This window comes from Drosophila ficusphila, unplaced genomic scaffold (genome assembly GCF_018152265.1).
Source record: "Drosophila ficusphila isolate 14025-0441.05 unplaced genomic scaffold, ASM1815226v1 contig_791, whole genome shotgun sequence".
Lineage (NCBI taxonomy): Eukaryota > Metazoa > Arthropoda > Insecta > Diptera > Drosophilidae > Drosophila > Drosophila ficusphila.
In genome coordinates this window covers 2,965,515-3,108,622 of record NW_025064737.1, presented here as the reverse complement: position 1 = coordinate 3,108,622, position 143,108 = coordinate 2,965,515, and the positions used below count along the sequence as shown (strand labels likewise).

The 143,108-nt window shown below is 42.0% G+C and overlaps 8 protein-coding genes, 4 long non-coding RNA genes and 1 other non-coding gene across 20 annotated transcripts in view; 4 read left to right on the top strand and 9 right to left on the bottom strand.

Moving 5' to 3' along the window:
* Positions 1–11,242: 11,242 nt before the first annotated feature.
* Positions 11,243–11,650, bottom strand: LOC108090094. Its single transcript, XR_001771328.2, has 2 exons — positions 11,593–11,650; positions 11,243–11,540 (listed from the first exon to the last, which is right to left on the bottom strand). It is a non-coding gene; the product is annotated as an uncharacterized LOC108090094 (long non-coding RNA).
* Positions 11,651–16,620: 4,970 nt separating this feature from the next.
* Positions 16,621–17,251, bottom strand: LOC108090098. Of its 2 annotated transcripts, XR_006245807.1 has the most exons (3): positions 17,075–17,198; positions 16,688–17,022; positions 16,621–16,635 (listed from the first exon to the last, which is right to left on the bottom strand). It is a non-coding gene; the product is annotated as an uncharacterized LOC108090098 (long non-coding RNA). The 2 variants fall into 2 exon arrangements; XR_001771330.2 differs by lacking the exon at positions 16,621–16,635 and having other exon boundaries at positions 16,769–17,022; positions 17,075–17,251.
* Positions 17,252–18,711: 1,460 nt separating this feature from the next.
* Positions 18,712–19,285, bottom strand: LOC108090097. Its single transcript, XR_001771329.2, has 2 exons — positions 19,027–19,285; positions 18,712–18,974 (listed from the first exon to the last, which is right to left on the bottom strand). It is a non-coding gene; the product is annotated as an uncharacterized LOC108090097 (long non-coding RNA).
* A 6,500-nt stretch (positions 19,286–25,785) lies between these two features.
* LOC108090102 lies at positions 25,786–26,151 on the bottom strand. Its single transcript, XR_001771332.1, has 3 exons — positions 26,124–26,151; positions 25,924–26,017; positions 25,786–25,849 (listed from the first exon to the last, which is right to left on the bottom strand). It is a non-coding gene; the product is annotated as an uncharacterized LOC108090102 (long non-coding RNA).
* A 16,864-nt stretch (positions 26,152–43,015) lies between these two features.
* LOC108090225 (geranylgeranyl transferase type-2 subunit alpha) lies at positions 43,016–45,187 on the top strand. 2 transcript variants are annotated; one of them, XM_017188821.1, is made up of 2 exons: positions 43,016–43,120; positions 43,418–45,187. In XM_017188821.1, exon 2 carries the CDS (start codon positions 43,422–43,424, stop codon positions 44,973–44,975), a length of 1,554 nt encoding a protein of 517 aa, XP_017044310.1. In that variant the 5' UTR covers positions 43,016–43,120; positions 43,418–43,421; the 3' UTR covers positions 44,976–45,187. The 2 variants fall into 2 exon arrangements, with proteins under 2 accessions (XP_017044310.1, XP_017044309.1); XM_017188820.2 differs by lacking the exon at positions 43,016–43,120 and adding an exon at positions 43,183–43,365.
* Positions 45,188–52,172: 6,985 nt separating this feature from the next.
* LOC108090226 lies at positions 52,173–54,481 on the bottom strand. Its single transcript, XM_017188822.2, has 2 exons — positions 54,388–54,481; positions 52,173–52,763 (listed from the first exon to the last, which is right to left on the bottom strand). Exon 2 carries the CDS (start codon positions 52,745–52,747, stop codon positions 52,445–52,447), a length of 303 nt encoding a protein of 100 aa, XP_017044311.2. The 5' UTR covers positions 52,748–52,763; positions 54,388–54,481; the 3' UTR covers positions 52,173–52,444.
* A 12,480-nt stretch (positions 54,482–66,961) lies between these two features.
* Positions 66,962–86,850, top strand: LOC108090222. 3 transcript variants are annotated; one of them, XM_017188817.2, is made up of 7 exons: positions 66,962–67,192; positions 69,049–69,575; positions 83,524–84,023; positions 84,661–85,021; positions 85,676–85,902; positions 85,961–86,066; positions 86,397–86,850. In XM_017188817.2, exons 2-7 carry the CDS (start codon positions 69,416–69,418, stop codon positions 86,513–86,515), a joined length of 1,473 nt encoding a protein of 490 aa, XP_017044306.1. In that variant the 5' UTR covers positions 66,962–67,192; positions 69,049–69,415; the 3' UTR covers positions 86,516–86,850. The 3 variants fall into 3 exon arrangements, with proteins under 3 accessions (XP_017044306.1, XP_017044305.1, XP_017044304.1); XM_017188816.2 differs by having other exon boundaries at positions 66,962–67,288; XM_017188815.2 differs by having other exon boundaries at positions 66,962–67,288; positions 68,598–69,575.
* Positions 75,744–77,487, top strand: LOC108090224. The gene is given in 2 exon segments (XM_017188819.2): positions 75,744–76,485; positions 76,488–77,487. Coding segments are annotated over 2 exon segments (999 nt in total). The 5' UTR covers positions 75,744–75,809; the 3' UTR covers positions 76,811–77,487.
* On the bottom strand, positions 80,978–82,181 carry LOC108090223 (surfeit locus protein 4 homolog). Its single transcript, XM_017188818.2, has 2 exons — positions 81,678–82,181; positions 80,978–81,549 (listed from the first exon to the last, which is right to left on the bottom strand). Exons 1-2 carry the CDS (start codon positions 82,161–82,163, stop codon positions 81,046–81,048), a joined length of 990 nt encoding a protein of 329 aa, XP_017044307.1. The 5' UTR covers positions 82,164–82,181; the 3' UTR covers positions 80,978–81,045.
* A 3,258-nt stretch (positions 86,851–90,108) lies between the features above and the next one.
* On the bottom strand, positions 90,109–139,833 carry LOC108090146 (afadin). 4 transcript variants are annotated; one of them, XM_017188696.1, is made up of 20 exons: positions 139,386–139,833; positions 123,931–124,155; positions 123,753–123,861; positions 123,081–123,274; positions 122,503–123,024; positions 122,160–122,241; positions 105,023–105,375; positions 102,955–103,076; positions 102,039–102,093; positions 101,717–101,967; positions 101,209–101,415; positions 99,675–100,140; positions 98,737–99,261; positions 98,429–98,676; positions 98,255–98,373; positions 94,681–94,938; positions 94,305–94,527; positions 91,157–93,233; positions 90,974–91,095; positions 90,109–90,908 (listed from the first exon to the last, which is right to left on the bottom strand). In XM_017188696.1, exons 2-20 carry the CDS (start codon positions 124,033–124,035, stop codon positions 90,716–90,718), a joined length of 6,231 nt encoding a protein of 2,076 aa, XP_017044185.1. In that variant the 5' UTR covers positions 124,036–124,155; positions 139,386–139,833; the 3' UTR covers positions 90,109–90,715. The 4 variants fall into 4 exon arrangements, with proteins under 4 accessions (XP_017044185.1, XP_017044186.1, XP_017044187.1 ...); XM_017188697.1 differs by lacking the exons at positions 101,717–101,967; positions 102,039–102,093; XM_017188698.1 differs by lacking the exons at positions 122,160–122,241; positions 122,503–123,024; positions 123,081–123,274; ... (1 more) ...; positions 123,931–124,155; positions 139,386–139,833 and adding an exon at positions 118,002–118,038.
* Positions 115,122–115,245, bottom strand: LOC122320799. The gene has a single exon (XR_006245842.1). It is a non-coding gene; the product is annotated as a U4atac minor spliceosomal RNA (small nuclear RNA).
* Positions 139,834–140,657: 824 nt separating the features above from the next.
* On the top strand, positions 140,658–142,508 carry LOC108090200 (RAB6A-GEF complex partner protein 2). The gene is made up of 4 exons (XM_017188788.1): positions 140,658–140,869; positions 140,927–141,141; positions 141,274–141,545; positions 141,604–142,508. Exons 1-4 carry the CDS (start codon positions 140,724–140,726, stop codon positions 142,282–142,284), a joined length of 1,314 nt encoding a protein of 437 aa, XP_017044277.1. The 5' UTR covers positions 140,658–140,723; the 3' UTR covers positions 142,285–142,508.
* A 330-nt stretch (positions 142,509–142,838) lies between these two features.
* Positions 142,839–143,108, bottom strand: part of LOC108090201 (saccharopine dehydrogenase-like oxidoreductase) — a 1,708-nt gene continuing 1,438 nt past the window's right edge. Inside the window, exon 2 of the mRNA XM_017188789.2 lies at positions 142,839–143,108. This exon is cut by the window's right edge and continues 1,184 nt beyond it. Coding sequence (XP_017044278.1) covers positions 142,957–143,108 — 152 coding nt within the window. The 3' untranslated portion in view covers positions 142,839–142,956.

The window sequence follows — 143,108 nt, the reverse complement described above, 5'->3', positions numbered from 1 at the left end:
AAAGTGCCAAAAATTTGACTAGAAGGTTAGTACACACACACACACACACATAATGTCGATCCTGAACTTTTAGAACTGAGTTTTATTTTATACAGTTTATGTAAGTTTATGTTCGCACAGATGTCACAAGTTTAATACAAAATATTGGATAAGCAAATAAAATAACGTATTTTTCGCCGATGCTAAATATTATTTTAATAAATCAATAAGATTTTCCCAACATGCAATTCCTATAAGGACATTTCTTCGTAAAAAAAATCTGAGTATTCGAAGGGGGTTTAGGGGTTCTTGGGGGTTTTAGATTGGATTTTTAGTTTAAAAAAACCATTATACTTCATTGGGCGTTCTCGTTTTCAGCTTTGAAATGGCTCTCGCTTTGCCACGATGCTCAGTGTAAATATGTGCCATATTCCATAGGAATCGGAATAGGAATCTTTACGGCTATCCAACCATCCATCCATTCCATTTCTCCCCGTTTATCACCTTGCTTTTCCCGCACCACCGCGCATTGTTGTCTTTTCCCACCATTCCGCAAACTGCGCTCGCCTATTGTTTCTGTTGTTGCTTTTATTGTTATTGCGTTCGTGTATTGTATTACCATATCTATTCGATCCCGTCACTACTTAGGTTCTATTGTGAGCCGCCTGGGTCACATGTGGGCCTCCTCCCCTCGCACCACATTTCCCTACACGCAGAGTAAAACTTAGCCCCCTTAAACGTATTCATAAAAGGTTTCTTGAAAATAATACTTTAACTTTTTTGAAAAATATATATAGGTTTCAAATAGTTAAAGCTTTTTAAAATTAAGATGAATAGGAATTTCCTGCACATACCTACACACGAAGGTCAGATAAAGTACTCGTCGATTTTCTCCAAGTGCATCCTTGAATCCCTGTCCCACTTTCGTGGCCCCTTTGTGCCTGTGTGAATGTGACAGAACGGACAGTGCCAGGGGCAAAAAGAAGGGGCAGTTGCAATATGCTCGTATTGAAAATGAAGAGCCTGCCGAGGAGCCTCGGCAACGGAAGCCCAGGAAATTGCGAGACATGTCACAAGCAAACGGCGACGGCTGCTGGAAAGGGACCACAAAGAGATGCATCTCGGCTAACAAAGGCCAAAAGGAAAAGGAGCAGGCCATAAATGCACTAACAAATGCAAAAGTTGCCACCCGCAGCTAAATTAAATACGACTTACAGTGCCCCCATTTGCACTTTTGAAAACAGTTTCTGGGGAAACATAAATCTAAGGCTAAGAAAACTTAACTTCTGAAAACAATGTTTCCATTTTATTGTCATTAAAAAACTAAAAGTAAGAGGAGTATTACAGGATTTCAGCAAATAATTATTTCACTTAAATGCAAACCCTGCGAACCAGAAAAAAATAAATGTCTGATAGTGAAATGTACAAATGATCTGATGCAGACTTGCGGTGCAAGTTGGGAAAATACTGCCCCGCCCGCCCATTACTTCGACCCGGTGCTAGTGGTTCATTAACGTCCTGGCCAACGCCCCTTTTGGGAGGTTTCGGGTGGCGACTGGCACGTGCCATAAATTCGGCTGTAAATGGAGCATGCCCAGGACTGTGTCCTGTATCCAGGCGGCTCTGGCGTTATCTTACAATAAATTGCTGTCTTAGTTTCGTGGGTGGAAAGCAACGCAACCCTCGGCGCCTTCGAGCGAACTTTCCCGCCCCCTCGGACCGCTCTCCGAAAATTAATATTAATTTGGAGTGTGTATTATTATATTACACGGCAGCAGCGGCAAACGGCAAACGAAACTTTGACATGGCGTCCTGACGTCTTATTAAATATGCACGAAGCCGAATCAAAAGTTTTTAGTGAGCGGTGGATGGGGGGGGGTGAAGGGGGAGGGGAATAAGCTCGAATGGCCTTACAGTCTGCTTCATCCCCTTCGGCTGGCTTAGTGGTTCGGTGGGCTTGTTGGCTCGGCCTCCGCCTCCCGGCCATAAAAAGTAATTAAATTTCTGGCTGTGCCTTCCGTTGCCATTGGCAATATGCATTTCCACTGCTGCAATTCGGGACATAAAACGGCAGCCAAATCGAAATGGGAGGAGGCTCCTCGCTGGCAATAATGGCAGAAAGTTCAAAGCCGTTTTTGGCAACGGGCATTTATAATTACGGAATAAAGCATCCAAGAGCAATTCAGCCAACTCTTTCAAGTGGCTTCGTTGTCAATTCAACTTGCTCTTGGTAAATAAGCAGAGGGCCAGAAATATGAGCGCTATTGAGCGTAGGTAAACAAAGATTATGTATTACGAAATCGGTAGATTTATCGGATGTCCTAACACATTTTTAGAAACTTAATTGCCATTTCTTGTGACGGCCCCAAGGTATCCAGCTTTAATTAAATTCGGCCTCCGAGAACTCATTCGTACATTAAGAACCCTCGGCCTCCTCCTCCGCCGATCAAAGTGAATTAGGCTTGGGCATCGCCCTTCTGCCGCCACGGACAGGAAATTGAAAATATTTGATTTTCGAAAATTCCCTACAAGAATTTCAATCGATAGGTCTTTGATCTGGGGCTGCACCCGCGGCGCCCTTCCCTAATTCACCCCATCGCCCATTCATCGCGATTTGCTTGAATCTTTCATTAGACGCACCTAAGAAATTTCAGCCCGAATCGAGTTGCCTTTCATCTCCTTTCAGTTTGGCAAGAACAGCAGCGCGACTCCGCTCTCCTGCCATCGTACACTGTGAAGAATTAGAGCAAAGTTGCTTGCGCTCTAAAGTGGAAATTACTATACATCAAAAAGAAATCTAGTTATAGATCTAATGACTGGAATCTATTGGTGTCTTCATAAATAAATTTAAATGAATTCGATTAAAGCCAAATGAATAGGTTTATTTTGTCAGTGTATTGTCGTGCTATCACGCTGCTGTGCTCAATGCTCTTGTGCCTAATTGCCATGGCATTCTGGGCGCAGCCCGAGCATCGAGATCTATACTTTTGGGGCACGGCAACGGGAGCCAAGAAAGCCAAGCTACGAAATGTTTGGCCCAGGGCAAGGCTCAGACAAGGTGTTTACACCACATGAACCCCTCCTGGAATCCCCGCCAGTTCAGAACTCGGCCCGAAACTACAGTCTCAACTGAAACCGAATGAGAATGGCAATTACGTGAACGAAAGTTGGCCAAATCCCCGCCACTCCTCCTCAGACTGAGTGGAGAGCCCGGCCATTGGCAGGCGTTTAAAATATTTGAACAGACGGCAGACAATTGAACATGGCCAGGACAACACACAACATACGGACAAACCAACACGCGGACACTCACGGACAGGATTCCCGGACGGACAGGAAGCGACGGGGAAAGGGAAAGGGGGTAGGGGCAGGTGCAACACACTCGGCAACAACTAACGCCAGGGAAACTAAAGGCCAGACAGGCAGCCCATAAAAATGTATAGAATATTTACGTGTGGCAGCAGCCTTTACCTTTTCCTTTCAGCCGAACACTCGGCTGCTAGTTGGCCACGTTTGATAGTATTATGTGGCAGTTGCCAAAAAGCGATCCACGTAAACTGCGAATTGCACGAGCGGTGGCTTGTTTGCTTTCGAAGTCAGTGGACGTGGATGTGACCTTTCTACAAGCTGGCTTCATCCTGCTTTACATGTTACATAACTAGTTATCCTTGAAAGGCACCTTTGAAATAAAACGTGCTCACCTCAAATGTAACATTGATATTTAAACTGGGGATATTAAGTGGAGTTCCATGGGATAAAACATTGAAAACGAACACAAAATCAATAATATCCTTTAAGATATCCAACTGAACCTGATAATGAATTAGGTCTAAGTGATATAGAAACTACAAACTCCAAATCTAAGGGTGTTTTCATCTTTTTACCTTTAAATGTGCCTAGAAGTAAGCCCTACTTTAAACAATAGGTCGCGAAACTGTAAGTTATTTCTTACAATGATTAAATAACTGCTATCTTCATTTCAATTTAAGAATATGTTTTCATAAGTATGTGTATTTATATATGTAGTTTTAATCTTATACTACACTGCTCTTATTCACCTCACAAATCTACGAAAAATGTTTTTCGACTCCCAGATTTTTTTTTGCTAATTTAATTAAACGCAATTCCGCAGCACTCTCCTTAGATCTTTCATGCATATGCGAATTCCGCCCGGAAGCGCGCCTCTAATTAAGTGAATTCACTCCGGCGAGCTGTAATTTTATGCAGAATTGCCAAGAAACGCTGCTCTTGAGAACCCTCAGAAGATCGTGCAGAGGCAAAACCAACCCCATGCGGGGACTGAATGGCAAATCAGACCGGGCTAACAGCAGGTGGCTGACGAGCTGACTGACTGACTGACTGACTGGAGAGCTCTCCCCGGACTGAAGTTATCCGGAATTGAAGCTAAAAGTTATCTGTCTGGCGGAGCAGCGAGCACCACCCTCCGTTCGCCCGAGTGGCTAAATTCATTTGGCAGCCAAATGCAAATTATTACAACTTACTCTTCTTTTTTATATGATTTTCAGAGGGGATGGGCCGAGGGCTGAAATTTATTTACTCGAATGGAGGCGGAAATTCCGGCAGGCGGGCAAAAGTTCCTTGGCCGTCCGAAGGGTTGCTTCCAAGTTTTCGGGCCTCCAACTTTTCACGTGCAAAGGGAAAGTTGTGGAAAAGGGCTGAACAACTTGGGCTTCCGTATGGAGTCGCTTATGATTTGCGTTTAGCAGCTCGAGATGGAGATATCGGGTCTGTTTCCGGTGCTCCGTGGAGACCCGTCTTATAAATCATGCAAAGGGGTTGGCGTGGCGATAAGGAATCCCTTTCGGGGCGTCCCGTGTGCATTTTCTCAGACATTTTCTCAGGCCCTCGCCCTCGCATTGTCATGTAAATCAATGCAACTGGCGCGCAACCATTTCCATTTCCATTTCCACTCCTTGGCACTCAGTAAAGATGGCTTTTCCTAGTTTCCTCCGCAGGCCTGCATTTTGCGCTTAAATAAAACCAATCGAAGCGTAAATCTTTCACGTCGTTCCTGCAGCCGATAACGAATCGAATAATGAGTGCGGGCGATTGATTGGGGTGGAATGCAGGCCGAGGGGAAAAATTAGGGGGATGGGGGGCAGAGGTCGGGCTAAAAGGCGGGAAAATGGAGCGAGGGTAATGAGCACGGCGAAAATCGTGACGCGAACAGCAACACTGAGTAACACGTTTTCGGGCGGATGGGATTATAATTAGATTACTTGGTGGATATTGGGTTTATCCTTAGCTAGATATTGTGCAGTACCTATTTCATACAGTTTGTTTTTATTCAACCACATACTTTACCTTTAGAATTCCTGTTAGTAACTGCACCACAAATACGAGTATCTACAAACAGATGGAACTTTTCTTTTCATATCTATACATTTTGGTTATAAGCAATAAATACAAAATGCATCCGCAGCACAGACATGTATCCAAATTATCAAACCCTCTGAATAATCATCTGGCTTTAAATCAAGCTTTAAAAGACAACCAATATGGACTTGGAACTTATGGTAGTTGTGCGGTGTAAATGGAAACCCGCAGCAAAGCTCTCTTGCCACATTCGCCTTCGGCTCCAATTGCACTGATTTCCAGGGGATTTCTAGGGGAATCCGAATTGAGGCGACCCAGGTCCCCAGCGAAAGAGCATCGCAGTGGTCGTATTAATTTCCGTGTGGTCGCCGTCTAGTTTTACGGCTTAGGCTTAAAGCGAGTGCCGGGCCTGTCCCTTCGATTTTCCACTTCCCCGCCTTTTGCCTGTCCGCTTGCGATGACGATGGCGATGGCGATGGCGATGGCGATGGCTTGTATTTCAATTAAATCGCTTCGAAAAACGAAAAACAAACGAAACCTGAAACGCGGCACATTTTATTGATAGGCCTGCCGGGGCAACGTGCCAGACGTGTAATTGATGTGCGCGATTTAAGCGCAATTGATAAGCGGCCGGCAGTCCGGCAGGGGAGTGCGGACCTGAATCGCAGATCGGCCCGAATGAACGAAGCCAAGAGCCTCTTCCCCCTCCCCTTTCCCCTTTTCGTGTTCCTCCTGCCCGGACCATCCCTCCTCCCCGAGCTGTCCATTAAAAAGTCAGAAACTGTAGCTAATTAAAGCGACGGCTGAGCGGACGAGAGCAAAACTCGAATCAAATTCGGCGCATATCAAATTATGAACACAGCTGGCAGCAATTGCCGGCAGAGCGACAACCTGACGCGTATGGATTGGCCATCATCCGCACTGAGACAGTGGGCCCTCGCAAGGGAGGATGATTAGGTCCAAGGGATCTGTCACCCAGAGAAATGTCATTAAACTCAGAGAAAAATCAAAAAAAATTAAGGGTCATTCCTCAAGGCATATCTTTATTCATTCAAAACTGGTTTTTTATGGAATTATGAACTGGATTCAAAACATTCAAAAATAAAGAAAAAAAGAATTTTTAAAGTGTTCTTTATCCTAAAAGGAAATTCTGCATTCTCACCCTATGTCCCGCAATAGCCCAATTTAAAAATACTGTTCTTGAGAACAAATATGCAACATACTAACTCAGCAACCCATCACAAGAAAACATAAAAATAATAATTGAATTCCTTAAAATTCCTTAAAACTATATAACATCATATAACACATAAATAACAAAAAAATTGTAAAATGTAAAATAACAATGTAAAAAATAATGTAAATGTAATTGTAATTGTAATTGTAAATTGTAAACCATTATATCACATAATATAAGTACAGACAGTCGATGGCCTCAGCAGCTAGTACTGCAACTTCCTTTAGTTAGTTTTAGTTTTATAAGCTATTCTAACTACAATATAAATAAATAAATAAAAAAATTCTGCACTCAAATCCAGTTTTAACAATATTCATATTCCTCAAATTGAACTCTAAACATATTATTCTTCGCAACTAGGCTTCTCCATTTTGGTGTCCACTGTCCCTTTTAGAATGCTAACGGGAATCAGCCATATGCGTTGTTGGTTAAATAAATAATACCTCCGGGGAATCATCATCAGCGGGGCACTTCCCACACCGCCCTGCGTTCTTTGCTCTTCGTCATTTCCGCTCCTTGCCCAATTTCGAGGCGCTTCCGTTTAATTACGAAATTCGCTTAGAATCGTAATAAATGTGGGAAGGGTCAGTGCCGTGGGCTATCGACCATTTTAGTTTCCCTTCCCGAGTTCGGCCAACACATTTCCATACGCACGTATTTGTCTAGTAAACCCTGTTTTCCTAGGAACGTTGCTGCTTTCCCCTGCCCTCCGACCCACTTGAATGGACTTCGTTTGCTCTTATCGATGTTTGTCTAGTTTATGTGCCGCTCTTCTGTTGTTTTTGGTCTTCTTCCCCGGCTTTGTTTGCCTGCAACACGTAGGGCCAAGAGAAGAAGAAGAGCGGCAGGAAAGGACGTCAAGCTGAGCTCGAAAAAACCAAATGCGACATGACCACGACTCAAATTTCCTCAGACAATCACCGTGGTGCAAGAGCCATGAGTCGAGCTTAAAAGGGAACTATCGAAGACGATATGGTAATGGTAATGGTAATAGTAATCCGAGCGAGGGATGATAAATGGCCTGGGTGTTTGATTGCAGCTCAGCCGAGGGCTAAAATAGAAAGTGAGTAGGTCGACGGGACAGCTGCGAGGGATAAGCAAAGCAGGTTGGGAAGTGCCCTACCCAAAACTGCAGAATTATCTGGCAGAGATAAGGAGACAAACACAAAACGAAATGCAATTAGTACCAGAATGTGTTAGCCTTGCAGTTATCACGAAAGTTTTAACAATATCGATTTCAACAATATCGATTTATATTCAAAAGAATTTAAGAATTTCTTGCGACATAACTTGTTAAAACCACAATACCCAAAATGTAGAAACTTCGAAAAACAACTTAGTCATCACAAAAGATGCAAGAAATTTGATAAGATTTTAGAATGTGTTAGTTAGAAAATATTTAGTACCCTTTAAGGCCTGCTGAGTGATGTTTAAATGGCATAGCAGAGCATTGCCAATATTTAAGATCAAAGGAATGCTGAGTGACCAAAAACATTCTTAAACACTTATTTAATGGTCACTAAACTAAGCCAAAGCTGTGCAGCCAACTAAATGTGGCAAGCACCATTACGGATCTTATCTGCAGGCCCTTAGCAAAAACATGAAACATTCCCGAGTGCTCTTATCGCGCTTCTTGGCTCCGCAACTTTGGCCATTCCACTGTGCAGCAAATGAAAAGTTTTTGGGGGCAGAAAGGGGCGGAAAACCCGGGGAAGGGGACGAAAAACTTCGAGCTAAGCAAATGCCTAATAGACATAGTCAAAAAAAAAAAAACCTGCTGAATGCGGCTGGACTGAATTTAGCAGTGATTCCATACTCTTCCTTGTCCTTCTGAAAGTATCATATGAATTTATTCTCTGTTCATTTAATTTCATTTATTATTTTGAAGGAGTTGGGTTTAAGTCTCCTGCTGCGCTAGGCATTATATTGAAATAGCTTAAAGTTGTTTTGTCTCAGTGGAACCCACCAGAATAATTACCCTGCTGGTTATTCACTTGCAACACGAAGGGTGTCTATGGTGTCGACTTAGAGAGAAACGCCTTTCTCCCCCGACGCAGCCACTGTGTTGCTAGTGTTGCATTACAAGTGCAAGTTTTCAGTTTTACAGCAATTTAGTTTAATTTCTTTTCGGCTGCCGCACGCCTCGAACATAACGAGCGCTGTTAATTGTGGCCATATACTCTGCTCGTACATAAGCCCGATGTCGCTGTCCTGGAAGAGGGAGACACGTAAGTGCAGCCCCCTGGGCGTGCGAGTCGCGACCTCCGTGCCTCTCCCCCTCCCCTCGGAGCCTCCCTCTGCCCTCACCCCTCCTCCCACCACCCATCCCACCAGCGGTTTGTTCCAGACTGTGGCAAATGTGTCATTAGGCATGTTTCATGACCCCTTGTCATGCACAAATAATTATAATTTAATACACTTGCTGGCAGGTTGTTGATCCGCGGGGAGCGCGGGGGTTGAGATTTTAAGATAGTACTCTTCCAGAATACTCCTGGTGGAAAAATTAAAGTTTGGGTAATGTAGTAGTAAAATAATTAGTGTTGCATATTGTACTAAGTCTTAAAATAGTTTAAATAGCTTAAATAGCAAGAAAAAGGCACAGCATGCTTTAACATTTTTTTTTAATAATTGTAAAAGGTAAACCATTTTGTAGCTAATAAATAAAACGCAAGAAATAAAACTAGATGCATTAACATATCTAGTAATATTACAGATTATCATATATTTTACAATCTTGCTGTTCTTAAACGGGATTCTCGAGAATAAACCTTGACATGATTAAGAAGCTTAAATATCTCATTTCTAATCAAAGCTGATGCGATAAATCACAGTCTAGTACTCCCGACGAGGACGACCAGATTCAGTGATAATCCCGCCATCAGGGCGTCGCCTTTTTGAATGCCTCCTTTTCCGCGGGGTTCCCCGTCGCATTCCGCGGCTGTCGGAGTGTGTTGTACCTTACTTTGTGCCACATAATTGCCAGCCATTTGCTGAAGTTGCCAGCCACGAGTGCTCCGCCTGGCAATTACGAAGGGCGCAGGATGTGCTTTACTGCCTTAGTGCTTTAGTGCCGCCCTGCCCCCTGAAATGCGAGGCACCCCATTTTGGCCCCAGCCAGCCGCCCATCTTGTCGCATCTAATTTGCACAGCTCGCGGCTAAATATGAAAAGTTTGTCTTGGCTAATTTGCTTTATGGCATTTTAATTGTATTTGCCCAGTCTGGGAAACTGCTGACTGCCGACTACTGATTGCCGAGCCGGTTGCTGAAAATTTAATGAGCTTATGAATTTCAAATGGATGTTTGCCCACTCAGTGCACCTGGGTGGAGCGGGGCCCCCAGTCGGTGGTGCTCCTTTGGAGATGGCCTTCCGAGCCTTGGCAGCTGATAAGCGTACTGTATTGGGCCGGCATCGATAATTCATGAAAGTAATTGGACGCCACATCGCATGTGTGCGGATGTCTGGCCCCCGCGAAGTTTGCGTCTTGTTGATTCGTGTGTGTTTGCCGGCTGAAAACACAAATGAGCACAGCAGGGCTCGCCGATGCAGATATAATTCTTATAAATAGACAACAACAGCGGCCCTTGTCGACAGTTGGCAATCATCATCATCGCCGACCAACTAAGCAAACACGGGAAAGCCAGCGAAAGGCCAAACCAGTTGTCGAAGCCCACAATACCCTGGGGTTTTCTCGGGAAAGCCTTGCCGGGATCTTAGCTCGAGTGACTCGAACGAGGAAACCCAAATTTACTATGCTTATAAAATCAAATAGACTTTTTTTAGGGGATATAAAATAAGTTTAGTTGGCATATAGGATTAATTTGAAACCATCAATCTAATATATATTCATTACCCTTTCTTACAACATTATTTGAAATATATTGTATTCATATTCAGCATTTATTTTATATTCCAGTTAAAGATGCTAGATTTATAGGAAACAACAATTCGCCAAACTACTATTTAAAATTAATCAAGTAAACTTAAATGAATAAATACGACGTAAATTAAATCTTTGAACAACATCTCTGCCGTTCTGATCCTCGTTAATTATAGAACCTGACGCCATTGACTTAGTTTTCCACATTCGACCCCGTCGGTCCCTCATTCGCTCCACCTGAGACAGAGGCAGACAGAGAACATGTCAATATTGGCAACAAAGCATTGTCATTAATGAAACCAAACAAAAACATTTAATGTTAGCTGGCATGGCAGAAAAGTACACACGGAATGTACAAAACTGAGTTCGGAATTTTGTGTGTTCGTAGACACACGCAGCCGTACTATTTATTGTGTGGGTCCTTATTTGCCTGGAAAAGTTGTTTCACAAATAAATAAGCGCTTCGAAATGGAAACATTCGCTCCATTGCCCATAAATATTTGTTACCGCTTATATTGATTCAAATGGTTCGGATTGCTGCCTGATAAATGGTTCAGTTGGGTGGGGGAGGTGGGTTGGGGTTCCTGAAGTTGAATTTCGATTTCATAGCAGCGTTCAGTAGACAGTCAATTTAAATAGTTGAATGCCAATCATAATACAAGAGAAATTATTGTAGGCGACTCTAGAAATCAGTTATAAATTTTTAGATCGGCACCAACAACCAAATCTATTTACTTATAGTCCTCGAACTCCTTACCTTCTTAAAGGTATAAATTTATAATTAATTTTTTGAAAATCAAATAATTGAAGTACAATAAAAACTCCTCTTCTTTATTAATAAAACATGATATAGACCTTGTGTTGATCTGCATTCTGTACAATACATTTAATATTATACTGTTTTTTGAATTACATTTATTTACTATATTCAACCACCAGCAACTGTTGACTTCATACAGGGAATGGAGCATTGCGTTCTCATTTGTACCGCTGGAACAATCGAGCCTTCATAAGGTGCGGGGGAATCTTGTTTAACTTCGTCCACAACCTGAAGAAATGGTTCACCGGTGGCGAATTCCAAAAAACAGAAACTTAGGACGAGAATCCCCTGGAAACTCTCATTTAATAACTGAAATATAAGTGATGCTTTCGAGACTCACTGCTATTGTTATTATTGAAGCCATGATGTTGTACTAACTGACTCTAGTTGCAACTACTTAAGATCGAATCTCGGTAAGGTGACTCGAATTGTTTAATGTAAATGCCATTGGAAATTACATAACTACAGTAAGCACCAGTATACTGAAATCCTATACTGTTTGCCGTGTTCACCGTACTCATTATTAATTATGACAGCTCACACATTGTACTTCAGACTTAAGTTAAATAATTTATTTTGTTTGCCATTTTCATTTTTTTTTAATAAGTGACATTATACTTACTATCAAAAGAGAGTGACCTGTAATAACATTGATATTTCATGGTTGGTAATTAATGACCTTTAAAAAATCATATTAACACCTGTTAAATTGAGGAGGCATTAATTTTCGAATGCTTAAAAATCTATTCATTAACCTTTTATAAAAAGGATTGAAGTACATTGTATTTATTTTCGGCACCTATTTTATTTTTTTTTTTTTTTAAAGATATTAAATTAAAAGGAAAAAACGATTCGTCAAACTAGTATTTTAAACAAATCGAGTAGACCTAAATGAATATATACGGCATAAACGAAATCTTTGAAAGAGGTCTCTGGCATTCTGATCCACATCAATTTTAGAATACTTAAAAATAAAATTCTCTTTTAAAATATGTAATTTGATCCAGTCTTTTTTATATATTATATATAAATTTGTGGGTGTTAGCGACCTTTCGAATTGAATATTGGTGTTTTGCCGGCTCAAGGTCTGGGTGATATTTAAAACACAATTTATGTTTTTTGACCAATATATTTCGGTTGCTCCTCGGCAACCGTCTTCAGGGCAATTTTTGACACGTCTGCGCCAAGTGACGTGGAGTTATCAACTGTTGATATTGACCGAAATATATTGATCAAAAAACATAAATTGTGTTTTAAATATCACCCAGACATTATATATAAATATAAATTATTATATATCTGCACCAATAACCCAATCCATTTACACATGTTCCTCAGCCAGGTCTACGTGGGCACTTCTTTGTTTCCTAGTTTTAGAAAAATAAACAAGAAAGGAAGCTAGCTTCGGCAAGCCGAAGCTTATATACCCTTGCAGATCTCAAATATGTCGAACAAAATGCATAAAGCCTAACAACATCGAAGCTATGCCGATTTTTCTATTCATTTTCCATATTTTTGACTATGGATCATATGGGAGCTATATGATAGGGGAGGGTGGTCCCATACCGACCCCCTAAAAGGCAAAAGCGATAAAGGTGAGAAAAATCAATTTTTCAGTTCGGTTCAAAAATTTACTATGTAGAGGGATCAGTTTACTATACATCTAAATGATTAGTAAGTGCGTAGGTGCTTTGAAGCGTTAGATATTCAGGCAAATATAAAACTCTACTTTTTGTTCGTACTCAAAAGTAGTGGTCCGAAACCGACCCCCTATTTCTTAACAGAAAAATTTAATAACATAAAATAGAATTTAATGATTTTGACGTTTATTAAGAAATATATTGAAGGTTCTTTCCAGAAAATAAAAATTAATGTATGAAATAAAGGGCACTGTAGTCAATTGATGAAGTCTGAGTTGTCCTCTTTCTCATAGTAAGTTTTCGAGTTGTTTTCGCGTTGTTTTTCGAAAGCCGCTCGTTGATGACTGTCTCTTCGCTTTCTTCTGATCTTTTTGCTGTTTCTGTTACTTTTCTTTACTGAATCTTGTTTACTTTTTCATATTTTCCCTCAAAAATACGCTATGACATATTAAGCTGCCAATAAATGGGGGTCGGTTTCGGACCATCACCTAGCGGTCGGTTTCGCACCACCACGACCTTTTCTGATTAACTGCTCGGCATTAACTAAAGACGCAAAGAGCGATGTAATTCTAATTATGTGAGTGAAAGCTAGGACTATCAACGATCAGAAAAATTTACTCTCTGATTTTTATGCGGAGAAAAAAAAATTTAAGCTCAAGTTCAGTAAAGCTCAAAAATAAATGTCACAGGCGTTGAAACAAAACAAACGGAAAAATTGCGGTGAAACAAAATAAGTCAAAGTGGCTATCTATCTCCAAAATGTCTGTGTTATAACAGCTTTTCACTGAAGTTACCGACAATTCGGCTAGCATCGCCATCTCTGAGAAACATGGGGGGGTCGGTATGGTACGACCGGTCGGTATGGGACCACCCTCCCCTATAGTTGTCCGATTTTGTTCAAATTTAATTCGTAATTTAAGAGTCGTAAGAAAACTCTATATTCCAAAAATCATACTTGTCTGATGAACAACAACGATGTTATAATTTTATTTCCATTATTTCTATATAGATTTTTCGATCTTTCCTATGGCAGCTATAAGATATAGTTGTCTGATTTTTATGAAATTTTTTTCTCAATATAAGAGTTGTTAAAAAACTTGATATTCAAAAAATCATGCTCGTGGGATAAAAAACAACGATGTTATCAATTTATTTCAATTAATCCTATATATATTTTTCGATCTCTCCTATGGCAGCTATATGATACAGTTATCCGATGTCGATCAAATTAATTCCGAAATTCAATAAAAGTTAGAAAACGCCATCTTGAAGAATTCAAGTCGATCTGATCAAAAACAACGGCGTGAGAATTTTTTATTTCATTCTTTCGTATGGGAGCTATCCGATATAGTTCCGACTTATATACTGCGTGCAATAACTACACACCTTTTGGTAAAGTTTCAGCAATATAGCTTTAAAACTGAGAGACTAGTTTACATAGAAACCGACAGGAGGACAGACAGACAGACAGACAGACAGACAGACGGACAGACGGACATACATATTTGGATTCTGATCGTGATGCTGAACAAGAATATATATACTTTATGGGGTCTGAGGTGTCTCCTTCACTGCGTTGCAAACTTCTGACTGAAATTATAATACCCTTATCCTCTGCAAGGGTATAAAAATACAAGTAGAATTGACACTTCCTCTTCTTTATTGATTAAACCGTATATACCGTTTAATGATTTAAATTATTTATTCCATTCAACCAACTAATGACTCCAAAAGTTCTCTTCTCTTATCGGTCTTTACAGTTCCGATCGCCGCTTTAGAAAGATCACTGCTGTGGGGTCCTCCAGCGGTGGCTAATTGCAAAAAACAAAAACACAGGAGAAGAATACCCTAGAAAATCTCATTTAATAACTAAAATATGGGTGATGCTTTTGGGACTCACGCTATTGTTATTTTTGAAGCCATGATGTTGCACTAACTGCCTCAAACTGCAACTGCACTACTGGTAGCAAACTAAAAAACCTATGCTGTTAACCGTGTTCATCGTACTCATTATTTATTATAATATTATATGATTAATTATATTGTTGAAAAATAGGTTTTTGTTGCGATTTTTTATGTTTTTATGTAAGTAACATCTTCAGGGGCTTACGGAGGGGGGTGTCCGGGGGGTCCGGCTCAGACTTTTTCAAATTCCCTTACAGCACACGGCCTTTTAACCATATAAACTAAAAAATTTTTTGATCGGTTGGTTTTTTTTTAAATATGGAAAAATGCGAGTTTCGTGATAAACATTACCTAGATTCTTCTCCAGGAAAATCAACCACCAAACATTGGTAAAATGAATTTAAACGTTGTCGTGTGGACACCGAAGACGCTGAACTCAGTGGTCGCCCTAAAACAGCAGTTACGCCAAAAACTGTTGTAAAAATCCGAAAAATGGTTTTGGCCGATCGCAAATTGAAATTAAAGGAGATTGATGATGCCTCTGAGAGCATTGTGTTTTCGATATTACATGAACATTTTGATTTGAGAAAGCTCTGCTCAAAGTGGGTGCCGCAACTGCCAACACCGGACCAAAAGCCACAACGCATCGATGCTTTTGCAACTACGTAACCGTGGATGAAACATGGATACACCATTATACTCCAGAATCCAGTCGTCAGTCTTCTGAGTGGGTGGTAGCCGGTAAAAGCTGCCCAAAGCGTTCCAAAACACAAATATCGACGGGTAGGGTTATGGCGTCCGTATTTTGGGATGCACTTGGAATTTTATTTATAGACTACCTGCAGAAAGGAAAATCAATCAACAGCGAATATTATGTAGGTATATAAAACTGATGGATTGACTGGAGCGCGCTATCAAAGATAAACCTCCACATCAGGATAATGCACTGGTGAAATTGAGTGAATTTGGGTTACTGCCGCACCCACCCAATTCTCCAGACGACCCCCAGTGACTATTGGATTTTTTTGAGATTCAAAAAACACCTCCAATTGCCGATACTGAGACCTGTTTTGAGGGTAAGAGTTCATCCTTTTTCATTTGGGGTCGGGAAGATGGGTGGGATTTCGGTTTACTGGGGTTAGATTCGATTTCATAAATATTTGAGTGCCCGTTCATAAAACAAAATGTATTATTTATAATTAATACAATTCATAATTACATCAACTCTTTTAATTTCTTATAGGTGACTCTAGGAATAAATTATATTCTTGTATATCTGCACCAATAACCCTAGGAACTTCTTTTTTCCTAGTTTTAGAAAAATAAAAAAACAAGTAGAATTGGCACTTCTTCTTCTTTATTAATAAAACAAGCATAAAATCTACATTGTGTAAAATATATATAATATTATACTGTTATTGTATTTAATTTATTTATTCCATTCAACCAACTGTTGACATCAAATCTTTTGCGGGGAGATTTGCCTCGCCCTTTTTGGTTGAAGTTTTACCTCAGTAGTTCCGATCACCCAATCACCCAATTTAGATGGAATTCTGAGCACGGGTCCTTCACCGGTGGCTAATTGCAAAAAACAAATACATAGGAGGAGAATCCCCTGGAATCTCTCGTTAAATAACTGAAATATGAGTGAGACTTTCGGGACTCACTGATATTGTTATTTTTGATGCCATGATGTGGTACTAACTCCCTCAAACTGCAACTACTCAGGATGGTTCGAAAATCTGGGTTGGGCCGTGTTCACCGTACTCATAATTTATTATGGGATCTTCTTCTTACTTACCATCTAAAAATAGTCTGTAGAGAGTATCCTGTAATAACTTTGAATTTCAGGGTTAAAATTAAATGACCTTTTAGAAATCATTTTAACACCTGATAAATGGAGGAGGCATTCATTTACGCCACCTTTTTTTTGGAACGGTGTTAAAATGTTAGAAATAAGAGACAAAAGAGTTAAAGTTGTGGTTCGATTTTAATGCATCGCCGTTAATGCATAGCGATAGCGAGCGAGCTCGTTACTGTTTTTAAATTACATTTATTTATTCCATTCAACCAGTTTCTGTCTTCAAACATTGAGCACTGAGTGCTGAAACAACCGAGCCTCCAATAGGTGTGGGGACAACTTGTCGGACTTCGCCCACGTCCTGAGGACACACTGAGGCACCGCTGGCGAATTCCAAAAAACAGAAACACAGGGCGAGAATCCCCTGTGAACTCTCATTTAATAACTCAAATATAAGTGATGATTTCGAGACTTACTGCTATTATTATTTTTAAAGCCATGATATTGTACTAACTGACTCTAGTTGCAACTACTTAAGATGTTTCGAAAATCTCGGTAAGGTGACTCGAATCGTTTAATGTAAACGCCATTGGAAATTACATAACTACAGTAAGCACCAGTATACTGAAATCCTATACTGTTTGCCGTGTTCACCGTACTCATTATTAATTATGACAGCTCACACATTGTACTTCAGACTCAAGTTAAATAATTGATTTTGTTTGCCATTTTCATTTTTTTTATGTAAGTGACATTATACTTACCTTCAAAAGACAGAGAGTGACCTGTTATAACATTGATATTTCATGGTTAATAATTAATGGCTCCTAAAAAATCATATTAACACCTGTTAAATTGAGGAAGCATTAATTATCGATTGCTTAACAATCTATTCGTTATCGTTTTATAAAATTGTTTAAAATATATTGAATTTGGGAATTATTATATTTTTTTAGTTAAAGATATTCAGTTAAAGGAAACAACAATTCGTCAAACTAATATTTTAAGCTAATCAAATATACGATATAAACGAATTCTTTGAAAGAGGTCTCTGGTTTTCTGATCCACATCAATTTTAGAATACTTAAAAATAAAATTCTCTTTTAAAATATGTAATTTGATCCGTCTATTTTATATATTATATACTAGCAAACCCCGGCAAACGTTGTTTTGCCACCAGATGACTTTATAATTTCTGTGCAAAATTTACTCAGTTCTAGACTTATGTAGAAAGCATGAATTGAATGTTCGAATTGACTTCAGGAACACGTTAGAATCTGGATCCGTGCCGATAAGTAAGCCGTTCAATGGTTCAGGTGGTGTTTTTTAGTTGCACTTTTCCTGACGCGCACCACATCCCAGCCAGCGGACATTCCTTGTCCATAGCACCAATTACCACTTTTGAGTGAGCATATTACTCAATATCGGGCTCATACTGGAATGCTAGACGCAGTAATGAATTATATATAAATGTTCGATGTACCGGTTGTCGTTGATGGTCATTTGTTCTGCCTCTATTGACTGTGACACGGCGTGGTTGTCGTTGTTTTAACCTTCTGACTTCATTGCGTTCAGCTCGTGTATCTTCTGGCTCTTCTTGATGCAATTGCGCTATTCTTTCGGATCTTCTATTTCGCATGTATCGAGATCTACTTGTATCACGGCTCAAAGTACCCGCTTTGCGTTTTCTTGGCATAGCTCACTGGACAAAACACTCATAAATAGAATTAATGATTTTACTTAATGATGAAGGATTTTTGCCCCAGTTTAAATTGATTTAAAATGCTATGGTAGCGTGTTTTTGTCAGTGTGATGAGGTAGAAACACACTTTATATGCGATTTTTGGTATGTCGAACACGATTTAAGAGGATGAAAAATAGACGTTGGGTAATTGTCAGACTTACTCTATACGCTCACAAAATTTCATGAGAATCGGAATAGACGTTTCGGAGGAATAAGGTCACAAAAACTGTGACACGAGAATTTTATATATTAGATAAATATAAATTATTATATATCTGCACCAAAAATCCAATACATTTACACATGTTTCTCAGTCAGTTCAACATAGGAACTCCTTTTTTCCTAGTTTTGAAAAATAAAAAATACAAGTAGGATTGACAGTTCCTCTTCTTTATTAATAAAACATGCATAAATTCTTCATTCAGTACAATATAACTGTTAGCATGTTTGATGATTTCATTTATTTATTCCATTCAACCAGCTCCTGACATCAAAACTTTATGGGAGAGTTCTCTCTTGTCGGTCTTAAGTCTTTCCCCAGTAGTTCCATCCGCCGCTTTGGAAAGATCACTGCTATGGGGTCCTCCAGCGAACGCTAATTGCAAAAAACAAATACATAGGAGGAGAATCCCCTGAGAACTCTCGTTAAATAACTGAAATATGATTGATGATTTCTAGACTTACTGCTATTGTTATTTTTGAAGCCATGATGTTGTACTAACTGACTCTAATTGCAACTACTTAAGATGTTTCGAAAATCTCGGTAAGGTGACTCGAATCGTTTAATGTAAATGCCATTGGAAATTACATAACTACAGTAAGCACCAGTATACTGAAATCCTATACTGTTTGCCGTGTTCACCGTACTCATTATTAATTATGACAGCTCACACATTGTACTTCAGACTTAAGTTAAATAATTTATTTTGTTTGCCATTTTCATTTTTTTTTAATAAGTGACATTATACTTACTATCAAAAGAGAGTGACCTGTAATAGCATTGATATTTCATGGTTGGTAATAAATGACCTTTAAAAAATCATATTAACACCTGTTAAATTGAGGAGGCATTAATTTTCGAATGGTTAACAATCTATTCATTATCCTTTTAATAAAAAGGATTGAAGTACATTGTATTTATTTTCGGCACTTATTTTATTTTTTTAGTTAAAGATATTAAATTAAAAGGAAAAAACTATTCGTCAATTTAGTATTTTAAACTAATCGAGTAGACCTAAATGAATACATACGGCATAAACGAAATCTTTGAACGAGGTCTCTGGCTTTCTGATTCACATCAATTATAGAATACTTAGAAAATAAAATTCTCTTTTAAAATATGTAATTTGATCCAGTCTATTAATTTATTGAAGATGCTTCTAGGAATAAATTATATATACTATATATATATATAAATTATTATATATCTGCTCCAAAAACCCAATGCATTTACACATGTTGCTCAGTCAGTTCAACATAGGAACTCCTTTTTTCCTAGTTTTAAAAAATAAAAAATACAAGTAGGATGGACACTTCCTCTTCTTTATTAATAAAACATGCATAAATTCTTCATTCAGTACAATATAACTGTTAGCATGTTAGCATGTTTGATGATTTCATTTATATATTCCATTTAACCAGCTCCTGACTTCAAAACTTGTTCGGAGAGGGCCTCTCTCTTGTCGGTCTGAAGTCTTTCCCCAGTTCCATTGGCCGCTTTGGAAAGATCAAATGAGAAAAGCGCGAAACGAATGCGCTTATTTTAGTTTATCTGCAAAAGTTTTTTTGTATACGAAAACAGATTCATGATTATGTTTTATGGTTTTATGTTTTTTCTATCAATGTTTTTTCTGAAAGTTTATTTGATTTGCTTTTTCTTTAATAAAAATCAGTTAAATTTTTGCGATATGAGCTGGCAAATGAATACATCCAAAATAAATTCTTATTCCAGTCGCTAACTTACATAAAAAAATTTGGTATTCTTGGCTTTGAAAGTGACATGTAGGGTATCTCATAAACCTAATTATTGTTAGTTATAGTACTTTATAAAATCGTATTGCTATTTTGATAGTCTGAAAGTGTTGAGAAGGCGAGCAGGCTTCTCTGTTTTTTGGAGACCGATCGGAGTGGGTTCTGTTAACGGCCTCTTTGAAGGGAGCTCCAACCCGTCGTCCCTTCTATCTTATCGAGGTCTGGCACTCAGAGTAACCTGTTCGCTGTCTGTTTGCCCCTTTTAGCGGCATGTGTCTGCCTATCACTTACCACCTCAATTTTTCCCAAAAACCAAATGCATCCAATAAATAGGCGCACAATTAACAAGTTCCTAGTGATTTATGCCGACGTCGCCGGTTCGCTTGGCTCGGTTATGGGTTGTTAGTTGGGCTGCGATTGGTTTGGTCATATTCGGTTTGGTTTGGTTTGGTTCGGGACAGGGACCGGGGCCGGGTTTTTATGGGCACCCCGACCGTGCCACGGAACAATGCAGGAGATAATTTTTTACGAGCCACTCGCTGGGCTGCTACACTATGTGTATTTTCGAACGCCATATGTTCGGGATGGGAACTCGACAGGGAAAGGGCAGGTAGTCGGCGGATAAATATGGCCCGAAGTCCGGGCCCCTTTCACGGACCGCGTGTGCAATTAAACGATTTCGGGAAGGGCGTTGGGCATGCGCTCAGCCTTGACAGGGAATCTCATTAAGGCAGAAAAGTCAATAGCGGAGATCTCCGATTTGAGGAGCCCGAAAGAAGGGTTGTCTTCGAGGAAATTCAATTTTAGCTCTGCAGTCACAAAGATGTGGCTTCGCACCAGAGAGCCCTAAAAATTATGTCATCTTAAGTTTGTGATAGCTTTATAAAACAATTCACTAAGAATTGTAAAATCATGATATATCCGTTTTTATGAAGAATGAGATTCAGCTTGAGTTAAGTCAATCCAAACCGTTAAAGTACACAACAAATTTTATGTTTTGGCATATAAAAAATTTGAATTCGAATTTTGTTGTCTTAGAGAACTTGTTTACCACTGATAGTTTAATATTCGAAGAGCAACACTGGAATACTATATATTTTTTGGAAAGAAAGCAATACTTTTTATTAGGGAACATCCCTGTTGAGAGCGTAGTGCTGAGAAGTTTTCTCGAGCCATCTGAGACAGTTGTCCAGGGAAAACTTTTCTAATTGCTCCGCCTGCAAGTTTTCCCTCATAATTTCCAAGCTGCGGCGGCGATTGAACAAAGCAATATTTGCCCAAGTAATTTTCGGTTCAAAAAACTTTTCACGTTCCTGCTCAAACGAACGGAACGCCGGGGCGTCGGGCTGAGATGGCAGAAAATGTTGCGGCAGAAAATGATTTCCCGGCCACGTACTCCGGCACGTTGCCAACTTTAATCTCTCGGGCTGATTCCGCTCGCTCGGCTCCGTCCGTCCGCCCGCCCCCACTAATTTTCGTTTAAAAGCGGAATTTATGTGAGCTCAGCAGTTTCGCTCCTAATACGAAATCAAATAGAACTTTCCTCGCAAAGGCTTGCCGGCTGAAATAAATGTACTTTTGCGCGGAGGAGCGCGGCGGTGGCGGAGGCAGGAAAATCGCTTTGTTTGCCGGGCTCATCTTGATTTATGGTCAGGGGAAGTTCGCACATTGGAGATGCCATTATTTTGCGTATTTATACAAATGCCTTTCGCTCACACATGCCCATACGTGCCTGGCCATAAATCAATAACTGAAATTTACACGCATATTTTGTGTTACGTGCTGGGTGGAAATTTATTAGATAAAGCTTTTCCTCGGGACGGGCGGAAACTTTCGGCCCGAGGAAACTTGAATCTGTCGAATCATCGGCGCAATTCATTTTTCTTCATTAGACGTAATCTGGGGTTTCGTCGGGTCATCTTTGGGGAGCACAAAAAGCCAGTTAATTGCTGGAAGCCTCCCCGCACTCCTCCCCTGACATTTGTTCAATCAAAATCATTTGATCATCGCAGGAACGGAATCCTTACAAGTCCCATATCAAAGCGGATAATTTATGCGGCTGCTTCTCGGAATGGATAAGATGGTCTGCGGATGCGATGACAGGCGAGGAAATCTAAAGGGTGGAGATGCCCACATGCCGACTGCATTCGGAGAAGCCGAGACAATTGCACTCGAGTGCAGCCCAGTCGAGAGGGAAATCCAGGAGCCAGATAAACCTCGTCTACACCACATTCGACACCCAACGAATTTTAATTAAGGCTGCACAATAAGGGGAGATCGCTTCAGAAAAAATCACAATATAAGATGCACAAGACAAGATGACAAAATCACATACGATATGTTGAGTTTCCTACTCTAAGTTATATTATTTTATTATTATTGGGGTTTCAAAGAACTTATGTACAAATATATACTTACTATATATATACAAGTTGGAAAGTGCTGACTGTTACACACTTCCCCGTATATTACACAGCTCTCCCCGTGACACTTTGCCGGGTGCAAGAGACTTGGCTATGACCAAAGATATATCAGATGGGTCGGCGAGAGCGGTAGATATATGGGCTGTGCTTGTAACACAGCCCAGAATGCCCATAAAAATTGTCCGCATTGTTGTTGCTACTGCAGTTGAGGGGAACACAGCAAGAACAACATCAGCAGCGAAAAAAGAAGCATATAAACAACAATGTCATCAACATAATTGTATGTCAAGTGAGCGGCGGCAAGAAAAACATTGAAAAGGAACAGAGGCGCACAAAGGGAAATTTCCAGAGGGGTCGTCAATGTGTTCAGAAGGGTTTCATTTTCTCGGAAAAGATATCACTTACTTGTAATTCTTAAAACTGTTCGCCTGAAAGCTTAAATCATTTTCTAAAGCCATCTTCGTTTATCCTTAAACAACTGTAGATGAAATTGTTGCATTATCCTTCAGGGTTTCCTCCCGGCTGATAAATCTATTTAGCTTCTGAAAACCAGCAACTTTCATAACTAATTACAAGCCTAAGTGTTTGCACCCCCAGGAATCACCTAAAAATCCGCCACTGAACCAAGGGCAGGGGCTTCAAGTGGGGAACTGAAGGGGCTCCTGCACAACGGAGTGAGTGAGAACTATAAAAAGAAGGGGCCTGACTGAAAGCGATGCAGGCAGGAACCACTCGAACCCGAGACCATGACGAGACAATGCAATCAAAGGAGCCCCCAGCAGTCGCTGGATTTGTCCGCCGATAGACAGTCGTTTGGGGCACCGAATGAATGACGAGTGGTGCACATATGCAATATTAACCCATCGCGAAACAATAGAGTTGGTTTGAAACAAAGGGTTTGCCCTTGCCAAAGAACACGCTCTTAACAAATTGGAGCGCGAAAAATCTTTTAGGCAGGCTTAACATGTTTTTGTTTTATTTTTTTTTTTATCCACATTCTCATACTTCTAAATTTAGAATACAATATGAACACTCGTTTACAAAGTAGTTATAAATCATACTTTAGAGAAAGAGGGTAGAAATTTTATTAAAATAACGAATAGTTCGGTTTTTCTTATAAGGTTTATCTTGTTCTTGGTTGGTACAACTTTTTGATTGTTTTGTATAGATAAATTTGAAATTTAAAAATATTCCTCAGACAGTTTCGCATTCATTTGACCCGTAGGACATTCAGACTTCGGTTTGCCATATTTTGCCACCCTCCGTTGGCGGCGTTATCTCCTCCGAATGCGGCTCATATCGGATCATATGTACAATGTGCGGCTTATGCGATGCGGGTCGTCCGACGACAAAAACACGGATTTAGCTGCTGCTGCACCTAGCATTTAGTATTTTACCATTCACGTCAGCGGCATCACCATCCACCCCCTTCCCCTCTCTTCCTCGACGACATCGTCATCGTCAGCAGCAGCCAACAGCCAGCAGTCGTTGTTGTTGGCTTGTGTGTCATTGAAATGAAACGCCGGGCGACGCCTCTTGAGCGGAATTATTATTACCACTTATGTAGTCGCCATCGCCAGCAGAAGCAGCACAAACTGGCATTGTTTTCCCACTGCGCGGCTTGGTTTTGTTTGCTTTTTCTTCTTCTGGCTACGCTTTCCTCGCATCCGTGCACTGAAAGAAAACCACCGAAGTTGGTCAACATTTTGTAGTATTTTTAGTTCTATAGGGTTAAAGGCAAGCTCAAGTTAATAGTCATTTTTACCAGAAAGATTTATTTATGTGAATGATTTTAAGATAAATCTGTTTTCAAACAACTTTAATGCTTTGGTCAAAAGTTTTGATTACCAGAAGTAAAAAGTATAGTAATTTATCTTTGCTCGTCTTTCCATTTTAATGCGAATTGTTGACGATTTTTCCCTCGCTGTACTTGCAACTTTGTGTGCTGGCTACACTCATTTCCACATGAATGCACCGGCAGCAGCGGGGATCGGAGGAGGGGTTTCCATGTGTGGCATACCACACGAAACTGTAGACCCATATACCCATGCCCATTCCCGATCCCGATCCAAACCCATCCAAACCAAACCAAACCGACCCGCCATAAACCGCAAGTCGTTAAAAAAAATTGTTTGAAAATTGTAGCAGCAGCAAATACTTGTAAATAGATGATGATGATGATTCTGCTGCGGATGCGGATGCAGATGCAGATGAAGGTGGGGGCCGTGCTCCAGATGTAATTCCGCACAGAGCATATGGACACTCTGAAGCCCCCAGAGATGTCATTTGAATATTACCATTGGGAATGGAACCCACTCCCAAGTCTACTTATTTTCAAATGTATTTAACAAAAGTTATTAAATTTCCTGATGTACAAGTGCACACTTAACCCCGTTGAGGCTAGTAACTTTAGATCTTCTTATAAGATGTATTATAGCTTTGAGGGGTCTACTTTGAGATGAAAATACCTTGAAATATTCCTAAAAATAACCCAACTTAGCCAGGGCCGACGGAAGGTGTATACCGGGTGTTGAGCACTCCACACGCCAAATCTTAGCGGGTGTGGAATTCAACACCCCAAAATGCTTGACTTGTAGAACAAAAATTTATTTACATCCATTATTATCAGTTGAATGTATGATTCAAAACTGTTTCTCCGGCCCTGCATATAGAGTATATCGAAGAAAAACGAAGAGAAATCCCGCCTTTACCACGGCCCAATTAAATCAGTTTCTATTTAAATAGATAGATAGTAACTCTCCCAAATACTTCCCAAGTTAAGCATTTTCCAACTTAATGTAACAACTACTTAAATAATTATGAGATTATCATAAATAAATCTTTTCAGATTGGTACTTACTCAGTTAGCTCCTTGATCTGCACTGCAATCTTTCGACTTCTTGAAGTAAGATAATTACCGCAACCACTTTATTCGCAACATTAATACTTAACACTTTACCCTGAAATTAAATAAGAAAAAAAAAATAATAATAAATAATTTGTTACAAATAATTAGTTAGAATTATTTTGTTAGTAAAAAAGGTATTTACCTCTTTGGGTTTTTTATTCACTGCATTGTGAAGTTCACTCCAAGCAGAAAGGAATAGTCATCACTGTAATGAAAAGAAGCATTCCAAAATATTAGTTAAATTATTTTATACAAATCGGTTGTTTAAAAAATACATACCCCAATGAGGTGATGCACTGCATCCTGGAGTGGAGTTCAATAAGATAACCACTGAAACCACTTTATCCGCAACATGTACACTTTACACTTTACTCTGAAATTAAATAAGAAAAGAAAATAATAATAAATAATTTGTAACAAATAATAATAGTTAGAATAAATTTGTTAGTGAAAAAGGTATTAGTAAAAAAGGTATTTACCTCTTTGGGTTATTGATTCACTGCATATTGAAGTACACTCCAAGTAGAAAGGTATAGTCATCACCTGTAATGAAAAGAAGCATTCCAAAATATTAGTTAAATTATTTTATACAAATCGGTTGTTTAAAAAATACATACCCCAATGGGGTGATGCAATGCATCCTGGAGTGGAGTTCAATAGAAGATCACGCCATTCATAATTGATCCTGCAGCCTGCTGTCCAGTCCATTTATGTGGTGTCAGCATACTATATATTTCCGGTAACCGCATTCTTACAACTATTACCATATATATACTATATATATTTATATTATATGTCCCTACTTGTTTACAATTATTAATTGTGTTTGATTTTCATGTACTTCAAGTTCAATATTTGATAAAATTTACCTTTCAAATTTCTTTCATGTTCTTGAAAACTTTCAGATCTTTATCTGTTTCTTTTAGTTTCTTTTTCAAAATATTTATGCTTTTTTAAAATATATAACTTAATTATTTATTGTCTAAAGGATGTACTCACTGCGTAATAACTTTGGTGCAGTGCATCCTGATGTCGAACTTCAAGTTACAAGTTGGATGGTGTCACCAATTATTTTCTGCAATCAGCCAAATACACAACCAAAAACCTGAAAAAAAATATAAAAAAAATTGAATTAATTAACTGCATTTTTTTTACAAAAGCCACGTCATCACATAATTAAAAAAAACTGCAACTCACCTTTTCAGGTTTGGATGCCCTGCATCCTGGAGTCCACTACATGCAGGAAGGGATCGGGCACCTTTAAGTTCATGCCAAGTCAGGTCATGATGCAGTGCATCCTAGGAGGAGTCGACCCATGGTGCACTGCATCCGGGAGTGGACTCCAGTAGGTGGAGTCGACCCAAGATGCACTGCATCCTGAAGTGGACTCCAGTAGGAGGAGTCGACCCATGGTGCACCGCATCCGGGAGTGGACCCCAGTAGGAGGAGTCGACCCATGATGCACTGCATCCGGGAGTGGACTCCAGTAGAAGGAGTTGGCCAGATACTCTCTCCCACTCTGGAACCACGTCACTACCACACACGCACACACACACACTTCCAGAGACCGGAAAAAGTTTCTTAGAGAAACTGCCGGTCATCCCGGAGAACTGAGAAATTGGCCAAAATCAAGGGGTATCCCACTACGAATCAGCCAGAACCACTTGGGAATTATAGGTGCGAGAAAACGAAAAAAATAATTAATTATCATTGTCGCTGACGTGGCCATATTAATTTAATTAACATTTAGTTAACATTACATTTACATTATATAATTAATTAACATTATTTTAACATTAAATTAACATTATATTAATATTAAATGGATTTTAATTAACATTTTACATTTAAAATAGTTTTTTTTACCTGTTGCATTTTGATTGATTGGTGTTGTTGTTTTATTAAAATAGCTTTTAAAAAATATATTCTGGATATTGAAAATTTGTGAGGTCATCACCCCACTCAAAACTGTTTCTCCGGCCCTGAACTTAGCTATTCTATTTATGGGGTTCCACTTAGTAAGCCGCAGATATTTTTGACCACGATTTGTTTCTGATTTATGATTTGATTTCAGCACAGTCACGTACAAAGCACCGAGACTTAAGATCTTCCACGCTTTCTACATTCTACATTGGCAGAGAGACCGAACAGACATCCGTCAATAGCTATTTCCAGCATAGAATTCTCGGTGATTTCTCCTCGATGGCCACTCGAGGAGAATCGCAAGTGGCTGTCAATCGCTGCTCTATATAAGGTCTCGCATATGCCTACGTAGCATCCGCAGAATGCCCCTAATGTCCACTCGCCATCAGCCTACTTAAATACATGCCGTGCATACGAAAATGGCAATCGGTCGAGGGGAAACTCAGGGGCCTGTGGAGAACCAGACGCGGACACAGACGACGACTTGGACAGAAGCCGCACATCAATAGTCCCAGAATAGCCGACTTTGAGAACTGGGGGAGAAGCAGGGGGAAGTGCACTTAGAGAAACGCTCAAGAACAACCGAAGTTACTGAGGATGCATATAAGAATGTATCAAATGTCGTTATAGAGTGAATTTTAATCAGAAGATTTAATGATTATAATAATAAATGGAGAAAAAGCGCCATCAAGAGGATTACCCATATAGTTATCATTATTAGTTCTTAGATAAAAAAGACAACTAAACAGTATTTCTCATTTAAAATTACTAAGCTATGTGTGCTTATTACCTTTCTAAATGAAATGATTTAATTATCCGCTCAACGGAAACAGCTTGTACACAGCTCTTCAATTATTTGTTACTCGATTGCCTTCTCAAATTTACATAAACGTTTGCGCTGACCCCCAATTAAAATTCGGCAAAGACCCCATAATTAGGGAGTTTAATAAATTGCCCACTAATGATTGGAAAATCAATACTTGGCATTTTATTTTCCCGTGTGCGAGACACTCATTAAATGCCAAGAACATGCGACAAAGACAGCGGAACTGGGACGGGAACTTGGACAAGAGAACAATAAGCCAGCAGATTGTGAGTGAAATCGAGTGGAGGGGGATGGGAATGGGGGTGGGGATGGGGATGGGGATGGGTCGACGTCTTCGAGGGCTCCGCACATAAATATTGGGGGATGATCGGGGGCTGCGTTGTGCGTCCATCGGCCCATTTCGAATTCAAAATGCAATTGCCGGTCATGCGAACTTTAATTACACAACTGCGCAATGGCCAACTAACCAAGCCACTTTGCGTGGTCATCTGTCTCCAATCCGATCCAGTTAGGGGTAACAATCGTTGGGAAATAAGTCGGATCCGATATTTCGAACAAACACTATTGGTTTGATGCTAATAATATTTAAAATAATATGGCCAAGCGATGAATGGCATTACTTAGAACCTCAAACATTAATTTAAATCATAATAGTTTGTTATTTAAACACTATACTTTTGGAATACGTACCCCAATAATACTTAAATGGTAAAAAGAAATCCCAAATTACACAGGTATTATGTACAAGGGTAATTCCAGATATGTACTCATATTAAACATATCGGTATTTCGACCATCCCCTGGCCCAATCATCGCATATCGCCCCTCCTCCTCCGATTCCCTCGCCGCCCCTGACCATCTGGACTCGTGGGCTGGCTAAATGTTGCTCATTAAAGTAAATTACAATTGCTGTTTCGGCGTTTTTCTTGTCTTCGTTTGCATGTCGCATGTGGGCGTGGCACGTATCTTTCCATGGGGCAAGCGGGAATTGGGGAAGGTGGAAGGGGGAAGGGGGCGACTGGCGCGGGTTAAGTGTAATTAATTTTGATTAACGGTTTCTGCTCCGGCGAAAACTTTTAACTTAACTGGAAGCAAATTACACGGGCACTTCGGTGCGTTACATTTTCCTTTTGGCCGTCTGAAGTTTCGGGTGAGGAAGCCCAAGGGAAAAGGGGGAAATGAATAGTTGGCTGCAGGGATTTGGTGGTTAATGTTAAATGAAAGGTTACCTACAAGGGTTGTCAGCCATGACGACGGTGGGGATTTGATAAGTTGCCAGACTGCCAGGTTGTAATTCAGACTAAAGGTTCTAGTGTTAAGATGGGGAAGTTAAGAATAAGTTGGTTTGAAGGGTAATCAAAGCGGCTTTTTTTAAGGCTCTCAATTGGAACAGGTGTAGGAAAGTAGCCCTTCCACCATAAACAATTTGGTTAACCGAATCGAAACAAGTTGTTTCACCCAACACAATTTCTTTGATCAATAAGAGAACTTTCCTGTGGACTACAAAAGTTGAAATGCTAATAGATCCCCTAGCAATCATGACTTCCCTCAGTAAATCCATAACTGATTAGCTGCTGCAGGGCTCCTGCAACAATGTATTGATTATTAACCACGCCCACAATGCAAATTGCACCGCCGTCGTGCTTCGTGAAAAATCGCACAGCTTATGGCAAGCCCCCAGATCCCCAACCCCCTCCCTACTCATCGGAGAATGAGGAGAGATATATGGAAAAAATGATTGCCTACTTCGGTGTCATAAATTAAAATCTAACAAAATAAATCAATAAAGATTAAATCTACGTGAGGCACACACTTTGAAGCGCTTTAGTTTGTAGGCATAATCCAGGCAGCTTTGTCTGTGTGTCCCGTATCTCTCAGCTGGCATCTGTATCCGAATGCTAGTCCGATTCCGAATCCGAATCCGTATCTGCATTTGTATCTGAAAATGTATCTGTAGCTGTAGCTGGGGCCTCCTCCGCCGAGGAATCGTGTGTCTGCATATGAAAGCGCCGCCTTGAGTCTCTTTGTCAGCCCTCGGAAACTACTTAAGTATTTAGGTCTCTGCGCTGTCGCCTCGCATTTTGAATGCTGAATAGGTATTTAAATTTCATACAAGTTCTATGGGCGATGTCTGAGGGGCCGAGCCGAGGGGCTCTGCGTCTTTTGTGGGCCTGCAGAAAGAGCGGTTCAGCAATGCAAAAGGCAAAGGCCGCTCAACCCAGTCAGACGGAAAGGAGCTTAAAGCCCCGTCCCTCATCGCTCGTCGGTCGACATCCGCCGACTGTTTTTTAGGCCCCAGCAGGGGGAACGGCAGAGTCATCCATCCACACGGGCAGAATACATCCACACGTATTGATGGAGAGTGCATGCGCTTTAATAATACGCAAAATAATAATGCGAGCAATAAAAAAGCTGCCGTGCAGCAACAACAATGCAAATGAAACAATCAACTTCGGGCCGCACAATGGAGGTTTTAGAAAGAGCGGCAATCTCTTTCTCGTTTTGCGGAGGGGCATCCATGCCATGTGTGTTACCTACAGTATATCCATGTTCGCGTATAGAAGTAGGCCCATTGTTGTTCTGCCTGAGCATGACATAACTCAGCTTTCGACGCGGATCATCCGCAGCGGTGTGTAAGCCTCAGCTGAATTGTAGGGCGATATCAATGGGTGGTCGTGTTCCCGGTCCCCAGATGAAGGTCTCAATAGATGGATGCTCGGATGGGACGTGCGGATAAAAAGTTGCCCGGAGGTTAGTCAGCTGAGATACGGGGTTAGCTGGGGTCCCTTTGGATAAGAATTTGACAGGGAACGGTGTTTTACAATCCAAAGGAATAGATATTGAGTTTGCGATATACCACTTACTCCTTTGTTAGGTTTTTTGAAAAGAAACAATATTTTAGAAATAATTAATGAAAAGATAAATACATTGTCAAACGTTTGATTGAGCAGAATTGCAAACCAAATTTGATTAAAAAAGAGAACTGAATCTTATTTAGGCAAAATTAATACCTTGGCTAAGTGGGTTTTTTTAATTACCTAAAAACATAGGCCCTTGGTTTATTTAATACTCTGCTTGCAGTAAAGTAATTACTTTTACTGTTTCCCTCATATATCATTACGATTAAGCAGCAGGGTGAATGAAGATTAAGTAACTTATCAAAGAGAACAGACGGATTTTCAGTTTGTTTTTCAAAAGATTAATATCTGTTGACTCATTCCATGGGGTTTTTATGTACAATAGTCGGTATTGCGATTGATTGTGGCACAGAACACTTCTCTCCCACAAAGAACGAATGGAAAAGCGGGCACTCCCACAAAATCTACACTGTGTTCCCTGCTTTTGGTAGTTCGTTTTTTAATTTACAACCACCGATCGATCCTTCGCCCAGTCATTATCATCGTGACCAGCAACCCGGGAATCGAATCGAACAATCCAAGGGCTTCGCTCATTCAGCCACGACTGAGCAGATAAACGATAAACGAGAACGCTGCCCGAACACTTATTATTAATAAGTGCACATTAATGTTTGCTTGATTAAGCGCTCAATCAAATGAAATTCTATACGCATGACGGTGCGACCGAAAAGTGGACGAGTCCCCGGGAAAAAAGAAGGGGGGAGAGAAGGAGTTTTGAAAGGCCAGTCGCAGTCCTTGCAGACGGAACAATCCCCACTAATTCCGATGCCTCATTGCGAGTAAACACAATTTATAACATGTGATGCCCGTCCATTCCATGCGGGTTTGTTCTGCCGCTCCGCTTTTCACCGGCAGGCAGTGTGTGTGCCTGCTGTTCTGGTTTCGTTTTCCTTTCGCGCCCATCAATCATAATAATATTCCAGTGCACACACATCAAAGCAGGAATCTCGGTCTGCGTTTTATTTTCGGCACTTGAACGTCCGCATATGTATCTTTTACGGCTGTAGACCTACACTACAAAAAAATATATAAGGTCTTGTTAACAGAACCTGTTAGTATATTACTATTATTTAAATGTAAATATAACCGCCATAAACACAGGATATATCGATTCTATGAACCTATTACACACCTTTTATTTTTGGTCTCATAGTTAATAACTAAATAACTTTACGGCAAACGAACTATAGGTATATTTTTTTTTTACAGATTTAACAATTTTTTTGTGATGTACATATATAAATTGTAATCTTTCGAATCCGTACGTTTTGATTTATTTATGCAGAACCTTCAGAGTATTGATACCAGTTTTCACAGCCAATGAACAAATATTCTTTTTAAAGGTAAACCATCAACAGTCTTTATCGTAGAGTTACGTTTGCAATACTGTATTTGTGAATAGAAACTATTGTCTTCAAAGAATTTCGTGTTCAAAAACAAATTAATAGAAAACCACAGTGCAAGATTGTTTTTTCCGTGTAGCCAAGAATCTACCTCCATGGATTTTTCAGCGGAAGTGGCACGGCGACGAGGAGCTGCAAGCTGCACCTTGCAACAGAGCCCGCCCCTCAGTCGTCGTCGTCGCCGAAGTTGCTTTAATTGTTTGCACAGCAGCCGAGTTCGCAGGGATCTGGTTTTTATCTGGCCCGACACACATTTACCGTTCTGTTGGCCCGGCCATTGTTCGGCCGCAAGGACTCCGCTTCGCACCGTGTGAATTTCTTAGGATCCCGGGAAGAGGGTCCACGATTATTTGCAATTTTTTGCATTCAGCCGAGAGTTCAGGATGTTTGCACCTTTTCACAGTTAGGATAGCGGATGGATGGATGGATGGATGGATGGCTGAATGGAAGGATGTATGTATCTCTGCGAGTGTGTATCTGAAAAGGTATCTGGTTGCTTAATGACAGGTTGAGAGACGCGACCTTCCCCTCGATTCGGAATCAGAAATGCGCCGCCATACGAAAGCAATTTAATATATGCACTCGCCCCTGGAGGATCAACCCCTAATGGAAGGGCAGCGGAATGGATGGGAAACCCTTTAGAAAATTGCTCGCAGTCGCAGTCGAGTGTCTCCAAAATGTAAATGCAAATACAACGGGCACAAAAGTATCTCAAGTATTAAGCATTTCACGACTTGAGTGCGAGTTGAATTTTAATGCGGCCTTCTCGAGAGGCGCACAAAAACGAGATGGAGAAAAGAAGCTCAAGTGCCCAAGGAATCCGAATCAGAATCAGAATCGGCATCAGAATCGGAATTTGAATTGAAAAACGCTGAACAACAAGCAATATAAAAAGCAATTGCTATAAATCAAATAAATCATGGGAAGCTCAGCGATGAGAGTGGAGCGTATTTGCACATGCTGGGAAAGACCTCGAGACTTCGAGACTTCTCGAGAGCCAAGATCTCAGGGAACTCCACTTGGCCAGGTCCGTATCAGCTGGCTTTTGAACCCGTTCGCGAGCCAAATGCTGGATCCGAGCCACGGATCGCATAAATTCAGAGATCACATCAATATAATTAAATCGCATACTGCGCCTCTCAATCGCGGGATTAGCAAACATGTTTCGTTCTTATTTATCTGCCAGTCCGACCACTCAGATTTATGGTCCGCACTTGCGACACCTGCATACTAATTAGTTCGATTACAAATTGTCGTAAAACGCTTCAAAGCACCTCGCTAAATGCTAATTTCCCTTGTGCCTGCTGTTGATGCTAAATGTGTTTTATGTAGAAGTATAATGAGACTCACTTGCTAAGCGAAATTTAACGATCCAGCAGTGGTGTAATTATGCTGACTGACTAATAAAGCTCTCTCATAATTATAGATCTATCGTTCTCTGGTATAAAACTTAAAAGCTAAGCTGTACTACCAAGGTGGGAACTGAGATGATAGGATTACTGGCCCTTTGCTATCTAATATCACACTATATAGCCATTAAATAATTATGCCTACGACTTGAAAGATTTATTTTACTACCTATCATGCCCATCAAGAAATATATTTTCCCTCTTCCACACAAGCAACATTTTACAGAACTTTATTAGATTTCCTATTAATAAGATTTCTGTGTATTCGAATTAATTTGAATACGCACAACCTCCATCTCGCCTAATTCTATTAACATGTTTCTCATGCGCAGGCAGTTGTGACTTTCCAGCGCAGAAGAAAATCGATAAGCATAATTTGAATATTCAAATGCAAACACATGGCTGCCCCGTGAATAACTGCCTTTATTGCCATGAATGAAATCAATTGTTGGCATTCCTCAGAGGCATTTACTACGCTTCGAAGCTAGGAAACTAGGCAGCCTCGCTGCCAGTCGAATCCGAATCAAAAGAAATGCAAATTTCGCTTTGTGTGTTATTCAATTTGAAAAGTAAAAAGCAGGCAGGGCAGCCAAGGAGCAGCTCTGCATTTAATGAATTATCCAGAAAATGCAAATGCCAAATGGACCGCCGCCGTCTGAGGCTGAAATGGAAGATGACTGCGAGGATTGCAGGCTCTATGGCTCTATGGCTCCTTGGCTCTTTGGCTCTTTGGCTCTTCGGCTCTTCGGATGTTTAGCTGGATGCCTGCCAGGCGACTCAGAATCCGAAGCTGCAACCTGGATGGAGTTGAATGCCGAATGCCGAATGTTGAATGTTGAATGCCGCTGATGCTGCATGCAATTGTTTGTGTTTACTTAAGCGCTCGCCCCGCTCCTTTGTGCCCTTTTCAATGTTGCACGTTCAGCGCTCAGGTCTGACGGGCCTTGGCCCATGTCTGTGCCTCCGACCGGGCTGTGAGCTCTGGCTCTGGGTCTTCGATTTTTTCTGGTTCTGGTTCTGTCCCTGCCTAGACAGACGACTTCCACTTCCACTTCGACTTCGGCTTCCAGCTCGAATCCGATCCGAAGCCGAGGCCTGCGACTCCAGCTTGAGGGGCAAGCGGCGGGCAGCGCAGCGCACTTAATCATATTCGATACAGATAAGCTTCACTGCCGGTACGTGCATAGAATTTGAGCATACATAATAATCATCGACATGCTCAAGGAGGCGACGTCGAGTTGCTCGCTCAGGGGAGGGGAGCTTACTTATCTCAAATACACTGGGAAAAAGTCTCGGGGAAACGGAGTCCCCGTGAGCATAAAAGCATATTTTTAGTCATAACGGATAAGCAAAAAGTAAATAAATTTAAACTTTTATTCAATATCAGGTTGAACCTTTTTTTAATTTATTTTATCAGGTAAAATAAATATTTTTAGGCAAAATTTAAGTCAAATTGAAAATTATCTTTAACTAATTAAATTTCCTTAAAACTTTATTATGTGACAGAAATATATATTTACAATATTTAAAATAACAATGCATAACAATGCAAAGAGAATAAAAATAAATGGAATTAAATTTTATCAATCGAGTAGAAAAGTTAAAATTAACAGTTTAACGGCTTTTATTAGCCCACATAAAAAAAGGTAAATAAATGGAAATAAGCTAATGGCGTTTTGCATTAATTTTGAATTACCTATGTATCATACAATGTAATAAAACAAAGCATTTAAATATGAAAGACATTCGAAGAGGTTTGGTTAAATCATTAATATTTTAAATACTCACCTTGGTCATTTGGTCCTATGAGCTCCCTTTCCAGTGGTATCGATCTATACGCATACACCAAATATATACTTATAATTTTCCCCAGTGCAGGCTTGGTGAAAACACAAACGTTCAGCTGGAAAAGCCGTATCACAAAGCAAACAAAAAGGGAGAACGAAGCCAGGAGACAGAGGAGAGCAGCGAGCAGGCGAGTTACCAGGGACAGTTTCTTTGGCAGGCCCGAAAGAGTGGGGATCAGGAACCCCGACCCAGAGCAAACCATTTATAATTTCGTACTATTATTATTCTGTACGAAAGGCCTTTCCCTCCCCTCCCCTCACCACCGCTCCCCTTTCCATCGCTCCTTTAACCAGTTGTTAGGCAGCTTTTAAGTTCAAATTATGTGCCGTATACCGTTGCCGTTGCCGTGGTGCGGTTAAAAATTTGAACTTGGCTGCCTGGAACGCTGGAGCGACCCCTCGCTGCGGTTAGCTGGCCGGCACAAACCATTCGAGCATCGCATCCAGTCGAAGTCGAGGCCAAAACCGAAGCCCAGCCCAATCCGCAAAACCGCAGTCGAAAAGTATCTCTGTATCTGCAAGATTTGCGCCATTTGATCTTTGGCTGGCGGCATGGCATCTCTTGTTTTTACCTCATTTCTGCCTTCGTACAATTTTTATTTACCATATTTTTCAACAGCCTGCTGACTGGCCCTTGCCAAGTCTCTTGGCTTTTGTCTCGGGTTTCCAGCATATGCTGTCCAGTTGCCGCAGATGGCAGGCTTAATCAGTCAGTGGATGTGGAGGGAGTCGGGGAGCCAGAAGCCAGATTAAGTAGGGGAATTAGGTAGCAAGACACCAGTGGCAGTGGCAGTGGCTCCAGACTGCGATTAATTCAGGACCCAGATCAATTAGCAGGACGTGAAAGTAACTAACGATCCAGGAGTTTGTGAGGCAGTGGGGCTGCTAATGTTACCGGTCCCCAAGGTATTTCCAAATTTATTGGATTGGGGCTTTAAGGAACTCAAGGTGTTGTCAAGGTGTATTAGGGATTTTACTTAAATCAACAAAGGGACTTACTATAATAGTTGGACTTACGAAGAAGCACGTTTAGCACTCTCATATTTGGGAAAAACATTGGGACTAGGTCTTTTTAAAAGAAGTTTTGATAGAGATCGGCTGAAAACATGTTGAACCATCTCAATTTGGTTTTTAAAAAATATTACTCGTATTTTTATTTTTTCCGCTTAATAAATATTTTTTGTAAAGCAAATTCTTTGATTTTTGTTAACATAAAATCAAGTTAACATTTTTTTACGTTAAATCATTCTCTTTGAATTTTATTTAATAAAAAATATTTCTGGTTAATTCTTGGAATTCTTAAAACTGAATGATATTTTTCAAAGAAGTTAGTTAGACAGAGTTTGTTTTTTATAATGAAGGAGTTATGGAAACCTTTTTTGTAACCCAAATAGTAATTAAGATTTTATACTTAACATCTATTTTTTACGAAGAAATAATTAGAATGAAAAACAATCTACCCCCAACTTCAAAACAATGTAATACTGCGATGTCATGGCAAAAGTTTCCCATGAATGTTATCAAATTTCTATTACTTGCATATTTTGTCAAAATAAATTGGATACCTAGAAAACGATTGCGATGGCAACTAAATCGCTCATCAAATAATATAAAATGAAATAATGTCATAGTCAAGTGAAAGGACCATGAAATACCCAACACTAATTTCAAATTCGGTCTTTAACTATGTACGGTATAAAAACAAAACCAACTTGAAATAATAAATTGTGTTGCATTGATTCTGAAAATATCTGCCATTAAAATTTAAATTGATTTGTACACAGCAAATCTTTATGATATCAATCTTTCATTCGACTCCATATCGCCGTTTTAGTTTAAGTGTACAGGGTATTCGAATCCCCTTGGCCCAAGCATCGGCACAAATCTAATTAACTACTTACATGGGCCAGGGAAAGTCGAGGCTTTGGGAGATAGGAACAGGGTGCAGATCATGGGACATCCTCGAAAAAAGAAAAGCAGAAGCTGGGCAAACAGTAATCCAACGAGAATCAAAAATATTGAAAATAAAATCAGTGAAAAGCGAAATATCAAAGAGGAGTGCAAATAGCAGAGGGTGACATTGACGAAGGGGTCGTGGGGGAGGTAAAGGGGAGGGAAAGGGGTGGGAAAGGGGAGGAAAGGAGGGAAAGGGGAGGGAAGGGTGTTGGCAAACGCTTAATTGGCATTAAGCACGTTAAGACGGGCGGGGAATTCCCGACCCTGTGGGGTGGTAAGTGCTGTCAGAGCCAGCGGAGCGTTGGCAATTGTAATTAGGACAACGCCGAACGGGAATTTAAATCCTTCTGACTGAGCCTGAACCCGACTCTAGCTCTGGCTGCCATTCTTTCCGTGGCCAGGAGGTCCGGGCTATTTATTTAGGCACGTTGTGTGAGCCCTGAATCCCAAACGCCGAGCGCCGAGCCTTGAGCCTTGAGCCGTGCGGCAGGAAATCCTTTAATGCCGTCGGTAAACAACGGAGCGATTTACGCACACAATCGCTGGCCACCCTACTACACTGGGAGAATTCCTTTCAATTTAATTTCGAGCATTTAAAATAACAATTAATATAATGTACCTCTAATTTATGTTTCAAATATTGCTTTACCTAGAATAAATTATGTTATTAAATGACAACCAAGACGGTTAACCCCCTTTTTTGCTTTACCTAACAGATTATGAACTTTGCAGACATTTAAGCTAATATCAACACAAATTTCTCAGTGTACTGGTCCTTTTTGAAGGCACTGCCCCGCCTGCTTCTGTCACGTTGCATGCCAACGGAGTTGCTTAGATGTAGCTGCCATTATTTCTGCAATTATTATAATTGCGCACACATAGCAATCGACAGTTGGACAGGATCCGGCCAGAGTCCTGCCCACACACACTCTTGCCACGCCCATGCTTACACTGTCGCCCACAGACTGCAGACGGCAGGACTGGACTGGGAAAAAGGAATAAGGGAGCCTGAAAATAAAAACTAATTCACTTCTTGTGCTTCGCAGTGCGCTCGTTTCCTGTCCTGTCGTCAGCAGATTTGCATAACTTTTTCCAATTTCAAAGCTCAAGCTGTGGCCAAGGCATCCGTATGCGGCGTACTATATACGTACGTATCTGTATGCAGGCCCTTCCACGGCCCTCATCCTTCGGCCATCTCCGGTTTCAGGCAACTCAGGCGTCGTCATCGTGGCGCTGACGTCGCCCAGGCTGCTTCTTATTTACGTCAATTGCCTGCGCATTCGCTTAGCCATTATTCAGCTACACTCAGCGGTCGAACTCAGTGGTGGTTCTACTCTGACGAAGCTTAAATGCTGGGTGGCTTTTTAGGATTTAGAATAATAATTTTGAAGTCCCATTTTAAGTGCGTTATCTTATGTGGCTAGAGTCCGTCGGGTAAAATTAGCATATTTGTGAAAGCTGTAGAATTGATTGCGTATAAATTGGTATATTACGACTATTGGTATAATTGGTATAAACAACGCTTTTTGCATATTAACTAAATCGAAATTTAGGTTTAGTTACAGCCGACCAAAAATAGTTACCTTATGAATCACCTAGTTTGTTCACAACATATTCACCTAAAGAAATGCATACAAAATACTCCTTTTCTATAGAGAGACATTTCCTTTGTCATGTTTTTCTTGGTGTATAAGACCACGTAGATAAAAGGGTGAGGGATGGGCGGTGAGGGGAGAGGGAATGGAAAACCATCAGGAGGATGGGCCACTGAATGCGAGAGTTTTCCTCCTGCGTGGGCATTAGGTGTCAATTTTCAGCGTGGCAGCGAAATGCTCGGGAAATCGCTGAAATTTGCCTGGCAGCCAACTCAGTGGAATGAACGAAAACGAGGGGGGAGGGCTTGGTGGGTGGGGGATGGGCGATGGGTGATGGGGGGGTTGGCCAAGGAGAAACCACTGAATTTCACTGGGGTCTACTTGGATTACCACTTTGATGGCAGCACTTGAAGTTCGGCAGCAGGTGGAAATGAAAGCGTACAAGTTAATGGCATTCCATGCAGAGCAAATTAATCTAAGGAAATTTAAGAAAGACTTTCTGCTCCCCCAAGTATTTTGTTTCGCAGTTGATTGCATCGTATGCTATTACCAGCTTAATGAGCAATTACCAAAGATATTAATGAACAAGATTTCAGTTAAATATTTCGTATCCAGCATATATCATTCACCCTGATTTGGTACAATAACCTAATCAATTTATTCCTTTCAAAAACACTCTTAAATTCTAAATAGAAGGAAAGTACACATAAATTGGCGCAATCCCGCGATACACAAATTCAATTCAAGCAAAGGAGCCCTTTGAATTGTAATCCCTGTTGAAGTGCTACTTAAAGTGCAGCCGTCATTGCCCAACTTTCCTTCCTATCTCCTCCGAAGGATCATCCCCTGGCAGCCGCCTTATCCAGACGCCCCGGGGCAATCTTCCATTCGTGACCAATCAATAGTTCAATCCCAATCACGGAGAGCCGGCAGAAACTTCATCGGGCAAGTCATAAAATTTAATTAGAAGAGCATTTCTCCAGCGAGAGTGACTCGGACTCGAACTCGGAATACAAATACAAAATCCCCTTTATTGTTTTATGGCTGTGCGAAGAGGAGCGAACTGAAATGAGCGACGGCTGGACCTGCGGAGGGATATCCTATAAATGTTCGGGACTCCGAGTTCCAGGGATAGACAGGAGTCGGGAAACTCGTAGGGGAACAATTTAGGCGGCAGCAGGTGCGAATGAAAAGGACTCTGCCAAGGCGTCGGCGATGTCTTGGAGCGGGAAAATCAATCGTGCAGCAAAATCAAAGAAAATGTACATGGCCGTCCACCTACATAAAGATGTGCACTGTTACAAAAAATGAGGTCCTTGCTTAAAAATTAACTGATTTGATCTCACAAACTCCATAAACTTTATCTTTTTAAATTATGTATTTCAAGAGCAGACAGAGAACAAAAATACATTTTTAATAAAATAATCCTGCATTTCATTTATAAATTGAATAGTCTTTCGATTTTTTGATATCACTTCTTGTTCCTTGTTATTCCTTTTAGATTTTCAAAAAAGGTTCCCCCCATAAAAATTCATTTTTATATTCCTTTCTTCTCGGAGTTTTTTTTATTTAACAGCAAATTTGCGCAACGCTGAAAGGTGGGCGTGTCGCCGCCACCCGCTGAAATCGCGTTTATCAAAGTCAGTTCCCGAGGGTGGATTCACAGCTACGAACAGGAGTGTGGAGGAGGAGGGGGAGGCGGGGGCGTGGCAGGTTCTGGCATCGTTACCGTTAGACTGCGGCTGCTGCTGTCGCTCCTAATGTGATACGCATCAATTTATGAAATTTGAAATATTATGACTGATTTTGCGCTTCTCAAATGCGGCTTTCATGTGGGTTCGGATTTTCGGGTGCGGTCCTAATCTGGCCAACAGGTCAGGATGCTCGCGGCAGAGGGTTGTCTGCAGGACGAGCAGCTTAGGTGGAAATAATACTCGCAGCACCCTTAACCAAGTAAATTGAAGTAGCTGCGACAATAACAAAGGGCCGGCGATGGAGCGGGATTTCTATTTTTATGACAACGCCGAACAAAGCGGCGATTTAAGGCGAAGGTCGCAATTGCGATCGGGCGGGGAGGATTGGTTCCGTCTCATCATCAGCGACATCCGAAGCACTGGACAGGAAAACCAGACCATGTCATTTTGGCAAACAAAAGACACCAAATAGCCCTCGCAAATCAACTGGGTCAGACGGAATCTATAATTAAATAATGCAAATGTGTAAACATCCCCTATTGGAAGATTACTCGGGTAAATATTATTATTTCAATATAACAAGTTTGGTAGGCGAATTTGAGCTTATCTCTCAATGCTGGCGAGTCGTATCTTGGACTCAATGATTCCCTTTCAATTTATTCCATTTTAAAAAGATGATATAGTCTTTCGATCCTTGGCAAACCTATATTGCAACCTATATTCCACCTGCACTGGCATGGAGAAATTAGTTTGCCTTCAGCGTACAGTCTGAATTAATGACAAATTATTTGGGTTGGCCTGCTGACGCTGATCAAGAATATATACATTTATTGCTTTTTGGGGGCTCCAGCATATCGTTCTGGCAGGTGGTCGACTCGTCAAAAAGCGATAGAGCCTTTGAAAGTCGCTTCATCACCGCCAGAATAATCACCAAGGTGGTCGGTGTGGCCAGGATGGGGCATTCTTTTTGACTGGAACCAGCTAGTGCCTCCATGTCTGTCCGATGTCCTACAACAGGCCGAGTTGACAGCGACCAGAGACATATCCTGCTCCAAGGTCGGCTCGAAAGCCTCCAGCTTCCCCCACTTGCGTTGCGTACAGGCAACGCACGGGCTCATTCACCAGTTGGCGACGGCAAGGGTTTCCCTGGGGTGCCGAGTTCCGAAACGACGTTCTCCTCTACGCCTTCCGGAGCAGGACATCAGTCATTTCGATGGTGTAGGGTCGAGATAGTTAAGTTGGAACAACGGCGGGGGGCGCGCCTGCGCAAACATGCAACCACTTTAACGAAGGCGTACCGCAGATCCTGCCCGCTTAGCTTTGAGTCCGCACCTACCAGTCCTACGGCTCTACGGCTTTTTCAAGGTGGAACACGTCGGAGAAGGGCTCCAGTTTCGCTACAAACTGGAAGACGTCATTTCCAAATTAGCGTAACGGTGCACGGGGTTTGCCGCTCAGAGCTGCCACTAGGTTGAAAAACGGTGCAAATTTGTACCTAACCACAATCATTTACGTATATATTGTGCGGCACCTACCTCACGTTTCTTGTACTTGAAAATGTTACATGTGCTCTGAAAACGCTTGAATGCAAGCAGCTTGTGTCAGACAGCATTTTGAAAATCAATTCACACAACCGTGGGGGAATACAGACTAACCGGGGACACCCACCCGGTTGGTGGAACAACAACTATCAGAATATCGATATACCGAACAATAATCGATACTATCGTTTATTAGTGGTGGCTAACGGAAATATTTAACAGAAATGTACTTAACAGAATTTAGGTTTGGACTAAGTTAACAAACATATACACCGCAGCGAGAGAGCAAGTATTTGCTGACGAATCGGGAAATTATGCTGCTGCATAACACTTGCGGCTGTTTGTAAACGTTGTTCGAACTCTGGTAATGTTATCGTTTAGCGCTTATCTGTTACGCTTCTGTTAAGTTTTGCTGTTAAGCATTTCTGTTACGCATCTGTTAGATATTTATGTTAGCTGACTAATATTTGCAATTTCGATTAAATCTATTAATTGTGGCAAAAGAAATCTTCCACCCCTTTTGGACTGGAAGAAGCTTAATACACAAAACAAAACAATAGTTACTATTGCTTTTGCTAGAAGCCTGCTGTGAGGCATACACAATCTCTGGTTTGTTTACATTTTCCGTGTTTATACATTCCATAAAAATAATTCAATTTAGGGCGATGCACGGACGCGTGAAAGTGAGGACTACGGAGGAGGAGCGCGAGCGGAAGAAGAAGGAGCAGGCTCTGAAGGTGCGGGCCTACCGGGCCGCCATGGGAAGGATACAGAAGAAGCGGGCGGCGGGGGAGCTGGACAACGAGCTGCTCACCCTTACGGTCCAGATTCTGCAGCGGAATCCGGACGTGAGCACCCTGTGGAACATTCGCAGGGAGTGCGTGCTGGAGAAGCTATCGAAGCTGAAGGAGGAGCAGGAGCAAGTACCTCAGCAGGAAAAGGAGGAGGAACCCACTGCAGAAGAACCCTTGGGCGAAAACCCCAAAGTGAAGGAGCCCCTCGCGGAGGACATGGCCCACTCCATTTTCACCTGCGAACTGGACCTCACCGAGCAGTGCCTGATGGTCAATCCGAAGTCCTACAACGCCTGGCACCATCGCTGCTGGACGCTGGAGCAGAACCCGCAGGCGGACTGGCAGCGGGAGCTGCAGCTGTGCAACAAGTACCTCAAGTTCGACGAGCGCAACTTCCACACCTGGGACTACCGCCGCTATGTGACCGGCAAGGCAGCGGTGCCAGCCGCCCAGGAGCTGGACTTCTGCACCGAGAAGATCAAGGTGAACTTCTCCAACTACTCCAGCTGGCACCACCGCAGCCTGCTGCTCCCGGAGCTCTATCCCAACGAGCGAAGGGACCGGCCCATGAGCGAGGAGAAGCTGCAGCAGGAGCTGGAGATGGTGCTGACCGCTGCCTTCACGGATCCCAACGACAGCAGTGCCTGGTTCTACCAGCGGTGGCTGCTCGGCAGTGGCGCCCAGCTGGACCGGGCTCCCAGGATAGCTGCCTTCCGACTGGAGTCCTGCGGAGCAGTCCTCGCCCTAGACAAGCCCTACCCAGATCTAGAGCAACTTAAGACTGAACTGGTTGGCGGGGGACAAAGGGTCCTGCTCCAGTCCTGGCTGCCAGTGGACAGTTGTGGAACCAGTTGGAAGTGCCAGCAGGCATTCGACTACCAAAGAGGCACAGCCTACTCCCTTAAACTATCCGACCAGGAGGTGGACCTATTACCTCTTCCTGGCAACGAAGAGGGAGTCTTCTACTTTGCGCCACCACATGCCGCCGCCAGTTGCAGCAAGGAACTACTGGCTGAGCTGAACACCCAGCTGCAATCCTGCCTAGATCTTCTGGAATACGAACCCAACAGCAAGTGGACCTTGCTTACCAGTGCCCTTCTAATGCGAGCCATCGATGTTTCAGCCAATCACGAAAAGAGCTTGGAACACTTGGTGAAGCTGGAGAAAGTGGATGCCCTAAGGGAGGGATACTACAAAGATCTGGCTGCCAGGTGGATTTTGGAGTCGGAGCTGGCCAAGTGGCCCCAAGCTGAAGAATTCCCGAGGATCTTTGCGTTGAAGAACGACGAACTGCTTGCATCGTTGCCTTATGGACAATATTTTGTCATAGTCGATGAGTTGAAATTGTCCACTAAACTCACGGAGAAACTAGGCGATTTAGTGCCCAAAACATTTGCAGACCTGAAGCTACAGAAAGGTTTTTAATTTAGACAAGCTGAACGGTTTCCATTAGATAAACTTTATCTTCTATCTGGTGCTACCTTAAGCGGTCTGAAGGATACAACCAGCATATAGAACTATTCAACGTAGGTATTCGTAATTATAAACACATTCTTTTGTATGAACATACACGTTTTGTAAATACATAAATACATATTATTATGACTTCTAAATAAATGTGAGTTCTATTTATGAGATTGTTTAGCTTTTCAAATTGAATTGATTTAAAATATTTAATTTGCGCACTAAGAAAATAATACGGTTAAATGTAACACGTGCTTCGATTTACTTAAAATGAAATTAAACTGCCACAAAATTGCATAAAAAGACTGAATCAACTTATGAAAAATTGATCGTGTACCTTTAAAGCTCGAACCAGTTGACAATTTTTCTTTTTGCATCTGTTGAAAGCGAGGCAGTCGAGCGAAATTGCTGACAACCCGCAGCCATCCATTATCAAATGTTTGGAGTTAAAATGGGAAAACCATCAATACGTCGACATGCAACCACCACTGGCTACTTTAAGCGCGCCCCGCAGCAGCCACATGGCTGAGGCATTCTTCGGCATGGCTGCCGTGCAGCCATGTTGCCGCTGCCGCCGATGTCGCCGATGTCGCCTTGTGTGTGCAACGAGGCGCTGCGAGATTTGCGGTTTTTTGGCGGCTCTCGTGGTTATATAAATTATGCAAAACCTCGAGAAGGAGATGCTCAGCGACGGAATGGCGATGGCGGTGGCGAAGGAGAGGCGCGTCCACAGCATTGGCAGCCGCATGGCATTACGTGCCGAAGTTGCACATAAACCACTCACTTAGAAAAAGTCGAGAAGTTTAGGAATCTAAAAAATACATGCATATTTTTATAGTGTTCTCAGATTTCGAATTAGAAAATACACGTATAAATAAGGTAAGCACAAAATATAAAACTTTATATGTATCTCTTATTTCCTAAAAACAGATTGATGGCTGCACTATTTTATGACGTTGATGATGAATAATGTGATCTTATTTAAAGCAGTTTTAACAATAAAATCAGTACAGGGTTGTGAGCATTCAGAAGGTATATTTGAAAAAGAAGTGCACACAAGACACAGTTGCCGTGGTAGTTTTGTTAGGTGCATTGGACAGCAGAAGGAAGGAGTGGGTGGAGTGTGCGGATTGGGGGTGGGCAGTGGGGAGTGGGGAGTGGGGAGGGGGAAAGGACACCCAAGGAGGAGCGGCGTTTGACAGGCGTGTGAAAGGCCGCCAGACGTGCCTGGAGCGGAGCTGCAACGATGTGTCATTCCCACTTGGGTGTTAATAAACGCTTGCAGGTCCTCGAGCAGTGGAAGGGTGAAAAGGGGGAGTGGTTGGGGGCGGGGGAGCTAGCAGCACCTGTCACCTGCCAGGCCACACTGACACACATGCCGTATGCGCAATGTTTGTGTATGGGAATTTAATGGAGCCGGGTGGATATACACATCCGGCTGCATATCACATTAACATTAGCAACGCCTTGGCATTCAAATTTCCGCCTCACTCAGACGACACCACATCCGACACACCATTCAAACATATATATATAGTATATACCCGACAACCCCTTTGCTGCACAAAGTAATTATGCCAATGCCATTTCTTGCAAATATTTTGCGTTGACTCTACGGCTCCGTTGCGGAAAACGTGCCGCTGACAAGATGCCGCTCATTAAAATGTTTGGGGCCAATTATTAAGTCAATTCCACGGAGCCCAAGGGGCAGAGACATGGAAACGAGGGGCAGCTGCAGCTGCACTCACTGCAGTCTTATCTGAACGCGCAGAGAGGCAAACTTAATTAACAGGACGAGTCAATGGAAGAGGTCAGGAAGCGAGGCGGCGGCGGAAAAGGAGCCTGCAGATTGCCATCTCGGGGTGGCCTAATTTATAGTTTATGCTGGAATGTGAAAAGGCTCTGCATAGTCTTATTTGATTTCATTCAATCTACAGTTGATTCCTCTAAAACCACCTCTTCTATTCCTGTTCAGAGGAATTCTTATTGTCCTTGTTCAGCCCTCTATCTTGCCCACATTTTCACGAGCTCGTTCAAACATGATTACATTTTTAATTTAACCACAACAACAGAAGGTGATTCCCATCTAGCTGGGCCATTTTTCGGCATAAAATAAACAACATATTGATGGGAGCACAAAACCAGTTTGCTTCTGCTGACCGAAAACTGCAATTTTGCGGTCAAAGATAGTAAATCAAAATCAGGCACTTGCCAGCACTTGTTACATATATTACTTGTGCATCTAGCAGGCACTTCGGGTTTTGATAACACGCACTTGCCCAACTGAAATCGACTCGGAATTTGTATTTGTTTACCAGTTTTCAGTCTCTGCCCTTTGCAGCCAGGTTTGGCCAATTCCTACAAAGCTACAAACGAGTATCTTCGAGTCAGAAATGTGAGTCTCCCGATGTTCCCCCTGCACTCATAATTTATTCGCTTTCCATGGCAGCTAGTGGGGTTGCTCTCCCCTGGCCGCTCTTAAATTATGTTTATATATTGCCTGAATTTCCTGCACCCTCCCCGCCGCCGCTCTCCTCCGACCAGACACACTGAAAATGCCCTTTAGTCCAGACAATGCACAATACACATGTTTCAGTGCTAGACAGTTTTTAGACGTGATAATGCAAGTGGAAAATCAGAAAAATATATTGTTGCTGCGATGCCAGTCAGCAGCAGAAGACACCGCAGTAGGGAAAACAATGCAACCTAATGCAAAGAAAAAGTTGCCACAGATTCTACAAACACACCTGGAACAATTTGAGCTAAAAGCATTAAGCAAATATCGTAAAGACAACCGCAAAATCCTTAAGCTATTTCAAACAATATGTTTTGATACTGTACAAATAAATTCATAAATATATATTTTTAAAGTTTAAAGTTAAGTATATCGTTCTATTGGATCTGGCATACTATGTAATACATCTTGTGTTAAATTACATTTCCAATTTGTATCATAACCTGAGAGTTTGTAATGGATTAAAAGGTGTTTCTTTAGTGTATGTCCTGGGCTCCTAACCATACGGAACATAATAATTTTTGTTCTGTCTGCCGTCCTCATTGAGACGGATAGGATACTCTGGGATATATAGCGGGGGCGGGCGGGGCGTGATTTCTGTCTGCAGCTGTCACATGATGTTAACTTGAGGCAGCTGTCTCGCCAGTCCTGAATGCATGGAAAACTCATTACGAGCAGCTGCAGCTGCGGTCGCCCCAGCTCTCCGGCCAGTTTTGCCACCAGTGCTCTCCGGTGGAACTCCTGATCCTTAAATAAGTTGCGGCAAATTGGCTGCCGTCGGCCAATTGAATATCCGCATCTGCATCGATTCGGCTTAGTCGCCTGCGCCTGCACTTTTAATTGCATAACACATAGTTTCACGCTCCTTGCTTACACTTCACTTCACTCCACTTCACTGCCGAGCGAACAACTTGGCAGGCGAAAGTTCGCTTTAACAAGTGAACAACTTTCAATGGGCAATTAAAAGGGCACACAAACCGGGGACAACAACAAAAGTCAAGGCGGGAGGAGGTCGGAGAGGGGGTGGTGGTGGGAGTCTTGCTGCCAGGACGTCACCAGCGAGAAGTCACCGGAAATGTTAACAAAATGCATAGCACCACAGATTCTGCTAAAGTTTTCGGCCCGAAAGGCAATTAAAGTTTTGGCACCGACACAACGGAGAAACAACTACTGCACGGAGCAAAATACTTTTGCCTTTTAATACTTTTATGAAATAAAATATAAAATAATATGCCTTTTTCTATCAAACTGAAGTACGAATATCTACTATTTAAATCCAGTTTTTTATTGGTATGGATTTGTTTTTAAAAGCTTTTAAAACTACTTTTGAAATTAAGAAGGGTACAAATAAGTGGAAAACTTGTTAACGTTTTAATTTCACTAGCTAAGCAGCTGTGTTTATCTGCCAGGAGAATGGAAAAGGACACTGCAGATGGTGGCCCAGAATCCTCGACTTCTGTTTCAACAGTTCACGCAACTTGGGCCATAAATGTTAACCCTAAAATATGGCAAAATCTCGAGATTAAAGATCTGCAATAGCGCTTCATTAATTTACGGCACCAGGCAGACCCCGAAATATTATATATCGAGCTGCTTTAGGCGTTATGGCTTGTGCTGTTAACATAAATAACTTATTAAACATGAAACATGACGCCATCGGAGCCAGAAGCCAATGACGTCACCACACACAAGCACACATAAAGAGGAAGGGGAGGAGGAGGGGGAGGGGGTTCTATTAATTGCACATTTATGCACTGTAAACATTAATTTGCTTGCCATTTAGCTAGACGCGCAGTTAATTGAAATCAACAATATCCGAGGCAGTGCAGCAGAAGCGGCGGCAGCGTGGAATGCCCACTCCTGCCCCAAAGGACCAGCCCTGCCTCACTTGGCCATAATGCAGCAGCAGCAGCAGCAGCAGCCAGAGCAAACAACCTTAAATTATGCAAAGAATGGGAGAGCGCGGGGTACAAAAACTGCAGCCATCGTTGAATTTGCGTGGGGCTGCGGGAGATGGAAAAACAGCAGCCGTGGGAGTGGTGCGAAGGGGGAGAGGGGGTTTGAGCAGGGAAGTAATGCCAAATTTAATTGCAATTAATGTGCAGTAAAGCGGAAGTGCCATAGAAACGGGGCAACGCGTCGGCCATTGCTGGGCGGACTGGCACTTCCGGTTGGCGCCATGTTGGAGCATGCTCCATGTCGGAAGGGTGGAGGGGGAGGGGAAAAGGGCTAATGGAACGGACGGGTGGGTTACTGTTAACCCCATATTAGTGGCAGCTCTTGAATGCAAGCCAGGATGCTCTTCTCAGCTGAACCCCAGAGATTACACATAATTGCGACAACCCTGGAAGCTTGAATTTAATCCACAGACGTGGGTCGATACTGATGATTCTGGTTCGGACGGTTACCACATTTCATGTTAATTGAAATGTCTTGCATACTTATGAAAACCTTTGAAGTGAGTAGGAAATTGCTGTTCTGAGAAGTCAACTATTGAGTTCCCATTCTAACTTGTTTAGAGCTCGATTGAGTTAAAGCACACTGACACAATCGAGTTGTATTGAGGTCAAGAAGGGGTTTCACCCTTACTTACTAAATATCGACAAAACGAACGCATGACTGGACTAAAAATAATTGGAACTTCTTAGTTATTTCTTAAATTAGTCTTTATTAAAACTATTGTTGATATCCTAAGAGCAATCAGGATAAAGTCTAAATATGAAGTAGGAAAATAAAGCCAATAAAAATGATAAGCAAAGAGCAAACAAAAAAAAAAAATAAAATAAAATCACCAATTATTTGTTAATCGTTTGGATTATAGAAACAAAAAAACTATTTTTGTTGTTTATGTTCTAAGAAATACAAAACCAAAAATACTTCAGTTCAAACAAATGGGCCTGAAGCTTTTGGAAATTGAAAACCTCCTCTTCTAGCTTTGGATAGCTTTGGATAAGCCAATATGCCCGATCGACGGACATTGCCACTGGGCCCAGCGGAAACGGATGCACAAAGTAAGAAATCAAATTTAAAGCATCCCGCTGCCGTTTTGCAACACTGTTGGAGGTGAAGGGAAGAGGTGGGAAAGAGGGGAGAGAGAGACGGGATGAGGGGGGTGTGTGTTACATGTTACATGCTACCTGGATGCATTTACCTGGCGCCGTCGCGAAATTCAATTACTCGTGCACCATAAACCGATTAACTTATATAAATATTTATATCGCTGAAATGCAGTCGGTCGCCAATGGCTATGGGTCGCAGCCCTTCCGTTCGATGGGCGGTCTCGGGGGGCGGGGGGCGATGGGGGAAGGGGGCGTGGTCTATCTGTGGGTGTGTCCCTGCATATACAAACAGTTTTCGAAAAGGGCTGTCGTGTCGCTGGTCATTCAGAGAAATAGAGCTGTGGCGGCAATAATTTCATTTGCATTTGCATTTGTTGCCGTTTATGGTCCACTCAAGTGATGTCACATGGCGGGGTTCCCCTCCCTCCCCGCCCTCCCTTACCCCCTCCCCCTGCGGTTCGCTCTGCGAGTGTTTAATGATAACACGCTAGGTGTCATCCACAGGCAAGTGCACTTGGGGCCAGGACCCAACTGAGCGGGACAGGAGCAGAGGCAGAACAGAAACAGCAGCCGACGGAGGCCGGAAGGCATATCATTACAATGGCGGCGTGTGTGGGCCTGGTTCGGTTGTGCATGGCGAGAAAATGGCCCAGAAAGCCGGCCTAAATTCGAAAGTATATTTTCATGGATGTTGCAAATCGTAAACATGCGGTTTAATGGTACAAAAAAGAGCTATTAAACATAATAGTCACATATCTGTTTCATAGGAGTTAAACTCTTTTAAAAACTTAGTTTTTCTCTGTGCACTTTAAAGGTGGCATGCGACATCTACTTGTCTCCGTAAATAGTTGCTAACAGCAATGGGTCCGTGTAAGTGGCTTATGGGAGTGTGGCTGCATCCCGCCGCAGGCATCGGATGAACTGGGAGGGGGAGGGGAGGCACGTCGGCAGTCAGGGGTTAATCTCGAGTCAAGTGATGCACTCGACCGCCACTGGTGTCTGATTAATTGGGTTACGCAGTTCAAGGCGAACCTCGATTGCCTGGGGGCTCGGGTTATTGGGTCGGAGTTATGGGGTCTTCGGTTTGGCGGTGTGAATTAATCGCATGACTTATGCACACACTTAGACATTCCCGGCATGTCTGATGGGCAATTGGCCAAGATGAGCGATGCACAAGCCTGTTTAACAACTGCGATGGACCACTAATCAGTCCGCCTGCTTGACTGGGATTACAATTGAGACGGCTGCATTAATTGGTGTGTGTACTGCTCCCCTGGGGCATCACAAAGGGATTTATGCATTCTTAGTATAAAGGTTCTTATTTAAGTCACAAATTAAATATGAAAAGTTATTATTATTAGACTGATTTTCTTGAAAAACGTTTCATTTAGCTTTTACCCAAAGAATAATATAAAACGGATATTTTCTTAGCAATATTTACTTAATGGCAAGTTAGGATGTATTTAATTAACCTATTGCCTAGGAAAAATTTAATTTTACTGCTGTGGATTTTTGCCCAAGAATCCTAAATAAGTAAACAAGCAAGGATGTTTATGGAGCGCTAAAGAATTTAAAGATTGAATGTCACGTTTAAAAGAATATTTTGCATTTCCGGCGTAAAAGTATTCGTCAATAAATTATTCAGCGCAATTCAGAATGCGTTAGGTTAACCCAACCAAATTTGAGAACATCATGAACAATTCAATTCATCATCTCGGTGTATTTAAGTTCTCCCACGCTCAAGTTGGGTAAGCAATTCAGTCGGCATCCTTTCACGTCGTTTGAATTTGGAGCGTTTGTCACAGGAACTCTGCACTTTGGAGGGTCGGCAGGCGAACTCGAAGCCAAAGGCTCCTCTACAAGCCCCAATTGCGACCGTATTTCACCTGCAGAGCTCGCAGGAGTTGCTGCAGGTGCTCCCTTGCCTCGTAGAGGCGCCTCTGCCTCTCCAACTGGCGCGTCACCAGGCGGCGCTGGAGGTGCGTCATCTGCTGCCGGATCCACACATGATCGTCCTGCAGGCGGCGCATCTTGGCCCGCAAGTCCTCCCCCCAACCCCCCGCCTCGGAGCCGTCGCATTCGTCTCTTGGCTCGTCCACATTCCATTTCCAGTCCAGTTGCATATCTGCGATGGCAACGGCTGTCGAATGCGCATCCATGGTGAGACTTATGATCCTACACAGGAAAAAGTGGGTTGAATTTGATAGACAATTCATGGAACGACGAGTAAATACAACCAGAAGTTTTCAAGTGATATCTTTAAGCCCATTCAGAGTACTCAAGGTTTAAAGCAGCCAAAAGAGTTGTACCTGGTATTCTGTGCATGATATGCATGTTTTAAAAGCGAGAATTATTTTGAATTGATATGGATTCATAGCTTGAAGATTAAGTACCCACATGCTTTGCAGTGTGCGAATCTGCTGGCGACAGAAGCGGAAACTCGGAATAATTTATGCGTGGCAACCGGGTGGCAAACTTCCATCTAATCGCTTAATTCCGTGCTGTGGAAACTTTGGGCCCAGTATGCAGATATTCCATCTGGGAAACACACACGCGAACACTTCTTCAAGCTGCGAGTGCGAGTGCGAGTGCAGATTTTTTCTAGTTGATTGACTAAAAAGTTGAGCATTTTCCCCGTATTCGGTTGAGACGTCTTATATTTTTTACCCAGCTAATGCCCCCGATTGGTTGTGAGCAATGCCCAGTGATGCGTTGGTAAAATTTGCAAATCGCTTGGCCTGGCAGAAAGTTGGGAAGCAGGCGGCAGGCGGCAGAAGGCAGGCTACTTGAGGTGGCACAGACCGAAATTGCTTTTCCGCTCCCTGGTCAGCCGAGCAGAAAAATGTCTGCCCTGCTGAGGCTGCCACAAGTTCGCTTCGCACTATCGATTGAATTGGTATTCATTGGCTTCGCCTGCTGCTAACTTTAAACGCTACATGTCGCGCATCGCGGTGCCTCTGCTGCCTTTGTTCAAATTGCACCGCACCCAATCGACCCAGTTGCAATTCGGTTTCTTTTTCGGAGGAAAGTGAATTGGCACACAGGGAAAGTTAACGGATATTCGGAATAAAGTTTAAGTTCTTGAAAACTGGTTGAAGTTTTAGTAAACTTAGTGGGAATTTCTCCCACCTTTAATGATGTCTTCTTTTAGAAGAAATACAAGGTTCTGCCTTCTTAAGTTTCCTTCTTGTTATCAAATGTACCATCTAAAAAAACTAATATGAGAATATATACTTATATTCGAGATGACCCACGAACGAATGAATTTCTCCCAGTGAGCTGTCAGGCAATTTTCTGCAAACTCCGCCTCGTCCATAATGCTAATGATCAAACCATCTCGTTTGGAGACAAGGCCAAAGGCTTTTCCTCAAAAGAATGTCAACTGGGCGGGATTGCTGGTGAAAATTGCAACAGTTTTCACTTTCTGTTCTGCTCTCTACTCGGCTCACCAGCCCGCACAGCACAGCACAGGAGGCCAACGAAAACGTCGACATCTGATGCAGAGAAAACGACTTAGTTGCGGTGTTGTGGCAGCCAACCGTGCGTATGCGTAATATTCGAGAAACGTCTCGCATTTCCTTCCAAACGAAATGTTCGACAAGCTGTCTATTTGCCAGCGGGTGTGTTTGTTTTCTATTTGTGGTGCAGCACCGGGGGATATTTCTGGAAATTAGGTGAGCGACATGTTGCCAAGGCGAACGAAAGAGCCGAGTTTTTAAGTAGGCCAAGCTTAGCGAAATTGGACTGGCGATGATTGCAGGGAACAAGGTGGGGACTGATGTTTTTTTACAATGCTTACCTTTAAGCTTCGACTTCTCAGCTAAACGGAGTTCCCAAACAAGTAAGTAAGAACGACTAAACACAGGGAAATACTTAAAAAGCAGAGCCTGCTGCTCAAACAGACAGGCTAATTGAAAAAATATGCCACTAAGAGTAAGCCACTATCTCCATCTCCATCTCCGTCTCCATTTCTATCTCTATCTCTTTCTCTATCTCTGGCTGCCTCTGAATCGCTGTTGATATTCTCTTCGCCGGAATTGGCAACTTAATTATTTCAGCGGCACGTCGCCAGCGACTGGCGCTTAAGCCGAGCTCACGACAGCTGGAAAAGCGTGGAGCAGACGGAAAATGGAAAAATAGACAAACGGGTAAGAAAAAGCTGCGATATAAACAACGGTTGCAGCGTGCAACGTCAGCAGCGGAGGCAAAAAATACAGCAGCTGCTATTGAGAATCTGTGCCGAGAGATAAAGTTGCCTCGCAAAAGGATTTAACTGCACAACTGGCGAAAGAAACAGTTAGAGAAAAACCATCCAACTATTAAGTATTTGTGTGTGCGGGTGTGTGGGTGTGTGTGTGACCCCATTAGCACCAGCCGACTCCTGCCACGCCCACTTACTTTCCACCACCTCGCAATGCTGCAGCCACCAAAAGTCGCAAAAAATCCACTTGCGGCTTATTCATGGACTTGATTCATTAGTAGACATTCACATGCGAGCGTTCCCGCCAGCGATTTTCTCTTGCGGTGGAGTTTCCCAAGGAAATGCAAGGAAAACTGTGCGTTCAAGCTATGGCTAAACGCAAAACTGTGGCCTGTCATCATGGCGGATTTTAAGGCAAACTGATTTTTTATTTAAGACTTTTGCAATGTTTCTTAATTTTAAAAGATATTTGATAAATCTCCTCGGAAAGGACCTTAATGGAGAAATACGCGATTTTCTGTAAAGCATAAATTCACGTACGCTATGCAGCAATTTTTTTAGACAATCAAATAAATTTTTGAATACTTACATATTTGAATAAAAACAAAGATAGTGTCAAAAAATGTTCAGTTTAATTATAAATGTTTTTATAATAACAAATAAAATGATCTTTTTCACCATAATAATATTTGTGCTCATTCGTATTCTCTCATTTATATTTAAAGGTGGTCGCGGCATTTTCCGGAAAGCGATTTCCAGAACACACCTGATTGTATTTGTCGACTCTTTCAGTTTTCCTCAAGCAATATCTTTTCCGACTCTTTTGCAATGACTTTGGCAACTTTGACAGGGCAAAAGTAATTAATTTTCGGCAGCTAACTCAAAACGGCAAGAGGCGCAATGGAAAGGAGTGCAAAAAATGGCAACACAGGCGGCACAATTAACGCCTGCAACTTTAATTGCGTTTTAATGTGCAGCAGGCCACAGAGGGGCTGACTGTTTGGATGCTTTTTCAATGGGTGGTTGGGCCGTTTGGACGTTTCAGTAGTTTCGGTAGTGGGTGGATGGGTGGTCGGGTGGCCAAGTGCACGGCTCGATCCGAACGGGTTGGGCGGTTCAACGTGCTCTGTCAACCGCAGGCGGTGGCTCAAAAGCGTAACAAGCATTTTGCCGCGCCTCAGCAACATGCCCGTCGTCCTGGCACTCACACACTCTCATGCACACACACACACACACACGCTCGCACGCCCGGACTCACAAAGGAGCGGAGACAAACGCTCACGTGAACTCGTCCTGTGGATATGGACGATGCTCCTGTTTGTGTGGTGGGGCCTGTGCCTGAGTGCCTGCCCCAAAAGCGGCTTAACAGCACACACACACACACACACACACTTACACACACGAACCCACGTGTACTTACAAATCAGCGTGCACTCGAAAAAAAAGTTACACTTACTACTATTCTTTCCCCAGAAAGAGACGAGATTGCTTAACCTATAAAAGATCTTAAGAATTTCTTGTAGAAAGGCCCACGAATTTATTGCACATTGGAAAGTCCCAACAGCCTTTGCCTTTACTAACTTTTAATTATAAAATCTTTACCACATATTAAAATATGAACACATTCTAAAACTTTTGAAGCAAAAGTTCTGAATAAATGTTTTCTTTTTGCCGTACAAGTCACCGGAGATTTGGTATATTTTTAAACAAATTTACCTTTTCAAGATATTTATTTTAGCTATAAACTCTATGTGAATACATTAACAAGGTACACATTATATTATACATTGGCTTTTTTCGGGATTATTTTGTGTATTTACATTTTCAGGTATTTACGTACATTTAAGATAAGTAAGATAATTTATTTAATTGTAAAGATTTTTATTATTCTGTATGTACAATAAGTATTATTTAATTATTACAACCTTCTTTCTACAAATCGCAAATTTAAATTGGTTGCGAATTTACTTAATCATCACCCACACAGAAATATAGTAGGTAGTAATTTTTTCTGAGTGCATGGTCTCGAATTGGAGTCGGGACGGGAAAGCGGACCCGCACCGGGACTTGGGTCCCAAAACCGTGTGCCTCCGTCTGGGGCAACTATTTACATGGCACCCATTATGTCCGGACTTGTAGCTGCGTCTTTTGTGCTGTCGCCGGCCCCGTGTCCCTGGTCCCTGCTCCTATCTATCCTTGCTATCCTCGCCGTAAGTGACGTGATTTAAATTTTTATGCCCTTTGAAATTTTCGTCGCCCGCTTATCGCAGCGCTGAAGCTGCCATCTCGGTTCCCGTCTGGCTTTCCGGGTTTGTTCTACGGATCTGCTTCCGGCGTACAGGGGACAATTCACGTAATCTGGCCTCAGTGGGTCAAGCAGCAGGAGCGGCAGTAAACTGTGAGATACGGAGATACAAGTACGAGTAAATAGACATAAAGATACACGACATGAAAACCACTGTCAGACGCTGGTTATGTCGAGTGTAGTGCGACTTGTGGACCGGCAAAATTCCCGAGCACATCGAGTGAGTCAAGGGTGCCCTCCTCTTGAGAGCCTCCGACCCAAAAATACCCTATTATAAACCGGCTTTGGCTGCTTTTCTTAGTTCCCATTTGACTGACAATAGAACAATTACTACAATTTGATATTAACAACGGTTAAAAGCTAAGCATGTATCTGCAAGGCCTTTTAAGCAATTAATTATTTCTAAGGGATAGGATTTCAAAGGGCTGTACGGAAACGGAAACCTACCTAATGAATTTCTGACAAATTTCTGTAAACTCATCTGCCATTTCCACACAGATAATTGGACAATCAGCACTAAACCATGCCAACCAATTCCGAGAATAGTGCAATATATTACGATATAACGCACATCAAACGACCTTTTCTACTTCCCATCACACATTGCGTCACCACGGTTATAGAAATGCTTTGCTCGTGGGTTAGGTTTGCTGAAAAGACACTGCTCCTTCAATAGAAATAATTCCCCAGCCTGTCATTCTTTCACCTCGTTACGATTCTCTGAAGAGCAAGTCACTAAGGCCAGGGACTATTTTTCCGTGTGGTTGTAACAGGTGATGCCATTAGTTGTGGCTTTCAGCAGACTTTGAAGTGCATAGTTGTGGTTTGGTTTGCCAACAAAAAATCAGCAATTAACCCCATAAATAACATGTCATTTATGGTCAATTAAATTAAGCTGTATGTTTGAGCGGAATTTAATAGAATGTACAGTAAGCAGTTTTGCATCAACATAAAATGTGTTTGCTAATTTGTTTGGACAAGAAAATGAATAATCCACGGCTTAAGGGTTTTCGTCTGCTATAGCTGTTGTATACAAATGGTATTTCTAAACTTCAGGGTTTAATTGGCACTATCTGCTCAATTCGTACCCACTTGCCACGGTCAAGGGCTGTCCCCACGGGCAGCCATTAAACGCATAGTTACTGAGATCGAGTTCCTGTTAAATGATTAATCCCTTCGGTTTCCGACGGGCAAACATCATCATCGCCCTCAAGAAACGGCTGTCACGTCCGCTCGGGGCCAACAAACCAGGGAAGAGCAAACACCGACGAGGGCCGCTCCTTCTCGAGTTCTCGAGGACCTGCAAGTGCAGACAGACAGGTGCAAAGTGCAGGGACGAGTGAGTGAACTCGCAGGACTCCCGCCAAGGACGCGTCTTCGGCCGCGACTTCCAGCTGAAGTGCTTAAAATTGTTCGCCCTTATCAGCGGCTGTCAATAAGCGCATTAAAACATTTTTGCAATTCGCGAGCTCGTTGACGGTTGATGGCGATGACACGCGACTGACGGGTAAGCGCGGAAAGCGTGGAAAGCGGAAAACTGCAGGCACAGAGCTGCTGCACTAACGAGTCCCATTGATTTTCCCCCGCCGGAAAAGCGGTGGCACGCCATAGAATACGAGCGCCAGAGATGGGAAATGTGCGCACGGTGCGTATGAGTAATGGGAAAATTCTTAATGGGCGAAGAAAATTGGTTGGGCATAAACAATGAGATTCCAGCGACCGGAGAGAATGATAATGAGTTCGCAGAGTACGCAGCACCGGAAGGTGGGGAAAATTGAGAAACGCGGGGAAGTGTGCCACGCACACAAAATATTCTTTTTCAAATTTGTACGTTTTCAAATCCTATCCAAAATGCAGCACACACGGAAGTGCTTTCCCGTTTTATTAAAGCCGCTTTTTAAAGACAGAGGATGTTAAGGCCCAAGGAAAATATTGCATTTATTTATTTTTATATTCACAAATTAAAACAAATAAAATATCTTCTGGTATTCCGTAAAGTGTTAAAGCTTCTGTGATCAACAAAACCACAAATGTATTTCTTTATTAATTAATTTTCAGCGATTTCCCTTCCTTTTGCATTAAATTAAGTGTAAGAAGGGCACTTCCCCTATACACACGACTGAAAGTAAAGCCTTTTTGTGATACATTTCAGGCGCCATTTAAGACAAACAACATTTAATATATTTAATAACACATCCAATGTGATTTTAATTAACCACCAAGCCCCTCGCTGGATTTTTATATTCTCTTCTGTCGGCTGCCTGCTTTCTGGAATCTCGCCAGAGTCTCGTTATTGCGATACTTTCATTATACAATCAATAAATTATTATTCATATTAATGCCATATCGGCGCACTTATTGCAGCTCCTTGCATTTTCTGCGTCGCGACACTCGCAGTTTTTATCCTTTTTCGTTGCCACATTTAATCAACGTACTCAACCATTCGGTATGCAATTATGACGATTTCTCTGCCTTCTTTATTTAATTGTTTAATTTTCTTTTAATTTCCGTACATTCCTCTCGCTTTTATCGCTGCCCTTTTTGACCCAAAATCACGGACATTCGAACTCGTTCAGAGGGTTAAATTCGAATGCGTTTGTACGGGATTCGTTCGGTCAGGGGTCTCGTTTCATAAAAAATAAAAGATAATAGGGCGATTCGCTGGGAGACTTATCAGGTAAAGTGGACATACTAATTAGCCCAAGGCCGTTTTCAGTAATTAAGACCACTGCTAATTGTACAGTTAAGGGTTTACAGTTGTAAAGTTGAGCGGTTAAAAGGCAGGTTAACTGGTTTTCAGCCAAATTTAAACAAATTCATCATTTTCAGATTTCAAAGTATGCGCACATTAATATTTACTTTTACCTTCATTCAGATCCGTGTCATTATCTTCATAAAAAATTATCTTAATAAAAAAAATTAATATAAATTAAATATTTCAAAGAACAGTTGCTGTTTTTGAATTTTTATACCCTTGCAGAGCAAAAGGGTAGGTCAGTCAGAAAAGATAAAGGAGACATCTCAGACCCCATAAAGTATATCGGATAGCTTCAATACAAGAGAATGAAATAAAAAATTCTTACGCCATTCTTTTTGATCAGATCGACTTCATTTCTTCCAGATGGCCTTTTCTAACTACTATTGAATTTCAGATTAAATATTATTAAAATCGGACAGCTCTATCATATAGCTGCCATAGGAAAGATCGAAAAATATATTATATTATATATATAAATAATAGAAAAAAATTAAACCGTCGTTGTTTTTAATTCCATGAGCTTGATTTTTAATATATGGAGTTTTTTAATAACCCTTGAATCGAGAAAAAATGTCATTAAAATCCGACAACGTTATCATATAGCTGCCATAGGAAAGATCGAAAAATCTATATAGAAATAACAGAAATAAAATGAAAACATCGTTGGTTTTCATCAGACAATCATGATTTTTGAAATATCGAGTTTTCTAATGACTCTTGAGTTTTAAATTAAATTTCATCAAAATCGGACGACTAAATCATATAGCTGTCATATGAACAATAGTCGAAAATATGGAAAATTAAAGGAAAAATCATCATAGCTTCTGCCCTTATGTATTTTGTTCGACATATTTAATAGGTATAAAAACTTCGGCTTGCTGAAGCTAGCTTTCTTTCTTGTTTTTAATAAAATATTTCTGATGCTCATGATCAGACAAGATTCGTAAAAAATACGAAATTAGTAAAATCACTGGCATAAATTAACTTAACACACTAATTAATATCTATCGAAAAATATATAATTTTAACTTCTGATTTAAAAATTGCTTCCAAAATGTTGGCTATCCGCAATGTGCAGCTTAAGAGCTTTAAAAAATAAACAAAACCAAACACATCAACACCTGGACACATAGTTGGGTAAAGAAAATCCATTTGCATTCAAATGACGTAGAAACTCTTATGCAACTTTAGTACGCACTCGACTTAATAATTTTAAATAAGGAACGCTAATTAGGATCTTTAAAGAATCCATTTAAATTAAATTGAAATCAAAAGCAAGAAGATAATAAACACTCGAGAACAATAGCTTCCGGAGTAGTTTCATTTTCCCACGTTGAGTCAAATTCTCTGACCCAAAATTTATGCTGCACAGTGTAATATTTTATTTTAAATGCGCTGCGCTGTTTGTGCTGCCTATTTGTCCTTTAGGCCAATATATCATTGGGGGAGCTGCCGAAAAAAAGACACTGACACAACGACAAATTCGTTGCTATTTATGCGGCGGGCAAATAGTGGAGGCATCGGACATCGGACATCGGACATCGGGTGCCCCGACCCATTGGATCCAAAGAGGGTAAACATATTTAACATACACATGGAGCCGTGTGTTTATAAAAACATATATGCAAATTGTCATGGCCCGCCTTTGGCCCTCTGCGCACTCGCTCGGACAACTCGCGTTATTTATAATGGACAATTCTCCTGTTGTTGTTTATAATTTATTTATGCAAATTTTCAGCTGGACAAGCCACCGCAGTGCAGCTGGAAAACCTGGGGGAAGGGAGGGTGGAGTGGGGGTGGAGCTGTGTAAATAGGTATTGCCAGCGAAATCAAAACTAGAGCCGTTTTCAAATATAATTAATTGCAATTGACCCGATTTGCAATTTATTTATTTAATCCATGCATATTAAATGGCGGGCAAATAAAAAATGTATTAATATTAATTCACACTCACGCAAACATCGTTCCTAAATGCCAATTTCGGGGCCTCGCTGGCTCCCTAATTGCAGCTTTGAGCCCCCAAGCCGGCCAATTAAACATTTTGCTTTGACAAGGGCGGGATTCCTCCACAGGCTCCAATGGCGTGGATATAATTAGTACGAACTATTTGGTTTGGGGGCGAGCAAACAGGCATTGAAAGCCCTTTGAGTGGCCTCGTCCCCTCCCAGTGGAGCATTCAAAGAGATTTCCGTGAATTCGGGGATTTCATACGCATGCCATTCGAGAAGGGGTTTCCATAGATAATCAGCCCATTTGTGCCAAAGCCCCTGTAAACTGGGCGAAGCAGAGCTCTAAACAACAAACCCCAACCGAGAACAACACAACTTAATGCACACTATATAATATAATATATGTTATGGGCTCACCTATAGTATGCTCACTACACATGTTACATGAAACTGACTGTTCGTTCATCTGCGGTATGTATGATTTAGCAGCTCGACGCTCACCACTTGGCCACAACTCACTTAGTGCCTGGCCCTGCCGCAAATGGCCATAATATTCAAGCCTCACCAGGCAGCAGCGAAGGGGGAGGGGATGGGAATGGGGATGGGGAGGTGGTAAAGGGGGGGGCAGAGGTGGCTCGGGCGAATTTATTGCACCCCATCCCACCCAAGTCGAAACAGGCAACTCGGTGTCTGCTCGAAGGGCTTTGTGTTGGAACAAACCTGACACAGACCAACCCAATCAGCAGACTTTAAGAGTTCGCCACAATTTCCGCAGCATTTGATTGGCAAGTGCACTCGCAGAAAAGCCGCAGAAATACTTATCCGACTTTGAGTCCAACAAATGTTCATAAAAATGTGCATTCCTTCAATCATGCTCTTTACCATATTTAAAATTTAAATAAGTTTTCAACAAATGTTGTTCTTCAAATAACCGAATGGAATATACAATCTCTTTGATCAGCAAAAACCCTGTATGAAACAAATACTTTACACCAATTTTTTATTGATGTATCATAGAATTTAAGCGTTTCCTGTACTTAAACCCTTTTTTTTGTTGAGTGGGGCTCACTATTTTAAATTCGGCATCAGACATCGCACCTTTAATCAATTTTCGGGTGTATTCTAAGGGCTGCTCAAAGCAAAGCACTCTCCAAATCAGATACAGTCGGCAGCCGAAACAGAAACAGAAACAGGAGACTGGCTAAAAAAGGGAAGGGTAGAGGAAATCTGGCCACCGCAACACGCTGGAGTGTGTCATAAAATGCCAAAACAAATATAAATTTTCACACAATTCAATTTATACGCCCGCAGCACGGGCTCGAGCACCGAGAAAGGAAAGGAGTGGTAAGGAGTGGAGTGGAAAGGATGCTGGATTCGGGATACAGTTTCGAGAGCCCGGCTGTATCGACAGTTCCAAAGTAGTCCCGAGTCGTTTGGAGCTCCTGCCCCTCTGCCTCCCTGCTCCCCTTGGCTCCTGACAGCTCCTCTTGCCATCTTCGCCAGCCATTGTCTACTCATTTTACCACTTGATTGTGTTTGCACAACATTTCACCCAGCATCGCGGCATCGGAATCGGCATTTTGTACTGCAGCCAGCCCCAGCCAGCAAACCCTAAATAAAACAAAACTCCGAGCCATGGAAATTTGAAATGCAAAGGCGTTGCTCGGAGCAAACATTTAGCGGCGTCTGCTCGGCATAAGGGCGTTACAAAAATGCATTTAAGGCAATGCAAACTTGGTGAAAATAAACAGTAACTTATATTTCGGCGTTCAATAGATATCCTAGAACACCAAAAATATATAAAGTTTATTTATACTACTGTCTAAAACACTGCCCAACTAACTTTAGTTACTGTTCGTTGATCAATAACTTTTATTTCTGCTCTGACAGTACTGTATTTTACTACGTAAGTAAATCTAAATATTAAGCGATTATTTGTTTTAACATTCAGCTTACAGTTAATTGAACACCAAAAAGTCACATTAAAAAGAACAATTCCATTTTAGAATTGGATTTAAATAACATTTCGACGCGCACTGTCACTACCATGAAAATGATTGTATTTCGACGCATGTCTGCCTGCTAAAAAAAGAAATGAAAACAAAGTTCAACCGGAGCTCGTTCCTTGCCAGTAAATCAAATAAACCAAAATTCGCATAAAAACAATGACAGCAACAAACTCTTTATCAACTGCTAGGCCACGAGAAAGCCAAACAATAAAGCCGAAAGAAATGCCTTCAAAAACTCTGGACGGCGTGCAAAATGGCACTCAGAAAATCAAAATAAATGCAGCAGCCTATACCTAAACTTGGCCTTTGTTGAAGAACGCAAAATTTAAGATGAATCCATTTTCAGGCCAGCCTCGGGATTTATTAGGTATTTTGGGGCCTTTTTCAGAAATTAATTTCTTATAATTGTTTGGGCAACAATCCTTTGGGGTCAAAAACAGCAATTGGAATGCGCATCCCTTGTTGAGTCAAGTAATCATTGATGGGCATTTCCAAGTAAATATGGAGTGTTCGAAAAGTTCTGGGAGCTTTGGCCTTGCTGCTGCTGCTGATGATAAACTATGAGCAAAGTCAGGAGTTTTAATTAAATTTGCATACAAAATTTGTGCAGCAGCCTCATCAAAAGTTATGGCTATTGCACGGCTCCAATTGTTTAAATTAAATGCGAGTGCTCTGTCGTTTGGCCAGCTCAACTGTGCAGGTGCCACAGACGGGCGGAAGGATCAGCCAGCAACCGGCAACCGACTGGCTCGTATGACTGTCATAAAAGGCAACGGCTCAGAACATTGCGTATACGCAGCGTGCAACGCGCCCTATTTAAACTGTTTTTAATGACGGCGCAGGTCGTTGGAAAGTGAGTCACTGACTGACTGACTGAGGATGAGCAGCCGACAATCAAACAGAACACGATCCAGACATATAGTCCATATATCATTCGGAAGGGGAAGAAGAAGAGGACGCTGCACAGTTGCTCCTTTCAATTGGATGCCTCTTAGGGGCTTTATTTTTTAATGACTTCTGCCAGTGCCTCGGTTAAGCACCCATTGAGTCATTGTGTCTACCTTGTAATATGAAAATCGCTTTGGCAAAACTTTTCGATTGTTGCTGCACTGGATGCTCTTTGCGTTTTGAGGGTTTATCCCTGCACAGAACGCTTTGCTCCTCGGATTAAATAGGTAAAAATAGGTAGCTAAGCTACGCATTACGATCCTATCACTTAAATAAATATATAATATTGTAAAAATCTCACTTAAATATTATTTAAGGAACATTACAATAAGGAATCAAAAAGTCCCGACTTAAAATGCAATTATAAGCGAACATATTTTTACCCAAATACTGATAAATGAGTGCAGCAAGGAGCAGTAAAGAACGCCTTCATATGAGTATTGATTTATGGCAAGAGACGTATTTTATTGGCCAGTTAATTGGCCTTACCTCCTGCGAGGGTATGCAAAATCTTTTTGCTGGCTTAAGTTTCTCCGTCTGCCGTCTGCCGTTTCTGCTTTTGTTTTGCGATGCCAATAAAACATGCATTTCACTTTTAGCTCGACCGTAGGAAAACAATGGCAAAAGGTGGAAGTCGGGGGCAGGGGGAAATGTATCACAAAAACATCCTTCCCGTCGCCACGCGAGGATCCTTTGTGCAGCGTGCACTCAATTATTTGGTCGTTACTTGTTTCTTATTACCTTTTGCCTACCGACACTGCGAAACATAATAACTGCAGCTGGGGAGAAATGAGAGGCGAAGGCTTTGTTTGTTCGGCAGGCAGTGCAATTGAGTTGCGGAATGGCGGAAATAAATGCGAATTTAATATGCAAAGAGTCGGACGGAACCAGTCCAAGATTGCTCAAAGGATATCAGTTAAAGATTACGCCCCAAAACGATTGTGCAATGAACAATGCGAGCTGAAAGAAAGCTAAGAAGCGATTGCTTTATTTTAAAACAGGATGGATAAATAATATTCTGAATTATGTTAAACGGCTTCTCAGGGACCTAAGATTTCTGGCTCAACGTCTCGACTAACTTCATCGAAAGGATGAACAATATTCGAAACAGGCTTCAAAGCTGCAATTAAACTAATTAATTTGGGTAATCTGTAAGTTTTCTTAACAAACTTCACTCGCAAATAAACAGAAATTCCATTTTATTTCAAACAATAAGTAATCGAATACATAACATGTTAAAAAACGTGAAAAATACGTAACAAGTTGTTAACTTAATTTTGGTCAAAAAATAAAATGATTTTGTTGCAATTTTTTATGACATCGATGTTGTAATTATACCCATTTCTGACCCTCAATGCCGTGAACAAATATCAAAACGCTCTAAGGAATCCATAGGAAAAATTTACGCAATTGTGTGGAAATTTCGGGAATACAAATAATTACAACATTTTCATCAGTCCTTAGTCAATAGAGAATCACCGATTAGTAACAGTAAAATGCGGCTTTATTGAAGGAATTTTGTTTTGTTCACTAAAAAGTCTTAATAAAATAAAAGTCCTTGTAAGGCAGGTCAATGGTTTCACTTCTGCGAAGAAAATGCTGACTGTCACCAGCATAAACCAGTTAAACAATTAACCTTTGAGAAGTAACACGTAACATATGTATGTAATACAATTTTTACAATACAAATTTGTTTCCTTCCGTGGCTGTTTATGAGAACAATTAATTTTTATTCGATCTCTTTTTATGATTCAATGTGGACATTTATTGTTTTCATGTTTTGTGTATTCCTTGTGCCAAGACAGTAAATACTGGTTTTAACTGCCTGTTGATTCGAAACGGTTAACAGGGTCCGCTTACAGCAGACTGAGAACAGTCGGGGAACACCCCTGTTCCACTGTTCACATTGTCATCCGTGTCCTCGCCCAAAACGAAACGGGGAAGAGGAACAATGGAAATGTGACTCTAAGAGGGGATGATTTAGAAACGAAACGGGCGTAAAACTACAGGAGACGATTTGGAACGGACGAAAGGGGAAGTTGGAACACCAGAACATCGGGACGAACCGAATGCAAAGGACGAAACATTGTGAAACAAAGGGGAAGAATCATGTGAAATAAATTGGACCATTTGGCACACGCACACTGCGAATCGCGAAATGCTCTGGATTCAGTTTGAAATTTGCATGGCACGGCGGCGGACGTCGAGCGGAAAAAGAAGCGCGCGATTTGAAAAGCCCAAAAAGGAGGCACAAGTTTGAATCGTTTCGCGGGCGCAAGCTTGGATGCTTCGAAAGTGAATGCACTTGGCATCCCCAGCTTAAAATCAGATCCTGATTCTCAATCTGATTCATCGGGGCACCGTTCTTTGTTTGTGCGAATGTGTGCCAGCTGGAATGTGGGCGTGACCGTTCCCGCCCCCGCCCTCCGATAAAGTAATGTGAAGTGCTGAGGAGTGGAGTGGAGTGGAGTGCAAGAATGCCGCCCATTTTCCGAAATGTGCGAAATGTGAAATCCCGTGAGATACGACTGTGAGTGCAATGTGTCCTTTATAAATCAAGAAAATCACATTTTAAATTGCTGCGCATTAGAACGGATACAGATACAAAGGCAGGCAGCCAGGCAAGATCGAAAGTCAAACGCCGTCAAACGTTGATTGCGTCGTCGTCTATCCACGAAACGTGAAAAATGAAAAAAGGACGCAGGAGAACGTGAAGGATTTGACTGATGTGAATGGAGTGAAAGATGTGACCTGGCCCGAACCCCTTACCCCCTATCCCCCCCCTCTATCCACCTTCCCCGCAAGGTGGCACGTGCTATTGTTTGGTCCCCATCTATTTCAATTTGACTATATTGATGAGCATATGATGTAATATATGTAAACGTAATCAGATTAGGAGCAGGCTCAGCGACTCAGGAATCGTGCTCTTCCACACAGACTTTAAAACTCATTAATGTGCAAAGACGCCAAATCCCCAGGTCTTCGGTATCATTAGACAGGCAAAAGGCGAAAAACAAGCCGTGGGAAGCTGCAGCAAACAATGAAGCTGGCGAATCAATAAAGGCGTTGAATCAGGTGCCAGACTTGGCCAAGACATTGGATAGCAGTTCTAAAAAAAAAACTCGATAAACCAACGAAAACGAAAAAGGATTTTGTGCTTGGCAACGCAGGGAAAGTCAACAAAAGTATCACATATCCCCACAGTCGAGTAACGTTTATTAATTGGGGGAATTTCGACAAAAGTGAGGCATCAACCACTATCAAGTATTTCTTTGGAAGTTCCTTTACCGAGGACACTAAGCTCACAATAGAGTCTATATCGTTTTAGTCCAGATTAAATGGCAAAGGTGGTAGAGATGGGGGAATAATTCTAGGAACTCGGAAAGCCTCGAACATTATAAACGACCAAGAACGCTTGGTATCACCTTACGTTTATGATTTTGTATATAATTCAATAACAAATTGAACAAAGAATTAAGTGTACGGCACTTTTAAAATTTTAAGAACCTTAAGCTTTGAATTTAAAAAAAAGGTATTCCAATGCATATCAAGCCATTTTTATATATTTGCTTCAAGAAATTATGTTTAGGCATTGAAAAAATTACAAAAAAATATACATTTTTATGAGATTGTTCGTATAATATTCTAACGTTTTTAAAGATTTAGTTAAGCCTGAAGTCTTCAGTACGGAATATTATAGTATTATTCCAATCCTTTAACCACATTTTTTATAAGCCAGCCATACGATCGCGTGTCGTTCATTAAGAGCATTTAAAATACCTGAAAAGCTTAGAGGTTTCTTTTCTCGCTCAAAAAATAAATATCAATTTGCTGCTTAGCTTTCCTAATTACACGTAAGTCCGCATCAGCAAACATCCTTTCGACTGGCCCACATTTCGGAGTGCAATAATGCATTAGGATTACCCATTTTTTGCTATGTGGGGGCTTCGATTTACCAGCTCTGAGCCGGATAAATAAGGCTCTGGCATTCATTCGGAGGAGACGACACAGTTTTGCGGGCAAACCGACTTTTCTGGCAACAAAAAAAAAAGAGGAAGCCATTAAAAATTTGCCAAAGTCAGCAGAAGTGGAGGAAGCGGAACTAATGGAGAGTGGAAGAGGAGGACCATGCAATTCATTAATTTATTGACTTATAATCAAGCCGGGCCGAAACTTATGCCCAGAGGCAGAGCCAGATAAATATCCATTTATCACATAAATAGAATGCTAACAGCATCCTTGGTGGTTTCCTCACTGCCTCGGACCAAACTTATATTTTCGCCTCTCTAGTCTGGCTGCTGCGGTTGGCCTGGCCAAATAAAGCAAGAAATAAGTTAAAACATACGTTCTCTGCGGTCTGACTCGGTGAAGTAAAAACAAAAACAAAAGAAAAGTCCCGGAGAGAGACAGTCACGTCCGCGGTAGTACAACCCCTTCCTCTGCGGGAAATGTGGTATGCAAATTCAGGCGAGAAGACTTCATAAAAGCAATGCAAATAATTAAATAAGAGCGCAGGAGCAAACAGCACGCAGCGCGACCAGAATGACATGCTACTTGGCTGGCGAAACTCGGATTAACTAGCTGCGAGAGGAATAAATACGAATCCGGGCAAGTCCCAAACCAATCCAAGTTCCCGCCCAGGTGCGACATCCGACAGATGCCCTCGCCGAGCAGGATGTCCTGGCGGGAGACAGAGAGGGAGCGGGAGCGGGAGCGCTGCGCGGGAGGCACTGGCGTCCTGGCCGGGAGGAGCCCCGGAGCTGCCAGCATTCTGTTGGCATTCCTGGCAGCTGTCAGCTTTCGTGGCATGCGAGCGCGTAAGTGTTAACTTCTTTTACTTAGGGTGATACGAAAATCCGGCTTACTATACACCCCAGCTCACCGCCGATTCCACTACGCACTCTACTGCGAAGTGGAAAACATTTTTAATAAGATAATTATTTGCATATTTGTTATAAGTACGTACTTACCTATGTTTATAATTTAAATTTGTTTTTTTTTTTATATTTAATTCTTCATTTTATATATCACCAAACTACAACGATATCCTCTACACTTAGGAGCGAGAATCGCTTAGATTTCAACATACTAAACGATTAAGAATAACATTTATTCATACGACTCGTAGGTATGAATAAATTTTATTTTTAATAAATTTTATCGTCAATATGTATTAATAAAACTAAAGTAAGTTTGAATTGACGTTAAATGGAGCATAAGATAACAAGTTTTATATCCGATTTCAAAGCTTAAAAAATGCACTGGGTTTTCAGAAACAAAAAAAAAAAACAACTTTAGAGAGGTACCCTCTCTTTTTCATTAATTTACGAAAATTTGTTTCGAATTTCCGCACGAATCGCAACTCCGTAGGCGGCGTTAACAGTTTAACACTCGCAATCGGAGTTTTCCAACTCTGGAGGCGGCGTTAACAGTTTAACACTCGCAATCGGAGTTTTCCAACTCTGGATTTTTACCCGAAAGCCACCCAGTAGCGCATGCAACTACCCAGGAATCTCTTGATCCCTTTGGCACACGAGTCCGCGGGAAAAACGCTTCCAGGAACGCCCCAGGGACCTCCAGATTCACCCTGCGAATCTGTCCCATGTACATGGCGAATGCGAAATCCCAACACCCCTGGCCAACTTTTTGGCTACGTGCGCCGCTCTTTTCGTACTGTTTTGTTCTGTGGAGTCGAGTTGAGTTGCCTGCCCCATGTGCCATGTGCCTGCTGTTCAGTTCTGTTCTGTACTGTACTGTACTGCCAAGTGTGTGTGCCGGGCGCTAAGCTTTGTTTTTGCATGCATAGTTAATTCAATTTCGCACATTTTTGTGCTGTGCAAGTGTCGAGTGAAGCGTTTGCCAAATTTAATTTACATGATGAGATTTGCTTGGCTGCATTGTCGTTGGCAACTCGTTGGCACGATTTTTATAAGCTTGTCGAGTTAATTTAATCGTGCAGTGCAAATTTTCATTTAGTCAAGCGCACACACGCGCCCATATGATTGTCAGACACCTGTCACCCGGAGGACAGGAAATCCTCCAGCACTTCGATGCCAGAAACTCATTACGCATACGCAGCGTGCGAAGATTTTGGCCCGCTCTTTGCCGATGTTTGCCCTCCGCTCTTCGAGTAGTTTATGAAAATGCCTGGCATATTTCTAGCTCAGCCTAATTGGAGCAGCAGGCCCGGCAGCCAACTCTGTTTGTGAATCTCGAGTTGATTAAATTTCGTGCGTGCAAAGGGTGTGCGAATGGGGTGCGGTGGCTGGCTGTTCAACAGGTCGGATGCGTGATGTGATTGTGATTGTTCTCCCCCTGGGAAAGAACAACCGGTCGAGCTGTCTGTGCATATTGCTTTCGTCAAGTCGTCTATTTGATAGTTCGGTACAATTACAGGTTTTTCCGTAATCTCTGAGCAATTTTCGCAAGTTGGGATTGAATAAATAACGAGAGTTTTCCGATTGGGCATGAGTGAACTCCAGCCTTGAATTAATTTCACTTTAATGGCAAGCCCCGAATATTCCGGGCACACTTGTTTATTTATGCATTTCGCCGGACTGAGTATTTGCTGACAAAACTTGGCCTTCAGTTGTTCGGTTCCAAAGGCGCTTAAAGTTCTTGCGGCCGAATAATTGCCGAATAATATTTATCATCTTGTTTGGCGCTATCTGCCCGCCCCAGCTGCCAGATCTAATCAATCTCAGCCGAACTGCTGGCAGTGCCAAGGCAATATCATTAACAACACACGTCCCCGTCCCCATGTCCGCACTCATATGTGATGTAATTAAATCGGGCAGCGGCAAAAACAGCCAAAGTTTGTGGAAAACAATGGGACAAAGCGAGAACAGAAATAAGTAGACACTCAAATAACACTTAAGCCATCAATCAGCGCACTAGCCAAGGTCAAAGGCAGTGCCACGCCCATGTCCGTTTCTGTTAATTATGCCACGACCATGGACCGCATACAAAACAGGAGCGGGCGAAGAATTCAACTATGTTTTATACAGGGGATACTGTATTTACCATAGAACGGCTCCCAAGACAAATGGCGGTCAAATGTCACGTTTAATTTATTTATGGCCAAAACACATAACCGTTGGCGGGGCAAGCGGATGAAATAGGGACTCCTGCTATGGGCGGTGCTGCTATGGGCGTGGCCGAAGGGGCCGAAGGACCGGGAGACCGGGCTTTAATTAAATAACTGCGCTAAGTGGAGCCAAAGAGTTGGCGTCGCTAATACAGCCATTAGCCGAATTCGTTGAGAGGCCATAAATTTCACGCTCCAGCTCAGGAATCACAAAATAATTCCCGAACTCGGTACTCCCTGAATAAATTCTAGCTTACTCAATTCGGAGGCAGGGCGATACTTCAGACTAATAAATAGCCCGTGGCCCTAATTAATTAACTCTGGATTGTCTTCCAAGTTTTCACATGGAGGCCATATGTTTTTGCATGAAAAAGTTCTTTATTGACATTTATGGGTTCTGAATATTTTGGCTTATAATCGTCGAGTGGAGAACTTAAGCTATATATATATATAGCTAATAAAGCATTTGTTCTTTTTAAATTTCAACTTCTTTTTGTAGCCAAAAAAATTTAAAAGTTCGCTGTGCTAATGAACGATGACGTGTTTCTGGTACACAATTACAATTTTTAAATAAGAATAGGAAAGATTAGACATTCATAGTGCAACGTTTGCCCTTAAAAAATCATTTAAATTCAATTTGTAACCTACTTAAATGGACAAATCCCATCCAGCACAGCTAAATGCAATAAAAACCATCTAAATTTTACCCCAAAATAGTAAGCATCGTTTTTCATTTGGATTGTGGGAAGAGCCATCGAAACTCGTTACTTAGAGTTTCTCCCAATTATGATCGTCGTAAAAGAGCTCATGATAACCATTTCGATGGTAGTATATCTCCCCACACTCCCCACTTAATTCGTGTATTTACTGAGACAATAAATTGGGCTTTGGACGAGTGCTGTAACCAGGCACTACATATAGAGTATTTGTCCCCTAATGGACACACACAAGGATGTTTGGGCCACGTTTTCGCATCGGTCCGTAATGAGCCCGACATCAATATTTAGCCTAACAAAACCGCCCCGCGGTGACTGTTGTTATGAATTTGTTTATTCATGTGTGTAAATTGTGAGCAATAACAACGGCAGTCATCACATCAATGCGAAAGACAACAATCGTCAATCAGGAAGCAGGAGGCACGAAAGCAAAGGCTGCGAAAAACCGGGGCGGGGAAATGCTTTAAAGCAATCGAAGCCAGTCGAGTGCTAAATGGGCGTGTCCTCCTGCTCCACCCACCGCCCACCGGCGGCCACTCCCCCGCGCTCCAGCACTTAAGCGGTGTAATTGCTGTGTGCGAGGGCAGAATGCCACAGAAGTCGAACTCGGCCCACTGTCGTCAATTTGGACTTAACAAAAGGAAAACATGAAATAAGGTTGGGGTATTGCAAACAAATAGGTCGATATGTGACTACCCAATGCCCTGAGTCAGGACCTCATGTTATAAGCCAATATTTTGTTCCTGAGAATAAATACAAAGGTAAAGATAAAGGTAATAATTCTTAGAAATACGTCAAGAACTGTAGTACTAAAAATTATTAAACCTTTTAGAGCCAGCAACAATTATTTAGTTCCACTTAAGTGTATTTCCAAATTAAATAAATTTTGATTGAAGGTATTTACGGTGTTAGCCCTATTCAAAATTTGTGTTTCTGATTCGTTAGCCAAAAAGGCCTCGATTTGATTGAAAAATACATCCAAAATAAATACATTTTTGTTTCATTAAACACAGTCATTTATATCGAAAGGAGTTACGAAGATATCAAGTCATTTTCATTGACTGCAAGATGTTCTGTGGAATATTCAAAAAGCCAGCATCAATCCATCACAGGCCTTCACCCTCGTCAGGAATCAGCTGTTATCGGGCCAAGATCATGACGGAGTCCACGTGACCACTCGGAGTTGAAGGGTAACCACAACAAAACGTGCAACCATTGATAAAATGTGCGACGGCTGCTGATGTAGGTCGGATCCGGACGGGAGGCATGGAGCATGGAGCAGGGAGATGGACTGGGAATGGGAATGGGAATGCAGGAGCCGGAATTTATGATTCCATTTTTACTTCTCTGCTCGGTCTTGCCAACAGCTTCGGGCCATGTGAAGAGTTTCTTAGGGGAATGGAATGCGAGGGGAGGGAGGCTGTGTGGGGAATGCAAATGGTTGCGGCTTGTGAATTTCTCTCGCAACAATGAGAAATGCTTCACAGGGGCCGGAATCCCTGTCCGGGCTCCATTGGCCTAAGTCCCTGCTGCCCCTCCCCTCTCCTGGCGACGCCCATGTTAACAGTCTCTACACAGATGAAAATCAGTTGGTCCGCTTTTCAAAAGTGAAATGTTGCTTTCGCCTGATTATAAAATGTATTTATTAAGTAAAATTCACGGAACAATTGTAACTCTTTTGGTACAATAATTTACTCACTTACCTCACCTTTTGTAATATATTTGCAAAAGCTTGAATAAAATTCGAATACTGATTTTTTAGGCAATGGTGAATTTTAAATGCAATTTCTAGTGATCTAGTGATTACAATAGTTACTGCAGTTTCTCGCAGTGTACCTTTGCCAAGGGTGCGTGTGACAACCATTCGAACTGTTCGATTATGCATGTTTTGATCCTGAATTGACAGCGGGGGAACCGCGGGGAAGTTGCTAGTATTTGCCGAATGCTGCGAACCAATAAATGACAAGTTATGCCCTCTAATTAATGCGGCTCAACATGCGACAAGCGTGTGCGGCTTTTGGCTGAATGATTTTGGCCTGGTCCGAAGGGCTCCTGCCTAGTTCTTGACCACCCCCGCCCAGCCCCCTGTTTTCGGCTTTATTTGGGCACATAAATACCAATGGCCACCACCCCCGAGGCGCCAAGGAGGCCAGGGAGACCGAGGCAAGGAGCCTCATATGGAGCCCGTTTTTGTGGCCACATCATGGCCGGTCCGGCGTTTCATTTTTCAACTGTCAGACTACCACAAAGCCAGTGACACTTTCGACTCCCGCGCAGGAAGACGGCGCAGAAGGGGTTATCTGGTGGCGCCTCGGGCGTGAGTACACACATGGAAATTAAAATGACATTAGGTCAGGCGAGCGTAAAAAGCCAGAGGTCCCACCCTTTTTTTTCAGATTTAATTTCATGAAAGAAATCGTGCCGTTTTATCTTTAACGGACACTGGCTCCAGGGCACCAAAGGAGAACCTTTAAAGTTCGCAATAAATCAAAGGCGATTAACATCGGAACGTTCAAATGATGCATGACGTCAGCTGAGTGACATTTAACTATGGAATGACATTTGTCAAATTTTTCTAAATAGGGGGATAAAAGTATTTTAATACTTAGTCGTTTTAGCTATTGTTAATATCTTTAGTTATTTTTCAAACCAGAATCATTACCTCGACTATAGCATGCATAAAATGTTGCCGTTTGTATATAAATTTTCGTTGATTTTCAGAAGTTTGTTCAGTAAATATTAAACTAAGAACGAAATCGATACAGGAAAAGACGAATAAAATTGGTTTGCGCTTCAAAATATGACAGAATTCAGTATCCTTTTTGTTTGTTCAGAGATTAAAGATTTAGATCTTTCAACAATCAACAATCTTAAAAAATTGATCGCTTTGTTATCGATCCAAGTATAATCTAGTTCCAAGTCCGCCATTTAATTTAACCATTTACTAGCTATCAAGCATAAAGCTATTTGAAAGGCAACAGCAAAGATAAAAAGAATTTCGTATCGTATAAATCTCAACTACCGATCTTAATAAACTTTGTCAATAAGAAATTAGAAGCTGTATATATAGCGGGCTCACCGCGTTGAGTTCGGTAGCCCTGAAGGGCTGGAGAACTTACAATGTAGTTGGGAAGGGTTGGAGAACATATTTTAAAGAGCTTCACGACTCACAACCCTTCGACTATTACACTCTTTAATTTTGGTTGAGGTTCGTCATCGCTTTGGTCTGGAATCATCTTTTTCCGAGGATGGACTCCTTGCAGTCGATCGAAACCCAGGACAGTAAACTTGTCATACTGAAAGAGGAGTCACCCCGTCAGCTGCCGTCCAACCAGTTGATCTTCGGTTGCCCTGGTCCTCTGCCAGTGCTGCAGCAGCTGCGCAGACTCTCGCTGGGAAACGTGCCCCAGGAAGTTTTGGATAAACTGTTCCAGAACTGTCCGCAGCTGGAACTGCTCACCTTGTGCGGCAGGAGGGGGGAGAGCATCGTGTACGACATCCAGAACATAGGACTCTGCCGCCTGCTGAAGGTGCTGCTGCTGCCGCTGGAGATCAAGACGCCCATGGCCATCGTCTGTCTGACCAAGCTGACCCACCTCACACTGCATCGCCAGAAGCTGTGGCCGGGAATGGACTGGCTGCCCACCGTGCTGGCCATCGTCCAGGCCAAGTGCTACGCCCTGCAGACCCTCAGCTTCGACGGCTCCTGGCTGGTGACTCCCCTGGACCTCTCCCATCTGAAGCTGAACCACTGCACGGCCCTCACGGAGCTGCGGCTGAGCAACTGCAAGCTGGCCGAGGTGACCGGACCCCCGCTGCCCCTGAGCTGCCAGCGGGTCAGCTTCCGGCGGTGCACCATGGTCAGGCTGAACAGCTTCATAGCGTCTCATCCGATGCTGAGGAGGCTGGACCTGTTTGACTGCCAGGAGCGGGAGGGGGGCCCCTGCTGCGGCGCCTTCTCAACCTGAGGCAGCACCAGCCCGTCCTCGAGCCTCTGCTCTTCACCTTCTGCCAGTCCACGAGGCTGCGCGCAGAGCTCTCCACGTGGTCCCCCAAGGATCGGAGGCTGTTTAGCCGCTGGCTGCAGGTGAAGGAACTGGAGCCGCACGAGGCGAACACGTGGCGCCAGCCGGTCGGCACGGTTTCCATGAACTTCTCGCGCTCCGTCAACTATCTGCCCGACTTCAGGAGTCCGGAGGAGGGTGCTCCCCCTGCCGCCGACATAGTCAAGAAGTTGGATCGCTTTTAGCCCTCCAGTTGTAATTTAAATGTGGGTGAAGGTATCCAAAGAAAAAACAGTCAGCATTTGAAAGTGAACAACAATTGAGCTTTTATATATTTATATTTTTATATTAGTATACACTCGGGGAACGTTATCAACTTTTGCTTTTAATTTCTTTTATGTGTCTTGAACTAAACTTAAACTAAATGGTCTCTAAGGACACCAAAAAAAATGTTAAAATAACTCAAAGTTACCACGAGATACCTGAATGTCAGTTTGAATTTATAATTTAAGAGAGAGGGATGTTATAACTCCATAAAATCTTCTTTTGTAATGAAATTATTTGTGAATTCTTGCGGAAAACATGTAGTGCGCCTCCACGTGCCGAAAAAAAAAACATATTTCCGCCCACCCACAATTTAATGAATACAAATCCCACGTTGAATACCTCCGGTAGACAGATGCCCCCATTCAGCTCAAGTGGCACCCAGCATATACAACATATCAAATCTAACCTCGAAAGCTTTTGGGTGTGCGAGACCCATATTTGCTTTAGGATCGCCATTTTTCCAGTTGGACGAGTTTCGGTTTATCAGCGAGCGCATAAATAACGAAAAAGTTGCCAAAAACAAGAAGCAAAGTGAAATTTATGTGTACCGCATGTAATTAATAATAAAAGAAATCGCGCAAACGAATTAAATGGGTCTGTGTGTGTTTAACTTGCTTGTTAGCCTGTCCAGAACGGCGCTTAATTAGACCAACTTCCCCGAGCACACATGCCCCCCGCATTCCCCCCAATTCCGCCTGGCCATTTTCCCGAACTTTATGTTTGAGCCAACTTAATGGGGTCCTGGCAGCAGTGCACCAGCTAATCGGGTTAACCAATCCCGAAAGCAATGTTAACCAGTTGTAATTGGGTGTTACCTGTGAAGCAAAGGGGGAGGGGGAGGGGCATTGGACGGGTTGGCAGGAGGACAGATGATGGCACAAAGCAAAGATCGTAAATGGCATTGCGGAGAGCGAATTTGGCTCGGACTTGGAGGAGTTCCCCTGCCAATGTTCCCCTGCCTGGTCAAACATTTTCCCAAATTAGTTTAGCCGTGCAAGTTGGTAAATCCTAACAAATTGGACAATTTTATAGTCTCATCTAAAAATACTGAATTAACATTCAAAGCCACTTTTTCCCATCTTTTTGGAATGTGTTTCGCTGAATAGTCTTTTAGAATTTTATTTATGCTTTTTCACACACAATTCCGAATTGTGCTTTTATTGCTTTAAAGTTTAAACAATATAACCAAAACAATATGTATTGGAACAATAAAAAACATTAAAACTGCTCGAACAGAGCAACAATAGCTTTAAATTTAAGCCGAAATTGTACACTATTTTCGCCAAAGCGCGTTAAATAGTCATGCCTAATCCCTGAAATGTGAAGTCCCACAACTTTTGGCTTAAATTCCTACATAGATATATGTTTTTATCACTTTTTTTCAAATGAGTGATGATAATAAGTGATGAGTTTTGCTGCATAGTCTTTAAGATGTAGATATTGCACTATTTCTCACACAATTTAAAATGATGTCAATATTACTTCTTGACAATTAAAGAACATTTAGAACAGGTAAACCACAACAAAACCTTTAAATTTTAATGCTGAACTTGCTGAAATTGTACACAATGTTTGTCAATGGTTTTTATGTCCTGCAACATTTGATTTAAATGGAAAATTAAATGGCCTCATCTAAAAATACTGTATTTTTCTATTTTGTGGGTGTGTTGCAACTGGGTCTCTTAGTTTAAGATATTGCACTGGATCACACACAATTCAAAACTGTTCATATTAAAAAAAAAAAAGCGATAAACGAAAACCAAAGAACAGTTGAAAGAGCTCGAACACAGCAACAAAGGCTTTAAATTTGAATGTTCGACTAGCCGAATTGTTTGGCAAATCGTGTTAAATGTTCATGCCTAATCCCTGAAATGTTAAGTCCCGCAACATTTGGTTTTAATTCCTGCAGTGTCGCAATGGATGTTCAGTTTCCAAACGATATAATCCATGCATCATCTCATGGCGGCAGTCCGATTAGACACGACCCCTCCCTCCGACTGGGTTTGGCCTTTTTCAACTTTGCACTCGAATGAATACGAAATTCGCGCGAAATTCCCTGACAGAACCCACGACAAAGATAAAGTTTCCACCAGCAGCCCCACGCCAAAAGTCCCCACTTGAATTATTATGTTATAGCTGCTGCTGCTGCTCCATTTTGGGGGCTTCTATACTCGGTGTCCTGGGTCCCAAAACCCGGAAAGTTTGCACCAATCATTGCTCAACCGTTTGAGTGGAAATTTTAAATTTATGGCCCTAACAATGCGACGGCAAACAATAACATTAACAAAGTAATAATTCAAGACCCCTTAAATGATTTCAATTATTTGCCCAAACTGTGTGACGAGCGCCGGAAAGGATGGCCGGGCAGTTAAATGGCCAGGCCCAAAACCGAAATCAGTTTATGTGGTTTACTGAACAGTTACACTAATTACCGCACAACAAACCCACCCGTGGTAGCTCTCATTTATCGGTGTTGTTCTTGCACTTGTTGTACCTCCAGTTGTTGTCGGTTTCTGTTTTTATAAACTTTTGTGGGCAAATAGTTTTTAATTACACAGATATGCTGGCTGCAAAACAAAAATTGAAATCCTCACAAGGGAATAAAGTTTAAAGCTGTTTCTAAGTCGGTTATGGATCCTTTGGTACCCAGCAACTGTTGTATTTAGTCCATATCCAAGTTTTTATACATAACATAAAACCCGCTTTAATTATTATTCTTTCTAAAAATAATTCTAAAACATTTAAATAGAGTAGTGTTTCTATTGGGATAAATTTCTTGAGCTAAAATAAAAAATCAGGAAAATTAATATAAGGTTTGAAGGCGGGATATCTTTAGTTAAATGTAACTATAAGTAAACATTTTTACATAATAAAAATAAATAAAATAAAAACAATAAATAAAAATATTTTCAGGCTAAGAATTCAATTTTGTATGCTCCTAAACCAATAAACGTAATAAACGTTCTTATTTTAAAAACTAATCAACGGCTCGGTATAATATTTAAATATAGTTTCTAGTTCAGTTTTATTTTGATTAAGTATTTGTCCGAAAACGGATGCCATCCTTTCTGCAAGTTTATGTTAAAAATGTTTTTAAAAAAATCATTAAATTCAATTGTTCTTACAGTTAACGTTTATATAGATACACATTGTTACTGTAAATAGTAATAGTAAAATAGACGCACATATCTCTCTAAAAATTCCCATAACCCGAGTTTAAACTTGAGTCGAATCTTATTCATGCACTGGCCCATGGGCCGGAAGTTTGCAAAAATGAAGTTACTTAAAGCCAAGTACATCAGCTACTTAGAGGAGGAAACTGCCTGCAGCTGTGCAACTCGAGAGTGGAAAGTGGAAAACTATTCTGCGAATTGTTCTCGAGCGAAGCGTTTAATAAAAATGTAAACTTGGGCGGAAACTCTGCTGTACTCGTAGTCCTCCGCCTCAGAGACTCGCTCTGTGTGGGCATTTGGCATAATATTATTTACATAATAAATACTTAGTTGTTATTTGTTGTGCTGCGCGTAAATTTGCCGCCCGAGGCGAGACAGCGGAACGGGGGGGGGGGCGACGCCAAAAGTGGGCGGCAGTGGGTGGCTGGGGGTGGTGTTGGGTTTTGTGTGGTGTGTGGGAGGATGGGAGGATGGACCAAATGTCCTCAGCCAGTGCTGAATGTATAATGTGGGGGGCATGACTCGGTAATTTCTGGCCCATCTGCGGGATTTTATGCTCTAATAAAATTGCAATGTGGCCGCGAGCTCAAAGCTTGATTGGATCAGAATAAGGACGCGAAATACTGACCAGTTCGGCCAGCTAGCACCATGGTTTCATAACATCTCGCAGTTGGAGTCAAGTACAGTGTGTTGTCAAATTTGTGGGATAATCCTGACGGGGATTATAGTTAACACCAAACAAAATTAAAACAGGCATTCTTTAATGGTTTTATACAAATTTGAAAAGCAAGATATCTTTCCAAAAAATACATACTCAAGTCACTCTTAGTAAGAAATAATTAAAGTGCGATTTAATGTCCTACAGGACAAAGACTTGAAAAGGGTAGTAAAAATAACCAAAAAAGGTTTACATAAATTTTCGATGTTTGGATGTATTTATTAGTATTTATTATTATTAAATTACTTTACTTCACAAAGGGCTACCAGCGTTTTTTGTACTGCTCGACCGACACATTTCCTGGACCGAGGACCACCACCAAGAGTAGGCCACCCACAACCGACAGTGTATGAAAGTAATTGTACTTGAGCAGGTCCATGGTGTCCTCATCGGCTGACCACCAGGCGTTTGTGGCCACATTCCACACTGTCAAAATCAGGGAAAGGCACAGAGCAGCCAGACGGGTGCGATAGCCCATCACGATGAAAGCCATCAGGACTAGGCCGAAGCAGTTTAAAGCCATGGCTGCCATGGTGAAGTACTGCTGGAACAGGGTCAAATACATCAGGGCCAGCAGAACCCTTCCGGTGAGCTGCATCAGGTGCTGGGATCGCCGGCTCTCAAGGAAGGGCAGTCCAGCACTGGTTCTGTAGATCCGGCAAGCCGTGGCCTCCTTATCTTCCACATGGAGGAGCAGTAAGCCCCCAAGTAGGGAGATGGTCCGGAGCAGCAAATGCAGCTCCAGCGGAACTTCGTATATGTGAGCCTATATCAGTGTAAAAGAGATTTTTAGGTTGGAAATTATATATAATTTCATATATATCACCCTCTGCAAGGGTATAATTAAGTCAGATGTTAGATGTTGTTAGGGGAGCCCACAATTCTATGATTTACCTGAAGCAGCACCAGGCTGGCCAGCAGGGTGACCGCAAAATTAGTGTAGAGGTGCAGCAGGACCAGGGCACAGCCCGCCAGCTGCCCCACCAGGCTGAGCAGGACCATGGCCACCGCAAGGGCGGTGGAGCACTGGTGGTGGTCCTGCAGGAGGGCCAGCTGCTCCGCCCACTGGAACCACAGGCGCAGGGCGTCCTCGAAGAAGGTGGCCACCAGGCAGAGGCGGGCCACGGAGGGCAGGACTGGGCGGCTCCGGCGGGCGAGCTCCTCGCCCAGGTCCTCCGCCCCTTGGAGCCAGTGGACAACCGACTGGGTCACCGCCATGTCCCGGGATTCCTGCGCCAAGCCGCAAAGCCCACTTACAAGCAAAGTGATTTCTCTCGGCGTCGCAGACTGACACTCGTGGCAGTGATAACAAACGGCCAGAGCCGCTCTGAGTAATCGTTCCGGTCTGTCCGGAGTCCGGAGTCCTGAGAAGTGGCACATCTTGCAAGGACTGCTTTGCTGGGGGAACCCGAAGTGCTTCGCTTCCGGGCGCAGCTGCCGTTTCGGGAATTTCATTTTAAAGTGTGTTCTTTTCCACATTACCATATCTCCTTGTTGTTATAAAACGCAAAAGCTTTATTAGAATTGCCTCGCAGTGACATTATCTTTATTAAAATTTCCAAAATTTAAGCAATAAAAAATTACCATTACACAAGAGCGTTACATCTATTTGTAATAACAAGTTTTGTCATTATCTATGCTTTCCTTAAGCATAGTCTTTTTTCATTAATTCCATCTACCCATTGAAAAGTTACTATCCCAGAAATTAAAGTATATAGACTTTATGTTAATAAGAGAGAATGATTATGCAGATTTTAGCTTCGGGCTAATTTGATCCGATTATTTCTATATCAGCACTTTTTCCAAAATCACCCTTCAACCTCTCTAAATACCATTAATTTCGTTGACACCAAAAATTATTCCATAAATTGAATTCAGTTTTTCATAATTTCCCCTTTGATGATTACCGCCTGAGCCCCATTCCTCGATGCCCAGAATATTGCAGCTGCTGTGACAAAATATAAATTCACACGAAATTATGGCCCATCAATTGCGAGATTGTTCTGCGTCCCGGAAAAAGCTGATGCGACACCCACGATTCCCCAAACACTTGACCCGAAAAGCAATCGAACCAAATGCCCTGAGCAAATAAATTTGCATTTTCCATGATGCATTGCAATATGCTGCTGAAAAATGTATAAAATTTCTAAAATAATTCGAATTTTGTCAATTAATAGACAAAAAGCTTTGGCTAATGCGCTCAATTTTATGGTGGGAGATAAACAATCAGTTTTTTGTTTCGTCAAATGCAAAACAGTTTACCCTTTGTATTGCGTTGGGATGCACTCTAATCTAGTAAAAACTCTTTGGTAAATGGTGTTTAAAATTTAATTATACTATATGGGCAACATACATAATTTTACTTACATACATAATTTTAATAGATTTACAGAGTTCAATATAATTGGGCTTATTTGCAACAATCCTTTCCCTAAAATAGATTAACGGACATTTATAATTTATAAAGAATTTAATTTTTAAAGTCAGTTTTTAGTGTTTTTGTTTGGAATCAATTTTGTTTAAAGTTTTAAGTGTTGTGCATCATAAAAAATCATTTCCGAAGCAGAAAGAGTATTTACACTGCCACATTTTCCCCTTGACGTTTTCCAACCCGCAACTGACAGCTGCGACTTTTTCGTTTGTCAGTTTGACAGAGCCTGAAATAATTATTTGTGCAGTGAAAACTTCAATAAGGATCGCCAACTGATGTGCTGCCCAACATTCTTGACCTATTTTGCAGCGCTGGCAGCCTCGGCCACTCCGGTGGAGAACGCCTCGCTAATTACCCCGCCGACGACGGGGACAACCGCAATGGCTATGGACACAGGATCAACAGGACCCGCCGTCCTGATGCTAAGTGATGGCCAGCCGGAGGAGGCGGACACCACGGCGGGGGATTCCTGGAGCGACAGACCCGACACCGCCACGTTGACGAAAGGATTCTCGATCCCCACGTACTTGCCGCCCTTCCCCGAATTCATCCCCGCCGACTTGCCGCACCTGCTGCGGAATGCCACTTCCAGAGCCGCGCATCCCCAGTACAACCACTCGTCCATCAGTCCTGTGGCCTCCAACGAGCAGCCCCGGCTCCACGCCTACGACAGCGAGCAGAAGGCCCAGCAGCTGCGCCGCGAAAAGGAGTTGGCCAAGGAGCGGGAGCTCATGCCCCGCCGGCAGCTCAGCCTGCCCCCGCTAAACGCCACCGTCCAAGCTGGCCAGCACGCCTATCTGCCCTGCAAGGTGAGTGGTGACCAGGGTTTCTCAGATGGAGTAATCCCATCTACAATTTGTGCTCTTGAGTTTTAAATACATATTTTTATATTTTTTAAAGGTATTTCATCCCAGGTACAAAATTATATAAATTTGATTAGAGCTTGTAAAATGGTCAGGGGGAAGGCTTTAGGTTTAGACTGTCCGTTAGATCATATTTTCCTTTTGCTTTTGTTTAAAAAATGGCTAAGGACTTAAGGATTTATGCCTAAAAATCAGTCGCCAACTATTTTAATACCATTGATTTCTTAATTTTTTAAAAAAAGTTTAGTAATAACTTCATGAATAAGCTGCACAGAACTGCTATTCAATACTTAAAAAATTGGAGATTTAGTAAATAACTACGTACTTTGGTCATTTAATAATATTTATTTTTGATTTTAAAGGTAAAAATATTTTGTTGCCTTACTCTAACTTAGAACCTTAAAGGTAGAGCTTTATAATAATATGAATAATATTCATAAACATTGCAAAAATAAGATATACCACAAGATTCATTACTCCCCCCAACTTATTTGTTTTATACAATTAGTTAATCTACTTTCTACACTGTACAGCTCGGTTAAGACTTAGCAGAAGGATTACTCATTCGTTTTTCCACCCACAGCTCAACCAGCACTCCGGGAAACCGCTCTCCTGGGTGCGCTTGCGAGATGAACATATCATTGCGGTGGATCACACAACCTTCATCAACGATGCCCGCTTTGCATCCCTGCTCCAGTCGACGGCATCGACAACGACTCCGCCAGGAGGTGCCCTCTCCACCTCGGCGGCCCCCTCGGCTGCCCCGGGAAACAGCTCCGCCCACGGAGGAGGGACTGGGGGTCTGGAGCGAGGCAACAGCAACAGCAGCAGCCTCAGCTGGACGCTGCAAATCAAGTACGTGAAGCTGGAGGACGCCGGCTGGTACGAGTGCCAGCTGGCAACGGAGCCCAAAATGAGCGCCAAGGTGCAGCTGTTTGTGATAAGTAAGTGAAACGACTGCTAACCGACAAATTGTCCTACACAGAAAGTAAAAAATGTACCTATGTTTTAAGTCGGAAATATTTTTTATAATTCTGGAATGTAGTTAAACAATTTCTTATTTAAAAAGGTGAAATGAAAAACTGATGATTTTAAATTCGAATAATATGTGCAATTTATAATAATGAATCAAACTAACTTACTAAGTAAGTTTTTTACTGTGCAGGTATAGTGCATCCAAACTCCAAGCCATCCCTTTGCTTTGCATCCAAACCATTTGGGTTTTAAGCACTTATGCACTCAAGTGCGGAAATTAGATTCAAGGTCTTTCCTTACTTTGGTTTACCCAGATATTTCCCAGATATACGTTTTCAGTGCAATATAGCAAAAATTCAATTATGTATTTAAATGAAAACAACCGTAAATCTTCCTTGAAGGAAGTCGAGCTTAATTTATTTGCTAAAAGTTGTCTAGTAGAGACCACTAACCCCTGAGATTCCAAAGTTCTGCAGACTATTTTCAGGTACATAAATTAAATTTAAAGATCTATTAAAGTTTCGATCAAAGCACTTTAAATAAGGTTTCCAATTAAAAAAAAAAAACAAAAAGTACAAAAAGTATTATAAAGACAATATATAACTTCGGTTGAAAACCCTTAGCACCCCGAACCGAGCTGATCGGCGATCGGCAGCGCTTTGTGAAGGCCGGCAGCAAGGTGGAGCTGCACTGCATCGTACGTGGCACTCTGGAGGCCCCCAAATACATCTTCTGGTACCGCGGAGACCAACAGGTGACCGCCGAGAACGAGGCCAGCGGAGCCCAGAGCGGCTGGTTCACCCAGATTGACAGGAACATCTTCGGCAGCACCGAGCACAATCGGAACACGGTGAGCAGGGTGGAAGTGGCGGTCTTGGGAGGACTCCTCACGAATTTCGATTTTGCAGATTGGATCACTGGTCATTCCGCTCGTGCGCAAAATCCACTCCGGCAACTACACGTGTGAGCCGGAAAACAGCGAGGCAGTTTCCATGCAATTGCATGTCCTAAGCGGTAAGTGAGGAAAATTTATTCCAGTTCAACTTTCAAATCACCAGGTGTGAAAAATTCCCTTTTTAATATTATAAATAATATAATATTTAAGCATTGATTTATAAACAATAAATAAATTTGAGGAAGATAGTAATAAACAAATAACCAAAGGCAATTGATGGTTAGTGACTAAAATTGTCTCTTTAAGACAGAAATATAGCGTTGGTTTTGCATTATAAAAATACTCAAAAGTTTTCAGCTACAGCTCTCTGATATACTGACAGAAAATAAAGTTTAAGTAATTAGGAAAATAGTGAAAGTTTTAATAAATTGAGTAACATTTTTTTTCAGGGGAATACTCGGCTTCTGCAATAAAGTCAACAGCTGCCGGCCTCCATAGACTGGGTCACGGATACAGCAGTCTCCACCAGTGGCTAATCTTCCTCCTCGTGGCCCTGAACAAGACATGAGTGGTCCTCATGGATGTCCTTTCATGGAGAGCGCTGGAATTATCATCCGAACGGTGTTTCGTCTAAGGCATTAGTTTAATTTAAGGTTTAATTAGGTAAATTGCACTCACTTAAAGATCGCATTGTTTGTTCCGCTGACACTTCTTGGAGTCTTAGTCCAAGTTTCCGAATATAGAGATCCTTTTTATACAAATTCTAGACTTAAAATTGTTTTCTTTCTTCTAGCAGTTAGACCTAGTTCTCTAAGAATTACAGTAAGCATCAAATTTCGAGTATCGAATGTTTATTTGTTATCTGCGTAAATAAAGCCTAAGGCGTCTAATGTAAAAACTTAATTTATCCTGCCTTTTATTGAGTGGTTTGAAGGACAAGGATAATAAAGAATTCTCTATTGTTTCGAGCACTCACCGTCAGTTTTTATTTGATGTCGAACCCAGCACTGCTACAACTTTATATATTGCGCTGCTAAATTCCTGCCTAATGCTCTCACCCCTCCCTCTACCCAAGCCTAGCATCTTAACCCCAATCCCCACTCATTTAAATAGAATTCACCCCTTCGCAGTCCTGCTGCCCCGCTGTTAATTTATCTGTATATTTTAAAATGCAAACACAAAAACCTGTCATAACTCAGGGAAAGACGAAGCAGAAGCGAGGCATCCACTAAGCCGGCACGCAAAAGTAAAACCAAATAAGAAAGAAGAATTGAGAAAAACTACCATTGTCTTGGCCATTGTTTCGCCTTGGCCATTGTTTTATGGCCTGGCCAACTATAATTTTGTGCGATTTTTCTGATTGCCCGCGCACTTTACGCTGCTCATTTATCAAACCGCCACTGACCAGAGAAGAGAACCTTAGCAGCCGTGGCCAAGATGCGGCGAAAGTTTTATGGCCAAGTTTGAGCTCCCCCCACCACCACCAGCACCACCAACAAAGTTGGCCCACATTTTCAGCTTGGCACACCTTGGTCTATGCTCCTGGCCCTGCTCCTCTCGGCCACTCAACAGACAATTTACAACTGGACAGATGGCGTGAGAAAGGAAGGCGAAGGGCTGCGGAGCCCGGCTAATCACTTTTTGATTTATTCGCCATAGTCGTAGCCGTAGCCGCCGCATCCCGAAACTTTTGCCCACAGTTCATATTTTTCTTTTCGCTCTGCGGCTGCGGCAGTGGCAGTGGGGCAGCTTTCCTGCAGTTTTCCCTGCTGCCTTTGCGGCATGGCGACCGCCAGCTGGAGGATATTGACAGCAGCAGATCGGGCGACTGGGGGGATTAGCTTTCGCGCATATTGAAAAATTCCGCGGCTGGCAATCCGATCCGAATGCCTCGCAGGCAACTGTCAACAATTTCTTAAAGTTCATTCCGCTCAGCCAAATGATTATGGGCCAGTCCGTCCCCCTGAGGTGGTGGCTTTATCAAAGAGATTGGCGCATTTTAATAATTCACATGGCAAACTATTGAAAAATAAATTTGGTCCGCGCACGCGACGCCAAAAGAGGGAAAACCCTCGGAGGCGCTTTAAGAAAACCCACGCCTTTATATCGGCAATTCACCTTGCCGGCAGGCAAGGACTCCTGATTTCAAGTCCTGGCCTCTGAGATTCCCGTTTGCAGCAAGAAGAGGTTAAAGTTTGCCGGTTGACTTTTGAATTACATGGTGGGGCATTAAAACTTGGCCTGCAACTCTCCGAGCTCGGCAACTTAAAAGAAAATGCGTGTCAATGTGGCTAAAAACAGCACGAAAGAAAATCGCATACAACGTTTTTAATAAATAACTCCAAAATAAATTGTAATAAAACTTAACGTGTCCAAAATGCTGGCTAAGAATCCTTTAATGAATACAAGTTTTGGACTTAGCATATATATACTACAAAGACATATGGTTTTATAAATACATTTTTGTCCTACCCGTTTCTAGTTTTTAGAAATCACTCTTGCTGTTATAGTAATAATTTTTTCTGCCACTAAAGTGAATTCCATTATGCCTAAACCTTTAAGGGACCTTTTAAATTATTTGACAATTATAAATGAACCTTAAATATACAAATGAGGCTTGCACTTTACAAAAGAAACATAAAGTCAATCTTTTGCTTCAAGTATAAATTTTATTTTTAAAGAGAAGGATCAAAGATTCATATTACATATTTTCACGAAGATGAAGGGAACATGGCTGGTCTGAAAATTGTTTGGTTATTCCTGTCAAAGCAGAATACTCGTACATATATTGTAGCAAGATTCCCCAGTGTGCCGGCTAAATTGGCATATAACCGGCACAAATATTTGAGCGATGAAACCAAAAGCTTTGGTCGAGCACAGTCGGTTTTGTTTAAGTGTGAGCATAACTCACTAAAGGCATTGTTTAACTTTTTCCGCAATTCTCGCTTTGCGCAAAGTTTGATTTAAATTTTTGAGTCTCCTGTCTTAGCAACGTCCAAAAACTCGCCTTTTGCCAGCCTCATGAAAAATGTATTTAGGTAGGTCAATTCCCAAACCTGTTGATGCCCGGGAACAGTTTGCCAGATTTCGCCCAGTGCGCACGCCCTGGATTTTGAAATTATCTTGGGCGCGAATGCCAAGCTGTTCCCAGTAAACAGCTGATTTCCGGTAACTTAGCCAAGAAATTTGTCCACAATCATAAAACTGTACCAAGAAAAAAGGTTCGTACAAATTTGTGTTTCTTTCAAAAGAGAATTTACATAAAAAATTTCAATCCAATACATTTTCTCCGGCGTTCGTTAAAAAAATTAAAAGCTGCAAATAAAGTGAAATGGTTTTAAGAATGATACGATGACAAATTATGATGATAAATTAATGACTGTGTTGGAGAAAAATATATATAATACATAGATCAACTGAGCATCAAACATTGTTCCGTGTCTATTGAAGTATTTTTAATTATGAATAACCAGTCTGCATAGGCACAATAATAAAATAAAAAAAAAACTAATAATTTCAAAAAGAGTGTTGATTGAAAATAATTAGGGAAGTGTTAGCTAAAATGAAACACATTAAATTTTCTTTTCGTATAATTAACTTTTTATTTTTCATAAATATGCACATTTGCGTTGCTGAATTTGTTTGCTTTTTGATATAGTATATATATAATTGTATTATTTAAACCTAAACGCGCTTAAGGTGAAACTAAACGACAATTTACGCATCTCTTTTTACAGAAGTTATTCGTACATCAATTGCATATTTTTGTTTTCTTTTTTATGTTTTATTTAAAAATAGATTTGCTTAATAGAAATAAATCGCGTCTTATAAATTAGAATTTAGGTTCGATTTGAAATACTTGGAATGCACAAAAATAATTTGTCGCCTTGTGGTCGGTCGGTTTCTCGAATAAATTTTATGCTATAATAAAGAGTTTATACACAGACATCCAGTAAGTGGGTGTGCATGTCTATTTTTTAAAGCCATAGGTTCTCATATCGTGAAATCCTGTTTGATTTAAATTGGTACTTTTTCTACGCATACTCAAATAACAACTTGCTTCCATTTGGTTATGCCGCTTTTGCATTCAAAATGTGCTTAAAAAGGTTGCGTTAATTAAAAATATATATGTGAACATTTCAATAATTAATTATTCGTTCGTTCGTGTTTTGTAAATATAGCTTTAATAATTGAATAATTGGACCATTTGTTTGAATGTTTTTGTGGCTTAGGAGTTCTCTAATGGATACAGTATATATATAAATGTTTCTTGTTCCGCACGGTTCCCAGGTAAGTATATGTACTATATCTAAACTAACTCTGCTCATTTACACTGCTGTTTAACCATAAAACGTATGCTGTAATCGGATGTAACAAATTGTTAATCGTAGGGTTAATTAAATGTTAAATGTTTAAAACGCTTTACAAATGTGGCTCGCCTCGCTTTCGGTTCGTTATAGTTCTGTATATATAAACACAGGTATATATAGACTATAATGCTATACACTGACAATTCTCACTAATTGAATTCAGTTAACATTTTGGGTGTGGTAATTAACTCTGAAACGCGATAACTGTGGATTGTTATTGCCTTGCTTAGCAAATTCGTTAGGTGTGGTCTATATCGGGTCTATATAACTTGATCTAAATATCTATGTGTGTTGTGTAGAGCTAACGTAACAACTTGGCCCCCAGTATATTGAAGTGTAAGCATTGTTTGTTTCGGGTGTGTATGTACATGGCATTTAGCAACGATCTCTTCTCCTCCTTAGTGCACCGCGTCTATATCCCGCTGGGCCCGCGATATCTTCAGCTTGTCCTTGGGCGTGTTGTCCTCCCCCGACTCCAGGGCAAACATCTTCATCTTCTCCTTGAACGAGAGCTTCTCGGGCACCGCATCTCCGGCGCGTTGTTGCTGCTGCTGCTGTTGCTTTTCCGCCAGGCGACGCGTGCGAGGATCTCTGTGTGGGGGGATTAAATGTTTCAGTCAGGGGTTTCAAAAGGAGTGGACTATAAGTGATCGCACCTGTACACCTCCTGCGCACCAATCACGCCGGGAGTGGACTGCACTGAGGTGTTCCAGAGGGCAGCGTCGGGAGTGGCTGGCATCGATGGCAGCATGGAGGCATCAAGATTTAACTGCAGATACTGTAAAGTTAATTGTGTAAGCTGGTGGTTTCTATTTCATCATCAATTCATCACCACTTACACTGGTATCTTCTCTGATGGTGTCCAAATCCTGATGCTCCATCCCGTAGTTGTCCATGATGTATTGCTGCTGCAGCGGCTGCTGCTGCTGGCTGTTCCCGCCCACGAAGTTGTTCTCCTCGTCGTGGAAGCTCACCCGCTTGTTGTCCCTCTGCAGCAACGGCGGTGGCGGAGGTGGTGTGCCCAGTCCTCCCACCATCCCCGTGCCCGTTGCCGAAACATAGGCGGCGTTCAGTTCCATGGCGCTGAGCGGAGATCCCTGCACCGTGTTGTTGTTCAGGCTGCCGCTCAGGTTGTTGTTATTGCTGCTCTGGGTGTTCAGGAGCGAAGCCTTCTTGATCTCCACGGCGGCTGCTGCCTGGTTGCTTGTCGCTGTCTTGAGCAGTCCCATGGACGAGCTGGTGTTCCCAGTGCTGGCGCGCAGCTTCTGCTGCGACATGATCAGGTAAGAACTGTTCCTCTCTGGCGGCGGTGGCGGCGGAACCACTGCCTCCAAGGTCTCGTTGTTGTTGTCCTTGTCGAGCATGGTGAGCTGGTTGAGCTCCTTGGCCAGGTTCGATATCGGGTGCTCCGTGTGCAGGTGCCGCTCATCCGCGAAACTGGCCGATTTCTGTGACTTGGAGGGCGACGAGGGAGCTCCACTGGGACCCACTCCTCCCTCGGAGTAGCGGTTGTGCTTCAGAATGCTCTTCGGCTGCTGCGTGCTGTTGCCCAGCGGCTGGGCAGTCGGCGCCGGTGGCTGTGGAGCCGGAACCGAGTCCACCGGACTGCTGCTGTCCGTGATCTCCGCCATCTTGATCTCCGTCTGCCTGTAGCTGGTGATGGGCGTTTGAATGGCACTGACCTGACCGCCGCCGGCCAGCCGGAAGAGCTCCTGCACGTTCTCCTTGTCGTACTGCTGCTCCTGGTCCTGCTCCTCCTGCTCCTGCAGCTCCTGGGCTCTCCGCTCGAAGTCTCGCTCCAGGATCAGCGTCTTCAGCTGCTCCTCCTGCATGGGGGAGCGGGACGCGGTCTGGGAGAGCTCCGAGATCTGCTGCTCCCGCCACTGGCGAATGTGCTCGCGTCGCATCTCCAGGTCCTTCTCGCGCTCCTCCCTCTCCCAGGGATTGGTGCCGCCGTGCAGGGGACGGCTGTTCGCCTGGTTGGCCGGCACGTAGCTGCCCTTCGGCGGATCCAGAGTGCTGGCCACGTAATTCATCCCCGGGGCGATCTGCTGCGTGGCCTTGTACAGCGGATGCGTAGCGGTGGGCGGCAGTGGAGGCTTGTCCTCCGGCAGCATTTGTTGTTGTTGCCCGAGGAACCGCTGCTGTTGCTGTTGCTGCTGCTGCTGCGGTTTGGGCGCCGTGCTTGGTGGCGCGTTTGGTTTATTCGGGGACTGCAAGCTGCCCAACGGCTTCGGAGGCAGGGCTATGAAATTAGGCGACTGTTGCTGCTGATGTTGCTGTTGCAACTGCTGCTGCTGTTGCTGCTGGAGCTCGTACAGGGCGGCTGGGTCGTGGAGCTGACTGCGTCTGTACTCCAGGCTGCCGTTCTGATATCCGCCACCTGTGAAATCGTTGACATTCTGCATGCTCTGGCTGCTGCTCATCAGAGGCGGCTGCTGCTGTTGCTGCTGCTGCAGGGGAAGCGGTTGCTGTTGCTGCTGCTGCTGCTGGTGGTGGTACATGTTGCTGATGTTGGGCATCGAGGGAGCCATCATCTGCTGCATGCGCAGGGTGTGCTGGAAGTTTTGCTGGCTCTTCGTGCGATTGTTTAATGTGAGCTGGTGCTGTTGCTGCTGGCCATTGAGATTGCTGCTGCTGAGGGCGAACTGTTGCTGCTGCAGGGAGTGCTGTTGCTGCTGCTGTTGCTGCTGCTGTTGTTGCTGCTGGAGTTGCTGCTGGGCCGACTGCTGGCTGTGGTAATAGGCAGAAACGGGACGCGTGGGCGGCAGATTAGCATTGCCCTGCAGATGTTGCTGTTGCTGGTAGGGCGATGGTTGCTGCTGCTGTTGTTGTTGCTGCTGTGGTTGTTGCTGCGGCGCAAGCGGGGAACTGCCATTGTAGGCGTTCATGGCGGCAAGTGTGCCAAGCGGCGGTCTAAAACAAAAGCAATTGACATTTAATCAGATCAGTTAAATCGACGAAGGTGTTAAAATGGTTGCTGTTAATGTGTAGGAATAACTTTTTGTTCGGCTAAAACGTGACGAGTGCTGCAAAAACACTTCTTCTCTTCCTGAACAAGTGCCTTGTGAGTATTGCAAAGGTGCGTGCCTCTGTACAGCAGCAACATTAGGAGGGGAACGACAGTGGCTAATTACTCACGTACTTGCGACACTTCCACAAGTTCATACTCTTTCTTAATGGGTATAAAGCCATAAAGCAATTTCTTTAAACGCAATGTCACCCTAGAATTACACACACGAGAGTTGGAAAAATGTAAGCTAACGCCACACATATTTCTGTGGCCACACCCACACAGCCACACACCTGGCACCTGCCACATGACCTCGAGCCACACCCCAAAAACACACTCAAATTCGCAGTTAATTATTAATTCGACTCCCTTGTTCGGGCGGCTTTGTGGAGTGTGCGTTTTGATTGCCAGGATTTTTGAAGTAAGGTACTTTGAACTTAAAGCATTAATTCCCTTGTATTTAATTCAGCTAAAAATTGAAGCTTTTTTTAAGCCTTATAAGTGCGAGTTGGAACATTTCTTCTTTCGTTCTTTCCGAATTTAATTTTATTTAAATGAAAATGTATTTTAAATCTTTAAACTTTCGCAGTGCACCACTTTAAACCTCCCATAATTTTAATCACAGGTAATAATGATTACAAAACAAGGTCACATAAAAACACGCCAGTAATAAAGGCAAGCCAAACAATTGCAGCAAAAGCGATTTTGGTGGTCAGCCGAATACAATAGAATTTCAGATGACATTTTAAAGTGAATACATATGCGCTGCCAAAACAAACAAACAGCAGCGGTCAAGTGACTAGCAGAGAAACTATAAAATTGGTTCTGCAGAAAGTGTAACAAGGCATCAAAGTAATACGTTGCTTAGCATATGTTTTTTTAAATTACTATCCCAGTTATTAAAATAAATTAATGTTTAAGAAACTGTTCTTCCCGATACCCACATAACCGCATATATGAAATCAATTAATTACCTTTCGTTGAGAACCGGCTGGCTCTGGTTTTGTGCCCGATACACGCTGAGATTCTGATAGAATCCCTGCTCGTTGCCGTTGCCATTTCCATTTGCGTTGTTGTGGCTGCCATTCGGCTGGCCCAGCATCCCGGCTCCAACTCCTCCTGCTCCGATTCCTCCTCCCATGACCGATGTATTGTTATGCAAACTGTGCGTGCTGCGTGACTTGGAATTGGCCAGGGCTGCAGGGAGACAGGGAGGTGCATGCCATTGGGGGGAGGGAGAGAAAAATGAATTAGTCGCTTACAAGGCAAACAACTCGATTGGATTGTGCTCCGATTACAGGGGGGGCAGGGGGGATGGGGTTGTGCATTGGGGGTGTGCAGTTCACTTACATATGGTACCCGATCCCGAGTGGTGATGCAGAGCCGGCACCGATTTGCTGTTGGGCAGGTGTGCAGCTAGGGGATTGATGATGTTGCTACTGCTGTTGCTACTGTTGCCTAGAGTGTTGTTGTTGTGGCTGTTGTTCAGATGCTGGCTAAGACTGAGGCTGTGATTCGGATGGCTGTTCGCAATCAGTGGACCCAGGGATTTGGTCGACTCGGCGCCGCCCATCCGCGTCAGATCGCGTTCGGACATACGTCGATTACCTGTGGTTTCCGTATCCCAGCAGCACCACCACATCATCATCCACATCATCATCAACGTCAGCGATTGGAGTGCATATTTGGGGGTTTAAGGTGGAATTAAGGTTGATTGGTGCGCGTGGAGGGGGAGAAATCGGATGGATAGACAGATTGACATTTTAGTAAACTTATCGAAGTGTGCAAATGCCAAGTGTGATTAATATGTTATTAATAAATGCATACGTAATTACACTAGCTACAACAAATATTAAATTCAAATGGAGGATTAAAAGCCAGAGGGTGAAACAATAAAGCTCTATTTACACACACAAACATGTACAGAAACGAGAAACAGAAAGAGTTTTCCATTTTCGCGTCCTTTTACTATAAATATTTAATTCAAAGGGAAATGAGAAAAGTTCAACAATGAAAAGGGCAACGCAGCTGCAATCAAATTAAATATAATATAAAGGACATAAGTGGATGCAGAAAGGCCTGGAAATTAAAATACAAAAAAAAAAAAAACGATGCGAGAATCCGGTAATTGGATTAAGCAAGCAATGCTCTTCTGCAGGAGGAAAATCAACTTATTCGGCGTTGAATAAAAACCAAAGCTATTTAACTTAATGTGTTCATTTCAACTGAAGAATCGTGGCTGGAATAGACCTAATTAACCATAATGACAACAAACAAAGGAAGATCTAAGAAAGCAGCCACACAAATCTATTTATAATAGCAGGCAAACCAAAGGCTAATGAAGAACAACGACAACGGGGGGAACAACATGAACCTCGGTGCAGCTTGGTTGGGTTGTCATCATCTGTGTGTCGGCCACACTGTTGTCGATGTGCTCCTTGTGCTCCTTGTCGAGCTGGGCAATGGCATGTTGGCACAGCGCAGCACAGCATTTGCATCGCCCCCAGCGTCATCGTCATCACCACCATCATCACCACCACCACCGCCAACGGAATGGCCACGAACCTCGAGTACATCGCAGTGGGCAGCACAACAGCTGGAGGAGGACTCGCCCGCCGAGGAGCAGGACTCGACCTCGCTGCAGCTGCAGCTGCACGAGCAGCAGTCCGTTGCATCGGTGGCATCCCCGCAATTTGGACAGCTCTTTGAGCTCCGCACATTGCTGCTGCTGCTATTGCTGCTGTTGTTCTTCATGTTGCTGCTGCCACTTGCCAGCGACAGGAGCAATTTGGCCGTGGAAGGCGGGGAAGCAGGCGCCCGGGGGCGTGGCTGCTTGTGACAGTGATGGTGATGGCTACGATGGTGATGGCCATGGCGCTGGCGGGGATGTGAGCTCGGTGGCTTGGCCTTGGGCTGCTGCACATGCTTCTGCTGCTTGCTGCGCTTCAGCTGCCGCACACTGTGTGCCTGGCGATTGCTGCACATGACACTCCGACGGCAGGCGGCGATGCGGGACAGTTCCGGCTGCTGTTTGCCCAACTCCGCCTCGTCGTCCTGGCAACTGTCGTAGCACCTGAAGGTGGCAGATGCCCGTTGCTGCTGCTGCTCCTCCTTCATCCCCTGGTGTGGCTCTGCCGCGGGATTCCTTCCCCTGCAATGGCCGCAGCAAGGGCACTCACATCCCTGTCTTTCCGCTTCCGCTTCGTCGATGTCCTTGCCGGCGCTGCCGTGCAGACTCCACTCCTTCAGCTGCCTGAGGATGTGGCCCTGCTCCGCCTGGGAGAGCTTGCCACTCGGCTGGCCGCCCGGATCGTCGAGGGCCGACGTCGAGCGGGACTTGTTGATGCCGGGCGGGAAGTCCTTGTGGGCGTCGAAGTACTCCGCCATCTCGCGGACCTTCCCCTGGCCCAGCGGCAGCAGGAAGCGCGGACTACTGAGGTTCACCTGGCTGCTGGCCCGTGCAGGAACAGTGGTGCTGGTGGTGGGAGTGGTGTTGGTTTTGGATTTGGTATTGGTTGTTGCTCTTGTATTTGCATTTGTATTTGAGGTGGTGCTGGCACAATATCGATTGCTTGTATTTACAGTAGTAGGAGAACGGGTGGAGGAACTTTCGATTTCACACACACTAGGAACTTGGATGCTGACTATTGGGGCAGCCTGGCCCAGGGCCACCTGCCCGGCTCCTGACCTTTTGTGCGAGCGCTGGGTGTTCAGTTGCCGCTGGCAGGGCGACTGGTTCTGGTTCTGCCGGAGCAGCGGCATCCGCTCGATGGACTCGCTGGAGGAGCGCTGGCTGTTCGACCCGGAACCGCCGGAGCTGAAGCCGTCCGCGGAGCAGTTGGTCGCCCTCTTGCTGTTCAGCTCGCGGCGGATCTTCTGAATCAGGGGAATCCTCTCGGACTGCTCCGCCATCAGGGACTCCGTGGAGGAGGCGCTGGCCGCAAAGTGGCTGATGGCGTCGTGGGTGTGGTACTTCCTGTCGATGCCAGTGGCTCCTGGCTCCGGTGGAGCCGTCTGCTCCAGATCGAAGCTGACTGTCTTCCGATACCCCGCCGCGGGATTTCGCTTCGTGGTGGCGGAGCAACTGGAGGAGGCGGTGACCGACATGCAGGGTCGCTGCTGCTGCTGCTGCTTCTCCTCCTCCTCGTCGTCGATGAACGGGATCTCGTCCGAGTGGGCCATGGAGGCAATGCCCTCCTCGTTCAGCGGCTGGTGGGCGTCGCTGTAGGTGGCGAAGTTGCCGAACGACTCCTGCGAATCCTTGGCCGGCTCGTCCTGGTACTCCTCGATGTAGATGGAGGGCGGCGGAGTCCTTCGCAGCGGTCGCATCGGGCTAAAGTGGGTGACCGAGGGCGCAATCGGCGGCGGATGGTAGTAGCCGCCCTGGTCGTTGCCCAGGTACAGACTGCTCGCGGAGCGGGCGATGGGCCGCGTGTCCCGGTACCGCGGATCGATGTGCAGCTGGTGGCCCAGGGCGCACAGCTCCTCCTGCAGGCACGAGGCACTCAGGCGGCGCACCGGCGGCGAGGATGCGCGCATGCAGGCGAATGACTCACGACGACTCCTGTTGAGACTGTCGTCCGAGATGGAGTTGCTGTAGTAGCGCGCCTGCTGCTGGAACGAGGAGTGGCGACGCTGCTGGCCAGCACTCGGGTGCTGCAGGAAGTTGCTGGGGGAGGCTTCTAGCGATCGAGCGAGCGGAGCAGCATGGGGGATGGGTTCGTTACTTGGTTAGCTTACACAACGTGAGAACGGTAGAGCAGAGTGGAGAGTGGAGAGTGGCGAGTGGGGAGTGTGTCTTGGATGAGTGAGTGAGTCGAGGGTTCTTAGCGCAGCTACCCACCACCTGGAGTCGCTCTAATGTGTGTGTCTGTATTGATATGTATGTGTGTGGAAAAAGGGCGCTCCGTCGGGAGCTACTCACCCCGCTGGATGACCGGACTGGGCTGCTGCAGCAGCGTGGCCAGCCCGTGGTAGATGGCGCCCTGCTTGGCCACCTCCAAACTGACCACGGGTCCAGTTCGCACCAGGTAATCGGCGGCCCTGCAATCCCAGAAGTTAATCGAATGCTTGATGGTGTTTCAATAGACATCCTTACCTCTCCTGCGTGATGCCAATCAGGCTCTGGCCATCCACGCGCAGCAGCTGGTCGCCGGCTTGCAGGCGTCCGTCCGCGTCCGCCGCTCCGCCGGGAACCACGCTCTTGATGTAGATGCCCAGCTTCTCCTGGCCAGCGCCCTTGGCCGCCACGATGGACAATCCCATGCCGTTGCTGTTCTTGTGCAGCTTGATCACCTGCAACTCCGGCTGCGGCAGCTTGTTCGACATGGCACTTGAGCTGCGGGCCTGCAACGAACCGTATTGTAAGTAAATCTGGATGGGATCCACAGTCCCCGAACCACTCACGTTGAACTGGTGCATGTAGACCGTCCAGAGGCCAATCGAGGTGGGCTGGGCCGCCAGGCGACACATGCCCTGCTGCTGCAGCGGATTAAGGAAGTCGACCAGGCCGGTGGGGATGCCTCTCACCACATCGCAGCTGAAGCCGTCGTCGGGGAGCAGGAGCGCCAAGTGCAGCTCGGGCGATTCCTCCAGACGAACCTCCCGTCCGTCGGCACGGGTCAGCTCGTCGGCCACCGACTCCGCCATCCGGATGGCCGTGTCCACCAGGTTGCGGGGCAGCTTCTCCAGCTGCAGCAGCGCGGCCATCTGCAGCGAGTTCAGCCGGAAGCAGGAGCAGGCCAGTCGCTGGATCTCCTCCGCGGACGACTTGGGTGCCTGCAGGAACTGCGCGCACTGGTTGATCTTGGCCAGGTGGCAGTCCGCCGCCAGTTCCAGTCCCTGCCGCTCTGCCCACAGCTCCAGCAGCTGCAGTCGCTCCGTCATCACCTTGCCCCAGTCCGCTGTGCACATGTGGGAGTTGGCCACAATCTGGTGAAAGGGGGTAGAGAAATTAGTAAACTGGGAGGAGGATGCGGGAAGACAAGTGGTGCCAACTTTCTTTAATGGTGCTGTTGATAGGGGTTTTAAATCTGAATCTCATTTATTGAACAACTAAAAAGTAATTAGCCAATTATTATCAGCATCTAAACATTAAAAAATTATGTAGAATTTTAAATCAATAATATTAATAACTTAGAGAAAAAAAAAAAAAAAAAAAAAAAATCACATCACATTATCTTTCAAATGTTGTATGGAAGTATCGAAAGTTAATTCCAGAATGACTATTAGATGAAAGTTAAAAATTCTTTTATGTTTTACACTAATTTTCATCGATTTACTCTTAGTTTAAAAATCAGTTGACACCACTAAGCATAAATACTGGCCATTCGTAGGCCGCTCACCGTATTGAAACATATGACATTGATGTAGTGGAACAGCTGGGAGAACAACTGGATGGTCAGGGCGGCGTTGACGCGACAGCGGCGGAGGAGGGCCATCGCAGATCCCAGGACCGTGAGCACGAGACCGGCGGCGGAGTCGTGGTCAATGTTCTCGGAGAGGAACTGGTTGAGGGTCTGCGAGAGCTCCAGCCGGAAGCAGTTGACCAGGTTGCGGAACGCGGTCTGCACGGCCTCGGCCAACACCTCCTGGGCCTGAACGCTGAAGGCGCTGATGTGGCGGTCCGACTTGAGGAAGTGCAGGAACTCCGAGCTGTTGGCCATCCAGAAGGCCAGGATGCGGGGGTCCGTGTACTGCTCCTGGACCACGCTGTAGACCAGGTTGGCCACGTGGTGCAGAAACATGGTGAGCTTGTGGGCGCGCTCCGTGGGCTGCAGCTCCGGGCGATAGTGGGTGGAGGCCCGATACCTGTGGAGAAGTGTCGGTTCAGTTCGGATTAATCAGCCTGCGTTGAAGATCCCGTGACCCCGTTTCCGTTTATTGATTTTCACGCCCGTCAAATGTCAAAGTTCCCTTTCCCCAAATGGTTCGCTGGTTGGTTGGTTGACTGGTTTCCTGCTCCTGCTGTTTCATCAGCCTGGCCATTTCCCCCTCTCTGCCCTCCACACTCCACATGTCCGCTGTCAGAGGACATTAATATTAATAGCTCACAAATTGGGTCAGCGGCCAAGATAAATCATCATAATTGATAATGAATTGTTGATTCTGGCTGCTGCCTTGGAGCTTCTGCTCGAGGGGTCTGAGGATGTGGAGCGACTGCCTTCTGGAACATGTCGAACCACTTTGTGTCTGGACATTTGTCAGCTCTGCTGGCTGGTCTCCGTCCGCCTGTAATTCGTCCGTGTCCGTTGGGTCTTGTTGAACGGAGCTCTGATTTTGGAATTGAAGTATAAATGGATTTACCGAAGGACAGATTGCTGTTGGGATCTGGCACACAGTAGACCAATGGGGTTGAGGGTCAAGTGAAGCAGGTTATCTCCTGCATAAATCTGTTCTACTAATTGAAGACAAATTAACCATGTCACCCGACTCCTAATCAATGTAGGAAATAGGCTATGTCCACAACGACATGGTTTAAAGCTAATAATTTAATCGCACCTAATGGATTTATAAACGGATTACAAGTGTTATTTTCTTTGATTATCTTGTTATCCCTGGATGTTATGTAATTAGTGAAATATGCGTGTTTGTGACATTGATTACGTATCTTGTGACACTCATATGTGCCTGCCAACATCGACATTCCCATGTTAAAGGTAACTAGGTAAACTGAATATTTTTGTTTGGATTGGACTCTCAAAAAATGATAACTAGCAGACCCACCCACTCTAAACTGAAAGCGTTGCAAGTTTATAGTTCTAATAAAACAAGTACAGCAAAACATTAATACGACAATTAAAGCCAAGCAAGCGCAGCCCCGGGTTCTCATCATGCTCCGCAACATTTCAGGGCTCCCCGGCCCAGTAAATTACCCACCTGGCACACAGGTAGAGCGAGTAGACGGGTGCCAGCTTAAAGTGCGGAACGTTCACGTCCAGCTCGCTGATAATGTGACGCAGAAAGAGTTCCTGGTGGGTTTCGGGGAACTCCAGGACAGCCGGCAGGATGGGCTCCTGTCCCTGGGCCTCGCCGGAACCGCTGCCACCTCCGGCCAAAAGACCAGAGCCGGGCATTTTGGGTGACCTGCGTTTCGGAAAAGGTTAATCGATTAGTGAAACACACAGTACGACAGAGAAACGAGAAAAGCAGAATAATAGAACAGTAGTGAGATAATGGCAAAGTAAAGTATAATTTAGCATAAGTTAAAGCGCACACAAAATATCGAACGAAATTAAAAGTTAATCGGACAGTGAGTGAACACAATTATGCATTGCTTTATGTTATGTGTGGGGATTTGTGTTGGCTTTCCTGTTTACCTCAAAGACAGAATGTTTAGTTCAGAGTTTATAGATGGATGGATGGATGGATCGAAGTTGAGTCTTACCGATCTTGGCTGTTGGAACCACCTGACTTCATGCTGGAGATCGACTTGGTCTCGTTCTCCAGGTTCCCCTCCAGGCTCTGGCCGTCGTAGTTGCCGGAGTTGGCCACCTGATCCTGTCCAGCCTTGCTGTCCACCACGTCCCTCAGCGTGCTGCTCAGGGGATGGTCACTGGAGTTGTTGTTGTTGTTGTTGTGGTAGGCACTGGATTGGTTCGATTGGTGGTGGTGGTGGTCGTAGTCGCTTTTGTGGGTCTGCAAAGTGGTTAGCATTTCGTACAGTAGTAGAGAAAGCAATCGGGAATGCGCTTCTGTGGAATACCAACCGAGCTGAGCGCTCCATCCTCGTCGTTCCAGGATCCCGGGGACGTCGGTGAGCGGCTGTCCACGAGGTGTTGGCATCGTTGAGTCGGTGGGTCGGCGGGTCGGTGGGTCGGGTGGCGGTGATGTTCAGGTGAGTGTGTGGTTTGTGCAAATTGTTTTGCATATTTGTTGGGTAATTTTGTTCGGTTTGGTGAGTGCATGAGATTAATGTTTCACACAAACAATAAAAACAAACAACACGTAACGAAACATAAACGAACATCGCAATAAGGCGTGTAAATAAAACAGAACATACACAAATAACACATGAATAAACGAGCAGCGTACAAAAAGAAACACCTCGCATTAATTTCAAATATTTTAAATGTCTCACCTAAGGTGAATTAAATTGTTTTAAATATGCTGCTGGCAGCTATATATGGAAATTATAAAGCCCTACATTCACTTGGCAATTCAAAGGGAGAATACAGAGTCTGACCTTTAGACAGAAAAGTGGGCTTGTAGCCATTTGGCATGGCTAATCCGACACCTATCTTGTTTCTAATTTATTTTGATACTTTTTGTTCTACAAATATTAATATTTTAGAAATTTACATGACATTGCCACAATACTACATCAAATTTAAACTCTTATTTCATTGCTTGTACAAGTATTTTCAAATTAAAATAAAAATAGTATGTCGAGACCAGACTTTTAACTTTAACAACCCTTTTTTGCATTTCACTGGGCCTGTGTACACTCCAATTAAATTGGTTCACTGTGATTTATCGAGCTCAATCATTGCAAATTAAAGGAAAACACAAATGAAAACAATCACATGGCTGTTGCTGACAAGCATTTGGCAGATAAAGCGCTGGCGTAGCATAAATATTTTCACTAAATCGGGACAGACATATCATGTCGGCCGGCTTACTCACCTTTCGTAGAGGCAGGCCGAGTCCAGTTGGGATTGCGACAGGGCCAGGTTGTAACGCCCATCGGTGGGGGAGTCGAGGAAGCGGTACGAGGCCACCCGTCCAAACATTACGACCGAACCGTTCTGCGGATGGCACATATGAATTAATTACACTTGCAGGCGATGTGACGAGGGTTAATGTGTTTAAAGCCGTTTAAGTGATATAATAACGATAATTAAATGTGGCTATTACTTAAATATTTACACTGCCAGGGAGGATGAAGCTGCTCACTGAGTGACAGATTCTGGAGCACTGAGTCAGCGATTGGTGTTCAAGTATTTTCGGGGCGTTTTGAAATCTAAACTGGCAAACAGAGACGCCCCTCTCTGGGGCAAGATTCGAATCGATTGCGTTAATTTTTTTATGTTTTCGTTACTGGCTATCTCGTTCTGCGTTTGTTTGTGCTTCCCCCTAGTTCAGATTCAGATTAGCTCAGTGAACAAATCTTTAACACACACAGCCCAGAGAGAGAATTCGGTTTGCATTATTTTTTGTTCAGGTTCATCGAACCACAGCCAACCCCAATTGGCCAATTGAAAAAATAACATTAATTTCATGCAATAATAAAAAAAAAACATACAAAGAGCATGACAGAAAACGTTAAATAAACATTTTGTTAGATTTATATAAAAAATATATATTTATCGTCATGTTCCCATCGAAATTCCCCAAAGGCAGTTTGAGGTTATTGCCGAGTTGGGAGCTTATCTCTGCAGTCTTATTCAGGAGATAGGGGGAAAGCAGAAGTTTTCCCTGTTTATTTGGTTTCAAATTTATCAAGCGGAAAGTCAAAAACAACAGAAAAAAGCACACACAAAGCGCAAATTTTATTCCTCTGACTTTCCTGCTAATGCGTGAGAACGCCAAAAGCCAATTTGATTCATTTCCCCAGTTGTTGTACTTGTCGCTGGCGTTCTGTTTGTGTTTCCGTTGTGTGTCGAAAAGTTGTCAAAACAAAAGATAAATCAGCGGCGACTCAAAGCACGTGGGATGTATTCACCCTGGCACATTCATAGGTACAGGTAAAGGTACCAGGTTTATTGCCTTTCCAACTCAAACCCAAAGCTGATAATGAACTTCGAGAGCCCATGAATGGGAATTGAAAATTCGAACTCAATGCGCCTTTCGGTTGGGAAATGTGTGCTGCGAAATTCGGAGAATCGCATTACGAAACAGACACTCAAAAAAGTAAATTCTAAATGTTTAATTAGTTTGATTAACTTCGGATATCACTAATCATTTCAAAGTATACTAAATAGTATTCTAAATGTATAATTAGTTTCATTTACTTCGGATATCACTAATCATTTGTAAGTATACTAGATAGTATATAGTTTCGATTCAATTGAAAAATAATAATGCATTTTCTGAGATCAATGTAAACATGAAGGTATTTTCTTGTAATCACAGTAATTATTGACAAATTTTAGCTTTCAATTTGGTGTGACTTTGCTCAACCTTAAAGCGTAAATCAATTTCAAAGCTCATTTATCTTTCTGGTGAGCCGATTCGAAAGTTGTCCCTTCGAACGCTCCACTAAGCCGGGATGATTATTGGCTTGGACTTCTCAGACAGTCGGAAAAGAGGGACACATGGCTGCGGAATGGAACTTGGCAGTTTTTAAAACCCTTTAAACTTCAACCGGGTCAAGGTCGTCGGCAGAACTTTTCCTGCCAGCATTGCCTGCTGCCGTCAAATTAAGCATACGCCCCGGGTGACTTGCACGGAAAATTCAACTAATTAAAACGAATTATGCGCAATTAGTTAATGGAGGAGATAGACGAAAGGTCACCCCTACAGCAGACATGCAAATGCCCTGGGGAATTTGAGATGTGATTTCAAAATTTGCGAGTTGCTAAGATGTCTGTTCCTATGGAAACATCGCTTTTTTTTGTGTCATCCAAATATTTATGCGTCGAGCTTCCCAATTCCCAGAGGTTGTGGTTCTGCTCAAGTAAATTTTTACTTGAATGTCTCCCTTTCTTGATTGCCTTTCTTGAGTTCCTTTCTTGAATAGCCTTAAACTTACATGCAGAATGGTCGGCTGACTGATGTGGTGGCCATTGACGAAGGTCAGGGCATCGGTGTGCAGCGGGGTGACGGTGCAGACGCCCTCCAGCAGCGAGATGAGGCAGTGCCTCGGCTGGATCGAGGGTCCGAAGAGCTGCAGGCAGTTGGTGTTCGCGGATCCCACCTCCACGGGATCGCTGCCCAGCTTGATCCGCCGTCCGCCGTCGCCGCTGTGCGTCACCTCCACCAGGACGGGACCCTCTCGATCGCCGGAGATGTGATTGGCCCCGTTAGCCGCTCCCAGGGGCTTTTTCTTCCGCCTCCTCGGCTGCGAGTCCGCCGGACGACGCCGCACATGGAACATGATGGAGCCTGGAAAACAAAAACCGATAGAAACATGAATATAGAAGTTTGATTGTAGCTCATGGATAAATTTACTTGTCATGTTCATGGTGCCAACTTATTGTTCAAATGTTCAGGGGACTAAAACAAACAATAACAGATAAAATGCAACCGCAGCTATTTAGCCGCCTTATGTCTTTTGTGTCTCGTTTGAATGTGCAGTTTGGGCTGAGTGAGGCAAAATTTGAAATCTCTGCCACTCAAATGGACGGCGATTGGCATGACAGTCGTGGCATTATTTATTGAGGCACGCTGATTTGATCAACAAAAATGGGTTTACTTAAAATTTTCCACAATTCATTTTTCCTATTTGAATATAATTTTAAGTCACTTTTATAAGCTAACAAAATACTGCAAAATTTGAAATCTCTACCACTCAAATGGATGGCGATTGGCATGACAGTCGTGGCACTATTTATTGAGGAACGCTTATACGATCAATAAAAATGGGGTTTACTTTAAATTTTCAACAATTCATTTTTCCTATTTGAATATATTTTTAAGTCACATTGATAAGCTAACAAAATATTGCCAGTTCTGATTGCACGTTGAGATTAGCCTGCGTTTTATCAAGAAGTATTTATTCCTTGATATTATTATTTAACCGAATAAAAATCTCCTCCTACCCCATTCAATTTTTCACCCCACCAGTGTTGGAACAGCGAAATGCTCTCTGCAATCGCATCGCATCAGTTGGCGTCGGAAGTAACAAAGGCGAAATAGAAATTCCGAAAGCGAAATCCAATTCGGGCTGCATCATCAATATGCGTCTCGATATTAGAAGCTCGTTCTGCGAGCCAGCGAAAAACAATCCAGTGTGCTGGATACTGAAAGAGGGTCGAGCGGGGACTATATAGTATACGTGCATATATCCACGGACTTTTCCTGGGGCTAGACTGGCTGGCTGGCTGAATAACTGAGCGACAGACTGACTGGCAGAAAGTTCAGTGGCAAGTTTTTGCTCCCAAGTACTTTGATATGAAAATTTATATATGTACAACATTCCGAAACTTTTCCTAGGCAACTGCAACAACAAATCATCAGCATACACTTGCCACACATATTCCATTTTGATCTATTTTTCTGGAATATATTTAAATATTTTTTAAGCTACGAGTATTTCTGAATATTCATTTTTATATTTGTTAGAAGTCTAAGCTACTGCGGTTTGTAGTTTGGATTTATTTTTAAATAAGTATAATGGAAACCTGAAATCAAAATTAATTCGAGAAATACAACGATTATTTTACTCCTATCGATTCGAGTTCTTAAGTTATCCTACATAATATAGTACATCCGTTAACTCAATTGGTTTATGATTTGATATGCCAAGACTGACTATACTTTCCATACCCTCATCTTGGCTGCTGTTTATTGTACGGAATGCTTAACGAACCATGCAAAATGCGATGGCAGTTGCAGCAGTGCCACACCTCCCTGATTGCGAACTCCCCCACTGCTGCCCCATGGTTTTGGGGCAAATTGCAGCAGATGGAGATGCAGATGCAGATGATGGCGAGATGCAAGACCAGACTTGGCATGTGCCAAAGGCATTTGGGCAATGCACAGGCTAAATAAGGCATGACATGGGCGTGGCACGTGCAACATATTAGCCAACAAGGGGCGGTGCTGGGAATGTGGCAATGGCATGGAAGCTCCAGGGAAATCTAGCAACGCTTTCTACTTGTAGACTTAACAAAAAGCGAACTGAAAAACAGAAATTCACAAAACGACAATTGGCAAAAGAACAACAGACGTATAAAACCAAATGAATTGTATATCTGTTGTATGGTACCTTCTCTGCGAAACCAAAAGAACCACATCTGCACTCCAATGTGTTTGCCGGCGTTGTTGGGACAGACTTATTATTAATATATGGCTTACACACATGGCTTTAAGGGTCCGCCTTCGCCTTCGCCTTTGCCTTGTTTTGATGCTGTTCGGGAAAACTTTGCCGGCAACTTTCTGGGCGCTCACAGAATAATCAACTCAAAAATGTGGGCTGCCGAACTGAACACAAACAAAAAGGCAGCCAAAGCTTAAGGAAAGGAAGCCAAAAACATGAAAACGCTTCATATACTTGATGTGTGGAGAGGACCTTGAATGGGCTGACTGAATAATCTCCTTGTTTGGATTGCAACTTGTTTGCAGTTGAGTTGAGGGATAGTTAAAGTAGTCTTGTGGCTTGCGAGCAACTCAGCCGGAGCTGATCGGGGATAATAAAGGGTTTGAATACATCAGTATTGTGTTAATATTCGTTTTAAAACAGTTCTAATAAACAACACGTCACAAGGGGAAAGCCAAAACAAAAGTTGCTTTTAAATATTTGCTGATTAAATTCTAAGATTTAGGTTCTTGCATTTAATTTTCTTAGCCCTTTCTACGTGAAAACGCTTCTTCGCAACTCCCTTCGACAGCTCCCAATAATTGTGTTCATCAGACCGAGTAATTTATGACTAAACCATGCACGACACACAATTGTAAATCAATCAGTAAATGGACAAGTTCGACACCGGTGGACAGGTTGCTCGACTGGCGATTGAAGTATAGTATAGTAGTGCCCCTCATTCGGCATGCATACGAGAACAGGACTTCTGTTCGCTACCATCAACACAAATAAAAACGGGTCAAAGTTCAATTCAATTTCCACACTATTTCAATCGTTACATCTGACCTGTTTTGTTCGGGATTATGAACAGCTCTTTAAATACACGAAAAGTTGGATAAGAAGAAAATCTTGTATATTATTGGTAACATTTTCTTAATTTAAATAATAGTGATTTTTATACAAAATACGTAATATCTTGAAGGGGAATTAAAGTAGTTTTTCAAAGTGCACCTGTGCCTTCGGTTCTGGCCAGCGAACGAGAGCAAACAACATTTCGTCCTTGGCAGTTGACATTTGGGAAGCAGAAACGAGGGGCACATTGATAAAGTGCAGTGCCAAACGGATGCCAGAAAAATCATTTTAATTGTTCCTACTTGGGCAACAGCTTGGCCGGCGAAAGGTAGCACCACCCACTGGCCACTCGCCACTGCCACTGCCACTCGCCACTGCCACTGCCACCATTGTTGACACAAGAAAACGAGCAAATTGCAAAAGCCATCAAAGCGAGGGGCTGCGTTGGGTGGTTCGGCAGTTGGGTGGTTGGCAGGGGCGTAGCTACCGCCGTATATGCCGTATCAATTATACGGGGCCTCCGGGCCACGGGGGGCCCCCATAGTGTGTAAGAGTGAATATTTAAAATTTGATTTTTATTTGTAAAATGGGTATATAATGTGATAAATAAATATTTCTTCTCACAATATTTTTTATACCCTTGCAGAGCAAAAGGGTATTATAATTTTGAGTCAGAAGTTTGCAACGCAGTGAAGGAGACACCTCAGACCCCATAAAGTATATATATTCTTGATCAGCATCACGAGCAGAATCGGAAAACGTCTGTACGTCTGTCCGTTTCTACGCAAACTAGTCTCTCAGTTTTAAAGCAATCTTGCTGAAACTTTCCCAAAAGGTGTGTAGTTATTGCGCGCGGTATTATAAGTCGGAACAGGCCGGATCGGCCGACTATATCGGATAGCTCCCATACGAGAGAATGAAATAAAAAATTCTCAGACCGTTGTTTTTGATCAGATCGACTTGATTTCTTCAAGATGGCGTTTTCTAACTGTTATTAAATTTCGGATTAAATTTGATCAAAATCGGATAACTCTATCATATAGCTGTCATAGGAGCGATCGAAAATTATATATAGAATTAATGGAAATAAATTGATAACATCGTTGTTTTCTATCCCACGAGCATGATTTTTTAAATATCAAGTTTTTAAAAACTCTTATTTTGATAAAAAAGTTTCATAAAAATCGGACAACTATATCTAATAGCTCCCATAGGAAAGATCGAAAAATCTATATAGAAATAGCGGAAATAAAATTATAACATCATTGTTTTTCATCAGACAAGTATGATTTTTGGAGTATAGAGTTTTCTTACGACTCTTGAATTACGAATTAAATTTGATCAAAATCGGACAACTATATCATATAGCTCCCATATGATCTATAGTCGAAAATATAGAAAATGAATAGAAAAATCATCTTAGCTTCGATGTTGTTTAGCCGTTATGTATTTTGTTCGACATATTTGATGACTGCAAGGGTATAAAACCTTCGGTTTGCCGAAGCTAGCTTCCTTTCTTGTTTTCTTTTGTGAAAAATCTTTTCCTCCATATAAGGGCCTCCAAAAAATTTTTTATACGGGGCCCCGACAAGGCACGCTACGCCACTGGTGGTTGGGTGGTTCAGTGGGTGGCTTGGGCGTGGACGAACGAGCCATGAAATTGATTCGGCCAACAACGTGCCAGGATCATGTGTGAAGCCTCCAACTGTCCTTGTGAGTGTGAGTGTGAGTATGTATGTGTGTGGCTGTATGCACGTGCATAAGTGCGAATAAATTGGCAACAGAGCACAAAGGACGAAGGGTGAGCGGTGCACATTTTACTGAGGGAAAAACAATGCAGGGAAATTGCATAACGAGTTGAGTGACTGGGGCAGAGTCCACACCAGGACAGGTATGGCCACCCCAACCCAACACCTGACCGTTTGGTAATCCACAAAACTGTGGAATCCCTGGGTGACGGCAGAAGTGGAAACTGGGGCCACCGAGCGTTGGGCGCATTAATTTTTATTAGCGCAGCTTGTGCTCTAATGGCCAAAGCGTTTAGAAACCAGGGAAGTGGACTACTAGGAATGCCAGGACTGCCAGACTGCCAGACTGCCAAGTTGGTTAGAACGGGATTTCGCAGGCATAAATCAGAAAAAAGGTTCTTATTGGACCTGGCTAATACCCTCATCGGGGACATTTCAAGAAGAATATGGCAGACAACTTGTAAATCAAAGATCATAAAAACAAAAGTTCCAGTAAGTATTCATTAAACTTATTACTTGTTGTAAAGTTGAAAATCCGGTAAAGATTCAAGCTACATAAAAGAGTATTCAATATTCAGCACTTCAGCTTAGATGATGTTTTTAATTAGTCGAACGAACGGCAGAAAATAAAAGTTTCGTTATAAACTTGGCAGAAGAGCATGCCAGGAAGCCATCAGATGAACAGAACATCCCCAAGAATTTAATTAAAAGTGCAATATGTAAAAAAATATTTTAGACATGGAAACTTTTCAATGCTCCTTGAACTAATGTCGGAGTTTTGGAGGGGAGAAAGCGTTCTTTTGCTTGGCCTAATTGACCGAGATTGATTTTGCTAGCAGCAGCAGCAGCAGCCTGGGCTCTCAAATTAGCCAAATTAGTCGTAAAACGTGGCGGCTTTGACTTTGCTAGCCGTGGAAACCGATGGAGCCACATCTCCGCCCAGGCACGTCCTCATAGAGAAGAACACCAGCCACCGAACCACACTCTCAACCACACAGACTCCGCCTCCCTTTCTCTTCCCTTTCTCCCATTTTAGGAACGGGAGCTTTTCACGTTGTGCAAATTAAAACAATGAAAATTTAATGAGCCAAGTTTCCCTTCAATGCGAGAAGTTTTCGTCCTCCGACCATAAACGGACGCCTGCAGTGGACAGGCGGAAAAGTGTAATCCTCTAGAAAGCCCCAGCAAACATTGTATAAACTTCACTCAAATATTATTGGACGATGTTGCCTCTGTAAAGAAAGCAAATAAAGGATGTTGCTCCGCTCTGACAGGTCAATTAAAACAAGTTTGAAACTTACATTTTGATTGAAATTACAGTCTGCCGCAAATGAACAACATTTCGGTTGTTGCGAAAAGAGCGCAATATAAAGTAAAACATTACGTTATAATTTCATTAATTATCTAATTATCCCGCATAAAAAGTTTTTAAGGAAAGTTTTAGTTAGGCAAGCTTTAATGATTCTAATTGTTGCAATCCGATTAGGTTTGGAAAAATGTTTAGTCGGAGCCTTTTTAAAAGTTTCCCCACGATTTGAATCCCTGTCAGTGCCACAAACAAGTTCATCAGTTTCCAAGGAGTCCACGAGTAGAAGTTATCGTAATCGATGCACAAAATGAAATTATCTAGGAGACGTCTTCTCCTACACACTCGACTCCCTGGACCCCTCGACCAATCTGCTTCGGCGTCGGAGGGCAGCCACCATTCGAGTCAAGTGCTGCCCAGGGCGGCTATCAACAATTTCGCTAGACAATTTGGCAACAGAAACAATAAAAATATAATTGCCACACTCAAGCTAAAAGGCGCGAGCAGGGGATCTTCCTTTTTGAAGGAGCCAACAAAGCGAGCAAAATAAAATACGACGGGGAAAAAGAACAAGAATGAAATCACACCGACCAGTTGGTGGGGAAGTGGGGAAGTGGGGATTGTGGAAAGCCGGGAAATGGGATGGAGGTGGAAAGCGAGAGGAGCTGATAGCTTGATTGGATTTTGCAGACAGGCCGTGACTGAGAGGGAGTCGTTCCTCCACTCACTGGACAAGGTTGTCTTTCAAGAGGACATTCCAAAGGTATTACAACTAATGTTCAAATTCATCTCAGTTTACTTTATGGTTTTAATCCATTTGTAAACACTAATTTCTTTAGTTTTGTTCTACAAATCTTTTCCATACCAAAGTAATTCAATTTGTAATTTATAAAAATGTATTTGAAGTGAGGAAATGTTTACAAATGGTTTTATTAAGGATGTTAGTTGGTTAGTAGTTATAGATCTTGGCTACTTGGTATTTAAAAATCGCTTCAAAGTGATTTTATTTGACTGCTTTCAATGCTTTGCTTTTCCCAAAAGGGTAACAAATAATCGGATTGAAAATAGCTCGACTGACCCCTACTGCTTCTTAGGGTTTATACGCTTCGCGATATTGGGGACACGACAACGGCATTGATGACGACAGACAAGCCAGGACAATGTGTCCTTTTGTGCCGTTCGGCCGTGTCCTTGTCCTGACCATTGAAATTAAATCCCTCAATGGCCAACACACACTGACACACACTCAACGGACCGCGGGGAAAAAAGCGTTTAGCTGTCGTAAATAACTCCTGAAATTTATTGATTTTTGTCTGTTTGTTTTGGCCGGGTCCTCAGGAATTGGGCAACCAGTGAGTGAGCGCATGATTGTTCCCTTATAAATGCATGTACTTTGTGTTGAAGTAAAGGTTTTCTAAAAATTAAATTCTTTGCATGACTAACGAATTAATGGCCTGGCTTGGATCCTTTTTAGCCCGCACAGAAAAGGACAAAACAAAAACGAAACAGCCAGCTACGTGTGAAAATTCAATTTGCGCGCTTGGCAAGCGGCAACAAAGTATAAATTGAAATCAAAGTGCGGCGGCAGACAGCGTAAAAAACGAAATTAAACGAATTGCCATCAAACTGAAGGGAAGGGGAAGGGGACTCACACGCACAGCACTCAAACACACAGCACGACACTTCGGATTAACCGCAAACGCGACGCGCGAGGGAAAATCGCGAGAAAAAAGGACACAGATTAAATTAATTTTTCCCAATAATATTTTTTTAACAAACTAACCGTATGGGCACGAAGGAGGAAGTCAGGCTCGGGCGGCAGCTGCCAGGCGCCGGGCGCCCACAACAATGCGTTGACAGCGCGCAAGGATAACTGAGAGCACACTGAGCGTATGAGCAATGCCGCAAAGGCAAAGTCCTTCGCTGACTAGCTCACTGTCGGACTGGGTGCGTGAATGAATGAATAAGACACGAAAAAATCCACCAAGAACGCTATGCAAATTCTTTTCGAATAATGGATACCCTGGGCTCTTAAAAACTATATTTAATAATTGTAAAAATAATAGTTATAATTCTAAGTCTTGCTAAAAAACTTCATAAAATATAACTTGATAAAAAGCTTTTAACCATGAACTTGTGCAAAACGCTACCTTCAACAAAATAGCCTTTTGAAATATTATGTAACATTATTTTTTGTATTTTAATAATAATATTTACATCACTTTCAAAATCTTTTTACGTGATATGCAGTATTTAGGTTAAGACCTTTTAATGGTTTCATTAAATAATAAAATAAAATTTAAAAATTAAAGCACACTTTTCAGATCTAGCTATAATATATAGCTTTACCCAATATATCCTCTTCCTGCGAGGTACAACAACAAACACACACACCCTAAAGCGCCCATAAAGCAAGCAGAGTAAATTATGACTGTGTGTGTGAGTGAGTGGTGTATAAAACAACATTTAGTTTACAATGTTTTCAACGGGTGTGTGCTGTGTGTGTGTGCTCCTGAGTGGGTGGCGAGTGTTTGAGCTCGGCGCTGTTGTATGTAGGTGTAGGTGTTGGTGTTGGGTTTGGCTGTGCCCAAGTGCGTTTGCTCTTTGGTCCTTTGCATGACACATACCAATACCAGGACGTTAGCAGTAGCAACTAACGGCACAGGATACAGAGCGAGGAAGGAACTGGCACACATCCTTTGGCTTCCATTCAGCTGCGGGATGTGGCCAGAGCAGCCAAATGGATGCGCTGATGCTCTGCCGGACTGAAAAAGCGGACAAGGTCGCGGTTCGGGGTTCGCGGTCCGATTCAGTTGGGTGCGATAAGCGGATTTGAATGGATTCAAGAGCTTTGTTCGAGTGCACTGAGTCATTGAAAATGTATTTTAATTAAATTACAATTTAAAAAGAATCAGCTAACCACATTCGGCAGAGGCAGAGTAAAAGCGGTGGACAATGACAATGACAAATTAATTGCAAAACACAAAAGATTAATTTGAAGAAGAAATTCCGAAATTAACTCGATATGTATTGATTTATATTTGTAAAAAAAAAATTAATTAACAAAACAGATTTTTAGTTCTGTGTGTATAAACATTTTGTTTTTCTGGATGTGTGCAAGTATGTAAGTTAAACATTTGTAAACATTAAAATTCACAACTAGTGGAAATACCTATCGAATTACAAAAGCAAAGGAGAAATAATGGGCTTTTAGCGAGTAAGCCACAAACGGCTGTCAATCATTTCCCTCCCGTTTCCACTTTTATTTCCATACGCATTACCACACAAATCCACTCCATCAACTGGAACCCAAGATCTCCTCCTCCCTCGCCGCCTTTCTCTTATTGAGGCAATCAATATGCCCAACCGACTCACACCGGGAACAAGGAACACAGACACAGGCATAAGACAAAGGATATATGTGTGCCTGTGAGCACATAAAAACATGAGATATACTTGAAGCTACTTTTCGGCTAACGAGCATCGCACAGTCAACGTCTTTATTGTTGCCCAACTTGCGATTCCTTGCCACCACTTTCCTGCTTTCTTCGGCTCTCTTCGGTCTCCGGTCTCCGGTCTCCGGTTGGTTTCTGCTCTGGGTAAGCTCCACCTCTCAAGCCGTAAAACCGAAACGCAACTCAAAGCTTGCAACATAACCCAGGGCAATATTTTCCCAAATCCTACGGAGCTGAAGAGTATCCATCAAATGTCACTCTGACGTGAGTTAACTAAAAATCCAACGCAATTAAAAGCTTTAAAAGCCTTTTCTATATACCTCTTCATATGGCAAATAAATGTTTAATTGTTAAAAATGAAAGGTTATTACCGTTGTAATTTAAATTATAACAAGCTACTTTATTTTATGAAGTAAAACTAGAGTTAACTGATAGCACAATTAAGTTGTTTTAATTATGAATGCCGTTTATGGGACATCAAGTTGCGTATGCATTTATTAGGCGGCTCCCTATAAAGTAAGGGAGCCTGGTCCAAAAATTCCGAACGCCAATCGCGAACGACCGGCGAGCGGGGGTATTATCATTGGTGTCAGCAGCAATGTCCTCACTATACGTTCATTGAACATTTCTGCTCCCCAAGACAAGGAAGGCCGACTGATGAAATCCGCGCTAGCCTCATGCAAAAACGGCCAGTATTAGTTGGGAATTATAGGAGCAGCAGTTGCGAAAAAGTTAGCAATGCAAAGATCTAGCGATCGCGACAACGAATTGCAAGGGTTTGCCAACAGGTTTGTGAGCTTTCCGGTTTTTCACAGACACACGGGGTGAAATGGGGTGCAACCCTTATCTCTGGCAGATTTATGACGGCGATTAGTTAAGGAATTCGCATATTTCTCATTCAGTTGTGACGCTCGGCGACTATCAAGGAATGTGGCCGGCCGGGCACACTCAAATTAATACCATTAATTTCCGTTCTGGCATCGTTTTGGGATCCTAATCCGCTTCGACTCATAAATAAATAGGCAATTTCCCCTCAGCGAGAAACCTCAAGGGCCGCAGGAGAGGGGCTAAAGTAAAATCACGAGACTGAATAATTCAATTGGAGAACGGAACACGGAATACGTATTCATCCTGGCAAGGAGCCAGCTAACGCTCTTTAAGTGCTGTGACATGTGTCTCTGCTCCTGACTGCTGCCTTTGTCTCTGCCATTCTGCCATTCGAGAGTCCTGAGAGCTTACTAGCATTTTCGGTCCGCATTGTGACAATTTCGTTTAGTCATCTTTGTAGCTGACTGTCTGACTAACTGCCAACTTGTGGGGCAAATGGCAGGAGCCAAGTGAAAAGTCTGGCGAGGCAATTGAAAGGCGGCATCATGTAAATGATGATGATACAGCTCCAGGCTGTTGATGCCTGCTGGTGATTGATTCTGTTCGGCTGTGCACGAACTATGAGTGAAATTGGAAACGTCAACAGACATTTGAGATACCAAACTGGATCCTGCAGAATAACAAACTATATTTGCTAAATGCAACTAAAGTTAAAAAAAAAAAAACAAAAAAAAATTAATGGCGAATAGCAATGTTTGTGAATGCACTAAATTGTCATTATTGGTTTTTAATTTTTAAACTTAACTAAAAGTATATTTCTTGCGTTTTTATGTGTCCTACAAATCGTTAACCAATAAGATAAATATAACAAATAATTGTTCGATCATTACTCAGTTAAGTTAAATTAACACAAAATCAAAGACAAATAAATTGGCTCTTAAGGCGTAAGACATCCAGTTGTAAAAAATGGTAAGGAAATAAAAAAATTTCTAAAAAATATATGTGCGTTTTGAGAACAAAATATGTACATACATATAAGTATAAACAGTCTGACATATTTTAGATTTGACTACAAGGGTATGACCGAAGGTTTTTCTGGTTATTTGATCAGGACTTTTCGGACTAAAATTGTAATAGCCTCTGGGAGAGCAAAGGCAAGAACTTTTTTCGTTTCAGAACTCTTGCAGCGTGACCTTCAAGCTCCTTAGAATTCCCTAATGAAATTGAGTTTCCACTTTAAAAGGCTAAAAAAGAATCCGGGAAGGCAATAAAACAAAGAGCGGACAAATTGTTAACCCAATTTCGAGTGACGTTTCCCCAATGTCTAAGCGCATTTTCAGCCCGCCCACCCATGTGGGTGGGTGGGGAGGTAAAGGACAACAACCGGGACCTGCGATGACCTTCAGGCTGGCTTCCAGTATCTGGCGGCGCCCGCCTCAAAACAAACTGCACTTCTCGAGCTTCTCGGTCGAAACCGTAGAGCGTGTGGCGTGAAATAAAGTCGACAGCTCCCAAGTTCCCCGAAAGATTCAAGCAGCAAATTATGCTCTGCATTTTGCAAACTTTATGAAGCGGCTTCAGGGAGGAAGGGGGGTGGAAAACGGGGGGGAGGGGAACTACAGTGGGTGGTCGTCTCAGCGGCGGGGCACAATTATTTATGAGCAGCCCAGGACCAAAGTCTACGGAGAAGCCTTTTGAGCTTCATTAGGTTTGACCTTTCTAACCGAGATTGTTTTACTGCGTCCTTTCCCAAATGATTATTGTTGTCGTCGGCATTTGCCTCCCCTTTTTTATTGGAAAAGCAAATGTAGCGTTAATTTTGTGCCGCATGAAAGGAAATGTCATCAGGACAATCAGCGTATGGTCAACGTCCTGTTCTGTTCCCATGAATAATGTATGCATTCGCACGAAAATCTCGACCCATTTGGTTGTAAGCGACTCCTTAGATATTCCCGAAATTAATAATCGGTTAAAAGGAATCTAGAACAGGTCATTACGAGAACTCATTTAGCATAGCGTATACAAAACGTCAATATTAAGATAATTGTATCGTAAATTATTAAAGAAATGAAATTTTTTATTTCCTTGCTATGAAGGACATTTAATAATTTCAGAACAAAAAACCTTGCTTTTAAGATATTTCAGTTAATATGCAAAGAATTTTTGCAAATATTTAACAATTATTGATAGTTGAACTTATCGAGTGGTATAGCCTTGTTTTTAATATGCTTCAATCTACACTCTCCCCATTAAAATCGTCAGGCGACAGTACTCAAGCTTTTAATGTCGAACACAATCAATCTGACAATCATGTTGAATGTTTCCTGAAAGCCGGAAAATTGCCACCTCAATTCGCACAACATCGAGAGACCGCAACCGCTTGATAACTCGCAATTCCCGAAAACGAAAATTGAAAAAGTTTTGACAAAAGTATTTGAAAAATGCGGCCAAAAAAAGTTCATGGGGGAATTTTCGGTGATTCCGCAGCATACTTTTCAGGGCTACTTGGCTCACCGCTCATTAACGGAGGGGAAAAATATAAATAAATAGGTGGGGATCCGCCTGGAAAAGTAACTCACGTCTTATGCCCCAATCCATCATTTTGCAGACTTTCTTTGGCGACCTCTTAGCTGATGACTACTATTAGGTGGACGACATAGACCCTCCTCCTCTACTCCTCTCCTCCTCCGCAACAGCCGAAAGCTATGGAGATAAAATCACTTTGCTAGTGCTCGGCAAGGCAAATTCAATTGAACGGCTTCTAATTTTGACAATTTTCTGTATGCATGGTGGGCGGTGGAGGAGGAGGCGCGACACCACCCGACGACGATGGCCGCCCAGCCATCATCCTGCCATCGTTCTATCTTCTGGAAAAACTGTTGCCGCCGTCGCTGTTTGCCGGTGAACTTTTAGCGCCTGGCTCGAGCTCGAATACAACTGCGATGTTTCCCGAAAGCGGGTTTCCCGAAAGCGCCGCGTCGTGCTTTCCCGAGCAGCATTACTTCATGACTGAACCTGACACTGAACGTGAACCTAATGCCTGCGCTGTTGCCCCAAACACAATGCGGAAAATACGGAATTCGGCTTTTCCTCGGAGAACTCTGTCGGCCATCGGCATCGCACACGGTTTGAGTGTTTTCAGAGAGAACAATATTTCCGATAAGCTGAGTCGAATATTTTAAAAATATGCACTAAACCAAATATCAACATCAAAACTAAAACCTTCTTTAAAGTAGAGTAGTACTCACTTAATCGTATACTTAATATCTGTTTTTATTAATTTAGAATGTTTTGTTTGCAGTGCACATGTGTCTGTGTGAATTTTATAGCGAAGTGTGACTGTGAAGTGCACGGCGTAGATAATGGACAATGGGATGTGTGTTGGTGGAGCATTCCCCAGCCATTCTCTACCTCCATTGGCTTACCGCCTTTAGGACTTGGGTCGGCGGTACTTCGACATTGCTAAGGACACTGAACGCTCGAAGAAACAACAATAACAGGAATTGAAAGCATAAACAAAATATGTCCGCCATGTTTTCCTCATTTCCTAATAGCTGTTATATATGAAATATGGAATAGGATCTTTAAACAATTTGATAACTTGATTTTCAGAAACTTGTAATATTTGTTGCATTGTTGAGAAACCACAAAACCACTAAAATTAATTAATTAGAGTTACATCTGCAAAACTAGCGTTAGTTTTCTTACATTTAATTACTTTTATTGGCCTGTTATTATCCAATAAAATTTGTTTAATCACCCCAGAAGGACTTTAAAGTGATCAATTTAAATTATTACTCAGATAAAGTAGCTAACATTAAAGTCAGAGGCAAATTTCTGTTACCTATGTTGTATTGTGTAGCAAATTTATAAAGAAAGCTCATTCCCTTCCCCTGTCGGTAAACGTTCAAGTGACCAAGAGCTTGGGACTCGTTCTTTTCGGGTCGGTATTCCTGTTGCTGACCCACCAGGTGGTGGCTGGATTGCCGACGATGCGGCCGCAAAGGTATGGCCATTATCCTTGACAGGACGAACGCACGGAAGAGAAATTGACGCACGCCAGAGACACCAAAACAAATCGAAAAGGGTGGAATGGGTTAAGTCACCCGGCAGGAAACTCCCAGCTGACACGCAACGAAACAGTTTGAAGTTTATATCCTACAACCTCAAAGTGAGCAATAAAATTTGATAAGCGGAAATATTCTTTTATAAGAAAGGGTCTCCTATTGAATTGAATATTTTTATAGCAATATTTGTGTTAACTTTAACAACAATTCAATGTAAGTTTGGACTTTAAGATATTTTTCATACTGTATGAAACTCAGCCCCCATTAAATTGTTATAGTATGATTTATATTAAGGGTAAGCCAATTATAAAACTTGTTAATAATTTATAATAATTTTAAAAATGGAAATGAATGTTTCTACAAATGAAAGTAACTTTCACAGAACACAAATTACCCAGTCAAGTTATATATTTGTTCATCTTATTTATTAGTTTTCACCCACTGTGCAGTAGAATCCCAGACACACAAAAAGGAAATTAAATCGAAAGCGACGCAACCGAAGCACAAAGGACGCGAGAGAGCGAAAGGGACAGAAGACTTTCACTGGAGAGAATCCGAATTCGTCTCTCTCGGCAATAAATATTGAAAATATATTAAGAGAAATACGTACGTTCCCGACTTTGGCAAGAAGAGAAATGCCAGCCTCGCATCACCAACCGACTACAATTAAGCTGATTAGGTCAAAACAGAAAAAAAAAAAAAAACCACTTGATAGCTAGGAAAGTCATAGAAGACAGAGAATTTCATGCAGTTAGCAAACTGTCGCAGGTGTTTTGTGTTTGGTTTATCTTGAAGAACAACACCCTTCGTAGAAGGCTCATTGGGAAACGTGAAAATGACTTTTCATCTCTATCTAGAATCTAGAGATAGCAAAGACCAAGATATGACCCACATTGCTTTTGTCCGCTGGAATGCGCTGACCCAAATTGATTGTGGCCCAAAAACTGGCCGAAACTAAGTCACAGCGGTAAACAATTCACATGTTTTTAAGCAAACATTCGCTTCGTTAAGCTGGCGCACAAAAGTAGGCAACAAGAAAAAACGACCACCAATTAGCAATGCCGGCGGCGACATCGACGTCAGGCGACAACAATGCGGGCAAAGTGCGGTCGCAATTTACATTTTACACCTTTAAAATGGCCCAAGGGACTTTCAGGAGAGACAGGTGGATAAATAGACAGGGGAGAACGAGCAGACCGAGTGGGAGGCTACATGTCTGCCAAGAGGTCCTGGGTGCAGGACCCAATGTCTTTATTATAAGCGGTCCCAGTAAAATTGTGGGTTCATGCTACACTCAAACAAATATGTGCAACGTTGCTGTCGAATTTAATTCTTAGGTTTTGAAATGTGTGGTTTGTTATGTTTGAAAATTTAAGGAAGAACCGTGTTTGATGTTCTGTGTGGATAAATTCATCCATTTTTACAAAGCAAAAATTCCTCTTTCTCAACATTAGTAAAGAATTGCTGTGTTGTTTTTCCTGTGTAAATTCGCCTTATCTTTCTATTTGACATCTGGTGTGTTGGGTCATGTTAGATGATTGCGCACAACATTTCCGCACCAAGTTGTATTTACATTTTCCTAAACACATATATACGTTTTCTATTTTTTTGTACTTTTGCTTCTGGCTCTGCAGTTTTTGATTCCTCATTAAGTTAATTGCGCAGTGTCCAAATAGAAAATTATATGAACGAAATAGGCCGCTTTCATTTTGTGTCGTTTCAAAATACAAACTTTTCAAGCATTAATATTTTTTTTGTAAATAATTATTGGAATCGGAATTAAAAAAAAATTTAAGAAAACTGTTTTTCAGAAATGCGCATATTTGTTTTTCTAAACAAAATTTTTTTATTTCCATTTCAAACTATGTATAGGATAAGATAAAATAAAATTAATTTAAATTTGTTCGTTCGTTCAATTTGTGGAACCTAAGACCTACCCACCACAGGTAAATGTTCTACAATACATATTCACCACACAAGTCCTAGCATGGTTGACGAATCCACTAAGGGTTGTGGCGCGGATAAGTGTTTAACATATGAATTCACCATTCTTAGAGAACCGAAAATAAATAAGTTCAAAATAAGAAAAGTCTAATTCACCTCTATTAATGTAAATGGTTTATAAAATACAACATAAATCGCAACTTACGTAGCTTCTCACAAAAATCGTCTTTCATGTTCAACTCAAGTTGATCTTCTTTGAGAAATATTATTTTTAATAAAGAAATTGACTCTACTTTTAAAGGTTTTCTCAAAATATTTGTTCTGGTTCAATAACAATTTTTTTTCTCATAAATTTGTATCTTTTAGAGAAAGTTTAATTACTTTAAAACACAATATCTCTAAGTCACTTTTAAAAACACTGCAAGCTTAAGAAATTCCGTCGCGACGCTAAGAAATGCCAACCGACTACTGAACCGAGTCTAAGAGTCTGCAAAAATATGAATAAAATAAATAGCAACAGTCACCTTGCTTAGTTGTTGTTGTTGTTCGTTTTTTGCTGTCAGTCAGTCGGTAACTGAGTGAGTGAGCGAGCATAATTATTGATAAAACAAGGCTGATATCATGCCAAGAATACTACGTGAATATTTATGAATGAAGTAGCAGTCCCCCCACAAAAGAAAATTGATTTTAAATGGTTGAAAATCAGGCAACGTGAATAGCACTCACCTCGCGACGTCGGGTGGTTCATGAGTATCGAAAGCGGGCACTCGTCATCATCGAGTATATACTCCGTTCCATCGCTGTTGACCTGCATTTGAAATGGAGTAGTATTAAAGAGTGCACCAATAGATTTGCAGGGAGATATAGAGCCTTTCAATATAGAAGTTATAGCTTGTATAGATGTGACTTTTAGACTTTTGAATTTACGCTTACAAATGAGTATAAATGAATAATTAACAGATTGCAATGGATACAATGTTTCAGATTGAAACAATTAATCGCGAATAATATACATGAAGTCCAAACTAGGTCACCACTCTATATCTTCACTTGACTTATGACATCCCACCTGAACCAGGCAGTAGTGCAGGGGGTCGGCCTTCTCCAGTCCGTATTTTGTGAGCATTTCCCGGACAACTGCCTGGGCGCAGTCTCTGATGGAGAGCAGCAAGGTCTTGTAGGGCACGTCCTGGCACAGGCTCTCCCCGTAGATCTTCAAGGTGCCCCCGGTGTCCGGACCACCGTCCCTGGAACGGAACTGCTGTAGCTTCTTCTCCAGCTTCTGCTGTCGCCGGCGCCGCATCACGGCCTCCGGATTTGAGATCGATCGTGTGAACGAGGTTTCCGGCAGTTCCGTGTACAGTTTTCCGGCCACAGCATCGCTGCCGTCGCCGCCGCCTCCTCCGGCGTTGCCATTCATGTGGGCCGATCCCGTTCCCGATCCGCCTATCCCGTTGCCCAGGCCCAAGTGACTGCCATTGGAGGTGGGCGGGTCGGAGCTCAGCTTCGCCATCTTCTCCTTCTTCTTCTGCTCCTTTTTCTCACGCTTCGAGAGCTTTCGCTTGAAGTTCAGATCAGTTTGCTCGATGGGCTGCGGATAGAATCGTAATATTAGTACAGATCAGCGGGTTAAGTATTGGCACTCACAGTGGTCTTCTGGTCAATGTTCTTGAGCAGGAAGCGACCCTCGCGATCGTCGATGTGCCAATTGAGTTGCACCAGCAGCGGCTTCTCGTCGGGATTGAGCCGCCGCTCCTCGCCATTGGCGTGCACCTCGTAAAGCGCGTAATTGGGCACGGATAGCATCCGCATATCGGGACGGAATTTCTCGATGAGTGTGTCTAAGGACAAAGTTATCGAGTGCATTAGCCAACTTTTATAAAGAGTATAATAGATTACAAATTTAAATATATATTTTAGTATATCAGTATCTCTTCATTTTAAATTTAATTAAATAAACCAACATAAATAATTTCATTATGAAAAACTATCTAAAACTGTTAAAAGCTTGATAAATTGTAAATTCAGAACACGGAGTTATTAATAACATATTAATATTAATATATAATATATATTATATATATAATAGTATATCAGTATCTCTTCATTTCAAATTTAATAAAATAAACCAACATAAATAATTTCATTATAAAAAACTATCTAAAACTGTTAAAAGCTTGCTAAATTGTAAATTCAGAACACGGAGTTATTAATATTAATATTAATATATTAAAGCAATAATTAAAGTATGGAAAGTTGGGTAGTTATTTAACTTGTATTTACTGGGAAAACTCAATTATATTTGTGTCTTGGCCTTACCTATGACATCTGTGACGGTGGCATCGGAAGCCACACGAATGCACTTGGTGGCCACCTTCTGGCCAGCATCTTGGAAGTAAAAGCGCATAACGCCATGGAAGAGCAGGTTCTGCGGTTGGCATAAATAAAAGGTTATGTGAATTCCACACCTGCTGACAGGCAAGACAAGCAGACTCACTTCGTCTGGCTCGGAGAGCGCAAACAAATCCAATCGATTGGCATTCCATTGCTGAATCACTGAACGAACTGCCTCGCGATCCAACATCTTCTTATCATGTGACATACTGTACAGGTTGTAATCGGGGAGGGGGACAGTCTCGTCTCAGTTCTGGGAAAATTGTTCGTGTTGTGACTCCAGTGTGACGTCGTTTATCTATCGTTCTGTTCTGGGGGCTCTGACTCTCTGTAAACAATCAAGCATGCATTTTTGATAAAATTAGATTCTGGGTTTACAACTTCCACGAAAGCGTCATAAACGAAGGCGGAATCACCAATGAAAAGTAAAAAGTTGGCGCAGATGTGGCAAACATTAAATTTCCGTTGCCAAATGTAAACAGCGATGGGTCAAGATGGGCAGGAAAATATATAGCCAGACATTGTATAATATATATACGTCTGATCACCTAGAAACTCTGATCAGGAAATAAAATTAAAATAAGTGAACAAGGAAACTTGCTTCTATCAAAATATTTAAATTTTATAAATAACTTAATATAACCTTTGCTTTTTCATTCCTTTATCCACCTTTGGAGGGAAATAAATAAAAGAAACTCTCTTGATTTACGATCGGTTGGATAAACATTTCCGGAGAGTGGGGAACTGCGGCTTCCCTGGTTTCCCTGGCACATGTCAACTGCCACATAAGTATATGACAATCACCCGGCTCCTCTGCCTCTGCAAGCCAATTAAAAGTTCCATTACATGATCATATCTAACCAGAATTCCCACACCAACTTTCTGCGCTCAGCGACCCTAAACAAATAACTTCATCAAAGCAGAAAATTTCAGGGCATTTGTACAAATAACCTCAAGACGTTATTTAGGGCGTGTTTTTCAGTTGTTTCTGTTGGTTTCATACCAGTGCAAGAAACGTTCAGAGTTCCGTAAAGTTATTCCAGAACGAAGTGATGTCAAAGAGCGGAACTATGCCTGAACTAAACTATTTCAACCCTCCTTTTCTTTGGGTTCTTTAAACTTTTTCGCTGCTATCTGTTGGCAGTATTTTCCCCGAGCTCCCCGAACGCTTGCCCTGCGTTTTTGTTCCGTCTTGTATAGGCAGTTTAATAACCGTCAGCGGTTCCGCTTGGGGGAACACGTCGTTTGTGTACTCAAACTCGTCGATTTACAGACCACTCGCTCTATAAGGAAGCGTTCGGGTGCAGGGGATGGGATGGTAACCGTTTGAGTTAAACTATTTCCACAATTTCCGCGAGGGCGGCGGCAGTGGAAATTGCATTTCCAAATGTATTCCGTTTTTGCAACTAACCCCAACTTCTGGAGTGCATGTTGAAGGTGTGGAACTAGAGAAGTCCTCGCTCCATTCAAACGTGACCAAAAAAAAAGGGTTAGCTGAAAGTGCTTGGGTATTTTTCGGCGTTCGTTTTCCAAATTGCATTTCAATGGTTGCCAAGGCAGATATTTGTTTTCAGGGTTGGTCAGCCACTATGCGTTAACAACGGAATTTTGAGCTATTGAGGAATTTTCAAATGCATCACAGTGTTTTACGCTATTAAAGAAAACATTTTAAATGGTATGAACCCCTCATAAAGTTTTTGATAACAAGTTTAAAAAATATCAATAAAATTAGTATTACATATTATTAAATGTCCCTAATTAGAAGTATTATACAGAACCAAACTGCCAATTAATAGTGCAAAATATTATTAGTTAAAATGAGCTCCCTTTTGTCCTAAAAATTCTCTTCCCTAAAAGTTACAAAACCCATTTTTTTATTTCGGCATGCGGTTGACTTCTTGGTTAAAATGTACGTATTAAATAATAAAAAATAATAATAATAATAATAAATGAATTATCTTGTCACAGGCCTTATTTTCGCGATAGAAAAGCTTGTTAATTTGTCTGACAAGTAATACAAAAAAAACAGACAAACGGAACACACAATCTGTTCCAACTGAGGAGCAATCAAATATTATACATTCAAATTGGTTCCACAAAACTGGGGAGTCTATTTCCCAGGCACGGGTAATAGCCAAACAACATTATTAAAAAGACATAAAGGTGACAATTGTTGTTGCGTTTTGCTGCTTTAGGAATTAAGTCGCCGCTGAGTAGATCGCGGGAGGCGAGATAAAAACGAGCCGGAAAACCGCAACGAAATAAAAGTGTCGCTTGGTGGCTAAAAGGGAGACGGCATAGAAGATAAGGCTAAAAGAAAGGTACCGCAATACAAGGCGCATAAGCAAAAACAAAGCCCATTGCCCGTAGAAAAGGTGAATGTACGAAGACAACGAAATACAAAACCGAGATATATTTACGTTTGCAGACGCAGAAACAGTTAAGGTTAAAATAATAGCACATATGTTAGTATATCTTTTTTTTTAAACACTCAAAATATACTTTGAAAAATTCGAAAAATGTGCTTCATTACTTAGAACAATTTTGCCTGCTTGTTGATAATAATCACTGTTCTACTATAATTAAAATAGAGGTATAAACTGAGCCCAACTAAGATAACTTGAAAAATAATCAGTAAAATAAGATTTTGATGGGCTTCTTGTACAGGTGTAGTGCCTACAGTTATTGGGATGCTATTTATTTGGCCATGTCTGTGCATTTTCAGATACAGATGCAAAGTTTCTGAGAAGCTTTAAACCTCACGAAGTGGGTCTGGGACATGTAAAATTGTTGCTGGCCTAGGCATAACTAAGAGTTTTTCCTCTCTAGCTGTTTTTTCTTTTTTAGCTGTGCAGCTGTGGCTTTGGCACCTGCAGCGCGGCAATAGACTCACCTCACATGACTTACCCGTCCCCTTCAGCACCCCCCTCCCCCCTCTCTGCATCTAGAGTTCATGTTTGCAAAACTTGTTGCCGGTTGCAGTTTTTGTTTGTAGTGTGTGTGCTTGTGTCTCTTTTTATTTCAATTAATTTCGGGGTCAGTGGGTTTGTAAAACAAACGGAAACAACCAGAGGATGGAAAAAATTTTAAATGCAGACGATGTGCGGAAATTACTAATCTGCAATTCCCCATGAGGAAACACCTGAAGCGGTATCTGCGCAGAAAAACTAAACAACAGTCATCTTCAATAAACGCTTCCAAAATATTTTTTTTACCAAATAAACCTAAATATTTTGCCTTTAAACTTAAATTCTCTTTAAATGTACAAAATACATATTAATTTGGTTTTCAATTCAATAGTCTACATACAATAATTTAGGCATATTTTCTGATGTCAGTTTTTTCAGTTAAAAGGCAAATTTAATATATTACGTCAGAATTTCCTTAACATATTTATAATACCTTTGACAAGGGAATACAAACCTAGTCATGCCACTAAATATAATATAATATACATATACTTATACACAGGTTAGGTATCCGACTATATCTTCCTTTTGTATGTTTGTCTTTCGGTCGATTGCTTTTCTCAGCCCTTTAACGCCGGGTACTTTGATCTGCACTTTTATGGCTTCCTATTTTTCTGTTTCAGACTTGGTTTGGCCTTTTAAGCCTGTGACACGTTTCAAAAACACATGTCAGAAAAAAAAGTCAAATAAACTCTTAAGTGCTGACCAGCATTTACAAAAAAATGCTCTCTGAAACCTCATGCCTTCATAGTAAACGAAATGTTTTAAATTTCGCAAGATTAACTTTTTTTTTAAATTTTGCGATTGATAAAAGATCTTTGAATTTTTCGTTGAAAACAATTTTGATTCTGCTTATTAGCCAGATAACTATGATAGGCACTTTTTGTAACCCTTTACCATTGATCTTGCGGTAACTCTAAGTTTGCACACAAATAAATAAAAAGCTATTTTCCCTGAGAGCGAAAAAGAAAACAATAAACCGGCGAACGTCTTCAAAAGGCATACCGTCGTGGTTATTGACTCTTTTTTCTCTTTGTTGATGTTTCTGTTATTGTTATTATTTGTTTAACGCTTTTTGCGTTCGCCTTTGCGCTTGTTGACCGCCGAACTGAGCAGGAAGCAAGTGATGAGCCCCAAGAAGTTGAAACATGTAGGGAACATAAAAACACAAACTTAAAGGCACTGTATGAGTCAAGCTGGTGATTGTCATTGTTGGAGCAGAATTTTCTCCGCTGCTGGGACACGCTTAATTGGTTGGTGAAACTGGGTTGAGCGCAATTTTTAATGAGCCCTGAATTGTTGCTAGCCGAATTGTGGTCTGCCATCGACCGGCTGAGTCAGCGTAGGTGTGTAGAATAGCAAGAAAAAGCAAAAGAAATCTTACAAGAAATGCCAAACAAGAGGAGGTTCCCAGCAGAACTGAATTGGTGTGACTAATTCATGGCAGTTGTGAAATCGAGACAAGAATTCAAGCAATCGTGTACAACCATTAAATTCACTACTGGCATTAAATATTTTATAAACCATGTTGCACAAAAATTATACCATGTATAAAGACAAAGTAAGTTTGATATGATATATGGCTAATTAGCTTTCGATCTCGTACCAATCAAGATATTCACAGAGATAATGCAGATTAAGATAAATTCGTCATTAACCTGTTACCCGACAAACGAAACCGTTAAAAAGAAATAATAAAATAAATATTTAGCCTTATGTGGGCAAACTTCATTAATTAGTACGCAGACAGAGGAGAGGAGGCCTTAAATGGGAGCTCCGACGACATCATTATCATTATCTCTCCCAATACCTGCGACCACAACATCGATAGAGAAGAAATGAGAAGCGACAAATCAACCACAAGTGAAAGTTGATTAATAGTTTCCGTTTATGGTGAAGCGTTTTCTTTTCCATCATATCAGCGACTTTTCGTCTCACGTTCGCCCATTTTCATTTTCACACATATTGCAAATATTTATTTCTCGTAATTAGCACAACAAGCACGCAACTGAGACTTGAAATCAAATGAATGAGTAATGTATGCAAATAGACATTTTATAAATGGGATTTGGTAGCACAGACCGCTTCCATATTTGTGCATTTTTGCGCATAATAAAGTTATGAATATTTCAACTTATCCATAGGATTGGCAGTGAAATTATTTTTTGTCAAACAATTAAAGGTATTCTTGTTATTCGTTTTTATCTACTTTTCCTTTTTAGTAAACTAAGCATATATACATATATACGAAAAATATTCTTCAAAGTTTTCCAAACTTGCATAGTCCAATAATAAAAAATGTTGCATTTTAATAATGAATTTAAGGTAAACAAATTTAAGGAATAAATTTAAGTTTCTCAAGAGAGTATTTTTTTAAAAATCAACTTCAATTCTTCAACACTCAATTTTGAGAACTCCATAGAGGACTGTTGCATATTTTCACAGACGGATCGGGCACACCCTCCTCCTCAGAAATTTATGGGAAATTAACTAATTAAGTATGCATGGATCATCGTGTGGGGTGCGGCAGCGCAGTCGAGCTATAGATGATCTTGCATGCATAATTATGCGGTCGAATAATACAGAGACTATAGTGGAAAAAACCGAGCTTAAATGGCTGTTACTTCGACAAGTATGGCCTAGAAACATTTTCATTGCGATCAGTAATCTCATTTATTCCATTTACGCTTGGGATTGATACCAAAAAATTGATTTTTTACGTGTTTTTAATAAAGAGTCGGAAAAATAATGTTTGAATAAAGACACTTCTGCAAAGACGATAATAACCCTTGGCTTACTTAAGATAAGACATTATGACTCGCCACTAGATTTTAATTCCTCAACAGGCACAAAAAAAATGAATTACCCATATCTTTTATGAAACAATTCAGATTAAGTTTTCCCTGCAATAACTACTTACGCAACTCCCAGCTAAAGTGTGCAGTAATATAGATTTTATGATTATTCAAAATGGTTTGGCCAACTAAAAGCAAACAAAAGAAAAGAGAAATCATCTCCTCTGTGGGTAATTAAAAAGTGTGAAATGTTGCTGCTGGATGGGAGAAAAGTTTTCCGCCCCGTTGGTCGTTGGTCAGGTGTGGTCCGAAGCCATCCGGTTTTGCCCAGTGTGTTGGCCACTCTGAGCCACCGTTCATGTAATGGCCATAAGAAAACCGAATATAATTGCAGCAACCAACATAAACAGTTAGGATGACGCATTCGGGATCTCAGCTTGCCCCGAGTGTAGTACACATATCTGATGTTGCCATTTTGCATATTGCCGAGTCTGTTGTGACTGCTGGTGCCTAATTAGGCCAGGAAGCAATTAACCGGTTAATAGACGCGACTGCCTGCGCTTTGTTTAATGCATCTGATGTACCCTGTGGCGCACAGTACGCGCCAAATAAATAGTTAAAAAGCATGCCTATCGAAAAATGTTTTGTTATTATACCCTTGCAGAGCAAAAGGGTATTATAATTTCAGTCAGAAGTTTGCAACGCAGTGAAGGAGACACCTCAGACCCCATAAAGTATATATATTCTTGATCAGCATCACGCTCAGAATCCAAATATGCATGTACGTCTGTCCGTCTGTCCGTCTGTCCGTCTGTCCGTCTGTCCGTCTGTCCGTTTCCGCGCAAACTAGTCTCTCAGTTTTGAAGCTATATTGATGAAACTTTCCCAAAAGGTGTGTAGTTATTGCACGCAGTATATAAGTCGGAACGAGCCGGATCGGCCGACTATATCGGATAGCTCCCATACGAGAGAATGAAATAAAAAATTCTTACTCCGTTGTTTTTGATCAGATCGTCTTGAATTCTTCAAGATGGCGTTTTCTAACTGTCATTGAATTTCGGATTAAATTTGATCAAAATCGGATAACTCTATCATATAGCTGCCATAGGAGAGATCGAAAATTATATATAGAATTAATGGAAATAAATTGATAACATCGTTGTTTTTTATCCCACGAGCATGATTTTTTGAATATCAAGTTTTTTAACAACGTTTATATTGGAAAAAAAGTTTCATAAAAATCGGTCATCTATATCTTATAGCTGCCATAGGAAAGATCGAAAAATCTATATAGAAATAATGGAAATAAAATTATAATATCGTTGTTTTTCATCAGACAAGTATGATTTTTGGAATATAGAGTTTTCTTACGACTCTTGAATTACGAATTAAATTTGATCAAAATCGGACACCTATATCGTATAGCTCCCATATGATCTATAGTCAAAAATATGGAAAATGAATAGAAAAATCGTCTTAGATTCGATGTTGTCTAGCCTTTATGCGTTTTGTTCGACATATTTGATGACTGCAAGGGTATATAAGCTTCGGCTTGCCGAAGCTAGCTTCCTTTCTTGTTTTTAATTTTAATATATGTCATTTGTAATAATCAGTGTCAATGGAAATATATTTTATTGTTTGCAGTTTTAAGGGAATGCAATTTAAATCGCTATTTATTCTCTTTAAATTTTTCCAAGTACAGCAATTTAAATTGGCTGAGAATTCGAAACGCACTGTAAAGACCCATTCTCTGCCATGAAATAAGTTAGCTCTAGGTGCATATTTAATGTGGGAAAATTATGCTGGGGCGGAACTTGTTGCCCGCTTTGAAGTTGTTTATTGCCAGCATCTAAGAAGCAGCTAAGTGGCAGCAACTGCGGTTGCTAAATTGTCGTGTACTTAATGGCAAAAACCGTATCTGAACAATACAATGACACATCTCAGGTCGTACTTCTTGGAAATTTGAAACTTTCACTCGGCCGAACAACGCCCATAAAAGATAGACACAATTTAGGGGTGAGACAAACACAAACTACGAAAGACGAGACATTAAAAGGCGTCGAGAAAGACGCAGTCAACGGCAACAATTGGCAATTGGCAATAAAATTTCAATTATCGTGGAATCGGCAATGTCGTGAAAATGAAATAAAGCATAAAAAAGGGGAAAGTGACATTTTTAAATGTTTCTCCAACTTTTTATCTTTAATATTTAAGTTTAAAAAATTAAATTATCTGTTCACTTCATATAAAATTGTTCACAAATGACAATACACGTTTTATTATTAATTTTGCAATCGCAAATTAAAGATACATATATGATTAAACTGTGTATTGTGAATACACCAAAGCATCTAGTCAATCAAAAATTGATAACGGATAAAAAATCTTTGTTATTTCAAAAGTATTTGTTTATATCAATTCCAAACGTATTCGATTTCACCTATAAATATTTCACATCAATGCAGTTTCAGTTATGAGCGTTAAGATCTAACCACATACCGAATTTCCCAACCGTCCAACGGAGTTGCTTGGGAATCTTAATTAAATGCCATAAGCAATTTGTTTGCCGCTCGCTTGGCAAATCACTAACAGACGCACGCCGTCATGTCACTCATAAATGCAGATATATTGTGGAAGAAAATCGGGAATACCGAGTACGGGGGTTACGGGGAGGTACTCCTAATCACAACCGGTTGGATGAATGGAATGCCGCATGGATTCGCGCGATTGGCATGTTTATTCATTATTCAAGCTGCGTTGTCTATTGCGCAGGCGCAGCTGTCAACTTGCAGCGATTGCAAATCACTTATCTGAGTTTGGGCAATTAATGTACGGCCCACTTCGAGTTTCTTTATCTCCGGACACTCCCTTTCTAACTTTTTTTTTACTTTATCTGGCAACTTTGACCTTCAGTTTGTTAAATGGAAATTACGTTGCTCAGCAATTAAGATTGAATTTACCAAACCCTCACTTTCAATGGCCTTTTCTTCTTAAGAGATTTACAAACTTTCGTTTTTGGTGAAGCAAATAGAAACAATGTTTGAAAATCAAAAATAGGCTGCATTAGCTTTAAATAATACATATTTTAATATGATATAAGTATCACTAGCTAAGTCAGTGCAAATATTATATTCTGCTTTCTCTATTTTTTTTATTTTGCTCTAAATAAAGTTCAAATATACTATATTTTTATGGGGAAAAAATAATTAAACTTCTTAAAAATCTTTATTTTGCAGTTCATTTTAATTTTAATAATTTACAAACCGGTTTAGCAGTAATCTCACATTAAATTGCACCCTTGGATCAAAGTTCATAATTGTCAAAAATAGAGCTCCCAGTTTTTGGGTCATTTCTAACATCAGTACACCTACTAAAACGATCACTCCGATCTATCTTTTTATTAGGATTTGAATGTATGAATTGAACTTAATACTTAAGTAGTATGTTGCCCCACTCGCAAAACATTAGATTTCATGTCAACTTTCGGCTATTACACGATATAATGCAAGTCAAGACGGGACGAGAAAACAACTAGACTGTGCATAAATTGAACATCTGCTGATGGCGTCTCATAAAATCCTCCGACAAGATCTTACATCTTTGTAATTACGCCAGCAGCAACTGAAAAATCAGTAACAGAGGTAGTAAGGCGTTAAATTTGCAGCTGTTAAAACAGGGCAGAGACAAGGCCAAAAGACTACCGCTAGGTGAAAAACCAAAACAAATAGCTGGTAATCAGCTGTCGCGGCTCAGAGACTCCAAGACGGACATAATAATTAGTTTCAATGAGGCGGTACTTGAAAAAAAAAGATATAGAAGAGGGATTTTTAGGCGAACCCGAAGACATTCAGAGTCTGAATTTCAGACACTTATATGGACAGACAGTCGCAGACACATTAAGACCCCATTATGCATTCATTTGTGTCGCAAAGAGACAGTCGGAGTTGTCTGGAGAAGTCTATCCTGCTCAAATAATGAAAGGAATTCGACGATCCACAAACAAAAGACGCTGACAAAACTGAAACATTACCGAATTCCTCATAATCTCCGCTCCTTAAAAAGTTTTTCTAATGGACTGTCTGGAGTGCTAAAGACATTTTTTTGGTACTTGGGAAATTAAAGATTAAAGAAATTAAATTAAATTATTAAAGAAATTGATTACAAATATAATTTATATTATTTTACCTAGTAAACAGTCCATGTTTTAAGAAAATGAATCAAGTAGATATGGTCAGAATATTTACAAAAGTGTTGTACTTTGAACTTAAATTTTATTTTACATTTTCTTAAAAGTATTTAAATTGTATCATAAGAATTTTTAGATGAAGAATTTAGAGACACTCCTCTAACAATATTCTCGATAAATCTCAAACATTGAACACCCTTTCGAAACAATACCTCTCAAATCGAGTACACTTTCGAACTTGTTGCCAAGCGCATTCTGATGGTATTTCTCGGCGTGTTTACGTCAGGGGTGGAATTGTATTGCATCAACACTCGGAATACATATATCTCACGGCGGTTTCGAGACCATTCCCATAGAAACAAAAGAAGGAGCTAACAGTCCAGACCAGGTAACAAAATCAAGATCATGCAAAGCAGGTAGCTAGCTAAAGGCAACACACGCACACATTCAGAATAACTAAGCCTCAAAATAAAATATATAAAAAAGGATGGCAAATGTACACAGTAAAAAAAATGTTAAAGAATAATTTAATTTGGCATATGCATAGAAATTTAGTGATGTATTTAAGAAGAAATAATGGCACCTTCAATCGTTTTATGATTACCCAGTTCGGTAGTTATTTTTTATCATAAATATATTTATTTTTATTATTTTTTAAATATCAGCATTATAATTCACATCAGGAATTTTTGGATAATAGTAATAATATAATAATAATTTATATTTAAATATACTTTAATTTTCACTGTGTATTATGGTGTGCACCAGGGGAGAGAGTTGTGCACTAGCGCAGAACGTGGTTGGAAAAACAGTTTTCCCTTATGAGTTATCCCAATTGACAATTTTAGGGCAAATTCCTGGGCGAGGGTTCATTCAAGGCACAGGGGAAAGGTAGGAAAAGTACAGTCATCTCTCTGACGACTGCTCTTTGTTGCACCTCTATGTACCTACTTCTGTTTGTCGCACTTCTTTCGATCAATCGCAAGGGTCGCTTGTCAATCAGTGGCGAGAAGAAATGAAAGAATGAAACTCCTTGGGCCGAAGAGGAAAAGTCAACGAGCTCTGGCATGTAGGCAAAATGTTTCTCTTTGTTTTCCACCCATGTTCCCTTGTCGGTCTATTATGCGATCGGAATGCTTAAATTGTTGGTCTCGTGGTTTGACTGTGCAGTAGGGTTCTCTGTCAGGTCCAGAAAACGGTGGGATGCGTAGACATTTCCATTAGACAGGGAGTGTAACATGATTTGCACTATTCGATTTTTGGAAACTTTAATAGTTTTGAATTTATTGACTTTTTAACTAATACAGGAAAAACTAATATTCCAACAAAATTCAAAATTTATAATCTTAACTTTTATTAAGTGATCTAAATGAAAACAAAGGAAATTTTATATCGCGAAATCCACTAAAGTTTCTACACTATTTCGTATATTGCTGGTTAACTGGAGTTGATTGTCTTGTGTAATTTTAATCTCGTCTAAAATGTGCGGGAAGGCGAACAAGACCCGCAGCTTCAGATGAAAAAATTTATATATGCAATTGTCCAGGGCGTTGGTCAGCGAATTATTCCAAACTCCCAACTGAATCAAAAACTTTCTCACATGAAATCGCGCATAGAGGATGCAAACAAAGTGGAACAATATTGTTGTAGGCACACACACATTAGCAGTCAAGTTTGATCGGTTTACGACAATAACTCACTCGCAAAAAACGCACAAAAACCAAACTGAAAAAAGAGCATACTACACTACAGAAACGGCAGCAAAAAGCACACATAACAAAAATAAAATCACGGTCAGACGGCAGAAGAAAACGAGTTTCTTGCCCGATCGAGCGAGTGAGCTATAGCCCACTATAGCGATAGTGAGTGACTGGCGCAGCATTTGAATTGCGAAACGGGTTTGCGCACGTTTAAGCTTCAAAGGGGCGGAAATTGGCCCGCGTCCCAACTCAGGGGCGTGGCACTGACCCGCACACAACCCGATCAGCGGAAAAACCTCTCGGCTCTATTCTAATTTTCACTCGGGTGTTTGACTTACCAAAGATTCAAATGATACAAAAATTTAGTATTACCTAATTATATTCTTAACCGAAAAATTCCCTTTTTTATAACGATAACCAATAATAATTACAATAATCATTTCAGAAACTTCAGTACCTCCCAATAAACAAAGGAATATCCTATCCTGCTCACAGCGCAGGCCATTGTGTTTTTCTGGCTAATTCACAATGCGATATTTGTTTCCATAAATTATAATTAGCCAATCCCCTGTATCTTTGTTTATACATTCTATCCATCTATAGAGCGAAAAAAAAATAACTCGAAAACAGCTGCACGGGCAAAAGCTCGGATTTCCAGCTAAAACTCCCCCAAAAGCAGCGCAATAAACTACAATTTTGCTCAAAACGAATTCGCCGGGCAGAACCACAAGAGTATCGTTGGAGCGCTGAAAGCAAAAGTAAACAAAAGGCGGAGAAGAGGGCGGCGATCATGCAAACACAAAGCCAAAGCCAAAAATAAACATTTTGCATTTGAGAAGCAAGAAACGCAAAAGAGTCCAATTACGCGCCAAGCGGCGAATGAGGAATTGCCAAATAGGCGCAACCAGAAGATTTGGGGAGCATGAGGTTCGGGGATTGTGAAGCTATTCAGGCATTAAATTGCAGCTGTGCCAGAAAACTAAGAATGCAGATAAATAAGCCAAGCAAAAAACTTGTCTCATAAGGGCATTGGTTTGCCAAACACTTGGCAATTTCTTTTTGTAAAACATTTAAAACATTCCTTATGGAAATATTTGTTGGGTTTTTCTTTTAAAGCTTATTTGTGTTATTGCCATTACCCAAAAGCTTACGAACATTCTTTTTCTAAGATGTAAATTAATTCAACTAAAATGTAATTCAAAATGATGTTTTTATACCCTACACTTATATTTTATAGCGCTGGTTACGAACTAAAAACTGTGAACCGTCCAAGAACTTTTTAAATGTTTCTTAAATAATATGCTTAGAAAATTGGGCTAAAAACGCGATAATTAGTAAACGATGTTTAAAAGCTGTATATTGACAGCTAACTGGTTAACTTATCGCCGAAAAGCTTATCTTCGGTTCTGACTTAACTATTACGTACCCCTGATAGGTTTTTATTTCCCAACAATAAATTGGGCCTTACGAATACCTAATATTTTCAATTAAGTTTGTCGTATACGTATAAAAATATTATTTTGTCATAATAAAAATATCCATTTTAAAAACTTTACAATTTTTTTACTATTAAATACAAGTTGTATCTTTGTTAAAAATTATCTGATTTACTAAAACTGGACATTTTTGGAGAAAGCGTATTTCGTAAATAAACAATAGAATTTTCATTTAAAACCACAAACATCCCAGCGGGAAAGTGAGAAGTAGGTTTTTAGAAGTAGGTTTTCGGTTTTAAGACTACTGGAAATCCTGCTTCTTTTAGCAGGCGTAGGGGTAGGAGTTGAAAATTTCGGTCCGCTAAATAAGGGTGGGTTTCTGAAACCTGTGGATTTTTACATAGAAACCTCCTTTACCCCTTCCTTTTGTGTGTCACCCCCGTGTATTTTGAAAGGAGAGACGGCAAAAATGTAAGGGGTGAAGGAGGTTTTTGCCCTTCCGTTTGTATGAAGAAATCTCTGGAAAATAGCATATCTTCCACATCGTTTTTCCCGCTGGGATGATCTACGGAAGCATTGCAGAATTATATTTTAATAAAAAAAAAACCTGGGTTGTGCTTTTCCCGCCGTCTTTATGAGTATAGAAGACAAATTGTCGCCTAGAGTGGAGTACCTTTTAAGAATGCAGGGCATTCCACTGATTTGACTTCCTGATCTACATCAATTTCGGAACCTCTTGTAATGGCAGCCTAATATTTTGTGTGTGTTAGTGCGCAGTGTGGACCGAAATTCATATGCCATGGCGTAATTAGATTATCTTGCACCTGTATAGCCACACACACACGTTTATGTACTTGCGTTGTGGGCCAGTTTCTCTTTCTTTTTCACTCTGCATGGGCGTTTGTGGATCGCCGTCCTACATTTGATTTCACCCCGCACTTGTTTTCAATTTCTTTATTTATTTACCTTATTTATTTCGCTTTTCGTATTGGTTTAGTGCATTAACTTAGAGTTGGTATTTTTTTGTTTTTCTTTGCCTTTCTTATCATCTACTGTCAATGCAATTGCATTGTGTCATTGTTTGTGTGGCAATCAAATTTTGGTTTATCTCTTCTCAATTTTTTTGGGGCAACATATCGAGCGATAAGGTAATTGGAATGTGGAACGTGCCCATTGATAACAATGCAGGTAACACTGTTTACACTCAACCTTTACCTTTTCCCCGCCAAATCTTACTCATTCAAATCCCGAAAAGGGGAAAAATAAACCAAAATAAAGCAAACTCATGAGTCATGCGAAAATAAGAGAAGTACAAAGTTCAGCTGCACAAATTGCAGTCGCATGCAGTGAGGTGTGCGAAAAAGGCGAAAATGGAGCTGGGCAAGAATGAGAAACAGAGAAGCGGGCTTGGGTAGCTGCAGTGAACACCCGATAGTTACAAATACAAAACGTATTTGAAAAAGTTTGTATTTATTTTCTATTTAGTATACTCTTTATGTTCATGGCTTGTTGTGATAGTCAGCATGTAGAATTTAAGTAATGAGCTCGCAATTAACTGTATAAGAATATTATTGAAAAATGCCATTTTGAAATTATAGGGTCAAGTCTGAGATGGTGAGCTGATCTGTAATAACTGTTTACCTTACCAAAACAAAAAAAATTGTCAAATTCAAAACAAATAAGAATTCAACAACCAATCTGGGTTCTAATTTGGCCTGCCCCACTGTACTCGCTATCAGTGTTTCTCCAATTGTTGTTGTTCTCTGGCGGTGGGCAAGACAACAACAGTACAATGACCGAAAGTTTGCCATGCAAAAAATGAGAGAGGGAGTGAAAAAACAGAATTGTAAGCCGTCACAAAAAAAAAATCGTAGTAGAAAAGTAAGCATGTAAGCTACTACTACTAAAAACCTGTTAGTCAGAGCAGAGCACTAAAAATTCCGATCTTCCAGCGGCTCTCTTTGCTGGAGGTTTATCTGCTGCTCAGTTTTATCCGCAGGTTTTCTCTCTCTCCTGGAAACAGGTATCACTATAACTGTTTGGCGTGAGGGAGCACGAAACTCCAGTGGAGACTTCTCGCTAGCGAAGCAAACGATCAAAATGAACACTCTGATAACGTATGAAGGTGAGCAACAAAATAAAAAATACCGTCACGAAAAACAACAACAATAGAAATGTCGACGCACCCTTTTCTTTTTCTTGCAAAGCAGTGGAGAATGGAGAAGAAGCGCAAAACCACATCCCGCTGGAAGCGTCTCTTTCCCGTGGGAGCAAGAGGGATAGAAGGAGAGCTTAAAGAGGAGCGGGTGGTGTTCGAGGTACGTGTGTGAGTGTGGGGGAAAACAAAGCAGACGCCGTTGGAATGCCGTTGTTATTTTTGTTGTTGCTAAGCCGGACATGGCAATTGTTGCTTTTGTAATTCAGAGGGGGTGGCGAAATTCATAAATATGAAGGGGGCTTTATTTGCCATACCTCTTTCTTTGTTGCCCGGTCTAATCCGATTTATCCAGCTTTGTAATCCAGGGGAAAAACAAAAACATACAGCGTTTCCTCTTTTTTTGTATTTAGCACTGCACTTTTCGGGCTGCTAATTAATTGAGCCAGCTTTTAAATATTGGTTAACTTTGTAGTTGTGTTGGTAGTTGCTGTTTAACTTGTTGTTGCACATTTCGCGTCGCGGCGGCTGCGCAGTCGACGTCGGCGTCGAAAGAGAACCAAGTGCGCAAGGGACTGCGAATATAGTCGAGAAGTCACAAGAGCGGCAAAACGAAAACAAAAAGCGCACTGTTTACTGCGACTTTGAGGCGATCGCCAAAAAACACGGCGCACTTGTTGCAGTTTTCACGGAAACTCGGCGATCGGGAGCTCAACAAACGCGACGCGCGCTCTCGACATCTTTTTCCGGTGTGACCAACTTTTCAGAATCAATTCAGTAAGAAGAAAAAGATCCAAAGAACTGACCGTCCACGTATTCCCTAAAAAATACCCGTTTGTTGTTTCTCCAGGAAGGAGCGTGTATTCACTATGTTAAGAGTGTGCACTCGCGAGGTTAGGAAAGTGTACTCGCTATATTGGAGGACTTATCGAATATAAATTCTGTTCAGAATTCCTGTAAGCCAACGCTGAACGTTAGGCGAAAGCGCCGCCTCGCGGACGAATAAGAGAACTTTTGACTTTCCTATTCGAAAAGGAATCGAAATTTGAATGTTTTTCAAATTTTTTTTTTACAACATATTTGTCAATTTTGAGTTTAGGTTTAATTGGTTACTCGTAATTATGAGGTTATGCAGTTTGATGCCCCAAAAATGCAAAAAATACAAAGGATTATTAAAGTGCCCCAAACGGATTGCGGATGAACTGAAAGTTTCTGTGCGGAGCAATATTCCTTGTGTAAGGGTACGCGTGCAACGCGTTCAATTTATAAATGCACCGTGTTAATCATTAACAAGGCCAATAACATGGGGGCAAAATATGAAGTGCAGCGAAAGTAATAAAAACAACTTACAATATATTGAATAATAATTATTTAATCGGGGTATCTCTATTTAAAAGGAGTATCTCTATTAACACTTCATCATAAAAGCTTTTTGGTCAATAAGGTGTATTATTTACCAGATTTAAAACGTAGCGGTTTAGAGTGTGGCAAAATATCGATATGTAATGATTTTCTATCGGGATAGTGTGTAGGCGCTATAACCAACCTGATTTTCCGAAAAGCGAAATATTTCGGAAGTAGAAGCTTAATGTATCGATACTATCGCTAGTGGTTGCCCAGCCCAATGCCGATGTACTGTTGAAAAACGTAAATAAATGATTGAAATCAAAGCTAAACTGGTGCGGGCAGACTCGGCAATTTATGCCACTGGCGAGAGGGTCGAGTGCCTGATCGAGTTCACCCACAAAGTTTTCCAGGACGAGCCAGCCAGGTCCCAAAGCAGAAATGCCAACGAAGCAAGGTGAGTTGGAGAGTTGTCTGTAGCTCGGATGATTGACCACAAATACTAATTGTTTAGTCAGGAAAACCTTGCCTGGGCTTCGGCGCAGTTGCATTGCTACCGGAAGACCAGCTACTCCACTTCCACTGGGGATAAAACCGCGGAACTAGCGGAGATGATTGGCAGAACGGCCCTGGATGCGGTGACGCAGGCACCAGGAGAGGTGATTGTGGCCACCAAGCCTAAGATCCTTTTCTGCGACCTGCGCCTACTGCCAGGGGAGACTAAGATGTGTGAGTACATCGCTATAGAAATTTCCTAATGCGAACAGTTCGATTAGATCAATAACAAAATTGGATAGCTTACCAAAGCTATTTGTTCACCTCTGTAAGATCAAAGTTAAGTTAAAAGTAATTCATTTTCAGATTTTTTCAACGAGTTTGTGCCCCGCGATGGTCCGCCAACCTACAGAGGTCACAACATCCGGTACTTTTACAAGATCACCATTGCAACGCAGCGGGTCAAGTCGAAGGTGCAAACCCTGGCCGTTCCCATCCGCGTACTGCCCATTCCCATTATTTCCCGGCCGGACGAGCTGCCCGTGACTGTAGAAACCAACGAGGAGCTGGCACCCACCAATCCCTTCCTGGAGAAGCGCGAGATCAGCGAACTGGAGATTTCGTGGCACCACTTAAAGGTTAGTGAGACTAAATGTAAATGCTTTTGTCTATACATTCAAACAATTTGTTTCGCAGAATGTCACCGCTCGCCGGGCGCCCAAGTTCTATCGCATTTCAAATAAGCGTGGATTCGTCGGTCGCTTTTGCCTGTTCAAGCCGGCTTATAAGCTTGGCGAAGACATTGTGGGAAGCCTGGACTTTGGCCAGTGTCAGGTGCGTTGCGTCCAGTTCTCGGTGAAGCTGCAGCAGCAGGAGCTCTCCATCCGGCCGCAGCCCGTTCAGAACCACCAGCTCCAGTCGCAGACCCCCACGGGAGACGACGTCTCCTCGATTAACTCATTCGACATGGCCAGCATAGCTAGCGGAGTGGTTGCCGACAACCTCCACAAGTCGGCCACCTCGGGAAGCTCGAGGGACAAGGAGGCTCCCGAACCGACTGGCAAACTGTCCACCATTTCCACCTCCCATCAGGTGTGCTATGCCACGCTCCAGACCCAAGTAGTAGTGCCCATTCCGCTGCATGTTACGCCCACATTCCGCACGGACCTCGTCGACGTCCGGTGGCGCCTGCACTTCGAGTTCGTGACCACCACTTTGATGGATTTTGGCATTCCGAATCCAGAGTTCGGCGAGCTGAAAGCCCCGGCTCAGATGCCTGTGGAGACGATGGTGTGGAACCTGCCGGTAACCATATACGCTGCAAATCCCCTCCAGATATATGCCCCCAACCAGACCTTTAACCTGCTAATCAAGTGATTGCAAGGCATTTTACTGCTGCAGTATGGAATCGGTCGATCGAAATTTAGGTAATCGTAAATGCACTACACTTCCTGGACGGAAACTACTGTCATTAAATAGCTAAGTTATCGTATACTATTAAATACAAATATTACTAAATATGCCTTTTAGTAACCTTGTTCGTCTGATGAACTAACCATTGTATCAGTTTGGTTAATTTATTTTAGCCAACATTTTGATCATCCCATTTTTCTTTTTCTCAAAACCTAATAGTCTGATGAACCAGAAAATTATTTAATTAATTGCCAGGTCCGATGCAATTATATGTACCTATTTCTTTACGACTGAGTGTGAATTGTTCGCTTGAAACAGAAAATCTACTCGCCATTGGTGATGCAGTTTAACTTTGTATTTGTTTGCATTATTGCGTCAGAAAGTTACTTATGGTTGTGTTGGAAAATTGAAAAGTTTTGCGATCGGAATTTCCATAACCTGTTTAATACCCACAAAGCAAGGCAAATAGTAATTGATCTTTGGTGTCAACAAACTGAGAGGTAAACATGGACAATGGATTTATCTGAAGTGTAAGTTAATTTAATAAGTGCTTATATAATTACAGTCCAAACTGTGTAATAAACGCCAAGCCTGATGGTTGAAAGAGAGCCTTTGTGTTGGGGTTCAGCAGGCACTTCACTTGTTGGCCAGAATCTCAAACTTCATGCCGTGATCGTGCTTCTCCAGCTCGCTGATGAGGCTGGTCTTCGAGAAGGCGGCGGCTGGAGCCAGAACTCCGCCGTTGTTGGGCATCTTCTCGGACTCGCGCAGAATGGTCAGAGCGGTGG

Bases quoted from the DNA above. Each gene is read 5' to 3' on its own strand.
- LOC108090146 (XM_017188696.1), bottom strand. From the start codon at position 124,035: ATGTCACATGATAAGAAGATGTTGGATCGCGAGGCAGTTCGTTCAGTG. The intron at 122,242-122,502 runs GTGGGATGTCAT...TTTCAAATGCAG, and splicing joins TGCACTACTGCCTGGTTCAG to GTCAACAGCGATGGAACGGA. The intron at 105,376-122,159 runs GTGAGTGCTATT...TTTGTTTTCCAG, and splicing joins GAACCACCCGACGTCGCGAG to GCTCCATCATGTTCCATGTG.
- LOC108090200 (XM_017188788.1), top strand. From the start codon at position 140,724: ATGATTGAAATCAAAGCTAAACTGGTGCGGGCAGACTCGGCAATTTAT. The intron at 141,142-141,273 runs GTGAGTACATCG...ATTCATTTTCAG, and splicing joins GCCAGGGGAGACTAAGATGT to ATTTTTTCAACGAGTTTGTG. The intron at 141,546-141,603 runs GTTAGTGAGACT...TTTGTTTCGCAG, and splicing joins TTTCGTGGCACCACTTAAAG to AATGTCACCGCTCGCCGGGC.
- LOC108090222 (XM_017188817.2), top strand. From the start codon at position 69,416: ATGCCCTCGCCGAGCAGGATGTCCTGGCGGGAGACAGAGAGGGAGCGG. The intron at 85,022-85,675 runs GTAAGTGAAACG...GAAAACCCTTAG, and splicing joins GGTGCAGCTGTTTGTGATAA to CACCCCGAACCGAGCTGATC. The intron at 86,067-86,396 runs GTAAGTGAGGAA...ATTTTTTTTCAG, and splicing joins GCAATTGCATGTCCTAAGCG to GGGAATACTCGGCTTCTGCA.
- LOC108090223 (XM_017188818.2), bottom strand. From the start codon at position 82,163: ATGTGCCACTTCTCAGGACTCCGGACTCCGGACAGACCGGAACGATTA. The intron at 81,550-81,677 runs GTAAATCATAGA...ACACTGATATAG, and splicing joins CCAGCCTGGTGCTGCTTCAG to GCTCACATATACGAAGTTCC.
- LOC108090226 (XM_017188822.2), bottom strand. From the start codon at position 52,747: ATGGATGCGCATTCGACAGCCGTTGCCATCGCAGATATGCAACTGGAC.
- LOC108090225 (XM_017188821.1), top strand. From the start codon at position 43,422: ATGCACGGACGCGTGAAAGTGAGGACTACGGAGGAGGAGCGCGAGCGG.